At 40.1% G+C, this 116,374-nt stretch overlaps 4 protein-coding genes across 5 annotated transcripts; 3 read left to right on the top strand and 1 right to left on the bottom strand.

The window, feature by feature from the left end:
• Nucleotides 1-3,892: 3,892 nt before the first annotated feature.
• LOC311523252 (disintegrin and metalloproteinase domain-containing protein 9-like) lies at nt 3,893-37,146 on the top strand (the record flags this gene model as incomplete). Its single annotated transcript, XM_084633024.1, has 22 exons — nt 3,893-3,941; nt 5,720-5,817; nt 9,375-9,448; nt 10,145-10,223; nt 11,296-11,372; nt 12,847-13,063; nt 13,633-13,698; nt 13,779-13,850; nt 15,443-15,615; nt 16,052-16,136; nt 16,924-17,045; nt 20,919-21,090; nt 21,720-21,809; nt 22,424-22,619; nt 22,776-22,881; nt 24,614-24,788; nt 26,163-26,243; nt 27,517-27,622; nt 28,741-28,873; nt 30,606-30,672; nt 32,475-32,527; nt 34,588-37,146. 22 exons carry the CDS (start codon nt 3,893-3,895, stop codon nt 34,667-34,669), a joined length of 2,373 nt encoding a protein of 790 aa, XP_084489150.1. The 3' UTR covers nt 34,670-37,146.
• Nucleotides 37,147-38,029: 883 nt separating this feature from the next.
• Nucleotides 38,030-47,565, top strand: PSTK (phosphoseryl-tRNA kinase). Its single transcript, XM_084633271.1, has 6 exons — nt 38,030-40,059; nt 42,435-42,726; nt 43,032-43,230; nt 45,626-45,701; nt 46,272-46,365; nt 46,623-47,565. The coding sequence occupies exons 1-6, from the start codon at nt 39,844-39,846 to the stop codon at nt 46,820-46,822; spliced, it is 1,077 nt and encodes a 358-aa protein (XP_084489397.1). The 5' UTR covers nt 38,030-39,843; the 3' UTR covers nt 46,823-47,565.
• Nucleotides 47,566-63,078: 15,513 nt separating this feature from the next.
• Nucleotides 63,079-80,519, bottom strand: IKZF5 (IKAROS family zinc finger 5). Of its 2 annotated transcripts, none has more exons than XM_084632955.1 (5): nt 80,390-80,519; nt 68,981-69,076; nt 67,405-67,568; nt 66,924-67,106; nt 63,079-64,542 (listed from the first exon to the last, which is right to left on the bottom strand). In XM_084632955.1, exons 3-5 carry the CDS (start codon nt 67,535-67,537, stop codon nt 63,599-63,601), a joined length of 1,260 nt encoding a protein of 419 aa, XP_084489081.1. In that variant the 5' UTR covers nt 67,538-67,568; nt 68,981-69,076; nt 80,390-80,519; the 3' UTR covers nt 63,079-63,598. The 2 variants fall into 2 exon arrangements, with proteins under 2 accessions (XP_084489081.1, XP_084489080.1); XM_084632954.1 differs by lacking the exon at nt 80,390-80,519 and adding an exon at nt 80,032-80,341.
• Nucleotides 80,455-111,253, top strand: ACADSB (acyl-CoA dehydrogenase short/branched chain). Its single transcript, XM_084632956.1, has 11 exons — nt 80,455-80,590; nt 84,261-84,420; nt 85,350-85,450; nt 85,967-86,173; nt 88,309-88,479; nt 95,339-95,464; nt 95,915-96,007; nt 104,288-104,377; nt 106,022-106,159; nt 106,884-106,983; nt 108,217-111,253. The coding sequence occupies exons 1-11, from the start codon at nt 80,555-80,557 to the stop codon at nt 108,285-108,287; spliced, it is 1,293 nt and encodes a 430-aa protein (XP_084489082.1). The 5' UTR covers nt 80,455-80,554; the 3' UTR covers nt 108,288-111,253.
• The last annotated feature ends 5,121 nt before the right edge of the window (nt 111,254-116,374 follow it).

Genomic DNA, 116,374 nt, shown 5'->3' with positions numbered 1-116,374 from the left:
TGTCCTCTGTGGGTTCTGGAAAGATACTTAGTTCATCTGTGCCTCAGTTCTCTCATCTGTTAAAAGTGGATAAAAATACATACATATCTCACATGGGGAAAAAAGGGGATTGTGCAGATTAGTTAATATTTATCAGTATTTTGAAGATGAAAAGCAACATACACAGTAAGTGCTAAGTACTAATATTTTAGAAGGCTATTTTTATAAGTGAGTTACAAAATCTAACTACTGAAACTATAAATCCTACCGGTGTTACAAACCCAAAACATGTTTCTTTGTGGAAGGAAACCGTATTATTTTAATTGGAGAGTCCTCCTTAATAATGTTGTACTGCACTCAACCCTTAGAAAGTCTTTGAGATTTTAGTAGGGAAGAAACCATCTACAGAAATTGTGCTGAAGAACCTTCCTCCTACTCTGTGAAGAGAACATTGTGGATTTTTTTGTGCCACTTTGGATTGCTTCCATGGAATTTTTTGTGCCATGAGTGATTTTGTCTTATATTTGAGATGAAATCCTTTTGGGTTGTTATCTGAGAGCACAGTTCAAGTGCGGAAAAACAGTTTGCTTTTATTAAAATTAATTTATAATTTACTCTCCATTAGCCCCACTGAAGTCAACAGGAGACTTTCTGTTGACTTCAGCAGGGATTAAACCAAACGCAGTGAGTAGACAACAAATGGGAAGGAAAGGTCATCAGGTAAAGTTCACCATTTGAACCTGGTGTTTACATCAATGTAAAGCTGCATTGCTGAGATCAGATTCTAATCAGACTTTTGATCTCCAGCTTCCTGGTTAACAGCTGTACCACTGAAGTACTCTAATTCTGAAGGTTTCAGAGTAGCAGCCGTGTTAGTCTGTATTCGCAAAAAGAAAAGGAGTACTTGTGGCACCTTAGAGACTAACCAATTTATTTGAGCATAAGCTTTCGTGAGCTACAGCTCACTTCCTCAAATGCATATCGTGGAAACTGCAGCAGGCTTTATATATACACAGAGAATATGTGTATATATAATTCTGTATATGTGTATATATAATTCTGAAATAAGCCAGAAGGTGTGTTGGAATAGGGTGTAGTGATGACTAACAGAAACAAACAAAATGGGACATGAAAGCTGTCATTGCTGGATTAGCTGGGTTGGGGGTGGGGGACAACATGAGGAAACAAAGTTATAAAAGTAGTGAGAGGGAGAGTTATGCACGACCTTGAAGACAAAGACAAGAAGTCAAAATTTAATTCAGTGCAGAAAGAGAAACCTGTGGAGAGATTTCAAAGGGAAAGTGGGGTTGATGTGGTTAGATTAGTTGGGTAGAAAGATAATTTAAGCTGCAGTCATTTTAGATTGATGTTTTTTAAGTCCAAAATAAAAACACTGAGATGATACAGTTTTTTTCATTTTATTTCTAAAATTGTCACCACATATTTATTATATTAAAGAGATTATGATATAGGCTTTTCTGAGCATATGGCATGTTGAAGTCTGCAGTTAATGAGTGTTTGAAAAAATAAAAAGGTGCACATGCAAAGTTCTTATCTTCTCCAGTTACTGTATTCTTCTTGCTCTCTGGATGGTCTGACACCTCTTAAATTTAACTGTCTGTGAAAATAGATAAATCCCCAATCCTGCAAAGATTTGCTTATGTGCTTAGCTTTATGCATGTGAGTAGTCTCTTTAAATTCAAGGCAATTTACATGCATAATAAAATACCTGAAGTTTTCCAGATTGTGGCCTAAATTGAAAGCTACCTGTTGCTCCTTATTTTGCTTTTTTTCCCAATGGATGTTTAATAGCTAGGAAGCCACTGAAATAAAGGACAACCTTATTAATTTACACTTTGCTAATTCATACCCATAATTTGCAAACCAAATTTTCTTAGTGAAGGTTTAGTAGCAAAGAGCTGTAGTCTCATATCATCATAATGTTTATGAAATATACTATAGAATAAATAATAAAATAATAATTCTTCTTAGCGTTTATATAATGCTCTTCATCTGTATATTTCCACATGGTTCTATGAAATATACTAAAATATTAAAACTGAACTACACATGTCAAATAAACAATGTATATTTTGTGATATGTTAACCTTTTACTTTGTTTTGTGTACTAATTCTCCAAATTTGTTAATTCACAATGGTTCTTCAAGTTGGAGTTGAGTGAGTTTCTATTCTACTTCCATGTTACAATTAGACTCCGGATACTAAAATGGTGGGGGTCAGAGGGAACCATTATTTAAAAATAATTGTTTACTACTTTCCCACATTTTTCTCCTATCTTTCCACTATCAAATTATTTTCAGTAGTAATGTTTTACACCTGTGTGGTGCCATTCTTGCCAGATTTTACCAAACAACTTTAGAAATTATATGTACTCAGTAACACTGCATTGCTACTACTTCTTGGGTGGAGTGTGGCAGCCATGTGTGGTAGCATGATTTGTACCCCAGAGGCATAAGGAGAGTACTATAAAATATGGATTTTATCTATGGATTTAATTTTATGTGTGCCTATGTCCAGGCATAATTTTCTGCCTCGATCTAAGAAATAAAATAATCTCTGGTAGAGTTAACACAGATTGTTTGTTTATATGTAAGCAGGAGTTCATGATAGATGCGCTAAAATGATTCTCAAGTTAAAAACCACTAGCTCGTTAGCCACTGATACCAGATAGTGAAAAAAGGAAGTCACTTTAATGCTGTGTATATTTTAAATACTCTTTGAAATAGTAAAGTTTAAAAAAAGGCTTTAAGTGAGTGATAACCAAATGTACTTTTAGATGAAATAAGAAAAATGATTAATAAAATGGTCAGTCTGTTAAGAAAAAGCATATCACCAGCATTCATATTCAGATGGTGCAACCTGATATATGATTGAGATGTTGAAACCTCAAATGTAAGTGTTAAAGCATACTCAACCAAGAAGTGTCATTAAGGATTGGCTGCATGACCAGAGTTGCTAGCCAATTGAGTAACCACAGGGACCTGTTAATAGCTAAAAAAGCAATACACAAATTCAGCTTAGAAACCGGAAAAAGTCAACAGAGTTGCAAAAAGTAAAGATACATCTGGCATTCATGTCCTGCTATTGGAATTCTCAAACAGGGGGTCATGTGGTTATTACATGCGAGTTGTGAGCTGTCAGACTCCACCCCCAAATCCTGCTTTGCCTCCAGCATTTATAATATTGTTAAATATATAAAAAAGTGTTTTTAATTTCTAAGTGTGGTTACACTCGGGGGCTTGCTTTGAGGAAGGGATCACCAATACAAAAGTTTGAGAACCACTGACTGAGCTATTTCATAAACTGTCTTGTGTTTTGATACTGTACCAAATGAAAAGAAAAAGGCGAGTCATTTATTATAGGTGGCACAAGTAGTGATTTCTATAGTTGTTTGTTTCTATTGTAAGACCCTGTTTTCACTTGCATATAACTTTGCCAAACTTAAACCGTTTGGACTGACATTTTCCATGCCATTTCCGCGAAGGAGGCCAGGGTGAAATGGATTGTGTTTCCAAGGTTAAAAAATTCTTCCATTTCTCTGAGAAGCTCTAGAGCCTCCATGCATTGGAGCAGGGACTTGACATTTGGCAGAGGGTTTTGTTCGTATCAGGGATGTGCCCTTGCCATTCTTGTGAAACTCTTCCCAAATTTGGCCAAATTATAAGTCTCTGAAAAATCTGATTTCACATGCTAGAGTTGGGCAGATAAATTCTGTGAAGATTCAGTCTGCTCTGAGCATGTTCCATCCCTTCACAGCTCCTGTATGTTGATTGGACTACCCATGCACCATACCCTGAAATTGTCCCTCCTGGCTACAGTGGCTGCTGTGGCACCATGCCCAGGAACTGAGCAGGGGCACTGTCTTGTGTGCTCTCAATGTCGCCTTATTGCCATGCCCAGGCAGCAAGGTGAAGGAAGAGCCTTGTGTGTGATGCAGATAGGTAAGGAACAGGGTGGGGGAAGAGATGTATATTAGTGGGAATGTGGCAGGACTTTGGGTAGGGAGGGAGAATAGAAGCAGGAGCAAAGGGGAGCCAAAAACCAGGAAGGGATATAGAAAGAGGGGAAGTATGGGGGAGGAAGGGAAGGAACTATGGATAGAGACGGGCAGGAGTCAGACCCGAGGGATGGACAGAAGCTAAGGGGATATCAGCAAGGGAGAGGACAGGGCAGGAGCTGGGGAGTTGGGGATAGGAGAAAAAAGGGGCAGGGAGCAGTGGTGAGCTGAGGAGATGGGGCAGAGGGATCTGTAACTACCCAACACACTTCCCTGTAGAACTTCAAATTGAATCCATTATTGCTGAGTCTCAGCATTTCTTTGCTGTCTAGCAAATCACTGTGAAACAGACTGGCAAAGTGTGTGTCTCCAGCCACCCTAGTGGTTGGTCCACATAGACGATAACTGCCTTCTACTTCTACCGATTACTCTGTTAGCTTAAGTTGTAGATAACTTTGCTGTGGATCTAAAGACACCAACCCGGCAGATGTCCCTGTTGGGGTGAGTGCAGTTCTACATGATGAAATTTCTATTTTTATTTAGTTTTTAAGTTTCATGCAAACATAGGAAGTTACAGAAGAGAAAACAAAAAAATCACACCACCCTACATTAAAGGAACATTATTAAGGTTGCAAAATCAAGCACTCAAAAGTTAGAAAATGCCAAAATTAATGTCACCTGTACAACCTTAATTTGTTCCCTTTTTTGTAGGCGTTATGATCCAGTTTTTAATTACATGATCACATATTATTTTTTCCACAAGATTCCAGGCTTATTCAGTGAATGGGTGGTTATCTAGGTTTTTTTTTAATCCTGGTCATTTAATGTGTGGCACCATATATTATTTACTACACACCATCCAAACCCTGTACTGAGCACAGAATTATGAATTTCCTCATGGGCTTTTCTGTGGTGTTATCATTGTAATATTTTAAATCTTTTCAAACATTAATTAATTTATTTTTGTATCACCCCTACGAAATGAGGTGGTATTTTACACATGGGGGAACTGTTGCAGAGAGATTAAAGCCAAAATTGTCTAAAGTGTCAACAAATTTGACTAATTTGAGGACTTAATTTTTCAGAGTATTTAGCATGTTATAGCACTTTATTATGTTCAGAGCAGAGTTCTTATGGTATGTCTGCACTGCCATTAAAAAACCATGGGTGGCCTGTGTCAGCTGACTCAGGCTTGCAGGGGTCTGGTTAAGGGGCTTTTTAATTACAATGTAGACGTTCGGGCTTGGGCTGGAGCTTGGGCTCTGGGACCTGAGCCTGAATGTCTAAACCACAGTTAAACAGCCCCTTAGCCCGAGCCCCACAAGCCCAAGTCTGCTGACATGGGCCAGCTGGGTGTTTTTAATTGTAGTGTAGACATACCCTTATTGACTCCAGATGCAGTTGTGGGCACTCAGTACTTCTGCAAATCAGACCCTAAGAGCCTCAAGGTGGATACCCAGAAAATGAGGAACACATTGGCCACCTGTGAAAATTTTGATTTACGTGACTTGCCCAGCATAACATAGGAATTCTGGCCAAGACAGGGATAGAATCCAGTTTACTATGGCATTCAACTGCCTTAACTATGAGACCATCCTTTCTCTTCCTGCACTTAGTTGCCGCTGATTAAACTGGTTTTCAGTGATGAGCATTGTGAACATACAGAATTTGTGAATTATTTACTCTTTCTATTTCTTTAGAGATTTTAAATTTTATTTTTAGGTGCATCCTCTCATCAGACATCTAGACTTTCAACATTCGAAATAATTACCCCGCGAAGTTTAACAGGCAGGGAGAGACGCCACACATATTTACATGAGGTTTGTTTCTCTATCCAAACTTTTTTTATGAATTATTTGTTACTGTTAATATTGCACTACAATATATATAAAAGAATACACCCTACTATGTAGAATAGTCAGTAATCTCTTCTATACCTTTCAGCGGGTTGCACGTTTGTGAGTGAATTATTTAGCTCTCAGAATTGGCTTCAAAACAGGCAAGAGATGGTCTTCTCAGTCCACATCACACAAACCTCTAGTTCAGTTCATACTGATTGCTACATTTGTTGGCAATCTTAGCAGAGACAAAAATCTGAATGAACATGGGAAAACTGTCAGGTGTTTCCTCTGGGTCCAGTTAGAAAGTGTAGGGAAATTTGAACTGACATTGTCCATGCTGTGCTTGTTCTTTGGCTAAACAGAGGACTTCGGTCATCCTAGTACCTTTCACCATAAATAAGGGCCCAGTCATACTTGCATTGCACAAATTGTTCAATTTAATTCCGTGGGGCTAATTGAGTGAGTAAGGAGTGATAAATTCCCTAGGAGAGAAAAAATATTAATGGATGTTTCAGATAATTTTTGCCTCCAAGTTAGACTATGGTTGCCAGGGAAATACTGTATAATGGGTCAGATTTAGTTATCTTTCAGTGAACTGACCTGTGGAATTTGAATATTGTTCATTGGGCTATGATGATTTGCATAAGGAGTGCCACAAGGCATTATATTATGATTGGGCCTCAAATTCTTTGTTTTTACTCTACACAATGGATCATTTTCTCCCTTCTTTTGTAATAAAAGTTTTAAATGAAACATATAAGGTAGGAAGACAAATTACAACATCGATACACATGGACTGTATTGACACTACAAGCAATAACCCAGTGTTAAACAATAATGAATTATTTTTAAAGATTTTTTTTTAATTTAAGAAGGATAGTTAGTCATCTGAGAAGAATACAGATGCTGATTTTACAAAAGAAGAGATACTTTTCCACATATGCCTCCCCTTGGTGCTTTCCTACACTTTTTGCAGTATAACTATTAAAATACAGCTCTTTTGGATGGGGATTTTCAAAAGTGCTGGGTGATAGCCTAAATTTGCTCCCATTGAAGTCAGCAGTAACACTCCAGTTGTCTTCTGTGACAGTAGAGTTGGGCCAATGCTGAGTGCTTTTGAAAAGCCCACCATTAATGACTAAGAATTGGAATTTCTATTTGGTAATCACAAAAATAATCACTCTGTATTCAGCTCATTATGATAAGCTATTCCATTCTTTTAAGCACTGCTCATTCTCCATTTATTATCCCATAAAAATCATTTTCAAAAATCTTATTGTCAGTTTTATGCCAAAAGCTTTAGTAGTAATGCTTAGTGTCCCATGTTTTAAATTTGAAATAAGATGAAAGTCACTCTCTTTCTAAGTGTGTGGGAGGAGATGTTATAATGAAAGATGCAACAGTGCATCCCCATCACCAGCCTGGCATCATAATTTCATTACGGAGGCCCTGATTCATGGGTCCAGACAAGCTCTGCTCAGCATAAAGTGTAGGCTTTAAGCTATCTTTGCACTCCTTGGATTCTGGGATCAGTAAGGAGTTAGTTTCGGTTTTGATACAGATTAGAGCAGCCTCTGGCAGCTCTAAATATGCTTGGTTGCCCAAGAATAGCTGGAGTGCAGCTCCATACTTGCTCTAATGTACATCCCACGGGAGGTGGCAGACACCAGTTATGCTGGCTCTTCACTGTTCAGAAAACAGAATTTGGCTGGTTTTTGGCCCAGCTTTAATTTTTCCATTATTTCACCCTGATGAATTAGTAAGGGGCATCTGTTCTTGAGAGTATAGAACCCTAGACTGCTAGTCTGGATTTACCACTGCTCATGGTTATTTTCTGCTCTCCTATTAACATATGTTTATATTGTCACATTTCCATAAAAGTCTCTATTAGCAGATTTCAGCATGGTAGCCATGTTAGTCTGTTTCAGCAAAAACAATGAGGAGTCCTTGTGGCACCTTAGAGGCTAACAAATTTATTTGGGCATAAGCTTTCGTGGGCTAAAACCCACTTCATCAGACGCATGGAGTGGAAAAAAACAGTAGGCAGGTATATATACACTGTACATGAAAAGATGGGAGTTGTGTTACCAAGTGTGTGGGGGGGTCAGTGCTAATGAGACAATTCAATTAAAGTGGAAGTGGGCTATTGTTAACAGTAGAATACCAAGGGAGGAAAAATCACTTTTGTAGTGGTAATGAGGCCAATGTAATCAGGGTGGCCTATTTCAAACAATTGACAAGAAGGTGTGAGTAACAGTAGGGGGAAATTAGTTTTTATAGTGACCCATCCACTCCCAATCTTCGTTCAGACCTAATTAATGGTGTTCAATTTGCAAAATAATTCCAGTTCTTCAGTTTCTCATTGGAGTCTGTTTCTGAAGTTTTTTTGTTGAAGAATTGGCACTTTTAAGTCTGTAATTGAGTGTCTAGGGAGATTGAAGTGTTCTCCGACTGGTTTTTGAATGTTATAATTCTTGACGTCTGATTTGTGTCCATTTATTCTTTTGCGTAGAGGCTGTCCAGTTTGGCCAGTGTACATGGCAGAGGGGCATTGCTGGCTCATGATGGCATATATCACACTGGTAGATGTACAGGTGAACAAGCCACTGATGGTGTGGCTGATGTGGTTAGGTCCTATGATGGTGTCCCTTAATAGATATGCGGACAGAGTTGGCAACGGGGGTTTGTTACAGGGCTAGGTTTCCCCATACTAATTTCCCCCTACTGTTACTCACACCTTCTTGTCAATTGTTTGAAATGGGCACCCTGTTTACATTGGCCTTATTACCACTACAAAAGTGATTTTTCCTCCCTTGGTATTCTACTGTTGAAAATAACCCACTTCCACTTTAACTGAATTGTCTCGTTAGCACTGATCCACCACTTAGTAAGGCAACTCCCATCTTTTCATATACTGTGTATATATACCTGCCTACTGTTTTTTTCCACTCCATACATCTGATGAAGTGGGTTTTAGCCCACGAAAGCTTATGCCTAAATAAATTGTTAGTCTCTAAGATGCTACAAGTACTCCTCGTTTCTATTAGCAGAGTATTTTAATCCTTCTACTGGTTGTTTGTTTTCTCTTGTGTCTTCTCCATGACGTTCTCCTAGCTGCATGGAATGTAAAATGTCAATAAAAAGATAAAGAGCGTAATATCTTTTATTGAACCAACTTAGAGTGTCCTTTTACATTTCCCATACCCGAAGAACAGCTCTTTGTAAGCTCATCTCTCTCACCAACAGAAGATGATCCAGTAAAAGATATTACTTCGTCCACCTTTTCTCTGTAATATCTTGGAACCGACATGACTACAACGCCTCTCCATATAATAAAAAATATTGCAGGGAATGCCGCCATCACTGTGGAATATACAAAGCATGAGGTTTTAAGAATATCTCTCTTTGTAAATTTGTTATATACCTAAAATGTTGAACAGAAGTAGTAGTAGTGCCTTTTTTGGTTAGAGAAAATATGAATTTATGATCAGGTAGGGAACTGCGTAACCAAGGGATATTTTTTGTTTTGTTTTCAGGACCATTCAGATGATCGCTCTTATTCGATTCAAACTGCAAATGGAACATACATCCTAAAACTAAAGAAAAATACGTAGGTTATACAGTATTCTAAGACGCATTTCAATTTTGGATTTTACTTAATAGAGACCACTATTTTTGTATTGAAGATTGTTTGGAATAAGCAGTCTAAAATGGTAGTATGTTATGAAAGTGAGGTGGTAATAAATAGTGTATAAAGGAGCTGGCTTGAAAACAGATAAAATAAAATGTGAAAATGTTATTGTAGTACATTTTTTTTAAAATTCTGATGAAATTTTCACTTAGCTCCACTGTATATAAGAAACAATGTGCCAAAAAGCATACTATTTATAGAGATTTATTACAGAAGAAAAAGTTCTCACTGAAAAATAAATCAGTGCAAAATTAGATTTCTGCTACCTATTTTTGTTAATTATTGTAGAGGAATTTGTCTAATTTTGTTGTTATCAATCCCCAAAAGTTTATAGGCCAGCCACTTTTCCAATAACTGAAAGAATGAATCAAGTTAAAAAAACAATACAGTTACGGATTTTTTTGGTAACAAAAATTTTAAAAGTAAATTATTCTCAAAATGATGCAGCTGATTTTTAAAAAAAAACATCCTATTTTACACTCTATGTCCTTCTACCGTATTTAATAGTAAAGTTATCATCGAAGTGTTACCCTCAAAATGTATTGCTGAATACGATACTTGATGTATATTTTGTCATAGACACTTAAAACAGCAGCAGTTTATTTTTGTTTTCAGAAATCTTGTTAGTGAAGATTTTGTACTATATACATACAGCAAAAATGGGAAATTGGAGGCTACCCATTCAAATATGAAGGTACTGTGCTTATTAAAGTTCAATTTTTGTGTCAGACTGTGTCTTTAGCACAGGGGAGCTAAGCTTTGTGACACCAAAGGCTGTCCACAAGGTTGCATATACATTTAAATACATTTTTAAACAAAAATACTTATACACAACCATTAATTCTGGTTGTGTTTATATCTTCCCTGATATAGGAGTGACAATTGCTTGAGTTCACAACAATGAATAAGGCACTCAAAGATCAACTAGAAAATAATAGAAGGTTGTGTTGGATCAAGTTTTAGGCCTTCTTGAGCACTCCTGCTTTAACGTGTGGTATTTTTATGTCATTGTTACCAATGGGCATAAAATATAAGGCTGCCGTGCTATAATCTTAACTCTAAGTATGTTTAACCTGTTGCTATTTATGATGACATGGTGTCTGCAATAACTCCTGTTTTCAGAAATATGTGAATGTATAAGAAGGATGCTCTGGAAGCTTACATAAATACTGAAATTAGGTTAGTTGATTATATAGCCATTGTGTAACACACATTTTTGGATCAAGATGCAGAGTTGCCCAGTTTTGAGGCCCTGATTCAGGAAAATGCTTAAGCACATGCCCATGTTTATTCCTGTTCGGGAAGGCATCTAAATATGTACTCAACTTTAATCATGAGACTTCAGTAGAACTTAAGTATGTGCTTAAACGTGCTTCCTGAACAATTCAGGCTTTAAAAGTAGGATTTACCTGCCAAAGAACAGGATGGACAAAATAGATCCATGTGGTTTGTCAGACATTGAGAATGGGTTAAATTGGGCATTTTCCCTCCCTTGTCAAGGAGGGGAAATTTTTTTTACCAATTATTTTACAAATTTTTTCACCAATGAAGGGCCAAAATCTGCTGTGCTTACTCACAGTGAGTAGTGTTTTACTCCAAGAGTAATCCAATGGAAGAAAATTGAGACAACTTGTAGAGTTCTGAGTAAAGCTGGCAAAATCTGGCCCTAATAAATAAACTATTGTGCAAATGAGTAGTCTGGGTCTTTCACTTGAATGAAAAAAATACTGTTATGTAATTAATTACGTGGTTTCATTGTGTTTCAGACACACTGTTACTATGGTGGAGTTGTTGAAGGAGTTGCTGATTCTATGCTTGCTCTTAGTACATGTGATGGTCTTAGGTATTACTTTTTGCTTTTCACTTTTCAATGTATCATTGACTGATATACCAAGAAAATGTATTGTTGTTCAGAATCTCCATTTTTTATTACATAAGAACGAATGAATCCGGGAGTGGCCACAGTTCAACCTATACAATTTTGTAATGCTGCTTTTCAGGGACAAGGGTATGGATTTTCAAAATGCTGAGCATTAATATAATTTCCTTCCCGTTGAATTCAGTGGTGAATGGTAGTAGAGTTCGGTTAACACTGAGTGCTTTTGAAAATTCCACCTAGATGTCCCAATATGCAATACTACATCTTGTGTTAAGCAGCCTGGTGGATGTAGATGGAGCACAGCATGTGATGTTGGAACATGTAACCCCCCATAGGGCTGCATCTCCCTATTGACTGCAACCTGCTCCAGCATGCAAACCAAAGATATACAAATTCCTAGTGCAGCCCTCACCAGGGCAAAGTTTGAGTAACCTGAAGTTAATCTGTTACTAAAGATAAAATTTTCACAAAACAAAAGCATTGTTTACTTAGATTGTAAATTTTTAGGGGAGTGGGGACTGTTTTTCATTATATAGGGCATGGGGCCAAGCACAGAGATGCCCTGTTTGGAGTCCTGTGCGCTACCACAGTGTAAACAATAAATTAAATAATTGCTCTGCATCACTGTCTAATGTTTCCGTATAGCATAAGAGCGTAGCACACTATAATCATTCTACAAATAATAGCAGTGATGTTGATAAGTTTGCATTTAGAAGCAGGCTTCTAAAACCCACACAGTAACTCTGTTACATTAAATTACAATAATGTTTTTGTTAGACAGACGGGTCAGCTTGGGGACTAAAAGGTGGTGAATTGACAAAATGAGACACCACTTGCCGTATGTGTGCAGATATTCAAAGTATGGTCATGAGTGTTCCCTGGGTTCCACAACTTCCTTGAGCTTAGCTCCCTGTTGGTGTGGCTTGAATATGCCTATAGGCTCTTGGGCTTGGCTTCTTTTGTGGTGGGAAATAAGTGATGGAACTCACACAACATCACAGCAGAGCTAGAGTAGTTCAGCTCTGTAGGGGTGGGGAGGGAAGAGGTTGGGCATGATGCATTGTGCACTGAGATTGTGCTGCACAAAATCCTTACTCTGTGCATGACCGCAGCATGGCAACTTTCAGGAATTAGGGCAAAGGTGGGTAGAAGAGGAATGAAGGACTTTCTAGCAGAGATCCAGAATAGTTTCTGTAGAGCAACTCCATAGCCATCCTGCAGCTTTATTAATCGAATAATTCTCAGCCATTCCTGACACTTAATTTTAGGGGCAACTTCCCCTTTGCCTGTTATGAAAGTTGTTTATATTAAAAAAATAAGGTAACAGTGTAAATTTCTTAGTAGTGAAATATTCAGCTGTAGTTTATTCATCTAAGTTGTACCTTTACAAGTGCCGGGAAATTCTACTTGATAATTTCTCATACCTTTATTATTGTAGGGGAATCCTTCACATTGGTGACAAACGATATGGTATGGAGCCAGTTGACACATCAGCTACATTTGAGCACCTATTTTATCCATTAGAATATGTTCAACAAGATCCTTTTCTGTGTGGTGTGCTGAATGATAACCTTCACCAAGAGAAGAGTGTGAAGAATTATCTCAGATATACAAATGTTTCACACAGTTCTTTCAGCAGGGAAAAGCTTTTTAGGGTAAATATATTTGTGTTTTTCTCTTGAGAAATGTTTAGATCCTTGGATCCAATACAACTCTTTTGGGGCTGCTTCAGAGACCAGAAGGGGCTATAAAACTATCTTAAGTGACTTCCTGGGGTTTACCCTGGTGTAGGAGCATTCCAGGTTGTGTATCTAGCTAGCTCTTTGTTTACCCCATTTCAGGGCCCTGAGCATGGCTGGAACACTGCTGAGCTTCAGAAATCCTCACATTGCGGAATGGCAACATGGAGACTGTTGCAGTCAAGTGCAACTTAAAGCAGCCCAGAAGCTGTTCTAAGCTGTATGAGAGGGCAAAGCAACAGGATTGGAGGGGTAGTGGATATAAAGATGCCATAAGGCCCCCACCTCTGAGAGCCTGTCTGCCACTGAAGTATTGAGCTGTAGATCTTTAAGCTGTCAATTAAGCTCAAAAAGTGAACAAACTTGAGGCCAAACCAAGATAGCATGCCTTGTAAATATATGCAATAACATGGTAACAAATAGTAATACAAATCTTGACTTATTGGTAATTAAAATATTAACTTATTGCATTTTCTAACTTGCAGAAAAAACGAGCTGTGCTGCCACAGAGACACTACGTGGAACTATTTATGGTTGTGGATAACAACAGGGTAATGTGTTTCTCTAGTATTAAACACATTTCATCAAATTATTTATTTTTTCTCTGACATCCTAATATTGAATTTTACAGTATTTGCAGAAGAATTCTGATCCTGTAGCTGTGCAAAAGGAAACAATTGAGCTGACTAATTATGTTGATGTGGTAGGTCATTTCAGTCATATGGATATTCAGTAGTCTCTTCTTTATCTTATTTCACACAAATAGCAATGTACAACTAGTGTATTCTGTGTTTGTATTCTAACTGAAAAATATAATTAATATACAGACATATAATTAATATCTAGACAAGACTGTTAGAAGTACACCACAGAACTCTCAGCCCAGGGGAGAGAGGATAAGGTGGTTTTGAGCCACCTTTGCACACACTCAACCTTAGGCTGCTCCAGGGGCATAACTTGGACAGCCCTCCCAGTGCCGCCCGATGGGCTGCAGGGATACCTGGAATCTCTGGCAACTCTGACAGATCTCTCCCCACCTCTCACAAACCTCCTGTGCCAGGATGTATGCCGGCAGCCTTAGGGAAATTTTTCCTCAGCTGGATATAAGGCTTTTATAGCCACATTATGCTGCTCTGGACCTTTCCCCTGGCATAAAGGGGACAAAACAGAGATGAGGATCACACCCATAATGCAGCAAATTTTCAAAATCTACCTCTAAAATTGTACTCTGCATTTTTGCATGAGTTTTTAATGTGCAGTTTTACACATCCAAGCTTTGTACGCACAAAAGCATAAGCCCAAGAATGTGTTTGCAAAAGTATACATATAATTTCAGACATCGAGTTGAGGTACCTTTGAAAATTTAGCAAAATAACATAGCGTTTCTGAATACGTATGAATCATTGTGACTAGACTCATGCAATAACTGATGAAAAACAAGGCTAAAAACATGGATAAGAGCACAGAAGACTGTTGCTAGTGGGTTTTTTTAAACTTTACCTCAAAATATTTCACTATTTCTGAAAGATTGAACATTCCTGTTTGTGTTCGTAAGAAAAAAAATCAAATATTTCATCAGCATTAGGGGGCTAATCCTCCCCTCCAACATGGTACATGGAGTGCTACATGAGGTACATACTGCTTCTCTGTTCTACACAGGAATAATCAATGTAGGCAAGAAGTTTTAATATCTAACTAAAGGCTTGATCTAGCTCCCACTGAAGTCAATGGGCATCTTTCCATTGCATATAGTCCATCCTCTACTGGCCAAAGTTTACCCTCAAAATCCCCAGTTGCTCTCAGAAGATCTAGCCTCTTTGCTGCCTTTGGAGTTTCCCATTCCACAGCCGTAAGCAATTTCCATAAGTCCCTGACAATCCACTAGAGAGATGAAATCATTCCTAGGCTCTCCTCAAGATAACCAGCCAAGATAATGAATGAAACAGTTCCCTTCCCCCAAGTGTTGGCCCTCTGATTCCTTACTCATAGGGCTCTTGCATCTGAAGGATATGGCTAGGAATCCTATTAGACATAGGAGACCTTCAGTCTTGTAATCTTTATTCAGTAACATCCCACCCCCCATAAATGATAGTGTAGGTTTCGACTGAATAAAGAACAGGAGCATCTGGCCCAGTTTGTACTGTGAACTAATTATTTAAATGAACTAAACTTTCCTACACTTCCATTGTTCCAGTCAACATAATATTGAACTGGTAATAATGATGTGATTTTTTTCAGAATTCAGTTGAATTTGGTTCACATATATGTAAAGTAATCACCATTGTGTATTTTCAGATGTATGATGCATTGAACATCCAGATTGTTTTGATTGGGCTAGAAATCTGGTCAGATAAAAATCACATAAATGTAATGGATGGTTCAGCTGGAGATGTACTAAATAGATTTGTTTCTTGGAGAGAAAAAAATCTTCTTAAGCGTTCAAGAAATGATGTTAGCCACCTCATAATGTAAGTTTTGGTTCATTAGAAAAACTTGCCTCATACTATAAATCAGAATTGTAATATTGTTTATGTTTGCAAATGAGAATAAATAATAGAAACTGGACTACTGCTAATTTAAAGCTTTGTCTTTAATTGTAGCCCACCAAGAAATTATTTGTGTAATTAAATCTTTATTCTTAATCTGATTCTTCACTCAAAAACAATAACACAGCATATGTATATTTTTCAAGAGTTATGTCATATAGTTGGTGTAGGCACACTGATCAGAGAGCCATATCCTGATCCTTTGGGAAAGTGGGAAATTTCCCACTGACATCAGTGAGACCAAGATTTGACTCATCATAATATTTGGGTCAGACCCATCAATATTTTTTCACTAGAAAGCAATGAACTTTCAGCCCCATTCTCAAAACAGTGCACATGTTCTGTCGTTATGTTGCAGAGGAAGAAGTGCCTATAGTGGGGCAGTTGGAATGGCTTTTGTAAGTACAGTCTGTTCTCAAGTCCATGGAGGGTCCATCAGCACTGTAAGTACAGTACTTCATCTCAGTGATTAATGTACAGATCTAGTCAATAAAAAAATCTACACACCTCCCTGACCTATTCCGCCAAGTCATCAAAGGCTAAGAGGTTTGGTTTGGTGTGGGTTGTTCTATTAGTTTTTGAGGATGATGATAAAATTCCTTTTGCCACATCCCTCTCCTTCATGCACCAGTCCACCTCATTCAGGTAAGTCTCAAGCTATAGTTTGGCCATATTTTTAAATTTATTTAGCTCAAAGTTGGCTAGAAAAGCACATCCCCATACCTGTAAGTCCATAAAGTCCATAGATTCTTAGGTGCACGAGAATTCCACTCAGTGCACTTTGGGGAGAGTGGGGGGAAATTCGCTTTAAGCTGCCTGTGCCTTCCCTTAATCCTATGGGAGGGCTAATATCACCTTACTTAGGATATGGAGGTTTGTCCTTATAATATTAGATACCACAGCAGCAGACACAGTATAAGGGCCAAATTCTGCCTACCGTACTTATATTTAATAGTACTTTAGTCTGTGAGGAACCCCATTGAAATCAGTGGAACTACTGATGGAGTAAAAGCATGAGGAAGAATGGCAAAATCTGATCCTAAACCGATATATAGATAAAGAATTACACTGATTTGCTATTAGTGCTCTCTCCTTATGATAGCATCACACATTTAGAGAGACATAGCTTAAATAAATCAGTCGGTAGGATCATTGCCTTGTTTTCTCATGATTTCTTTATTTTCATGTTTTATTTTCATATTCATTTCAACAATTGCTTCTCTTTACTAGCTTAAAGGTAACAATGTGCAACGTCATGCCACAGTAGTTGCACATGAGCTGGGGCATAATCTTGGTATGAAACACGATGATGGAAGGTGCTCCACATCCTACATTATGTACAGTACGGATAAGTAAGAGCTCCAAATATTATTACCTTATTTTTAATATTACATATTTGTATTAAATTTATTCAGCTGTGTAAAATTCCTATTAAACTCAGAGAACCTTAGTAAATGGACTTTGTATGGAGAACTTAAGTCTAGAGGGTTAAAAAGTTAATGGGACTTAGTTGATTGAGGTTAGTGTGCTGTTTCCACCCAGCTCCTAACATAGTATTCACACACTGGATCTGGTCCAAACTTCCCTTTCCTAAGGCTTACATTTACAGTTATTTAAATAAAATGTACATCTCTACCTACATTGTATTATCAAGTTGGCAGTTCTGAGGGTTAGGTTTGGGGCTAATAGGACTCACCTGACCTGACATCAGAGTGACTCAGCAAAAATAAATGCATGTTTATGAGGGTTCAATCTGTGACATCATAGTATCTCTGCAGAAAACCTCTATGTAGGATCAAGGAACCCATCACTGTTATAGTAGACATTATTTATATATAGTTCCACAGTTAAACTTTGAATGCAGAGTTTCAGCCTGGAATAAATGTTGTGGCCCAACAATAAACCCTCAGAAACCCCCACCAGAATTAGAAATTAAAGATGGAAATAATAGACTTTATGTGGAAAAGAACTTCCTCTAAACTAAACATCATTTATATTTAGGACTGTCATGCGATTAAAAAATTAATTGCAATTAATTGCGCAGTTACAAAAATTAATCATGATTAAATCATGCAATTAATCGCACTGTTAAACAATAATAGAATAGCATTTATTTAAATATTTTTGGATGTTTTCTACATTTTGAGATATATTGATTTCAATTACAACACAGAATACAAAGTATACAGTGCTCACTTTATATTTATTTTTTATTACGAATATTTGCACTGTAAAAAAACAAAATAAATAGTATTTTTCAATTCACCTAATACAAGTACTGTAGTACAATCTCTTTATCATGAAAGTTGAACTTACAAATGTAGAATTATGTACAAAAAAACCCTGCATTCAAAAATAAAACAATGTAAAACTTTAGAGCATACAAGTCCTATCAGTCCTACTTCTTGTTCAACCAATCGCTCAGACAAACAAGTTTGTTTACATTCGCAGAAGATAATGCTGCCTGTTTCTTGTTTATAATGTCACCTGAAAATGAGAACAGGCGTTTGCATGGCACTGTTGTAGCCCGCATCGCAAGATATTTACATGCCAGATGCACTAAACATTCATATGTCCCTTGATGCTTCAACCATGATTCTAGAGCACGGGCATCCATGCTGATGATGGGTTCTGCTCGATAACTATCTAAAGCACTGCAAACTAACACATGTTCATATTCATCATCTGCCACCAGCAGAAGGTTGATTTTCTTTTATGGTGGTTTGGGTTCTGTAGTTTCCATATCAGAGTTTTGCTCTTTTAAGACTTCTGAAAGCATGCTCCACACCTCATCCCTCTCAGATTTTGGAACGCACTTCAGATTCTTGAATCTTGGGTCGAGTGCTGTAGCTATCTTTAGATATCTCACATTGGTACCTTCTTTGCATTTTGTCAAATTTGCAGTGAAAGTGTTCTTAAAATGAACGATGTGCTGGGTCATCATCCAAGACTGCTATAATATGGAATATATGGCAGAATGCAGGTAAAACAGAGCATGAGACATAAAATTCTCCTCCCAAGGAGTTCAGTCACAAATGTAATTAACACATTTTTTTTAAACGAGTGTCATCAGCATGGAAGCATGTCCTCTGGAATGATGGCCAAAGCATGAAGAGGCATATGAATCTTTGGCACATCTGGCATGTAAATATCTTGCGACACCACCCGCAACAGTGCCATGTGAATGCCTGTTCTCTCTTTCAAGTGACATTGTAATTAAGAAGTGGGCAGCATTATGTCCCTTAAATGTAAACAAACTTGTTTCTCTTAGCCATTGGCTGAACAAGAAATAGGATTGAGTGGACTTGTAGGCGCCGAAGTTTTACATTCTTTCGTTTTTGAGTGCAGTTATGTAACAAAAAAAAATCTACATTTGTAATTTGCACTTTCATGGTCAAAGGATTGCAGTACAGTACTTGTATGAGGTAAATTGAAAAATACTTTCTTTTCTTTACCATTTTTACAGTGAAAATATTTGTAATCAAAAATAATATAAAGTGAGCAATGTACACTTCGTATTCTATGTTGTAATTGAAATGGATATATTTGAAAATGTAGAAAACCTCCAAAAATATTTAATAAATTTCAACTGGTATTCTATTGTTTAACCGTGCGATTAATCACAATTAATTATTTTGAGTTACTTTCGTGAGTTAACTATGATTAATCGACAGCCCTATTTATAGTCTAATTTCAGTTATCCATCCTCAAAAATATCGGGTTTAAACAAATAAGACTTCAAACTATAGTATGGCTAGTAGATGTCACTATACTTTGTAAATTCAAGACTTTGGTTAAATTTTTTAGGTAAGTAATAATTTTTACTGTAGCGCAGTTGCCTTCTCTCATAAGGGGTGTTGTGCAAAATCCACAAAAATTATTCAAGAGCTGGAAAAAATGTCTTAAAGTGAGAGACTTAAAGAACTCATTTGTTTAGCTTATCAAAAAGAAGATCACAATCCTTAATCTAGCAAAGAGAGGCATAATGGGAACCAGTAGTTGAAAGTTAAAGCTTAAACATTCAGGTTAGAAATAAGGCAAAGAAAATTAACAGTGAGGATGATTAACCACTGAAACAAACTACAAAGGGAAGTGGTGGATTCTCCATCCTTGATGGCTTCAAATTAAGACTGTATGCCTTTCTGGAAGACATGCTGTAGTCCAGGGGTGAACAAACTACAGCCTGCGGGCCACATCTGGCCCATCAGCCAATTTGATCCGGCCCTTGAGCTTCCGCTGGGGAGTAGGGTCTGGGGTTTACCCCACTGCCACGCTCCAGCTGAGGAGTGGGGTCCGGGGCCGCTCTGCGCAGCTCCCAGAAGCAGTGTCATGTCCTCCCTCTGGCTCCTACATTTAGGGGTAGCCAGGGGGCTCCGCGCGCTGCCCCCGCCCCGCTCCTACTCCCTTTGGCCAGGAACTCTGGCCAATGAGAGCTGCAGGGGCGGCGCCTGCGGATGGGGTGTCACACACAGCCGCCTGGCCACACCTCTGCATAGGAGCCATAGGAGGGACATGCCATTGCCTCCGGGAGCTGCCTGTGGTAAGTGCCGCCCAGAGCCTGCACCCCTGAGCCCCTACCATGCCCCAACCCCCTGCCCCAGCACTGATTCCCCTCCTGCCCTCTGAACCCCTCAATCCCAGCCCGGAGCACCTTCTTGCACCCCAAATCCCTCATCCCCAGCCCCAGACCAGAGCCTGCATCCCCAGCTGGAGCCCCCAACCCCCCTGCACCCCAAAGCCCCCTCCCACACCCTGAACTCATTTCTGGCCCCACCTCAATGCCCGCACCCCCAGCCAGAGCCCTCACTCCCTCCTGCACCCCAATCCCAATTTCATGAGCGTTCATGGCCCACCATACCATTTCCAGACCTCGGGCCTAAAGGTTTGCCCACCTCTGCGGTAGTCAAACACTTTGGGTTAAATACAGGGGTAACTGGGTGAAATTCAATGGCCTGTGTTATACAGGAGGTCAGATTACATGATCTAATAGTCCCTTCTGGTCTTAAAATCCATGAATATATGAAAGACTAAAATTCTGGCAGTATCTTTTAACTCCTAGAAATATCTTTCCTTAATTGCAATATGTAGATCTAAAAAATGAGTGATCCCAATGATCTACTACTACACAAGCAATGTATAGAACCTTGTTATTAAATGGCTTGAAATAAATAGATCTTTACTCAAAAAATGTGTATGCCAAACAAATGCAATATTATGCTTTCTAGTGCATCCAAGAATTTCAGCACTTGTAGTGCCAATGATTTTGAGAAACTCATTTTGAATGGTGGAGGAAACTGTCTTAAAAATGCTCCAAAACCAAGTGATATTTTCACAGAACCTTTCTGTGGCAATAACATGGTGGATAAGAATGAAGAATGCGATTGTGGCAAACCCCAGGTACAGTACTTCAGTTCATTTGGGCACCCAGGCTTCAATCTCAACCTGTTTTGTACAAAGACATTCCTTGGGGGAAGGGGTAGAGTGGGGGCAGGGCCCAAGGCGGAGCAGGGGTCAAGCACCCCCAGGGAAATGAGGAGGCCGGCGCTTGTGATTGGTACTACTTAGAATATATGCTAGCAAATACCAGTGGTGAGGAAAAACCCATGTTCAGTTGAAGGTTTTTTCTGGCACCAAAAAAAACCCCCTAAAAACAATTAATTTCTATATTGTACTCTTAACTTGGAAAATAAAATATATTGAGTGCTACAAACTGTTAATAGAAACCTATGGAGTTCTGCTTCTCTAGGACCCTGTTCTATTTAGAAAAGCAGTTGTTGCTTTACCTGTTGTTGCTCTTATCCCTATGCAAATAGCCAATCAAAAAGAAAATTTCTCTCTAGTTTCTGATAGATAGCCAAACTGCATGTTGCCTTCCAATAGGACAGAGAACTTTAAACTTCAAACACTGAAAGAGACTCAGTACATTTGGCTTCTGGTCAGAACTTAGTCCGACTGTGTACTTCAGAAACCCCTGACTATAGAGAAAAGTAAAAGCACTGTGTGCCTAATTCATGCCTTTGCTATAGGAGTGTACTAATCCTTGCTGTGATGCTGTAACCTGCAAATTTAAGTCTGGATCACAGTGTGCTGAAGGGTTGTGCTGTGAAAATTGCAAGGTAGGCTGGAGGAACCCTTTTTTGTTAATTTATGTTCTTAACTTAAACAATTGGTACTAATTAGTAGTGAATATTTTTTTTTTATTTTTAGAAATGGGTCTATCACAGTGTCTTTAGACACCTGTACATACATTATCAAAACCGTATTCAGAAATATAGATAAAAGTAGGGACAGTGGGTGAACAAAGAATCTTGGTCTGAGGATTCATGGCTTTATGTGTGATCTTCAGCTTACAAATGAAGTGTTGTCTCTGGCCTGACTTCTGCTATTAGGCAGAAGTAATTAGATATCATGTAGCAGTGCTCTCGTTACTGCAGGATCAAGTGTCCATGCATCCCCTGTCTAGTCATCACTTCTTATCTGGTGTTTATAAATGCCACACTCTGAACCAGTGCTGTGCAGGATCAAGCTCATCAACTGTATCAACATGCCACAAAAAACTCACAGGAGTGGCATACGTGCTCTGTATACTGATATGAAGAACTATGTTCATCTTCCTCAAATTTACAAGCATATTTTCTTTCCGAACCTACCACATAATCATTGTATACCTGTGTGTTAGAATTTCTCCTATTGCAAAATAAATCAGAGTAACTTTCTGTTCCATTTATAGTTTAAAGTGGCAGGAGTGGAATGTAGACCAAAAATGAATTTCTGTGATCTACCTGAATACTGCAATGGGACATACCCATACTGCCCAGATGATGTATATATCATGAATGGCTACCCATGTAACAACATGAAAGAATACTGCTATAGTGGGGTTTGCCAGAATCTTGATTCACAGTGTGAATCTATCTACGGACAAGGTATTTTTAAACTGTTTGTCTGTGTAACAGAATTCATATTAATAGGAAAAATTCACTCAGATGCTCTGTCTTGGACTTAGGATTTAAAGAGCCATTGTGGATTATTTGTTTTTATTGAATATATTAGTTGTTAAAAATTTGATATTGTTCTTTTAGGGGCAAGAAAAGCACCCGATATTTGTTTTGAAGTAGCCAACTTGAAGGGAGATAGATTTGGAAACTGTGGAATGTCAAGTGGAACGTACAATAAATGTCCCATTGAGTAAGTGACTAGCAGGTATAAATTGAATCTAATCTTTCCTCCTGTCATTTATTCATATAAACAGTACCATAATGTAGAGTATATATTTATACAGATAATGCTTACGTGCTCCAGTACTTTGGCCTACCTGAGTTATCAAATTTACCTGCATTCATCTTCATTTTTTATTAGTCTGTTTTAAATTGATGAAAATAATTTCTTAAAACCAATTTAAACAATATGTATAAAACTCAACTTTACTTAAATGTTCTTTTGAAGGAACTGAACCAGATTCTCGCCTCTGAACCAGCCCTTCTGTGCTGCTTAGGCCGTGGAAAGGAGCTATAATCTGTCAGTACTTGGCCAGCTGACAGGTCCCTTGATGGATAGGAACTCTCAATGGCAGAAAGCTGACCCACCTAGTTCCTGCATCAACCACGCTCCCAGCACAGCACAGTGGGAGGGAGGGGATGTATCAGGCTGTACTTCACTAATTCTCAGATGGCATATAGTCCCTAGATCAGCCTATGGTTCCCTAACTTAGATGGAAGATGGGGCAGATCAGGCCACAGAATCAGGTAGCCATAAACAGCCGATCTTGGCACAGGAGAGAGTCTGGCCCATCATCACATGTATTTTTAAAATAGATGACCTACAGCAGATCTTTCCTTGTAAAAAATAAAAAACCACATAGGAGGGCCAAAGTAATGCACTACACTGCATTATATAATTTTATAACCTGGGGTGTGACCCTGCTCTGAAGACAAACATATTAATCTCCCGAAGGGCTTTTCTGTGGTTCTCATCACTATAGAACTGAGCATATGGAATTGTAATTTGTTTTTCAAGGCTTATAACTTGGCCAAATTTGGGCAGATTTTCACAGGGAAGGCAAAAGGCACAACCCTGTCAGAAAGGCCACTCCCCTGCCAAATTTCAAGTTCCTGCTACAAAGCATGGAGCTGCTAAAACTGTTCAAATAAAAGCTTGCAGAAATTTTTTAACGCGGACAAAACAATATATTTTCCCCTAGCCTCATTCTTGGCAATGGCTTAATCCTTTTGTAAGAATTTTTCCAAAAATGTCAACCTGAGGCAACACCCAGCATGCAAAATTTCAGCCCAAATGGTTAAAGTCTGGCAAAGTTATAAGCACCTGAAAACAGGTTCTTATGATGAGAAGTGTCGGACAACCTTAATAGGCCGTGCTACCGGCCTTGCGTATAGCAGGGGCATGTGTGTTTATATACCCATAGTCAAACACATATATTATGGTGATATCCATCTGATAAATTGCAGAGCCATATGCTAAAATACATTTATCAGGCACCATTAATCCTCTTTATCAACAGGACTCTCTCCACTAATGCATCTCCATAGGGATTACTTCTCGTATCCCAGGCTTTTGAGCAGCTTCTGTCAGATGCCATTTCTTTTTAAATAACCTGCAAGAGAAATGTTTCCTCTTTTCCCTCAAATGTGGAAATACCTTGTATACACACACGCACACAAAATTACATTGTGCCAAAGGCTCAGAATAGGCAGTCTTCAATATATATAAAATATGATACACACACACACACACATACACAAAAAAAGAGAAGGGAAAACTTCCTTAGAATATGAGATTTCCAGCAAGAGAAAATTATTGGCTCATAGTGTAAATTGTGTGAATTTATTAATAAATAATATTTTTGTATTGAGTCTGTTTTCTCCCTGTTACCTTCTATTTGTATTTTATTCATTTATTACAGACATAGTCTATGTGGCAAACTTCAGTGTACATCTGTCAGTCTTGAAAATCTTCCTGCTTCTAGTGTTGTCAGCAATCAAGATGGTGTTTCATGTGTGACTTCTGACTTTGACCTAGGGTCAGATATCCCTGATCCTGCTCAAGTTCAAAAGGGAACTGCTTGTGGAAAAGGAAAGGTAAGGTAGATCACAGCAGTTATTGCAGAATGCATGACACTTACTGAAAAGTTCTCTTTTTAATACATCTTACTATAAGACCCTTAGCTTTCAAAAGCATTACGCCACATTTTAATTTTCCTCATAACCACATTGGCTCATGACTCTCAAAATACTTGTCTCATAAAGAGTGTCTGTGTGTACTATAACCTTTGGTGTTCAGCAGGGAGAATCCCCTCAGACTTACAGGAATTGCCTTTTATTTGTCCCATGAAATTCCATTCAGATTTAACTGACATATGAATTGTTAAAAATTGCTGTTTTCCTTCTCTCCCTTGCACTCCGCAGGAAAATTTTGGCAGCATGACAAAATCAATAAAGAGGCAGGGCTCAGGCCACCACCGAAGCAGCAGCACCAGCAGCATACATTGCATTGGGAACACAGGGTTACAGTTGGAGCAGCTTTTTCCACTTCCTATTAGAGAGCCAGCTCACTTCCCCATCACCCCTAGACACAGCAACCCATGTCCTCCCCAGTCAAACAGCTGTCTGCTATGGCCAGCATATGCTGTTGGAACAAGTTGTAGCACTCTGCTGCAATGCTGAACATTCAAGATTCACTGTGCTGATGGGAGTTTGTTACCGTTGAACAATGTAGAATTTATTTGATCTTGTTCTAAAAAAAATGAAAATTACATACAAAATTATATACAAAATCTGCATTAAAAGAACATTGGTAAGATTGCCAAGTCAAACACTCAAAAGTTAGGAGACTCCAGATCTATGGTTCTCCACACGACGTTAATTCAGTCCCCTTGTGCATATATGCATTATGATACAAGCTTTAATGATGTGATCATATACTATTTTTTCACAGCACTGTGGCCTGAGTCAGTGCACTGGAGGGACACAAGGAGCAGAAATAGGGCTATGTGAGCAACTGTAAATCTGGCATTTCCTAATTTTTGAGTGCTTAACTTTGCAGTTGAAGTAATGTTCTTCGTAGATTTTTTGTGTTTTATATGTATGTGTGTGCATGTGTGTGTCTATATATTGGTATAATAAATCATACTTAATGTTCATTTATATATACATACACACAGAGAAGTAGTATTTATTAGCTCTGTACCATAAAGCCTGCTGTTTGGTTTAACAAAGCTTTAAAATAAATAGTGATTCATATTCTGATTTCATTTCCATCAAAGTATGTCCTAGTGCATGAAAATGTGTGATAAATTAAACCAGAGTTCTAAAGAATCAAGTGTTTTTAGACAGCCTTGTTTCTCACCACTTACATTTTGCAGTATTACTGTTTTTATGTATATTATTTTATGTGTATAAAAATATTAGAGTAGTTGAAGTGCTCTTTTAAAATAGATATTTAATATTTTTCAGGCCTGTGTAGACTTTAAATGTGTTAATGCAAGTGAGCTTGGTTACAACTGCGATGTAATGCAGAAGTGTAATAATCGTGCTGTAAGTATATTGTTTTTGTTACATTAGGCTTCTAGAGATTATTGATAGGTGCAATAGATCTAAATAAATAAAATAAATAATGAAACATATGCTTAGTTTTTTCTAATCTGTACTAAAAGTCAAATTCATTATTTGTATCTATAGTTCCTGTTACCAATGCACTGTAAAACATTCATCACTAATGTGGATAGTACATTTAATATGAAATAGGCAAAGTAGATCCAATTACATTACTAGATGAGCTGTCCAATTTTGAAAGCAATGTAATTCTCTGCAGAGAAAATATAATGAATTATGTAATATTCCTGTGTGAAAAATCAGAACAGGATCCAGATATAGTAAAACCCAGAAGCTCTCCTTTGAAACAATGTTCTATGCAAGACAAATGAGAAAAGGGGCTAATTGCTGTAGAGGCTTTGCTGTCACAGGAGCCAGCAATATCATTCACAATGTATGGGAATGCCAATGGAGGAGAAAAAATGGTTGTGCCAAGATCCCTCCTTCAGCTATCCACCACTCTCTGTTTTCACACACAGTTCTTCATGTACAACTCTAAATATGATTTGTTCATTTGGCAGTTCTGATTTGTTCTAAATGAATGTACACGTTTAGGCTGCAATTCTACAAAGGGATCCATTAGCACAGCCCTTTGCAACCACATGGAGTCTCATTAACTTCAATTGGATTATCTGTGAGAGTCATTGTACTCTCAGGGGAGTAACCCTGAGGAGGTTCAGCTTCTTATACTACAACCAACCCTCACTCTGGGGTTGACCATAAATGTTGTAATGTTCCAAACTTTTCTAGGTACATGCTAGTACTACTTACATACCACTAGCTCAGAAAGGTCTGAAGGCTGTAGCCTGAGGTGGCTTCCAAATAAAACACTTCATATGGCTGATAAAAAAGGAGTCTTTAGAAAAGAGTACAGCTACCATAGACACAAGATGTTATTCAATTTTATAAGTCTTTCATCTAAATAATCTATGGTGTTATGAGTGACAATTGTAAAGAAATTCATTTTGACTTGGAACCTAATGCCCCTTCAAGCATGGAATTTGGGCCCTGTTCCAAAACCAGTTGAAGTCAATGAGAGTCCTTTTATTGACTGCAGTGCACTTTGGGTCAGGCTCTTGGTTAACAATCCTGAATGGAACCCTTCTTTTTTCCCATCTCTCAAATGGAATATGGAGAATTAAATAATACAAATGCAAAAATGACATTTCAGTGCTACGAAACATTTATTTAATTGTGGTATCTTGTGTGGTCACAGGTGTGTAACAACAATGGGAATTGTCACTGCAATCCTGGATGGGCTCCTCCTTTCTGTGATAAATCAGGTTATGGTGGCAGTATTGACAGTGGTCCAACTCATATAGGTAGGATACTGAAGCTCTTTCAGTTTGACTGTAATGTCTGATAAAATAAACTACTACTTACTTTCGTCTCCTTTTTATTTATATTATGGTAGCACATAGGAGCCCCACCCATGGACCAGGACCCCAGAGGATGGACAAAATCCTCTGCTGGCTTAACACCACTGACTTAAAGGGAGTTATCTGCAGTGTACTTATAGCTGTGCCAGTGCCAGGATATTAGAGAGATAAGGTGGGATTTAGTCCTGCTCACAATCTGGCCCCAACATTTATATTGTGTAAGGTTGTACTACAAAACAAATCTGATATTTTTTTCTTAAAAAATATTCTAATTGTTTAGAAATCATTATTTTTATAAAAACACAAAAATAAATATATTATTACAAAAACAGATACAAGTCTGTTTACATCACAAAAGTTCAAGTTGATTACAGCTGTGGGCTAAACCCTGTGCTCCTTAGTCACTTAAAGAATTGGTAGGATCATGCATGTGAATAAAGTGTTCAGGATTTGATCCACCCATCTAAGTAAATTTAGGAAATCCTGATAAGCAGAATGGGCCAAATCCTGCTTGCTTTTTATATATACCATAGAGCATGTTACACACTTTTTTATTTTTTGTATAAAAATCTAATTGATCCATAACTTTATAAAAAACCTTTTATCTGTTACTGAATTCTTATTTTGAAAAGAAAAACAACCTACTTTTGATTTGTCAGTGTGCTGAAGAAAATATGTCAAATCACAGAAATACTGAAAATTGGGATGTGCAGGCAAATAATTTTTTTTAAAGGTGAAATTGTGTTTTTCCGTTTCAGGGATCTTGAAAAAATAAACATTGTGGGAAAAGATAGAAAAGTTAGCACATTACTTTCATCTCTTAAAAAAAAAAAAAAAAAAGCAAGCAGATCCTGGGGCCAGATCCTGCTTGTCTGATTTATACTATTAGTTACATTGACTTAATTGGAGTTACTTGTATGTGTATGCTGGTCAGAATTTTATCTCTGATTACTTAAAGGTTTTAGCATTCTCAACAAGAAGGTTCATATAGCAGCAAAATGTTTGCATAATGAAGTTAAACAAAATGATTAGCTCATGCTGTTTACATTGCTTTTTTCTAGATACATCACTTAGAGATGGCTTGCTTGTATTTTTCCTGCTTGTGCTTCCAGTGTTGATTGCAGTCGTAATAGCATTTATCAAGAGAGATGCAATAAAGAGAAGGTTTTGCCGGAAAAGTAGAAGACGATACAGGTGTCAAAAATTTATTTTCATCACAACCAATGTCATTCTTGTCACAATAGAGTATTTCATCACTTGATATATCATGTTCTAATGCTACTCAGAGCAGGTCTTAATGTCACCAAGTATTATAAAGCCAGACCCCTGTGATGACTTTGTCTGTACTAGGGCTCCCACCACTTCTACCACCAGTAGAATTGTCCTGGTTTTATCAACAGTAAGAAATAGTTGTCAAAATACCCAGTCTAACCACAGCCTAAAGGGAGAATCTGCCTAAGTATTTATTGATTTTCTCTAGATTTGATGCTCATGATTGGATGATGCAAGATTCACAGGGTAATGAAATGTCATCTCTGTAAATTAAATTAGAAAGAGAGATCTGTAGCTTCTATGTTTTGTCATGTAAGGATGGTATCATGTCTTTCTTTAAGTGCAGCTAGTCACAAATGTACCTCACTATAGCTGTCTGTGTTATAAAATCTTCCAGCTGGGGAAACTCTATCCCCCATTGCTTCTTACTTCTTTAGAATATTAATAAACTAATTCTGGGTTTTGACAGATAAAAAGTACAGATACAGTCCATTTCTTTTCTGGAATAGGTTGGAAAAATTACTACATTTTGAAAAAAGTAAGTATAGGACTGGTGGTAGGATGCACTAAATTAGTTGCAGTGAAGAAGTAAAGGGAGATCATATCAACATTTGAAGGTCTAATTTGAGGGTCTGTTAAAGTTTGAAAAAGGGGGAGTGGATTCAGTGGTATTGTAAATAAGGTGACATTTCATCCTCTGGTCTTTAGGGGAACTTAAAAGTTAATATTGTATTCCATTGTGTTATTGATTAGATCATAGGCATTGCTTCAGATTTGCCATATTTACATCCTCTGAAACTGCTGTTTGGCTGGAGGCAGTTTTCTGTAAGGCTGGGTTACAGTGCAGTGGTTCAGAAAGCCAATGTTAGTTTCGGAAGATGATCAGTACAATGGAAAAAGCTAGAAATTTAGGCTCTGATCCTGTAATTGATAGTGCGTGAGTGGACTGTGCATGTGCAAGGCACCATTTAAATCAGTGTGCAGGCAGACGCATTATCAGGTGCAGTATTGGAACTTCCTTTTTTTTTAATTAATCCTTTTCTGTGAGAAACAAATTATGCAGAAAACCCTAAAACTGTGAAATACATATATATATGAAATCCACACTTCTAAATTCTGTATCTCCAAATAAAGATTAAAAAGAAAAGAAACACTGGGCCAGAAGTTGCCCTAAATTATGTTCATGTAGTTCTACACTTTTGGCCTCCCGGTGCGTTTGTGTTTTTCTCAGGCAGCAAAGTTTGTGGCTATTTAGGAACCTTTTTGTTTTCATTAAACTGTTCAGTTCCTCTCCTCTACTCACTTCTCAAGTATTGTTTTCTAATATATATTGTATTCATTTATTGTCATATTTGTATTAAGTAGCACCTGGAGGCACCCGTGGTACTAAGCTTTATATAAACATACAGTAGGAGATAGTCCCTGCCCTGAAGATCTTACAGACAAAATAGACAATTCAGATAAAGGGTGGTAAGGGAAATAGAGACACAGAGAAGTAAATGACTTGTCCAAGGTCATACAGTGACAGAACCAGACAAAGAACCCTGATCTCCAAACCCCTGATCAGTGCCCTAGCTACTGGGCCATACTGTTCCTTAAATGTAATTAATCTAGATTTATATTAATTTTTCTGATTATGTGAATTTTATTCTAGGGATAACAATACACAGCAACCAAAGCAAAATAATGAACCTAACCAGAATAACGCTATAAATAATCAGGTAAGACAATGTATGATCGTACTCTCTCCTGTTGAATAAATTTCACTGATGACTAAGTTACAGTACTTTAGAAATCATGGTGCATTTTTGGACTTCTGTGTGGTCTGACTTTGTGATATAATAGATTAGAGCCATACGAATATCATAGGGCATTTGAAGGGATTTACACCATTTTACTCAGGATTTAGGCCTATTTTATTATTGTTTAGGTTAGGATGAGAGATTCTACCACCCACTGGCCTCATGATCCTCCATTCAGCAAAGGGAAGCTGGGCAACACTCAGTAGTGCTCTTAGTACTGACCAGAGGTGCTTCCTTCTCACAGGAACTGAACATCAGTCTGCAGAGCTCTTTGCTAGCCCAAATAATGCTGGACCTAAACTGTGATCCACATAGAGCAATTGCCAAGCCAGCCCATAGGTCCATTTCTGGCAAAAATAAATAAGAAATGCTAAGCAAATATGAAGAATTTGCAGAGAAAATGAAAAAAAAGCACTGAAACTTTCATGGATTTTAAAATTAGGGAATAAAGCAAAATACTAGAAGTGTGACCTTGCTAAAGAAACCTCTTTAAAAATAAACTAAATTAATAGGAAAGTATGTTTGGAACACACAGTTTTGTTTTCTCTTTTCCATCTCCCTGGCACACTATCCATTAAAAAAAAAAAAAAAAGCTGGTGTCATTTTGAAATGTTTGTGTTGTTTTATAGTCATGATGTTGAGAACTTGCCCCGAATGCCTTTAAGTTTTGTGTCTGCTGTCTTCAGTGTTTTCCCCAAATCCCTCTCTATTCTTTTCTTTATTCCTGTTTTTTGTCTTTTCTCTCATTCTAATTTCTCTTTCCTTTTTCTGTGTTCAGTTCTCTCGTTATTTAATAGTAAATTGTTTATAGAGCTTTGCAAATATTAACTTTTTACTTCTCATAACACTCCAGTGCAGTATTTAAGTGAGTGTAATCCCATTTTACAAATAGAGAAACTGAGCCATGGAGAAGGTTAAGTAAGTTGCCCAGCATCACTCAGGAAATCTGGGGTAGATGTCAGAATAGAACCCAGATTTCCTGGCTCCCAATCCTGTGGTCACGCCACAGGCCCCTACTCCTCATACTTCTCACACAAAGGCTTTTAATCTCTTCAATTCCATGCTTTTCATTTCCCAGACATCCTTCTGCTGCCCCTTCTGATAATTTTTTCAAAGTGCCTTGGGGATGAGCAGATAATCTGACCCCGACATACATACGTATTTTCCCTGTAGATCAGCATGAAAATGGCAGACTGCCACTTTCTAATGGCAATTGCTACACACTCAGTCATAAAGTAATAGTTTGTAGAGGAGAAAGAAAGTTCTGGAGCTGAAGCACAGTAGATCTGGCTCCTATTCCCAGCAGTGCCACAATCTTTGTGTGAGACCCTGGGCCTCAGTTTTCTCATCTGTATAATAGCGATGATAATGCTTTCCTACCTCACAGGAAATTTGAGAGGTTTGATAAATTATTTGCAAAGTGCTTTGAGATCCTTAGATACTTCTATAGAAATTCAAAGTATTATTAAATGCTAAACTCTTAAAACTGAAAAGGATTTGTCATAATTTTTGAAGTATTTTGTCAAAAAATGGTATTAAGTATTCTGCTATTTTTGACAAATGTATATAGTGTTCTCAGTTAAAGATTTACAATAGTATATTTATAATTTTATTTATTAATAATTAATAATTAGCCACATGTGTTTTTTCAAAGATATGTCTAGTGTTAATGGGTTTTTTGTAACTTCTTTTTATTTCATACTTGTTGCTCTCTTTTCCAGCCTGCAACAACCAATTCTGGAATTTTTACAATATCGCATTTTCCTGCTCCAAGGTTTGTAATTTTAAATTTTTTTACTGTATTTTTTAAAAATGTGTTCATTGCATTATCATCGCAAACAAAGGGCGTAAAGCGGCTAGTAAATCCGGCAGACTCCTAGCTCTCTTCTCTAGTGGCTTTTGTACAGTGTTTTGTACATTGTAAAATAGGCAATATTTAGTGTTTATATATTTGCAGAGAAGTTTTCAAAAATCTTTTCTTGTCGTCATTCTGAAGTCACACAATGCTATCTCAAGATGGCCCTATACTAGAGAGACATTTTTCTTCATTAAGAAGCAAATCCAGCCTGCTATCAAGGATGCATAGATAACAGCACCAGTGTTTCTGTTATGCAAGGTGGGGAGCTGATGACATGGGCCCATGTAGGGAATGTGCATCTCCTGGACTGTGCCATGTGTAGCTCCCTGTGAACTTCCTGTAATAGAACACTAAACTGTATTATACTATTCCACTGCTAAGTGGCATTGTTTGTAAAATATCTTATTTAAATAAACCTCGGACCATTGTCAGAGCATTAAAGGATCTTGTGATGAACGTATCTGGTATGTATTAGCAAGCTCTGTAGTCAGTCCATATCTAGTACAGGAACATGACACTTTCTGCATAGCAAAATAGAGACTGGAATGTTCAAAAGATAACCTGACCCAAGGATCCTCACAGGGGAAAGAGAACACGCTGCAGAGGTTACTCAAGCCATTGGAGTGGCTGCTGAACTTTTCTGTGGCCTGGAGGGAAAGTGGGAAGGATTCCTGCCCACTGTGCATCTGGTATGTGCCCAGCCCAGCTACCTGGGCCATCCTACTCGTATTTCCATTAGCCTAATTCTCTGAGTGGTCTTAAATGACTGACTCATCACATCAATGCATTCTTTCGCAGTCTGGGTAGCTACAAAACACTTCTGTTACTGACTCTTATTCCTTAATACCTTACTGTGTTATAGCCGTCCTCGAGGATACGTCATCAAAGAACTGTCATCCAGAGTTTTCTGTAATTGTGGGAATTGTTTGCTCAACACTAAATGCATGTGGATGTACAAATTCCCTTGCAAGTTGTAATTTGTTTAAATGCCTTACAAACCAAACTAGAGGCTGCAGACTGATTATTGTGGTAGGTGTCTGATATTAGCCTTATGAAAGATGAAATCATATGCAGCCACCTCAGCATTCAAAAGAAGTGCAAAAATAAACAGAGTTCTTGAGAAAAAAAATGAGCAACTGTTTTTAAAAAGCATTTGAGGTAATATTGTAGGGGGCGGGAATGCTGAAGCAGTACTGTTTAAAAACCTCTCAAAACGTTCCTCTTCCATCTTTACATATCAGTATATTAATATCTTCATTGGTGCTAAATGCTTTTTACTGGTTTCTACAGTAGAGAATTATGAAATATTGTTGTATCTTCAGCCTTATATCAGTCACAAATGCTGCCATTGACAACCTCTTCGGAATGAGAATGTACATGGCTGCATCATTGTGGAGAAAAATGTACCATCAAATTTTCTGAAATTTCCAGTAGAAAGTTGGTCCTGAAATAACACACAATTCCAGAAAAGAAAACGTTAATAACTACAATGTGGGGCCTGCTTCCACTGAAGTTAATAAAAGAATTGGTTCCATATCTAAGCTCAAGATACTCCAGCTTTTTGGATTATTATCACTTATAGCAGACAAAGTGTACTTAGTACTTCAGAAACCAAGATGCAATCAAAGACCTTAGGTCTGAAGTATTTCTCTGTGCCTATGTTACAACTCTTATCTTTTGTTTGTCTTTTCTATTTAGATGGTAAGCTTTTCAGGGAAGAGACTGTCTCTTATTATGTGTATGTGCAGTGTCTAGCACAATGGGGCTGCGATTTCACAAAGCCTGTTAAGTGCTACCATAATATTAATAGTAAATAATTACTAACATTAAAAATATTTTAAAATGGGAGATTCAACACCTTTGTAACAGGCACTTGAGAAATAACATGGATAGGTAGATTTCCTGATACTAATGATCTTTCTCAGCTCCTGAAATATGGTATCAAACATGCACTAAAAGTATTTTTCACTCTTTAGGCAGCCAATACAAAATCAGTTTCCTGCAGCTCCTTCAAGATCTCATCAGCGACCACCTGTCCCGCCCAGACCTGTTGTCTGAAAGCCATTTTTAGGAGTCCTCACAAATTCAGACAAATGCCTTGAGTAAACTGAAAGAAAATGTGGCAAAGGTAAATTAATGACGTATTTTAGAATTGTTATTTTTTTCTTTGTTATATGAAAGTCTCAATCTTGCAGTCCTAGGAGTCAGAACTACCTTTGAAACATAATAGACTGTTTCATCAGAAAAGGCATGATGCTGAGGGGAGATGAACACCTACCATTCAACTTCAGTGGAAGTTACAGGTGCCCAGCTCCGCCCAGGCCTTTTTTATCAGAAGGCATAAGAGCCCAACTCTTACCTATAATATGTACAAATAATCATCTCTTCCACAACCTAGACTTTGAGGCACAGCACAAAACTAGCAGCCAGGGAGAGGGGGAGTTTAAGATGGATTTAACTCACCTTCCTAATCCTAAGCCTCTCTGAGGCTCTTGTGTAACTCAGGCAGCTCTGGAGGCCTAAGTTACAACTTCATTGGGCTGTCTGGTGGGAAGCGGCACTGCCTAGCATCTCTGCAGGACCACTGTGCTGGAGCCCTACCTCACCACTCTTTTATGCTAGGGTCTGTGAAGAGATCCTTGGGAGGCAGCATTACGGCTGTCTTCTGAGTGCCTCAGAACCAAGGCTTTTAGGGCTCTTTTATGCCACTTCAGTCCTTTTACACAATGTCCTGGGGCTGGAGCAGTGGTGATACTTATTAGCAATATTACATTTAAACTCAACTATTACAAATAAACAAAAGAATTCTGGTGAAGAGAATATGGGTATAAATAATGAATGTAGCCTCAGCAATAATTTTTACTTTATTACACATATCCTTGTGTACTACCTTATTTACTATACATTTCAGGAAAAAGACTAGCTGCTTAACTACATATTAAATGTTTACTGGTAATGACAATCTGAGATTTCTAGGAATACATCAGCTCTGAAATGAACACATTATAGTCTTGTAGTTCTAAATGTGACACTATCAGCAAGGAGTTTTAATTTAAAAGAAAATAACTAAAATTGCACAGAGTTTGGCAAAATGGACAACTAATGGAATGAGGGCATGGCGAATCTATTACATATATCCAGGGTGAAAACACAGTGGAAAAAGAGAAAATGTTAAAGGTGATTCAAAGTGATAGGAATGATAAAATAAAATTAACCAAAGGACACTTCAGGCTAAATATCAGGAAGATTTCCCAGTTGTGGGCCATATCCCTCCCTCCTGAGTCTGTGTGAGACACCTAAGGTGAAGGAAAGCTCCGTAAGAACTGAGTTTGTTCTGTTCTTCTCAGAGGAATTTCCAATAAGGCTGGTGGGGAAACAATGTACATTTCTCTGATCCCTTTCCCCTCCCAACATGGATCTCACTGCTACCTGAGCTGCTTTCTGTGCTCACTCACGCCTCCCTAGGGAAGGGAGCACTATAGCAAAGACATTCTTTCACATAGAATGGTGAGATCTATGACTGTTGGGCCAGCTTCATGTGTGAATCTTGGGGGCATAAACTAACATCCTAAAATCTATTAACTTATGGATTTGTCTCCCAAAGGAACAGTGGAAACCCCTTTATTGTCATTTTACAATTGAACCAGACAATGAAACAGAAAATATACTGTAGAAAAACAAAACTCAGCACTGACAAGGAGATGGATTAGATGACCTAAGTCTCTTCCATTTGTAATTTCTCAGTCTGTGGAAGGCAACCATTATTTTTAGTTATATTAAATGTGTGCCCATTGTTAACCTATTGCTTATTGTTTTAATAATAATAGTATGACATGCTGGCAGTATCTTAGTACAAGTTGTTAATGTTAGCATATTTAATAGTATCTTTATTTTTTGAATATAAGAAATATAAAAGTTGTCAATTTTGTACTCTAGTAGTGTATATACATCAGGAATCAGTAAATCATTTGCACTGGTACTTCTGATACGGAAAAAAATGTTTACTGAAAACTAGCATTGTAATTTATTTCAAACTAAGTCTGGATAAAAACTGATGGTTTATACCTATATTGGTTGTAATAGCATTCACACATCTAATTTATTATGGAAATACTATCCAGTGTTTCAAGGAGCATTTTGTTATTCCCACCTTGTTAAGTGAATTGACTCAAGCAATAGAGTCAGAGTGTATCTCTTAGAATTTCAGTAACCTCCATATTAAACAAAAATAAAAATGTATCCTATTATCCATGTACATTAATAAAATAGTGTATGAAGTAAAATAGAAGTATACTTTTAAAATCACAGAAGGAAATGTTTGTTCTTGGTTTTGTTTTAAAAGTATTAAAGTTCTGTGAAAGTGTGTTTTTTCTGTCAAAATACCTAGGGATGCACATTTTGCATGGATAAAATCACTATATATGGGCTCCAACCAAAATCCTTCACCCAAAGACTACAAATGTATTGTTCAAGATACTCTGTGGTACTGACAGAAGAATTTTTCTCTATAGCATCTTATTTTAAGTGCTTGAGTATTGTAAATCAATACTTGTGAAACATGTAACATTAAAAAGTAAAAATATTTACATATCTATAATTTTCTGAGTATATGTAGGTACTTTTTTTTTACAATGGGCAAATATATTCTAATTGCAACAACTTCTGGAAAATGAATTAATGGTAAGATAATTTATTTAAGAGCATTTGTTTGAAAATATGTCTCCAAGATATATAACAATGTTTCACAGAATTTTTTTTTTTTTTACTGAAGTGGTTAAGAAAAAGGTGCAGTAGGGGGACCACTACTGCCATCTACCTGTGGTAATTCACAAATGAAATAAATGACTTTGGTATTAACCCACTTAATTTAGGAGATTTTCTATGTCCTAATAAGGAGAGGATGGAAACCACTCAAAATAGTTAAATCCCAAGCAGACTGCAAAGAGCTACAAAAGGATCTCTCAAAACTGGGTGACTGGGCAACAAAATGGCAGATGAAATTCAGTGCTGATAAATGCAAAGTAATGCACATTGGAAAACATAAAATTATGGTGTCTAAATTAGCTGTTACCACTCAAGAAAGAGATCTTGGAGTCATTTTGGATAGTTCTCTGAAACCATCTACTCAATGTGCTACAGCAGTCAAAAAGGCAAACAGAATGTTGGGAATCGTTAAGAAAGGGATAGGCAATAAGATATAGAAGCAATATATTTTCTATAAATCCATGCTATGCCCACATCTTGAATACTGCGTGCAGATGTGGTAGCCCCATTTTGAAAAAGATATATTGGAATTGGAAAAGGTTCAGAAAAGGGCAACAAAAATTATTAGTAAAAAGAAAAGGAAAACTTGTGGCACCTTAGAGACTAACAAATTTATCTGAGCATAAGCTTTCGTGAGCTACAGCTCACTTCATCGGATGTAGCTCACGAAAGCTTATGCTCAAATAAATTTGCTAGTCTCTAAGGTGCCACAAGTCCTCCTTTTCTTTTTGTGGATACAGACTAACACGGCTGCTACTCTGAAACCTGTCAAAAATGATTAGGGGTATGGAATGGCTTCCATGTGAGGAAAGCTGAATAATACTGGGACTTTTCAGCTTGGAAAAGAGGCAACTAAGGGGGGATATGATTGAGGTCTATAAAATCATGACTGGTGCTGAGAAAGTAAATAAGGAAGTGTTGTTTACTCCTCCTCATAACACAAGAACTAAAGATCACCAAATGAAATTAATAGGCAGCAGGTTTAAAACAAACAAAAGGAAGTATTTTTTCACACAACACACAGTCAACCTGTGGAACTCTTTGTCAGAGGATCTTGTGAAGGCCAAGACTATAACAGGGCTAAAAAAAGAACTAGATAAATTCATGGAGGATAGGTCCATCAATGGCTATTACCCAGGATGGCCAGGGATGGCGCTCCTACCCTCTCTTTGTCAGAAGCTTGGAATCAGCAACAGAGGATGGATCACTTTATGATTACCTGTTCTGTTCATTCCCTCTGGGGCACCTGGCACTGGCCACTGTTGGAAGCCAGGATACTGGGCTAGATGGACCTTTGGGATGACCCACTGTGGCCATACTTTTGTTAACTTCAGTCAAGTTCTAATGTAAACTAGAATACGCCTAAAAACATTTAACTCATTTTTTTGGAGACTGACTAGATCTCAGGTTTTAAAAACATGTGGACAATAATTTCACCACTTATACTATCCGTGAAAATACTGTACTTGGTATTTTGTAGACATAGTAACATTATATGCATCTATTCATTGTAGAGGCCACATAGTGAGTCAATCTGACTAAGCAGAGGAGGGCAGTTAGGTCTGGTCACTTCTGATTTTGGCTCTGCAGACATTTTGGGATCTTAACCAAGGGCCCAGATCCTGCAAGCTAACCCGACTAACGCAGTCCCCTATCCCCACAGTTTCACCCACACGAGTGGAGCTCCATGTCTGTGCAGGGCTCCATCAACACAGCTAAGTTTGCGGGCTCGGGATCCATGTCAGGTAAGGCAAAACCTGCTCTCAGTCTGATAAGTAGCCTCATTCACTTCAGGAAGACTACAAAGGTCAATCCGTAATGTGGATCTCTCTGTACTTGGTTTCCACCCCCTTTGGCTCACCATAGCGGTTTCACCAGGGTGTTCTGAGAAGCAGTGTGAGACGTAAAGTGCTGGGGAAGCACTGAAAGGTTTGCCAGGAAGCTCCCATTGCACGGCAAGGGCTATTTTCGCCTCCAGCTGCACAAACCAAGGAGACCGATCGATGGAAAGGAGACCTTCATACAGCTGAAAAATCCAACAGCGGCCGGGTCTGGGAGATGGGGCAGCCCGCGAGGCCAGGCTGGGCCACCTGCCGGCAGGGCAGCCGCTTCCCCACTGGGCCCCTGCAGCCCCGAGACTCCCCCCAAGCGCCCCCCAGGCGGGGGCGTTTCACCCCCGTTCTTCCCCACGGCCTTGAACGGGGAGCAGAGGGACGAGAACCCCGCACAGGCGCAGCGGCCTCCCGAATGTCTGCACGGGCATGACGATAGGCCCAACCCCGGCCCATGGGATGGGAAACTGGCGACACTGCGCGTGCGCATCTAGGCAACACACTTGCAAGCGCGCATGCGTGTTTTTGAAAGGGCGGCATGCCAGGCGCTGACAACGGCACGCGCAAGGGGCCGCGCGCCACTCCGAGTCTTCGCCTCCCGACACGGAGCCGCTCGCTGTCAGTTGCCCCGCCCCGATGGAGGCTGCCGGGACCCGGCGGCTGGGCGTGTGCATCTTGTGCGGGCTGCCGGCAGCGGGCAAGTCCACTCTGGCGCGGGCGCTGAAACACAGCCTGCAACGCCGCGGGGACCCAGGCTGCGACTGCGCCCTCCTGACCTACGATGATCTCATTCCGCAGGAGGCCTTCAGCCAACCAGAGACAGAAGTGGGGCTCGTAGAACAACACCCATTGGTCAGTACAGATTTTGCCCTTCCTATTGGTTAGCGTAGATTGACCTCCCCTTTATTGGCCAGCGCTGCTCTGCGCAGCCCTGGAACCTTTTCAGTGCTAACTGCGCTGGCCGCGGGCAGTTACCTGCCACGCCCCTCCTCGGGCTTGAGCGAGTGGCGGCACGTGCGCTGGCCTTGCTCCACTCAGGGCGGGCTGTGTCCCAGGCACTGCCCCTCCCCACTGCTGAGGGCGGAGCTGACCCGCCCCTCCCCAGTGTGAGGGCAGAGCTGACCCCGCCTCGTGGCCGGGCACTGCCTCTCCCCAGTGCTGAGGGCGGAGCTGACCCCGCCTCGTGACCGGGTACTGCCCCCCCCAGTGCTGAGGGCGGAGCTGACCCGCCCCCCCAGTGCTGAGGGCGGAGCTGACCCGCCCCCCCAGTGCTGAGGGCGGAGCTGACCCGCCCCCCCAGTGCTGAGGGCGGAGCTGACCCCGCCTCGTGGCCGGGCACTGCCCCTCCCCAGTGCTGAGGGCAGAGCTGACCCCACCGTGGCCGGGCACTGCCCCGCCCAGTGCTGAGGGCGGAGCTGACCCCGCCTCGTGACCGGGTACTGCCCCCCCAGTGCTGAGGGCGGAGCTGACCCCCCCCCCCCAGTGCTGAGGGCGGAGCTGACCCCGCCTCGTGACCGGGCACTGCCCCCCCCAGTGCTGAGGGCGGAGCTGACCCCCCCCAGTGCTGAGGGCAGAGCTGACCCCGCCTCGTGACCGGGCACTGCCCCCCCCCAGTGCTGAGGGCGGAGCTGACCCGCCCCCCCAGTGCTGAGGGCAGAGCTGACCCCGCCTCGTGGCCGGGCACTGCCCCCTCCCCAGTGCTGAGGGCGGAGCTGACCCCACCGTGGCCGGGCACTGCCCCCTCCCCAGTGCTGAGGGCGGAGCTGACCCGCCCCTCCCCAGTGCTGAGGGCGGAGCTGACCCCGCCTCGTGACCGGGCACTGCCCCCCCCAGTGCTGAGGGCGGAGCTGACCCCACCGTGGCCGGGCACTACCCTTCCCCAGTGCTGAGGGCGGAGCTGACCCGCCCCTCCCCAGTGCTGAGGGCAGGGTTGCCTCCCTATATGGTCCCTCCTCGTCTTCCCCCAAATGCAGACTGTATCCCAGGGACTGCTCCTTCTGTACTGTCTAAGGCAGTGTTATTTTCAACCCACAAGTGCCACTTTGTGGGCACTCCCCCTCTTCTTCCTCAGAAGGCCACTTGTTCTTCCTGATACCTCTGAGCTCAACGTGGGTGACACACGCACGAGGCCATTGTGTCTGTTCCCATCCCACAGCTGAGCCTGGGAATTTCTGCCCCAACTAGGGGGGGTTTCTTCTGGGGAAAGCTAGTGGGGAAGGTGACCCAAGGGCAGAGCTTTAAAAGTGGTCCTACCCTCCCCCAGCAAAGGCCAAATCCTGAGAGAGGCCGAGCATATGCAATTTATGTTGAGATCAAAGGACATTGTGAGCACGTGGCACAGGCCCTGCAGCCCAATACCATCTCTTTGTTCAGCTCTTCACTTCTGACCATTTCTCGCATTTCCACTCTGTTTTGCCTCTCTTTCTGCCTTTCCCTGCAGAGTACACCCAGACCCCAACTGCTATGGGAGGGGACGATAATCAATTACTTTAGACACAGAGGGACCACAATTGTCCCTGCCTAGCAGCTCTCATTTTAGCTAAGTGTTTATTTCCTAAACACAAGAGCAAAGAAATTCAGTGGTAATGTCAAAATTCTACCCAAACCTCACTCTGGAGTCTAAATATTGAGGTATGAGCCAGTGTTAAATCTGCTGCCATATGTTAATAATGAGTGAATTAAAGACAGCAACAAGAGGCCTCCTTCCTTTGAAGTACATGAAAATGTTGCCATGTAGGTATGGTCCCAAGTTCTCTGGCTGAAGAGCTTGTATCCAAACTGAAATAGATATAACACCTGACAACTGCACACCGTTCAAGCACAAAGACATAAAAATGTGTGAGGCGATCAACCTTTGGGCATTGATTCAGCAATGCAATTAAGCACATGCTTAAATCATTATTAAGCAAACACATGTTAGCATATGCCTGATGTTAAACATGTGTTTAACATGTTGAACATGCCTGATATTAAACATGTGCTAAATAAGGGCTTTTGCCACAAAGGTGGCCATCGGGGAGGAAAAGTGATAGACTTATATGGAATTGGAAGGCTATGGTGTGGGTAGTAGGCAGCATGAAAGAAAGTGGAAGGCTGAAGAAGAAAGGAGTCACAAGAACCGTCATAAGGGAGAACTGGAAGGAACATGAGAAGCGTAGGGGGCGGGAGTTAGTATTTGTTAAATTAAACGTTAATATTAAATGTGAAATACTTTGTTTTTTTCATAGCTGTCTTGCTGGAAATTGTACCGACATGAACTGTTAAAGTACCTTGAACACTTCTTACATGCTCTTATTAATGGAGATCATTTATGTGCTCCAACAAACAGAACTGAAGCAACATGGAAAAGTTTTGTTTCCTGTTTCAAAGAACAAGGATTAATATCTTCAGAAATACATGATGCCAAATCTTGTCATTACGTAATAAATACGACCACTTCCAGACCATTGTATTTTGTTTTGGATGACAACTTTTATTATCAAAGCATGAGATATGAAGTGTACCAGCTAGCTCGCAAATGTAATTTTTTTTGTCCTTTACATGCATTAATTCCAGGTTTTATAGCAAAATAATTATTCTGCAGATTCAGTGAACTTTAACTGCTTAGTCCATTTTGGAAGTTATTTAATGGTAAAATAAATTTTAAATTGCTAAAATATTTAAAAATAAAGCACAAGCTCGGACTAGTTTCTCTGCCTTATAGGCAACTTCTAGTTTAGGTAAAATTTTTCTATTTCTCACACACATAGTTTTCAGAAAGCATTACTTTAGCAGTTTAAAATTACTATTTTCTTCAAAGCAAATATTTTGTGAAATTCTTTTAGATTCACTGGGCTTCTGCCAGTTATTTTTAGACTGTCCACTTGAGTCCTGTTTACAGAGGAATTGTCTGAGAAGTCAGCCATTACCTGATGAGACCATATGTCTAATGGCAAGAAAAATAGAAGTACCAAATCCTGAGAAAAACACGTGGGAACAAAATAGCCTAATTCTGAAAAGTGTTGAATGCACTTCAGAAGATAAGTATGTTGTGATATTAAAGTTCTCCTTTATATACTTTGCTTTCATAGAGAGGCAAATAGCAATTTTCATGCACTACGTATGTGCAGTATGTTGTACACACTCTGTAGAGCTATTTCTGGAAGCCAGGGAATTAATATAAATGCACATAGAAAATATTTTAAAACTTGAGCCAATAGTGGTTCTACAGCAGGCTTAAAAGGATGCTTGTGCCTATTTTTAACAAGGTTCTACACATGCATGCAAAAAATGCTTCTGCACAGTCTTCTTAAGCTTTGTTTTTGTTTATATTTTTGGGAAAACAGCTTTCTAATGAAGATGCTAAAACGCCTTTATTAAGAGCACAGCTAGATTTTAATATTTTTAAAACAATTGTAATTCTCTGCAGATTTCTACAGTGGGGATAGTGTTACAAACAAAAGTGAAAGGAATAAGATGGTGTCCTTTTCCTTACAAAATTATTCATGTTAATTGATTCTTATTAATTTTCCCAAATCACAATCCTTTAAGATATTTTTTCTCCACAAAGCTCTGGACAGACACTGATGGCGCCATAGTTGAGGTCATGTTGAGATTTTCAGTTGAAACAGGGTTTCAATCTCTTTTTTGGGGATGAAAAGCAATGATCATCATAACCAAAATTACATAACTTCTTATTGTGGTTAGGGCCCTACCAACTTCACAGTCCATTTTGGTCAATTTCATGGTCATGGGATTTTAAAAATTGTAAATTTCATGATTTCAGCTATTTAAATCTGAAATTTCAGGGTGTTGTACTTGTAGGGATCCTGACCCAAAAGGGAGTTTTGATTAGGTTGCAATGTTAAGTAGGGGGGATTGCGGTACTGCTACCCTTACTTCTGCACTGCTGCTGCTGGAGGTGCTGCCTTCAGAGAAGGGCAGCTGAAGAGCAGCCCAGCTCTGAAGGCAGAGCCACTGCCAGCACAGAAGTAAGGGTGGCATGGTATGGTATTGCCACCCATGTGGGCGTCGGGTATCGTACGCAGGGGGAGGCTGTGCCTCCCACAACAGCCCACGCTCTGCCCCCAGATCCCCTCCCCACACTCTGCCCTGACCCTGGCTGGCTGGGGCTGGCCGGCCTATTTCCCACAGGGACTCGGGGCAGCTGGCGCTGGGGCCACGCTACCTACCTGGCCCAGGGCTGGGGGTGCTTTGGCTGAGCTGCCAGGCCACTCAGGGCTGGGGGTGGCCAGCTGGGGCTGGGAGCGGCCACCTGGGGCACCAGGGCTGAGGGCACTGTGGCTGCACCACCTGGGGCTCTGGGCTCCTGTGGGGGAGGGGGCAGACAGGGAGGAGGAAAAGAGGGGGCTCAGGCACAAGGCGAGGGGCCGAGGGCTAGCCTCCCCCAATGGCCGGGTCATCTGCTGCCCATGGCCTCCCTTACTTCTGTGCTGCTGCTGGCGGGGCGCTGCCTTTGGAGCTGGGCACCTGGCCAACAGCTGCTGCTCTCCAGCTCCCCAGCTCTGAAGGCAGCGCAGACAGAAGGGTGGCAGTTCCACAACTCTCCTAAAATGACCTGTGGCCTCCCTGCAGCAACTCCCTGTTGAGTCAGGACCCCCAATTTGAGAAACGCTGGTCTCCCCTGTGAAATCTGTAGAGTGTAGGATAAAAGCACACAAAAGACCAGATTTCACGGTGGGAGACCAGATTTCATGGTCCATGACACGTTTTTCATGGCTGTGAATTTGGTAGGGCCCTAATTATGGTACAGATTTGTGACTGACCTTGCCAACACTTATGCATGTGAATAAATGTATCCATGTGAGAAGTTTCACTGAAGTCAAATAAAGTTAAACACTTGAAACTTTAGATAGATATAGATTTAAACAATATCTCTTGGATAGGATCATTTACATAGATATAAAGAACAAAGATATTATCTCAACTAATCATAAATTATTTATTCCAGAAAATTTTATAAAATAAAATGTCAAAAACTGACGTACAACTTTAAGTATCAAAACCTGATTTATACAATTTAATATGTCAAAACCTCTTTACCCTGGCAAATTATACAATTCATTGTGTGCATTTTGAAAAAGTTTGTAAGTCAGTATTTTGGGCTAGAGTTAAGACTGTTGTTAGGAATAAGTATGGTGAGTTTTCAAATGTCAGTACTGCCATTAACTGAATTTTGGAACTGTAATAGTAATAACATATTTATGTAATTTACTTTAAGTGATAGTTGTGATAGTTTCCATAATTTGTAATGTGTATTTTTTGTTGTTGTGATGTTCTTCTTGCCCCCTTGTCTTGTCTAAGATTTACATTATTTACTTTGCAACCTTAACTGAGAATCAGCTGTTTGGGTTTTTTGTGCCATTATATGTTGATTTTACAAAATGAGAGAAAAGGTGTCAATAACATTGTTTTTTAGTTTGCAGGTGATTAATTTGTTGGTTACTGCTTTGGAAAATCCAGTGAAACAAATTGAGGAAAATACTGAGCAAAAGGTAGTACTAATTGTCTTTAAACAAATACCCTCCTGCAGATTATATTGAAAGACTTAATTGCGCATTTTTAGTTATGCTGTTCACCTTGGTGTCTAAAAATGAGAAATTCCCTCCACAGTTCTTGCTTGCAAAAGCACAGAGGAAAAAGACTGTGTACAGAATGAGTTTTCGCTATGAAAAATAGTGACTGTGCCACAAATTCTTAATTAAGTCATCTGGACTGCATTTTAACAAGCTTTGAATATGTTCTACAGTAGTTAAGATAATGCCTCCCACAACTGACTGACTGCATTGGGAGGGAAATCGTATGCTGTCCCCCTTAAAGGGGTGGTACAGATAGTTGTACCGGGGAAAAGCAGAGACACGCCATGAGGTAATGCCATGGTGCATTTTCCATGCTACTCCCAACACAAAACTGTGGCTAAATGCTGTAATCTGCCCCTGAATCATGAATACTTACTTACATACAGTAGGAGAGGGACACACAGAAGCGGGTGAAATTCTAAAGAAACTGAACATTTTTGGATGCATTTCTACTCTTAAATATAACTTTCTCTTGATCTTGGATAGGAAACAGACAGAGCCATTTGTGCAGCTAGTATTCTCCACCAAGCTGATCAGGCTTTCAGACGAATTGTCTCTCAAACAATGAAGGATGTGAAAGGTATGCATGGCATATTCTAACTGTCATTCTCCACGGGTATATAGCTCAACTGGTAACTAACATAAGGCTGAAACTGTGAAATACCCGTACACTGAAATAGTATAAGATTAGACCCTAGGGTCCTGCAAGTAAAACTCGTGTGAAACTTTATTCTCATGAGAAGTCCCACTAAAGTTAGTGTTCACAGGACCCAGGCCTAGTTCTTTGAAACTTAGCAGGCATGTGAAGATAAAACTATAGTTTTATTTTTCTTTTAGATAAAAATATTCTTCCAAGTGAGATGAAGATTCTGGCAGAAGAACTTAATAAGCTTAAAGCAGAGTTTTTGGAAGATTTACGACAAGGGAATCATCAAAAAAATCAATTTTGTCTGCCAAGCGGTGAATTTGTTACAAATGTCATTACTTCATTCCAACAAGTGACTGACAATGTAGCGATGAGGGTTTTTTTTAAATGAGCACACTGTGTTTTCAGTGTAAGGAATGCCAGAAACGTGATAGTGTTTGCCGTCTGCTGAATAAGTTATCTGAGGAAGCCACTGCTGCCATGTGTGAAGGTTGATGTTAATTTATAAATTCATTTCTGTCACAATGTTATGAAACCAAAAAAACATTAACAACTCAGGTGTTTCATTTTTAAGACCAGGCCAACAATAGGAAGAAATGAGTTTTGAAGATGAAAGAGATTTTGGAGCTGTAGTCCCCTGAATTCTAATCTGTGTCTCTTAAAACATCTTTAGTGCAAATCTTTGAACTCCTTCCGTGGCTCCTCCATCCTTAATGTTCTTCGTCCTTGCTTCTGTATTTCCTAGATTTTCCATGTATCCATCTCTCTGTTCCTTTCTCATCTCATATTATCCCAGTTTTTCTTTTTTTCAATGTCACTTACCCTTTTTCCATAGAACAAATAATAGAAGCTCAAATCTTCCTCCCAATCCTTTGTTCTTCCAAAGTATTTATAGCTAGGCAACAATGATGTACATAAGTAGAAAAGATCTGGTCTCAAATGTTGTTTGCGCTCAGTAATTAACATCGTCCTATATTATCAAAGTCATCGTTCCTATTGGGACCGTCATCATCCTGCATAATAATAGCGTGAATCATAGCATCTGTAAAAAATTATAGGAAATTATAAATTGTCTTATTTAATAGTCAGTACACACAGTATTACATTAACTGTATGATGCTAGGTAATATTAATAAAGAGATTGTATTAGGATATCTTTGTTGTACACTTTGACTTTTGTCTTCCACGGCTGTTGTTTGTTATAGTAATGTGGATAACTGATTGCACCTGCTGGGCCTTTCTTTCTAAGTAACACACGGTCAATGTGTATCACATTTGCATGCTCTCTACTCTGCAATATTTGGCAACAGAGATCAAATCAAACCTGCAGCAATGCATCTTCTAGACTTGACACTTGCACTGTGTGGAGAGAAAAATGGTATTCTCTCGCTCCCTGAAAAACAGACAGTGTCTGGCTACTTTAGGTAATTAATAGTAGAGGTAATAAAGTGTTTAATATTAAGCCAGGCAAGATTCAGGCCCTGTAACTAAAAGTTTTCCTGCTGCTTATGCTAGTATAGCTTTCTCTAGCACTATGCTGCTTATCCCCTTGAATCAGAACAGTAATAGAAAAAAAACTTATGCCGCAGTTAGTGCACGCAGCTGGCAGCAGGGAGACTTTTGGTTCTAATCCTTATGCTCTGCTGATTTGGAGCAAGGACTTGAACCTGCCTTTCCCACATCCCAGGTGAATGCCCGAACTACCAGGCTACAGACTCAGTGTCTTTTCCTGGCTCCCCAAATTATTATTTATACGAAGTCGAAGAGCTTCAACAGGGGAGATTGACCCACCCCAGAATATGATCTTGTGGTTAGAGGAACTCTCCTGGGAGGTGCAACATGGATTCAAGTCTCTGCTCCAAGTGTAGCAGAGCAGGGAGTTGACTCTAGGTTTCTTACATCCCATGTTAGTGCATTAATCAACGGGCAGTGCGTTGTTCAGAGGTATGCTGGGGAAGACAAGCGTGCTCATCCTCAGCTGTTTTTTTGTCCAACTTGGTAGATGTGCTCTGGGGAGATGGGTGGGGCAATGCCTAGTTTTGAGAATCCTGCTGGGGTTAGGCATGAGCAAGGGCTCTGAGCAGTTTGTTAGCTCTGGGACATTATCAGGACAGACTGTGTTCTACACGCCTATCCTGTGACAGGGTGAATCTCTGGTGCGAGGTCAGTAAAACTAGACTTCAGCAAAAGCACCAGGAATGACCCCCCCCCCCCATACTGGCAAATAGCTAAAAAGCTGGCAGCTTTACAGATTTTCCAGACAGGTGATCAGTGCAGGGAACATATTAAGAGGCTGAAGAGAAAGTACCAAAAGACCAGCGATAAGAACGGCACCTTGGGCAACTCGCCAGTGGCCCAATGGCATGCTCATTTTATGACGACTTTGACTGGATTCTGGGCACTGCGCCCAGCACGGAGCCAATTGTGCTTCATGACCGCTTGGTCAGCTGGCATGGTGCCCTGTTGACATGGGGACTGATGGGAACCAGCAGCAGGATCCCAGTGACGAGCATTAAGTGACTTCTATTGAAACCAGTCAGATCAGGCTGTGGATCACAATCATTAGCAAATTCTTGGTCCCTATTCAGAAGAGCTGTTTGATTTCTCCGCCCCGTGGAACAGCCTGCTGCCGAACCTTCAGCAAACCCCGTGTAGGCAGAAGCTGTCCCAAAGCCCAGTATGTGTCTGACTCAAATTTAGAGTTTATTATTAAAGTAATGCGAGGGATTTCTGCTCTGAGTAGCAGTGCAAAAATTCTGAGCCCCAGCTACCAGCATGTGACCTCTAATGGCAGATTGTATCACAGTGCCTTGGTGTTCCTCCTTCCCATGTCCCCCACAACACTGAGTTCAAAATGGTGATTTGGAATTTCAGACATTCATAAACAGCTGTAAAGATTATTTTAACTGTAAAGTCACAGATGTTTGCTTGGGTCATTCTTGTTTTCCTTTCAAAAATAAGAAATTTGCCACTCTGTAATCACTCCCCCTGGGTCTATGGAGCTGCTTGTAAACAATGAGCAGTGTGTGTGTGTGTGTGTGTGTGTGTTTGGGAAACAGTATTCTATCTCCAAATCTAGTCCATTTCAGTTAGAGGTACTCCATGCAGTCTGCATGTCACAAAATTATGTCTCCCACATACGAGTGGGGTGTCAGTTTTTCCCCGCAACTATGCTGACTATGGGGTGGAGGAAAGCCATAGACGTTAGTGTGTTTGCATGCAGCAAGGTAAGCCAATGCAGCATCATGTTAATTCCCTCAGATTCTGACCCAATCCTGCTAGCTGACAGCTGCAAACTTTTCCTGAAGCAGGAACTCCAGATAGTCACCTTGCAGGGAAGGGCATATTTTCCAAGCCCCTCTGTGTATCTGACTAGTCCATTCCACTCACAAATGTGCTGTTTGGTTACTATACATTTGAATACTTCAGATGTATACACTGCAGACTTCCCTCCAGCAGCCTGGAATAAAATCTTCCTCCGCCAATAGGGCACCACAAGAACAGTGATGTCTTCCAAAATGTGAAAGGCCTGAAATGACAGAAAAAGCCTTTTGCAGCAAGGGCACTAAACACCCCCGTTCCCCACCTCCCTCCGAATGGCAATTACTTATGAGATTATTATGAAACAGAAAAAGGGTTATAATTTTAAACTTACCATTGTCTATGCACTTCTGTAACTGCGATTAACAAGGTTGTGTCCAGAGGCCTGAAGCATTTCCTTCACACTATTTATTGGTTCACTTTAGAAATGTTACTTTTTTGTCCTTGAGATTCCACAATAATTAATTCTGTGCTCCTCCACTGAGCTAGTTTAGACAATAACCCCCACTGCTCCTCCTATTTCAACCTCCTCAACCTGTACTGCCTGCTGTTCTTCAGGAACTTAATCCCTGGCCCAACGTACCTTCAAGGACTGTTCCAAAATGAAGCGTTTCCATGGTGAAGTTATGGTCAATGTTCTTGAGAGGGCAGACCGGAAGGTCCTTTACCAAAAGAAGAGGGACAAAAGAATGGAACGACGGCCTCCTGACAGGTAGAGGACAAGGTGTCAGCGAGGGAGCAGGCACTTGCAAAGCAGTTCCTGGAGCAGGAATGATGGCTAAGGGAAGAGGACAGTGCTCAATAGAGAGAACTGTTTCAGCAACTCCTGTCCATAATGGTTGCAGGAGTACCATCTCCTGCCACCTCCCCAACACCATATCATGATCACTTGCCATGTACCCTCAGTCCAGCAGTAGTTTTGACAACTCCATGTCAGGGTTGCCCATGCATTCAGGACTCATAAGCAGCTGGGCAGGGCAACGAAAGCCCGTTCAGCCTTCCTTCTTCAACTCCTCTCTGGTAAAACCTCCTCTGCCCCCAAGTGAGGGGGAAACATGGAAAGAAGGGAAAAGAGAATGTGGAGCCAGGGGATATGTAGTGGTCAGGGGATTGTGTCTGGTATTCACTGTTTTGTAATGGCAGCTGGCCTGGGCACCAGGGTGTGAGTGTTGTACTATTTTACGACGTTTACAAATAAGGCATGCTGTGTTTTCCAGAAAAAACACATTCATCTATGCTGAATGTAGATTCCGGAGCAGCAAAAAACTCAGGCATCATGAACTTTTCCTGTACAGCCCACATAGACATACAAATTGTGGTCCACAAGCGCCTGCATAACAGTGAAGTAGTACCCTTGGTGGTTTATGTACTCGTGCTCTTGAGGAGGGCAAACTACATGAGTCCCATCCGTGGGCCCGGCACAGTTAGGAAACCCGATTCTCTCAAAGCCAGCATTTACCTCCGGAATATCTCTAATGTCTGCCACCTTGGGGTTAACCACATGCCTGATTGCCACCATCAGTTTACGCACAGTCAACTGTCTAACCCCAAAGTGGTTGGCAACAGTCCTGTAGCAGCCTGGGGGGAAACCAGCTTCCAGACAGTTTGAGCAACCCTCTTCTGGACCTGCAAGGGTGTTGCTTTATGCTAGAGGGTGGGGCAAGCTGCTCACAAAGCTCCAGAAATGTGGCTTGCTTTATGCAAAAGTTCTGGACCCACTGCTGGACATCCCAGGTCTGCATGACGCTGTGGTCCCACCAGTCTGCTTGTGGCCCTGAGCCAGAAGTGACAGTCTATGTATGGGGCATCAGTGGCTTTACCAATTCTATTGAGCAGCATCTGCCATTGTGAGTCTGCAGTAGCAGGGTAGTCCTCCTCTTCTGCTTCCTCCTCCTCCTGCAGCTCCATTAGGAAATCCAGCAGGTACTTTTGGTGGGACAGAAATCACTGCCAAAATGTCCACCAGCGCCTCGTGGATGCTTTGCCAGTTTCCTGTCACAGGAGTGGAAGCACAAGCAAGAGTAGTTCATCAAAAGATGCTTCTTCCCAGTATCTGGGAGCGCACAAACCAAAATGACTGCTCGGCAGGCTGCTTTGGTGGGCTGTTCAAACGTCCTGTCAAATGCAAGGTGGGCAGTAAAGTATTCCACAGTGCACCATGGTCCTAGGGCTAGAATGGCCACATTTTGGCGGGTGGCATGGTGCTAAGGATTCTGGGATATGGTTAGTCTGACTTGAGTCTGTGTGCTGCTGTGTGAACGACAGAACCCCAGGTTCAAGCACAGGTCAGAAAAGTCTTCATGTAGGGTTAAAAAACAATGTAGATGCTCTCAGTGACTTGTAATGAATGCTTGAAGGTTCATTGAGTTAGAAAGCCTTAAAAAAAGTGATTGGGGCAGTTTCACTATAGGAAGCAATAGCTAAAAGATTATTTTGGTGTTAAATTTCCCTAAACATCTTTATAAATGAATGAAATATCTTTTGGTGGAGGATGAGTGTTGATAAACTTTGGAAGTAGTGAGCTCTAAGGAAAGGTCTGGTTTGTTGCACAGTAGCCGGGTGGCTGGTCTATGCAGAAGGCGCAGCATGGAAGAAGGCACAAAGAGAGAGCTAGAGGTACAGAAGAGGGAGCTAGAGGAAAGGCTAACCAGTGGGCAGGTGTGACTTGCTCATCAACAGCTAGTCTATTGAAAAAGTGTAAACATCAGGGAAGAAAAACAATGTTTAGGAGAAGGGGGATGAAATTAAAGAAAGAAAAACTTAGGTAGAACAACAGAGAACATTCACTAATGGTGAAATTGATTGATCATGGAAATGCTGGAAATACCATCTCTTGAGACATTCAGAACTGAACTAGACATTAGAAAACATTGTTATTTGTAGAATATTCTACAATCTTTCAGTAGCCGTGACTAGATGTCCCTAATAGTGTATAATTCTATTTTCTTATTCAGGAAGATACTTCATTAGCTTTCTTCTTAGAAACATTCAATGAAGGCAACAATTGATTTGTGTTTGAGCGTGGGAAGCACTAGCTTTGATATTGGATAAAAATTTCAAAAGCACCTAAATTATTTAGAAGCCTAAATCCCAATGAAAGTCAATGGGACTTAGGATCCTAGGAGATGTAGGTGCTTTTGAATATTTAACTCTCACCCTGCTCAAGATAGTTTGCCACTAATTTTACACACACTCTGCCATATTATTACTTACTTTCTGAATCACCTTCCATTGGTACATGATAAACATATCCCACGGGACACCTGTGTACCCCTAATGATCTGAGTAGTTAGCCAGTATTTGGGGTCTTGTGGGTTGTTTCTGTTAGGAGGAGAAATTGACAACGGGGTCAGCTGTTTGTTTGATGCAATCCCATTTATTTACAAATATACATAAAATCCTGTTTCCCTGAACACAGTAGGAATCAAACAACCAGAGACATTTTTTTGCTTACAGTGCCAAGCCACTTTCCAGCCAGCACTCTACTCAGAAGCTCTCAGCTTTTTCTCAAGGTCATGCTACAAGTGCTTTTCTGGATCCTTTAATAGTGGTTAGCATGTACAGTATGCAATGTTGATTCTTACTGGCATGTGCTGAGGAAAACACCTGTATCCTTTTCAGCCCACAATAAAAGCACGGTGCCAGTATTTAAGTATGAGTTCCATATAATTACAAAGTGACCTAACACTGATCCTGTTTAATATCTATACCAATGACTCTCCTTGACCATCTTAATGGAAATTTGCCTAGCACAGGATTTACTTACCATAGAACAAATCCTAACAAGGACTTTAAAACCATATTTCTTACACTAGCAGCTAAAACCAAACCCCACCAAGACAGTTGTCAGCATTTAATTTAAACAATCAAAAAGCTAGGCTGGAACTGTATGTGGACTTCTGTAAGACACAATCCCACCCTGAAATATCTTGGGGTAACATTAGACTGAAGCCTCACATACCACTGGCATGTGAAAAATATCCACAACAAAATAAAGATGTGTGTAAACCTCATCCAGAACCTGGCAGGAATGACCTGGACAGCAGATGCAAAAACTTTATGTACCTCTTCACTGGCCCTTGTTTACTCTACCACAAAATACTGCTCACCTGCCTGGACACACCTCTCCCACACATCACTCACTGATTCTCAACTTAACACTTCTATGTGGCTAGTTATGGGCACAGTAAAATCAATATGTGACTGTGGCTTCCCATACTGGTGCACATCCAGCCACCCTAAATTCATTGCAGCATGAGAATTTTTCAAGAGTCCCATCATATTCAAAGGAAGAAGGATCGCCCAAGACATGAAGACCTAAATTGCCAGTCAACCCTATTAAACCTTTTTGGCTTGCAGTGCAAGAGCTTGAAGACTTGGGGTTTTCAGTGGTGAACAAGGTGGAGGGGAGGCAACATCCTGAACAAACAACTCCTCAAGGACTCAACCAAAGAACCTAGTGGCTTTTCCCTCCCATGGAAACTATGGTCCACTTTGAACCACAGCTGCACATCACAGGGTAGATGCACATACCCCCTCCATAAAGGGTACTGAGTGTCAGGGGGGTTTCAGTTTGCATCTGAAGTGGGTATTTTACCCAGGAAAGATTATGCCCACATATATCTGTTAGTCTTTAAGGTGCCACCAGACTCCTTGTTGTTAAAGGGTACTGAGACACAATCCAATTTGTGACTGCGGAAACAGATTTGAAACTATGGAACATCTTGTCAACCATACAGTGTTCCAGGTAATCATGTCCTGGTCATATCTCTGCCATCCATTCTGCAAGTCCTGAAGCAATCAATTGGATTGCCATCATAGACTTGAACATATAACATTGCTGGTGTTAAGTGATAGGAAAGAAGTGGCTTTTTCCCCAGTAAAAGTACATTGCCAATTCTAACGAGAGTATATAAATTGGTTGAATATTAAGAGCTTAAAAGCTTTGAAAGGATTCATTTCCGGGCAACCATTTTCCTATATAAAAATCACTCAAACAGAACTAGGGCAGGGTTCTAGGCAGGTATTGTCTAAGATAGGCACCATTGTAAATGCCATAATTAAGGCTTTATACAGACTTCCATTATAATGCCCTGCTTTCATCTGCCTGCAATGTTCTCATTTAGTTTGCTTTGGAGTTGAAACATTCTATGCTTTGTTTGAGTGCAAAAGCTCCTCAGAAAGGATGAAGTAAATTCATTCAGCAGCTTTTTAGTTACCTAAGTAAGTAATTATATACTACTTATGCTTTTTAAAAAAAATTGAGGTTTTTGCACATGCATTAGTCCAATGCCCAAAATGCTAAATCATTAACTATGGCTAGGTTTTAGGAATAATCTAGATAATAGGAATAATCAAGTAAATCTCTTAAATATGAAGATATGAGTAAGGCTACAATTTTGTCACAGACATCAAGGTGGTCACAAAAATTGTGAATTTTAATAGACAGTAAAATACCCACAGACCCAGTAGCATTATGACCTAATGCCATACCACCATTCAGGTTTGCTACGTCCACCCCTCCGGAGATGGAGATGGAGGAGCAGGAGACAAATTTGTGCAGTATTGCAGCCCCATGTGCTATGTTGCAATGCAAATCCAATTTGGTCCTCAGCCCCCTCCATTTCCATCACCGGAGGAGCATACAGGCCAACCTGAGTGGTGCTGTGACCCCATGTGCTGGGTCATAATGCCCAGAGTAGGGAGCCAGGTCCAACCCCAGGGGACAGGAGCCAGTACTGCAGGGTGAGCTCATTCTCTAACACTGTACATCCCTATGATTATCAGTGGTTCACAGTCATGCTGAAAGGGCATAACGAGTGGGGTCCCATAGGGATCAGTTCTTGGTCCGGTTCTGTTCAAATCTTCATCAAAGATGTAGATAATGGCACAGAGTACACTTATAAAGTTTGCGGACAATACCAAGCTGGAAGGGGCTGCAAGTGTTTTGGAGGATAGAATTAAAATTCAAAATGATCTGGACAAACTGGAGAAATGGTCTGATGTAAATAGAATGAAATTCAATAAGGACAAATGCAAAGTACCCCACTTAGGAAGGAACAATCAGTTGCACACATACAAAATTGGAAATCATTGCCTAGGAAGGAGTACTGAAGAAAAGGATCTGAGGGTCATAGTGGGACCACAAGCTAAATATGAGTCAACAGTCTAACACTGTTGCAAAAAAAGCTAACATCATTCTGGGATGTATTAGCAGGAGTGTTATAAGCAAGACATGAGAAGTAATTCTTCTACTCTACTCTGTGCTGATTAGGCCTCAACTGAAGTATTGTGTTCAGTTCTGGGCGCCACATTTCAGGAAAGATGTGGACAAATTGGAGAAAGTCCAGAGAAGAGCAACAAAAATGATTAAAGGTGTAGAAAACATGACCTATGAGGGAAGATTGAAAAAAATTGGGTTTGTTTAGTCTGGAGAAGAGAAGACAGAGGGGATATGATAAGTTTTCAAGTACATAAAAGGTTGTTACAAGGAGGAGGGAGAAAAATTGTTCTTAACCTCTGAGGATAGGACAAGAAGCAATGGGCTTAAATTGCAGCAAAGGAGGTTTAGGTTGGACATTAAGAAAAACTTCCTAACTGTAGGGTGGTTAAGCACAGGAATATATTGCCTAGGGACATTGTGCCATCTCCATCACTGGAGATTTTTAAGAGCAGGATGGACAAACACCTGTCAGGGATGGTTTAGATAATACTTAGTCCTGCCTTGAGTGCAGGGGACTGGACTAGATGACCTCTCAAGGTCCCTTCCAGTCCTATGATTCTATGCCCCACCCCCCACTCCTCCGCTTTCCCTGACAAAGATTCCACAACAGGGAAAATGGCTATTAAAAATGTCCATGACAAAATTGTAGCCCTACTTATGAGCCATTAAAAAAGGGATTTGGACAGATAATCGCTGGTCTACACTGAGAACTCACATCGGCGTAGCTATGTCTCCCAGAGGTATGAAAAATTCACATCTCCACAAGACATAGCTATGCCAGCCTAACCCCAGGTGAAGTCAGTGCTAGGTCAATGGAAGAATTCTTCCGCCAAACTAGCTACCATCTCTTGGGGAGGTAGATTACCTATGCTTATGGGGAAACCCTTCCTATCAGCATAGGTAATGTCTACACTGAAGCACTACAGCGATATAGCTGCAGCAACAGTTTAAGTGAAGACACCGTAAATTTCCTATTAAAGTTACGCAACTCTACAGAGCCACAGTTACTGCCAAATAAATGTGTAACTAGCGAGTGACTGCATTTAAAATAGATTTGGGCAAACGATTGCCCACATCTATCAAAAACTAAGTTCTCTAAAATAAAAAGCAAAATGCAAAACAAATTAAACTATGACATACAATTTTAATGAAGCCATGTAATGCAAATGTTAAGGCAATGTGTAGTAACATTTTTGCTTACTAGTCAGACTGTTAAACATTAACCTGAATATGTTGTGTGAGAGAGTTGATTGTTTGCAGTGTTGGTTTAGCTGTATTGGGCCCAGGATATGATAGAGAGAAGGTGGGTGAGTTAGTATCTTTTATTGGGCCAACTTCTGTTGGTAGAAGAGACAAGCATTTGCGCTTTTCAGAGCTCTTCTTCAGGTCTGGAAAAGGTAACTAGTGTGTCAAGATGGGACAGATTAAGCACAGAAACCACTTAAAATGAAGGGGTAATTAACATCTCTGCATCATAGGACAAAGGAGGGTTAATAGGTTACAAGTTGTTGGAATGAGTCATAAAACTAGCAAGTCTGTTGAGACCTCTCTCTGAGGAGAAGGTCTACATTTAAAAACCTGGACCACTGAGTGCTTTACTAAAAGCTTCTCCTGACGGTGTGGTTAATCCACCTTGGCCAGTAGGGGCCCATATAGTGTTGTCTACACCGGGGGTTAGATCGGTATAACTGCATCTCTCAGGGATATGGATTTTTCACACCCCGGAGTGATGTAGTTATATCAATGTAAATTTATAGCGTAGACTTGGCCTGAGTTAAGATTCTCAGTGGCATTAACTTTTGCATTTCCTGACATGTTTATATTGACATTAACATTGCATTTATTATGCTTTTAATAAACTTTATAATTAAAAATTTAAGTGAACTGGTCAGGACTCAAATATTTGGACCCTTAAATTGGATAGCATCATCTCACTGTACGCAAGTCATCCAAACATTGGCCTATCCTATCAAACTAATTTTTCCCCACCCAGTTGCCATATACTTACGCTCCAATACATCTGTTAGTCTATAAGGTGCCACAGGATTCTTTGCCGCTTTTACAGATCCAGACTAACATGGCTACCCCTCTGATACTGGAGCAGGTGATCTTTTGATTTAAAGAATAACAGAAACAAGTTCAGTGTGTGTGAACTCCTTGAAAAGTCATTTACCATGCAGGTCAGAAAGGCAATGCACTTTTACAGTGGATGGGTGGTTAGGAAATCAAATTGTGCCCCACCTTGAAGCTTCCTCTTTTTGTTCTTTACTCCCAGACCACCTCAGGACTTCTGACTTAGAGATTGAACACTACTCCCTCTGGAACTTAATATTATGGGAGTCAGAAAGAAAGGTTCCCTCCTTTCCTGTTGTCCATCCTGGTCTAATTCACTCTTGTCATGCTATAATAGTTTTTGTTCAAGAAATGAATCCATCTCTAATGTTAATGAGTTACACAAATGGAAAGAACTACCTTGACCCTGATGATAGATTACATTTTCCTGTTTTATGCAGTTTTTTTTAATGCTCTAAGCAACAAGGACTCCTCCACTTCCTTTGCTGGGGCTGCGCCATGTGTGTTCACCCAGTACTGTTCCTTATTATGCCAAAGTATGTCTTTGCCCTCTTCAGATACTTGTATATAGGTATGTTTCTCCCCTCGTTCCATTTAGTAATATAGCTAAGCTATACCTCTGTTCTTTTATATTTTTTGTCAGTCCGTCACTTCTTCCATCCCTTTAATCATTTGTGTTTTACTTCGATTTACACTAGTTTGCAAACATTTTTCTGGTGTTGAGGTGCCTTGAATTAGTTCTGCTGAATACTGCAGCTGGAAACAGAGATTGGCTATGATAGTCCTGCTCTGCCTTACACTCTCTTGCAACTCCAGTTGCAAGAATCACTCAGCTTCATTAATCATTTCCACTCCTAAAACAATGTTTAGTTAGGTGTATTAATGTATGTTCTTAGGGCAGATTTTGGTATTACATTAATGAATTTAGTAGTTATTTGATAATAGCTATAGTGAACACAAAGCTTCCAGTTTGAATGGGATCCAAAGCCCACTGGAGTCTTTCTATTAAGTTCAATGAGCTTTGTAGGGCCTAATCCTGCACACTCAGGCAACTAGCTCTGGCTGCAGTTGATGGAATTGCTTGCATGAGTAAAGACTGCTCATATGAGTAGCAGTTAAGACCTACATAGTTTTCAAAAAGGATTAATAAATTGAACATCATTAGAAAGTGTTTTATTCATATCTTTCAAAACAAAGTTCCACAACATGAACTACACTAGATATAGTCAAGTTATTTCAGAATTAACCTTTGTTTTCTAAAACCAGCATCACTACACAATAAAACTTGTTTTACAACTAACTCAAGTCTCATCTTTTGCATACAAAATATGCTCTTTACATTGAAATACACATTATTAACAAAGCAGGAACTAGAAGCACATACGCTAAGATTGCTCAGTGAAAAATGCCTCAGCAGGGACTTGTTTTTTCTGCAACAGAACATCTGTTGGCTATGTATTTTCACAGAAACTTAAACTGATGGGAAACTTGCCAGTGACATTCCCTTTGTCAAGGAAAAAAAATCCATAACAAAAGCATGTCCAACGTAGCTCAAATTCTGCTATGAAACGATGTCAGAACATGTCTTTTCCAGAATGGAGGGCTGTATGTTAAAATACAAATAAAATTTTATGCAAAAGTCATCTGAAGCAAAACACTGCATTGCAAAAATCAAATTATTCCGTTAGTTGCTTCACAGTTTATTTTAAATATTAACTGAGATCATTAATCTCCTGCCAACATCTTCAATCCAATATTTGACTGATCATTGAACAGAAAATCCTCAGAATCAGATGTCTGTATTAAGAGTATGATAAATAGTGCATGTTAAAAATTGTCCAACAGATCTATAAAATATTCCATAACAATAAAAACAAAGTAAAACAAAGCTAATGTTTTCCAAATATAGAACTTAAACTGTGGAAAAATTTCAACTCATATCCTGAACTTCCTTGTTCATACAAGTTAAAAGCTAAACAGCTCCTTATAAAATGTTATAAGGATTTGTTTTTAAAGTTAGTGCAGATTAGCACATTTAGAACTCACTATGAAACAATTTTACTAATCTAGGACCTGATCCCACAAATCCTTACCGACAAGTATTTCCTATTGACTTTGTAAGAATAAGGCCTACTTGTGAGAATAAAGGTTTGCAGAGTCACAACCATAAACAGCTTTGCAATACTAATTGTGCTCTTTATTTTAAATTCTAGTAAATATTAGAATATATACAATTTTAGTACAAAATTATGAAAAACTACAATTTTAATAATAAAACTGAAAATGCACCTTCCAAACATACTTAGTAGTCAGAAGGAAATAAGTATAATCAAATCACTGTTTGGCACAACAGAAAACACAGTAATATGCTTTTTATTTTTAAGCAACCTAAGGTCCCAATCCTGAAATTGAGTCTGCCTGGAGCACCAGTGAAGTTAATGAAGTCCACCCCACAGACCCTGTTGTAGGAGCAGGGCTTGAATGCCAAATCCTGCCGAGTATTTCCATTGCAGTCAATGGGGCTACTTGCATGAGACCAGCAGTATCTGACTATAACTGTTATACATTTTTAAGAGTTAAAGCTTGAATTCTCTTTTTTTAGTTGCCTTGGGTACTTTGCTGAAGAGTAGACAATTTACCATTATCCAATAGCATCAAAATATGCTATGCAGGGTCCACAAGTTTTCAAAATTTCATACTACTTTTTGTTAGCCCACACTATTTATTGTCATGTGGGCCATCTTCCAATGAAGGCCCCCTTTGGAATTGGGCTAGGCAGGCTTCCTCTTATTTCTCGCTACTTCTGTGGGTGTCCTGGCTCTTCATTGTGGCCAATGGACCAGGTTGGGAACCATTTTGTTAGAGTTCCAAGGCATGTTTTCTAGATATGTGTTGATTCAAGTACTGAATGGTTACAGGGACTACCAATGCAAACTCTAGGCCTAAGCATCAGAACAAGAATAATGAAGGGAAAGATAAAAGCCTTTAAAAATTCTGTAGGATTTGGAGTGATAGTTTTGCCACTGTCTTCAAAGGGAGTGGGCTCAATTGTTTGTATATTTTCAATCAGCAAGCGGTTGTGATGTGCAACTTCTACTACCCAATATTCAGACTAACGTATGACAAGTGCTACTACAATTCCAACTGAGAATATCTGGTTAAAAACTAAACAGATTTAATGGCTTCCCCAAAGTTCCAAAAGCCTCAAGAAAAACAAGTCGTTTAGGTTATTTGGTATAGCATAGTATCAAATGTTTTCCTTTGTGGCTAGTCAAACTACTAGCTTTTCTAAACGTCTTTAACAGCAACGATTGCATTTTGGTTTAAATACAATACCCATGCTTCAGCTGATGTCAGATCGAACCATAAAGTATGCAGATAGCTGACCAATAAAATGATCTCTTCAGAATGTATTTTTTCCCACTCACTATTGTTTGTATAAAAAGCTCAGTTTACAGAACCTGTACAAGAGCAACAGTCAACTAGATTAAATGTTGAATGAACTGTAGTGCAACCCTCAAAATGACAATAGATATTCAAGTGTATGATTTCAGATGTCTAGGTCTCAGTTTATGCACAAGTATGGTGTAACTGTAGAATTGTTCTGTTTGTGAAGTGTAAGTTTAAAAAAAGCAATTCTAATAAAAGGTTAGTTAATTTTATTACATTAAAATTTATAGTCGCTAAACAAATGCATTCTCCAAATATTCTTGAGTTTATTTATGCAGAAATTAATTAAGAGCCTTCCATTTATTAAAATCCCACTGAAGTCAATGGATTTGGATCAAGCCCATAGCCAGGAAGTTTCATCTCTGATATTAACTAGTGACATGGGGTGAATTATATGGCCTAATAGACATTTTCTACACTCAATCAGCCACCACAAATTACATACCTACACAACTCACTGGCTATTGTAAGGATAAAAATAGTCTCATGCTAGACAAATCTGTAGAGCCGTGCACTCAAGACCCAAATTTATAATTAAATAATGAAGTGAAAGAAAAGCTCCCAATACCACAACTCTTCTTTCTCCAAGGGCCTGATCCAAAGCCCACTGAAGTAAACAAGAGTCTTTCAGTTGACTTCATTAGATTTTGGATCTTGCTCCAGGACAACAGAAGTTTTTGGATAGACCCCCTACATCTGACATTCAGATGTCCCGTGGGGAAAAATCCCCCAAAATGTTAAGGAAGTAAATCTTGTACCTACTGCCCACAAAACATTCACTCTTATCTTGTATGTCTATGTTCACTTGTGTAGTAAAAAACAAAGCAAAATAACCCACACTTGTCTTGCAACAAGTAGTACAAAATGAAATAAAGTCAAAGTGAATTGCAAAATACAGAGAAAGTTACGTTATTCACTTTTCTGAAACATGACAAATTCAGGTGTTGTAATACCTAGTGCTTTTACAATGATCAAGATTTACAATATAAAAATAGTTACCCCATACAGTGGACGGCATGTACATCTTCAGACAGTATTTGCCAGTCACAGTATTAATCACAGCTTCACACTGTAGCCACCAATATTCCTCTGCCTACCTTCCCCCACAAACAGTGGAGGAAAAAAAGATGGCCATTTGAGCAGGTCCAGAAGGTTAAAAAACCTCTGGTAGGGGCTCTGGTAGACCACAGACAAAGAGAATTCCATGTTAGCTGCAGTTTATATAGACTAGAGTGTGTAACTTTCAAACATATAGGCAACCTAGCAAGACAGTTAAAATACATTGTTTTTCTTTTAAAAAAATTAAAATATGGCCTCTATTTATGTATTTAATAACATTTAAGTGGGAATGTCTTGACAGTTTTTAAAATGAAAACTGTCCTCATGCAAAGCTGTCTATTGTCTCTCTCATTTAACCTCTTTTACCAAAGCCTCATTCATAGTGTGTGTATATTTTAAAGGTACCTTCAAGTTTTCTTCATATCTATGAAACTGCTCTCGTTTTTTTTTTTGTTTTTTTTTTTTAAGAAAAAAAGAAAAGGCCTAGCATAAAAAAACTTTAGAATTCACTAAAACTCAGATGAAACTGACAAATTTTAAATTGTATGTGTCCATGAAAGTGTATTCTTTGCTGTGAGTTAAAGATTTTATCCAGTTTGGTAAACAGTTAGTTTATAAGCATTAATATGGTTTTCATATTAACCATACATTTCACTGTATTAACAACTTTTACTATATTTTAGGTACCAAGACTTCTTATCTTGTTTAATATCTAGTCTGATAGGTTGCAATTTATGTTTAAGGATGCAATCTGGATTGGCATTTGTAGAATGTTTGTCTGGATCTTAAGTGCACATAACTTAAATGTAACAAACATAAAACATGTTACTGCACGCGAATCCTCATAACTTTATTTTAAACAATGACATAAAACTACCACCTCCATGACTCAAATATCCCTGGCATATTTTATGACAACATGAAAAGAATTTTGCCTCCATTGTCAAGTTGTTTATTAGATTTCTTGTTGGGGATGAGCAAGGTCTCCTTCAGCAAGTATGAAACATATGTTAAAAAAACTAAATGAAAGCATGTTTTCAGTCAATGTTGGTTATGTTGACCTCTTGCAAAATGGCAAGCAAAGTCATATTTATTTTTACATTTGCACCCACATATGTTGCACTGAAAAGGATTTTCAAACCCATGACATCCCATGTGAATAGTATAAAGGATATTGTCTGCAAAATACATGTCACAGTGCTGGCAGTGATGCAGAAGCTGAGGATCCTGAACTGGAAGGGTTGGCGCTGGAGTACTTGGCTGACTGTTACTTATGCTAGGAGTACTAGTATGGACGCTGCGATCACTACTTGGACCTGCCACTGGACTGTAGTTTCTTTGACTGTGTGGGGGCCGAGGATCTGGGCTAGTAGGAGATGAACTTTGAGGAATATTTGTTGACACAGATGAAACTACTGCTGGTGCAGTAGGTTGCTGTATTATAAAAGGCTTTTCATCTTGGCATGGTACAACATCAGGAGATGCTGGGTTTTGGTTTTCAGGTGGCAAGCTAGACAACTGTCCTGCTAATGTTGATAGCTGATTTAATGGATTGTCTATCTTAAGGTCTTGTGGATCTCTCGCCAGGCCACCAGTCTGTGTTGTTTTTGTCATGCTTTCATATGCTTCAGTCTGAATATTTGGGATTTCATGGGTGAAATCATTAAGGTAGTCTGGCTTCTGAACCACCATGGAAGGTGGGCTCAAATTAATTAATGATCTTCTGCTGTATCCCAGATTGCTGGTCTTCTTCTGCAAAACCCCCCACATTTTCTTGCTGCTCAGGGAAGACCTAGTACCTTTTATAGGTACCATTTTATGCTTGCGTCTACGATGATGAGACAGGTTACTTCTGTCACTGCAGCGGAAGGAACACAATTCACATTTATATGGTTTTTCACCAGTATGTGATCGCATGTGCGCTTCCAGATGACGTTCATAGGCTGATGCAAATGGACATAGATGGCATCTGTGTGGCTTTTCACCTGAAAGAGAGAAAATTACAGTGTAACAATTTATGTATACTTGTGCAAAGCAGCCTAACAGAACATGGAAGAGAGTGAATGTATGTGGGGGCTACTAACTGAATAGAGCATTTCATTTTTTAATCAACAGTTCAAATCCAGTCCAACTCACTGCTAATGGAAGGTTGCAGGGTGTCATAAGTGAAATGAGTTTGGAGGTCTCCTCCTGCTTTCAGTAGGCAAGTTTAAACTTTAGAAAAGCCACCACTATTACTACAATTGACACTAATTGAGACCCTTGTTGGAATGGTGCGAAAATATGAATGGTATGTAGTCTGAATAATACTCACACCTCTAGAAGTGCTTTGTCCAAAATGGGTTTGAGGCATGTAGGCAAGACAGCATGGCAAAGCTTGTTCAGTTACCTGCCATAGCTTTATTTGTTTTATGAATAACTACGCTTCAAATTGAGATTTGCAGTGTTATCAGTCTGCCTTTTTACAAGCACCCACGTGGCTTTCAAATTTAAGAAAAATATAAGGACAAGTTTTTAGGACCCTGTGGTTAAATTAAAAAAAAAGTAAACTATGCCCCTGTAGAGTTAAGTGCTGTGTCACGGAGATGCAATTCTCGAGACACCCCTAACATCCAGCCCCCACCATCATGGAGTAGAACTGCACTGGTTACACTGTCTGGGGAGGTTCTGTATTCAGGAGGCTGGAGCTAGATTTTGGCTTTTTAATGATGCCAGCTGAGCTCTGGTAGAATACCAGATATCATGTAGGCTCTATCCTCACTAATGCATTTAAAGTGTTTGAAAAACCATTTTCAAACATGATTACAGGAAACACATTCGTAACAGTACAGTCGGCGCCTATGATCTTCCTTTAAGATAGAGAGATCCTTCAGAGTTGTTTAGATGAAACCTATTCATTTGATCCAGAATGTTTCAAAAGCCCAAAGGTTTTAGTGCTTTGTGTTCTGGGAATTAAAACTCCAGATTTATGCTAGTAAAGAGGCTTAATGCCCTGCTGATGGTACTGATATCGTTAACTTCATAACTAGAATTATAGACCAGCTTCCAGGAAGGTGCTGTTCCATTAATTCTTCTACAAAGACTCCAGGGTATAACAGGTGTGACCTTTCTCTCCTTGGCACTAGGGAGAATAGCCTTAACTTTCTCTCTAAAGAAGTTTCCACAAACTGACTTCCAAAAAGGAAGTATGTGTCTGCAGGCATCTACCATTGATCTCGCATTCATACAAGATTGTAGGATGCGTGCATCTGCTGCTCCCAGATGAGAATTTTTATGTTTATATTTCTCCCAGGGGATATTTAGTTGGTTTTCTGCCAGAATTCAAACCAGTATTTTCTCAAGCAGGACTGGTAATCCCGATATAGAAAAATTGGGAAACTTTCCAGTGACAGGCATCTTATTGCTTAGTATCACAGCTTGGGACACTCAACTGTGATTCTTTCTTCTAGCCAGACCTGCTTTACCACCAGCTTCAGAAGAGAAGCGCAAGAAAAAGCAGCGGCAGCCCTTGGTGTAAGGTACTTTTGTACTATCTTTTCAGAGGTTGGCACGTGTTCACCAACTGGGACTGGATATCTCTGTAATAAGCATACAATTTATACCAAGATTAAGCAAACAATCACATAAAGACAGGAGGGGACACTGAGCACTGGAATGCCACCCCTGAAAGATAATTTAACAGCTTTAAAATAAGAGTTATGGGAGGTTCCACTATGAAATGGAAGCATGGTGAAAGGGAGTAGGGCTCTATTGTAACTTATACTTTTTGGAGAATGGAAATTTTCAGTTTACTAACTGATCTTTAGTACTCAAAAATGCCTTCATTAATTTTAGACACTGTGCTTTTCTTGTAAAATTGGCCTACAGGCAGATATTTCAACATTATCTTCTAGTAATAAAATATAATTTCATGTACTAGTGTAAGCAAAATATTTACTCAGTTTCTTGGTTTATAATTAGTGTTTGATTGAGACCATCACAACAACAAGAGCTATTCTCTGAGACCCAAAATCCTGCCAACATTTACGCATGTGCTAAAACTTTACCAGAAGGACTAGTCCCATTGAAATCAATGCAACAATTTATGCTAGTAAAGCTAACCACACACATAAATGCTTATAGGATTGGGGCCTAAACAAGCATTATGAAAATACAGCACCTAATCTTTTAAAAAGGGAAAAATCTTTAAGAAATCCCACAGACTTTGCGTACAATTGAGGAAAGTTGTCATCACTATGACACTGTTGGAAGATACATACACACGTCTGCAAAGCCTATGAGTGAGTTAGTTCCATATACACGGAGCATAGAATACAGAGGCACTGAAACACTGCCCCACAGCGAAGTACTGTAGAATCCTTCATACCTGTGTGAATTCTGATATGCTCTATAAGCCGTGCTGTTCCTTTGCTGGCATAGTTGCAATATCGACACTTCAGTTTTCCATCAAATGTCCTTTCAAACCCATCCACTAACATTCCTGAGTTTTCATCCAGTGAAACTTCAACAGAAGGATGATCTAGTCCATTCTGATCACCATCTGCTCCAGCTATAAACAGTAAATGCAGTAGAGATTCTGACTGAGAATCACTGGGTTGTTGCTTTTTGTTACAGTGACACTAGTCCAAACTTCTTAGCTCCTTATTCCCTTAACCCCCACACAAAAATAAACTAATGAGAAATAAGTTTTGATGAAAAATGTTTTTTTACAAAAGACTTCCCCCAAAGATTCTACAGCTTTACAGACTAGTATAGTAGCCTTCATAATAAGTATGTTCAAATGCAAACATCAGCACAATCACCCCCCCAAAAAACTAGAATACTTGACAGCACTGAAGAGAGCCTACCTCCCTGAAGGGCATCTGCTTCATTGTCCCCACTAACAGATCCAGAAATCATATTTACATGGTGTGTCTGTTGAGTAAGATATTCCTGAAAATCTTTTACAAAGTCCAGAGGCTCCGGTTTCTTTTCACCCATATTCACACTTTGAGTTTACAATAACTTGTGCCTAGAAAAAAATCAATCAGAGAACATTTTACTGAATTTGAAACAAAAGAATTCACATTTACCGAAACCACTGTAAATCAAGGATGACATCTCTATAGTCTTGTTAACTAAAATGCATATGGTCAAAAGTAAAATACACATGAACAGACAATCATAAGAGTATTGTTGAAATCTTCACAGCAGCTCAATGCTATTTAAAGATCTCAGATAGTCACAGTTGGGAAGATGGTTCTCAGCAACAGTATTATAAATACTTTAAATTTAATAAAATGATGTAATAAAAGTCAAAGTTTAGTTGACTATGTGGACACGAGAACAAATTTCAATCTAACTTTACCATTCAGTTCAGAAATATTAAATAATCTTTACAAAGGTTTAGATTCAAATAGAACATTTTTTGACATTCCAGACGATTTTTTTCTTAAATGCCGAGATTTGACATCTTAGCATGGAAGGAAATTTATTGTAAAGAAGAGACTTCTTGCATTGACAATTTTATACTGTAATTGTTCTATAACTTAGAATTTTATGTTCAGAAATAATATTTCTCACGGACTTAAAGTTAGGCACATGCACAGTTATGGTTCATGAAATAATGAACCATAACTATGCATCACAGTGCATTCAAGACTGTCAAGAATGTTCATCATCATCTGGCAAGGAAAATTATATTTTGATTTATTCAAGTTTCAAATCAGCAACTGAGGGGAACAGATTTCAGAGGATGAGAAATTCCAAGTTTTCAAGCGTCAAATTTGGTTTCAACGCATATTTTCTGTTAGTGTTATAAAAATCGTATAAATTAGAGGGAACTCATTCATTAAGAAGAGCTAAATTACAAAACAACGTTTAATCTTAAAGTCACTGAGATTTCAAAGTAGTACTGATATTATTACAGTACCATCACTTTCTCAAAGTTTCAAGTAACTTGGATACATTTTACTTTTTTTGGTAAAGAAACCCATTTCACATCCAATAGTAAAGCTTACGCCTCTTACCAACAATATGAATTGAAGTAGTGAGTCTAGCACTCTACTCATCTGTAAATTGGACATAAAAACCCTACCTACATTAGTGGTTTTGTGAGACTAAAGAGAACTGATTATTTTACTGCATTAGATGACTAAAAAAATTCATTTAATGTATATTAAAGAAATTAAAAGTCTATACGTAAAAATACTTGGAGACTTGAAAAATCTTCACTGACATGAACTGAGCAGCTCAGCAATGCCTGAGGCTACCATTTTATTGATTATTCCAGTAGGAAACAGAGCTGAATGACGCATATCATGACAGGAAAATCAGAGCTGCAGCCAGAGACAAGAACACAGCAGGAGATTTCTCCAGCTATTTTTAGCTAAGTTCTTTAGTTTTTCCCTGTGTTTGTTTTTTAAAGGTCTACATGAATTGTACCTGAATTTCAGTTTCCTCCTAGGTAGCAAACATACTCCAACCTGTACTCCCAGTAGGTCAGACAGAAAGCAAGGGAGCACAGCTGCCCCACTTTCCCTAGAACAAAAAATAAATAAAAAAATTAGTCTGTCAAACTTATGTTTTCTGATTTCTTAATCAAATATTTTTTAGCTTCTTGCTTAACTTTCAAAAGAGAGGCTCCCCTGCAACAAATAAAATTCATAGCAGTAGTTCAATTATTTCATTACATGAACTACATTTCCAGAAGGAGATCCTTTCATTGACCCCAGCCACTCCTCATACATAGAAAATATGAGAAAATTGAGCAAAACAAAACCCAAAATCTGGCATTCAAGTTAATTGGTTTTAGTGGATACTTAACAGCAAAAACCATATTAATAGCGGCTGTAATGAGGCCTTGGATTGTAGGAGTTGTAGCCATATTCATACTGGGGGTAGTAAGACTGTCCTTGTCTGTGCTGTTGGTAGCTGTTACCCCAGCTTCTTCCTGGCCACTGATCAGATCTATTACCATCTTGCCAGCCGTGCCTATCACCTCTGCCTCCAAACTGCCTGCCATCTTGAAACCACCAAGCTGTATGGAGCTCTCAAATACTTCATTCTGCAGACAACTAGTAGTGATCCACAAAACAAATTTTGGGGGAACCACTTTTCTGTAGGACAGGCAACTGGAAAACACACACTGTAATAGTGTTGATTTTAGTGATGGGAAGAGGGCTTACAGTGGCAGTGCTGCATAATTCTGTGTTCCCAGCCAAAGAATTTGAGTTTAATATTTTGTATAGGACGTGGGGTTTCGTTAGACTGCATTATCTTTCAATAATAAAAAAATTCACCATTTGTCACTCTTTTTCAATATCACCATTGTAAATGACCAGACTTTCATAGGACTTTGACTTGCAGCAAGTTTAAGATGGAAGATAAGTTTCAGTCTGAAAAGGGACAGTTTCAATCAGACGTTTCAATTGCTGCAAATTATCACAGAAATCATTATCTACATTTCAATTGGCAAATCCTTTCATTTTACAGTAATGACCAGAGTTTCATTAGATGATCTGCAAATGTCCAGTACCAAACTCCAGATCACTACTAGTCACACAGTGCTTTGCATTTTCAAAGTTCTTCACTAACACCGAATTAAATAACTTGTAAAAGTCACTTATGAGGCCTAATTCAGCACATACCACTAGAATACTGGTTTTCTGCAGACTCTTTAGAGAGATGTCTATATGAACCTTTCTTTCACAATAATGCTTTGTATTAAACAATATAGTATTAGTGCAACATTCTACTGTATTGTTGATCCCAGTTTGATACACCAGTTAAGTCACTTGCTACTTGCCCAGTAATAGCTGGAAACTTTTCAATGTCAACATGCTAAGCCCCCAGAATAGGGAGTGTCTCCTATACCAATTTACTACAGTGGTATGCAACCTGTAGTCCTTGAGGGCAACTGTACTAAGAAAATTTCTATTAAAATACAAATTGAAAATCTGTTCTGGAAGTGTTTCCTAGAGAACATAAGTATTTGAACAAAACCCACCACTTCAGGAATACAGTATTAGGCTCAACCCCCAACAGCTTCTCCTGAAACTTCTGATGTGAGGTGAGAGCACTGAGAAGTTGCTGTCCTTTTCCTGCTGCAGCTGTTCGCAGCTTCCCCACTACTCATCTGCTGCATGTCAGGAATGACATAAGAGAAGCAGATCAGGTTACACTATTCTCTGCTTACCTGCCAAGTTGCCGGAGTCTCTGGGAGAGCAGGATGGGAGCTCAATCAGCTCTGCCTTAACCTATAGAAATGCCTAGTGAAGGATGTCTCCTCACCCTCACACAGGGCAGTCAGGCAGAGGAGAAAAAAGAGAAGCTGAAAACGAACCACCAGTTATGGCTCCCTGATTCTCTGCCAGAGGTCAGTTTAGAGCCTTGGGGTTGTTCTACCTTGCACCAGTTGTAAGTGGTCCCTAAGGGACCACTAAACCATAAACCAGCTGAGGATTGCCAGAATGCAACATGCTTCAGTGGCTTCCCCTACACAACTTGACCCCAGCAGGGCGCATCAGGATGGAAGCATAAAAGCTAGCTAGGTATATGTGGATGGTGCCCTCCTGAGAAAATCTGTCTCAAAAAAGTGAGCGTGGTGTCTTGACTTTTTTGAAATAACATGTTCAGGCTGAAAGTGTTGGATACCACTGCTGTTCCAATTGCCTGATTCAGGAACAGCACTAATGAGCTTCAGAAGCAGTATTTGGTTCTTATTTGGAAGGATAGTCAACAAGATGTACTTTTGGTGGTTTGAGAGAATAAAGGAGAGGACCTTGGAAACATCAAAGGAGTGAAATAGGAGTGCTACCTTATCAATTCAAATCAGTTCCACTTTGTCCTTTTCACTCCAATATTGAAGAAATACAGAGGCAGAAAACCACTCTGGAAGTATATATCCCATACATATAGAGATAACTTTAATAAAATATGTAAAGTCCCACAAGTCTACAGTGAGAAACAAAATCAAGACATTCCTAGTAACATGTATAACAATTATACTTTCTAACAACTCACCAACAACCACATACCACACAACAGAACCACTAACCCAGGAACCTATCCTTGCAACAAAGCCCGTTGCCAACTGTGCCCACATATCTATTCAGGGGACACCATCACAGGGCCTAATAACATCAGCCACACTATCAGAGGCTCATTCACCTGCACATCCACCAATGTGATATATGCCATCATGTGCCAGCAATGCCCCTCTGCCATTTACATTGGTCAAACTGGACAGTCTCTACGTAAAAGAATAAATGGACACAAATCAGATGTCAAGAATTATAACATTCATAAACCAGTCGGAGAACATTTCAATCTCTCTGGTCACGCAATCACAGACATGAAGGTCGCTATCTTACAACAAAAAAACTTCAAATCCAGACTCCAGCGAGAAACTGCTGAATTGGAATTCATTTGCAAATTGGATACTATTAATTTAGGCTTAAATAGAGACTGGGAGTGGCTAAGTCATTATGCAAGGTAGCCTATTTCCCCTTGTTTTTTCCTAACCCGCCCCATTCCCCCCCCCCCCCCCAAGACGTTCTGGTTAAACTTGGATTTAAACTTGGAGAGTGGTCAGTTTGGATGAGCTATTGCCAGCAGGAGAGTGAGTTTCTGTGTGTGTGTTTCCGGGGGGGGGGGGGGGGGGAGAGAAAGCCTGGATTTGTGCAGGAAATGGCCCACCTTGTTTATCATGCACATTGTAGGGAGAGTGGTCACTTTGGATAAGCTATTACCAGCAGGAAAGTGAGTTTGTGTGGGGGGGGGCGGAGGGTGAGAAAACCTGGATTTGTGCTGGAAATGGCCCAACTTGATGATCACTTTAGATAAGCTATTACCAGCAGGACAGTGGGGTGGGAGGAGGTATTGTTTCATGGTCTCTGTGTGTATATAATGTCTTCTGCAGTTTCCACGGTATGCATCCGATGAAGTGAGCTGTAGCTCACGAAAGCTCATGCTCAAATAAATTGGTTAGTCTCTAAGGTGCCACAAGTACTCCTTTTCTTTTTGCGAATACAGACTAACACGGCTGTTACTCTGAAACCTGTCATTATGCAAGGCACTGCATTTAGCCGTATGGAGTGGAAATCTATCAACTGCATGAAAAAACTTGTACAGATACAGACAGACATCATCTTCCTTTCCAAATGCAAACAGATGGACATCGTACCAAAAGGACTGAAGGTAAAAAAATCCATTACAATCTACATACCACACAGACTATGCTGACAGCTTGTGCCACACGCTCTCAAAGAAACTGCGGAATCACCTGATCAACATCCTCTACAGCAAACAGGGAAAGATTAAGAATGAGCTCTCAAAAATGGATACTCTCATAAAAAAACAACCTTCCACACAAACTTCCTCGTGGCTGGATTTTACTAAAACTAGACAAGCCATTTACAATGCACACTTTGCTTCTCTACAAAAGAAAAAGGACACTAAACTTTCTGAACTACTACATGCTACAAGGGGCCACAGGAATGGTTCCTTCAACCCACCCAGCAATATTGTTAACATATCCAACTATACTCTCAGCCCAGCAGAAGCAGCTGTCCTATCTCGGGGCCTCTCCTTCTGCCCCTCCACCACTACGAACATGATACAGTTCTGTGGTGACCTAGAATCCTATTTTCGACATCTCCGACTCAAGGAATATTTCCAAAATACCTCTGAACAACATATTAATCCACAGAGGCCTCCCTACCAACACTACAAAAAGAAGGATTCTAGGTGGACTCCTCCTGAAGGTCGAAACAGCAGACTGGACTTCTACATAGAGTGCTTCCGCCGACGTGCACGGGCTGAAATTGTGGAAAAGCAGCATCACTTGCCCCATAACCTCAGCCATGCGGAACACAATGCCATCCACAGCCTCAGAAACAACTTGACATCATAATCAAAAAGGCTGACAAAGGAGGTGCTGTTGTCATCATGAATAGGTTGGAATATGAACAAGAGGCTGGTCGGCAGCTCTCCACCACCACTTTCTACAAGCCATTACCCTCTGATCCCACTGAGAGTTACCAAAAGAAACTACAGCATTTGCTCAAGAAACTTCCTGAAAAAGCACAAGATCAATCTGCACAGACACACCCCTGGAACCCCGACCTGGGATATTCTATCTACTACCCAAGATCCATAAACCTGGAAATCCTGGGCGCCCCATCATCTCAGGCATTGACACCCTGACAGCAGGATTGTCTGGCTATGTAGACTCCCTCCTCAGGCCCTACGCTACCAGCACTCCCAGCTACCTTCGAGACACCACTGACTTCCTGAGGAAACTTCAATCCATCGGTGATCTTCCTGATAACACCATCCTGGCCACTATGGATGTAGAAGCCCTCTACACCAACATTCCACACAAAGATGGACTACAAGCCGTCAAGAACACTATCCCCGATAATGTCACGGCTAACCTGGTGGCTGAACTTTGTGACTTTGTCCTTACCCATAACTATTTTACATTTGGGGACAATGTATACCTTCAGATCAGCGGCACTGCTATGGGTACCCGCATGGCCCCACAGTATGCCAACATTTTTATGGCTGATTTAGAACAACGCTTCCTCAGCTCTCGTCCCCTAAAGCCCCTACTCTACTTGCGCTATATTGATGACATCATCATCATCTGGACCCATGGAAAAGAAGCCCTTGAGGAATTCCACCATGATTTCAACAATTTCCATCCCACCATCAACCTCAGCCTGGTCCAGTCCACACAAGAGATCCACTTCCTGGACACTACAGTGCTAATAAACAATGGTCACATAAATACCACCCTATACCGGAAACCTACTGATCGCTATTCCTACCTACATGCCTCCAGCTTTCACCCTGACCACACCACACGATCCATCGTCTACAGCCAAGCTCTGCGATACAACCGCATTTGCTCCAACCCCTCAGACAGAGACAAACACCTACAAGATCTCTGTCAAGCTTTCTTACAACTAAAATACCCACCTGCAGGAAGTGAAGAAACAGATTGATAGAGCCAGAAGAGTTCCCAGAAGTCACCTACTACAGGACAGGCCTAACAAAGAAAATAACAGAACGCCACTAGCCGTCACCTTCAGCCCCCAACTAAAACCCCTCCAACGCATTATTAAGAATCTACAACCTATCCTGAAGGATGACCCAACACTCTCACAAATCTTGGGAGAAGGCCAGTCCTTGCCTACAGACAGCCCCGCAACCTGAAGCAAATACTCACCAACAACCACATACCATACAACAGAACCACTAACCCAGGAACCTATTCTTGCAACAAAGCCCGTTGCCAACTGTGCCCACATATCTGTTCAGGGGACACCATCACAGGGCCTAATAACATCAGCCACACTATCAGAGGCTCGTTCACCTGCACATCCACCAATGTGATATATGCCATCATGTGCCAGCAATGCCCCTCTGCCATTTACATTGGTCAAACTGGACAGTCTCTACGTAAAAGAATAAATGGACACAAATCAGATGTCAAGAATTATAACATTCATAAACCAGTTGGAGAACACTTCAATCTCTCTGGTCACGCAATCACAGACATGAAGGTCGCTATCTTACAACAAAAAAACTTCAAATCCAGACTCCAGCGAGAAACTGCTGAATTGGAATTCATTTGCAAATTGGATACTATTAATTTAGGCTTAAATAGAGACTGGGAGTGGCTAAGTCATTATGCAAGGTAGCCTATTTCCCCTTGTTTTTTCCTAACCCGCCCCATTCCCCCCCAAGACATTCTGGTTAAACTTGGATTTAAACTTGAAGAATGGTCAGTTTGGATGAGCTATTGCCAGCGGGAGAGTGAGTTTCTGTGTGTGTGTGTGTGTGAGAGAGAGAAAGCCTGGATTTGTGCTGGAAATGGCCCACCTTGATTACCATGCACATTGTAGGGAGAGTGGTCACTTTGGATGGGCTATTACCAGCAGGAAAGTGAGTTTGTGTGGGGGGGGGGGGGGCGGAGGGCGAGAAAACCTGGATTTGTGCTGGAAATGGCCCAACTTGATGATCACTTTAGATAAGCTACTACCAGCAGGACAGTGGGGTGGGAGGAGGTATTGTTTCATGGTCTCTGTGTGTATATAATGTCTTCTGCAGTTTCCACGGTATGCATCCGATGAAGTGAGCTGTAGCTCACGAAAGCTCATGCTCAAATAAATTGGTTAGTCTCTAAGGTGCCACAAGTACTCCTTTTCTTTTTGCGAATACAGACTAACACGGCTGTTACTCTGAAACCTTTCTAACAACTGTCACACTAAAACCACCTGAAGGTAAAACCACAACAAAACTAAATTGATAGGTGAGAAAGATCCCCAGGTACCCTTGGTTTGAAAATAAGTCAAAGGGGTTTCCCTACTTGACATCTTTTTTCATTTGTTAAACATGATTTTTCCATTTTCCTTTCTTTCTTGCTCAACACTAGCCAACATTCCAATGGGTTATTTATGTCCTTGTTTATCAACATTGATTACTGGTATCAATTGTGTCTAAAAAATTATTGGAATGGGGTTAACCAGTGGAGGTTTCCTAAGATAGGCTTTATCTGCTATTTTTGGAATCTGATACAGCGGCTGAAATTCAGCCGTGGAGTAAGTGGGTGCTGTTGTGACAATTGGGCCTACAAATTTACCCAAAATGTGAGCTCAATGGTAATAAGTATGTATAAATTCATAAAATGTTACAGTACTCTGTAACAACAAAGGTTGATGGATAGAAGTCCAAATGGAAGACAGAATAACTGAATTAGTCTAAATAAAAAGGCCTAGTTGATATGACTCAGGGACTGTTAAAATTACACTTGATAAAAACAGGATATGTGGAGCCAGAAGTTAATAAGCTAAGATTGGTATGTCAAATATTAGGCCCAACTGGTGGACAAAATAATGAGGGGATAGGCTATTCCACCCTCACTCCCTTTTTGGGGTCCTTAAAAGAAAGATTTTGTGAGGACATATGGAGAGAACAGAGAGAGGCTACTGGAGTGAGTGTCAGTATCACCGTTGCCAACCCCCAGCTTCCTGGGTCCCTAGGTCTTCATCATCTTGATCCTGAGAGGTGTCCTAAACAGAACGAGCCAAAGAGAGAAGCCCAGATGACATTGCCCCCCCTACCATCTCCAGCTGAATCCCAAACATCACCTAGGATGATAGTTATTACCATCTTTAATGCCATGTAAGAGACTGTCAAACAAGGGGGCTTTTCCTTCTAAGATGAACTGAAAAACAACAGCAGCAGCAACATCTCCAGCCCATCTCAACTAACTTCTTCTCTTTTCCCCAAAAGGACAGTTATTACCATCTTTTGATACCATCTAAGACACTAACAACAGGGGGTTTCTCCTTTTAAAAACATGCTCCTAAAGGGAAAGGGAACAAAAAATACTGTTACAATGAAAGCCTTATTTAATACTTTGCATTTCAAAGGTTTTAATAATTTCATTCTTTTCTGTACCTTTAATACAAGGTTAAAAAGATTTTTAATGGTGTGTTTGCCATGATGCTAAGCAGGCTGAGATCTCTGTATACCAAGCTACAGGCCTTGTATAACTCTGTTTAACATTAGACAATGACTGGGTTTTGTCACCACCTTTAGCTCATTTATTCCATCTAAATTAATACAAGCATGCCACTCTATTGGCTTCCAAAGAGTCGTGCCCTTTTATGGCAGGACTGAATATGGTCCACTATTCTCTCTTCTGATCACTGTAAGTTAACTCTGGGCACACCTTTACACATCAATTTTGCCTACCCTCTTTCAGATATCAGCTTCCTCTAGGTTTAAGTTAACTTGTGTTCCATTTGTTGGTGACTCCTGCAGTAAAACAAAGATACCAGCTCATGCATTAAAAAGGGGGCGGGGGAGGGGGATGGGAGAAAGCAATTTAGATTCCAGAGGCCATGTCTCACCAAGTTATAACTTTAAGGCATGTCAAATATAGGGATTAAACCAGTGGTGCACAAACAGGGGGGTGCCAAAGGTTCGGGAGGGGAAGAGTTGGGGGCCGGGTGGTGTGAAGAAACTTTAGCCTTTCACCCTTTAAAAAAAACAAACCAACAACATATTAATAAAAGCACAGGCTGGCTTATTTTCAACAATTTAAGTTTCATAACTACTGCAGGCCTACTATGCTTTTAAAATTAATTTTGATTCTCTAATTTTAAAACTCATTTAATGATTAATAATTTATATTAAAAGACAAACTGGTAACATATAAAAGAATAGTTGAGAGCCTGGGACCTTTCAAGTGAGTTAGACACTATAACACTAAACTAAATGAACGAACAGTCATCTCTGTTTTTCCCCCTCCACCTTCTGGCATGAAAAATAGTTTCAGCTCACAAGTAATGGAGAAGGGGTATGACAAATTCTATTAATGGTGGGGGGGAGGGTGGGGGCCTGCGAATGGAAAAGTTTGCGCACCACTGGACTAAACCATTCAACAATGAAGATTAGAAAATTGAGTTTTGGGATGGCTCAACAGGAATCAACATTTAAAAGAACTATATTTTCACCAAAGAGTCTATTGTGATACTCTTTGCTTCAAGGGGAAAATTGATTCATGTGGTAATTTACACAGTAACATTTCAGTCTGAAAAACTCTAACAGATGAATGAATACTGAAAAGTGCAACTGGGGAAAGACAAAAGATATGATTTAGTGGTCTGACCATCATGTTTAAATTAACTCCATTCCCTCCATTCAACTCCACTGAACCTCAGATGCCCCTCATCCTTCTGATGTTCGTAAATTCCCAACAGGATTTAAAAACTAACTCAAACCTCACCATTTTCTGTTTCGCATGCAAGGAACACTTCTGTGACCTTGCTTAAATGAACAAATAGCATATCATGCATTTAAAAAAAAATGCACACAATTTTTCCCCAAGAGAGAGGAGAGAGAGAAAAAAACCACAGCTGACAGATACTAATCATATTACATACTAAAGTTGCTCATGACATGGCTATGGGTACCTGAACAGAATAAATTAAGCTATATATTTTAGTGTGTAATTTTTAGATGACATCTCAAACTACTCTTATGAAATTCTACTCATGTGGAGAATATAATTTTTTTTAATGCACCACCAAGCATCGTGGAAAATGGAAGGGTAATAGATTTTGTACCTTAACTGGTAAGTTTTCATGATAATTTTGACAGGCCGTATATAGTATTCCGAGATTCTACCTACTACAAGCGTCACAGAGTTTTTTATAGCACATTCTTTAAGAATAGGGGGTTTGTTTAATTAATTGTTCTTGGGCAACATTTTCCATCCTATACTTCACTGTTGTATAGAGTACTGGGTGGGCACTGGTTGTCTGCCTGGATACCCCCATTCACCCTAAAGCTAGCTGCATTTCAGCAGTGCTGTATGCATATATTCTAAAAAATGCTATAGAATGCTTTAATATGAAAGCCTTACGTAAAATATTACTGAAGTCTTCTACAGGTCTCTTAAAGTAAAAATTCACACACATGCACTGTGGAGCCTTCTGGTTTGCTCCTACACTTCAGATACCATGGCTCTGAAATAGCTGTGACACAAACAAGCAGTTTGAAAACCTTTGACAGCAAGCAAACATACATATGAAGTGTCACATTTTCCTTCAAGGAAGTCTCTCTGATACCATCTCAGCCTGCTATGAAACCACTAGCTGAGTATCTCAGAATGAAGGGATTCTTTCATAAAGCGAAGAATCAAACACCTGTGAACCCCAGTAACTGTCATGTGACTTATTCTATTACTTTCTTCCCAAGGAGTACCAGGAGGAGGAGGGGAAAATCAGGATCTAAAGCAGTCCCACATAATGCTCAAGGTTTTAAACACAGTTTCATGACCTGAGAATTAATTCCTCACAAAAAGTTACTAACAACTTTTCAAAGAGCTCCCACCTGGCACTCTTCAAAGTCTGTGACACAAATAAGTCTTCATACAAAGGCCAAGAACCAGATTCTCCACACCCCATTCAGAGCACTGCTTCCCACACCAGTTGCCTGGTAGGAGCCAAACATGGGAGGAAAACAACACTACCACTGCAGAATTCTGTTAAGCAAACTCGATTGAAAGAAAAGAGGGTTTATAGCAGATTCATATCCATTCCCAAGGGGGTGCTATGAACTCCAGGCCAGAGAAAACACTTCCCGAAGACGGATCTCTCACACCCATCCCACATTCAATACCCCTCGTTTGTGTCGGTTTAAGTTTTGTTAAAAATTAGACCACCTTTGGAACCGCGCCAGGTGCATCTGTCGGCCATCCGCCCTCGCCATCTGTCTCCCCGGCGGAGCGGTGCAAGAGAAAGAAACGGCCACCCCATTTCTGGAGAAGGGAAAAACCCCCGTGGGCCTCCTCCCTTAACTCCGGGAGCGAGTGGCAAAGAGCGGGGGCACCCTATCCCGCCGGGGGCCACACACACATCCCACCCACTCACCTGGGAGCCAGACAGAGAGCAAGGAAAGCCCCCCCCACTCACCTGGAGGCAGAAGAGAAGACCCACTGCCCCCCAGGGGTCCGCCTCTGCAGGGCGGGGAGCTGTCACTGCTTCCGCCCTCGGCCCCAGCCCCACTGCAGCCTCCTGCTCCCCGAGGACAGGGCCGCGGCCCCGGGTGGAGAAGACAAGGGGGCTAGTCACAGGCGGCGACGGCGGCGGCCCCTGGGGGATGAGGGCACTGGGCGGCTCTCACCCGCCCCCATAGCCCGGCTCCTGAGCTACGGGGCGAGAGCATCACTCACCTCCCCTGCACCCCACCGCTCCCAACACCCACCGCAGCCGCCATGTTTGTTGTGAGTGTCTCCCGTAGTAGTCGCCCCGCCCGCCCCGTTCCTCCCACCTCGCGAGACTGGCGAGCCCCGCGCAGGCGCAGTCCGCGCGCGGTGGCCGTGGCGCTGGACGGCCGCTGCTGCGAGCCCGAGCGGCGGAGGGGCTCGCTGGGTTCGCCGCCGGCGAAGGGGAGTCGGCAGCCGGGGCGGCGGCGGCGGCGGCAGCAGCAGCGAACATGGCGGCAGCGGCGCTGTGGCGGAGCTGCGCGAAGGTGACTCGTGAACCTGCAGGGGTCGGGCTGCCTCTGCCCCGCTCTACTCGCGGGCCGGGAGCCCCCTTCTCCAAGGAGGCGCTGCGGGGTGCCGGGTCCGCCCGGAGAGCGGAGGCCCCGCCCCTCTGCCCCGAGCCTGGCCGCGCCCGGAGCGGGGTTGTCAGCTTTCTACAGGCACAAAACCCGAACGCTCTGGCCCCGCCCCTTCCCTGAGACCACGCCCCTTCCTGTGGGGGGGCCCCTCTCACTTTCACTGGCTCGGGGGCTGGGGTGCAGGAGAGGCTGAGGGCTCTAAGTGGGGGTGCGGGCTCTGGGGTGGGGCCAGAAATGAGGGGTTCGGGGGGTGGGAGGGGACTCCGGGCGAGGGCAGGGGGTTGGGGCGCGGGGGGAGGGGAGTGAGGGCTCCGGCTGGGGGTGCGGGCTCTGGGCTGGGACTGGGGATGAGGGGTTTGGGGCACTGGAGGGGACTCCAAACTGGGGGGTGGGGCTGAGGGATTCGCAGTGCGGGAGGGGGCTGTGGCTTGAGGCACGGGGTTGAGGTGTGGGAGGGGGTGAGGGGTTAAGGGTGCTGGAGGGGGCTCTAAACTGGGGGGTGGGGCTGAGGAATTTGGAGTGCGGGAGGGGCCTGCGGGTTGAGGCAGGGGGTTGGGGTGTGGGAGGTGGTATTGTCTCTGGGGTGAGGTGTGGGCTCTGGGGTGGGGTCAGGGATGAGGGGTTTGGGATGTCAGAGGGGGCTCCAGGCTGGGGGATGGGATCAAGGGATTCGGAGTGCGAGAGGGGGTTGGGGTGCAGGAGGGGGTGAGGGCTCTGGGGTGGGGCTGGGGATGAGGGGTTCAGGGTGCGGGAGGGGGCTCTGGGCTGGGGCAGGAGGTGGGGACTCTGGTCTGGCGGTGCAGGAGGGGGGTCTGGGGGTGCTCAGGGTTGGAGGTTGGGATGCAGGAGGAGGTGCAGGCTCTGGGGTGGGGCTGGGGGTGAGGTGTTTGGGCTGTAAGAGGGGCCTCCAGGTTTTGCGGGGGCCTCAGGGTTGAGGCAGGGGTTGGGGCGTGGACTTACTTTGGGAGGCTCCCAATCAGTGGGGCTAAGGCAGGTTGCCTGTCTATCCTGGGGCACCATGCTGTGCCCCAGAAGGTCCAGCTCCTAGGTGGGGGCAGGAGGCTCTGTGAGGCACGCTGTTCTCACCCGCAGGCACCGCCCCCTCCCCAGCTCCCATTTGCCGAGAACCGGCCAATAGTAGTGCAGAGCCGGTGCTTGGGGCGGGGCCAGTGCATGGAGCCTTGTGGCCCTTCCGCCTAGCATCACAGCGCGTTGCCCCAGGACAGGTAGGGACTAGCCTGCCTTGGCTCCGCAGCACTGCCGACTAGACTTTTAACGACCGGTTGGCGGTGCTGACCGCAGCCACCAGGGTCACTTTTCCACCGGGTGTTCCAGTCGAAAATCAGACAACTGGTCACCCTAGCCTGGAGCCCCTCATGCCCCCCTGCCCAAATACATCTGCTCCCGGCCCCCCTTACCCCTCCCCTGCCCCGAGCCTGACACACACACCCACACACACGCCCCCCCTCCTGGTTCTGAGCCTGTCTGCCTCCCTCCTCCAGACCCAGGCCATTTTCAAAAGATAAAGATTCCAAAAATGGCCATTTTCGAAGGCAAAAGCAAACCTTTGGAGCACCTATTGTTCTGTGAACTTGTTAAACTAAATATCTTCCACTCAGACCTCTGTAGGTCCTCACCTCCAGGCTGCATCTAAATCTTGCTGATTCTTTCTGCATAACATTACTATAATTTGGCTTTTTCTACCCATCCACAGACCTAAAACTCTCATCCAAACTATTATCATCTTGTATCTCAATTACTTCAATAATCTTCTCACTGGCTTTGACAATTGCAGTCTTGCCTCGCTCATATCCATTCAGAATGTGACTGCAAAGGTCATTTTCTTATCTTGTCATCCCATTCTTTCCGTCCTTCTATTGTCTGCCCCTTCTCTAGTTAATGTTATAAAATTATTGGACTTTTTGATATGTGTTGAACTTAAGTTTCTCAATTTGGAACAAATATTTTGAAGAAGACATTTAAATTATTTTTTTTGCTTCATTTTTTCATGCAGCTTTATTAATGGTTAAAGCATTTAACTTTCAGTCCTGCTAATAAAGTGAGCCTGAAACACACATAGCATGCTATCATTAATCTAGTGTTCCATAGCAACATTAATAAGTAAATAAATATTTATATGTTATGGGCATCCTCAAACATTCTTCAGATTTTAATAAATCCATCAAAATTTGAAACTGAAATCTGTTGTTATCCAAAAGAAATGTTGTTAGAATGTTGCAGCTATTTAAAAAAAAAAAATCTTTGAATGCTAAAGAATTCATATTTCTCCAAATAGCCTTAACTAATTTATGCTGTAATTATCTCCCATGCTCTACTTACCCGCCAACAATTTTGCATCCATCTACGATGCTGTCAAAATACCATATCTTATGCACACTTTCTATATGGACTACAATCCTTTAACTACCATACTGTAAATGTAAGCCTACAAACTACCTCACAACCATGATATAGGCTGTATGCACAACCCATTCTTTGCTTCAGCTAGATCACCATTGGCCCCTGATGTGACTTGAGTGCAGTGTAGGTGGTTGGCAAGTGAGTGTGGAGTCAGAGATAAGAATATTTGCAGAACCTTTACAGCGAATTTCCTAATTTCAGCTCTTTGTGCTGTATCGCTTTTTGACATTTAAAAATAATCAGTCCGTTAAGGCTTATTACCAGTTGGCAGTCTGCTGCTTATCGTCATTTTCATTACACCAACTCTGGGATTTAAAGTAATTAAGTAGAAACATGTTTTTATATAATTGCATCTTTTCTGAAGTGCGTACTCACTCTTAAAGTTATAAAATGTTAGATTACAGTTTATTTTGACAAGTTCTATCACAGTTGTGCCGTAAGTTGTAAAATTATTTTAGCCACATGTTTAATAATATGCATTGTAGCTGAATGATTTGGATGCTGGGGCTGCATAACAGTTAGGAACAAGAACAAAAATAAAAACGCATTCAAGCTTTAATAAAAATAGAGTATTTGTACAACAGTCCATGTAGTTGCTAGCATTACTAGTTGATTGGTCTCAAGGCAGACCCACTGAAAACAGTGAATAGGACTATTATTGTAAAGAAACTTTTAGAATTTAATACAATTATGTTTTGATTGGAGATAAAATTTGTTAAAATGTACAGCTATTAACGTGAACATTCCAGAAAGCTTCTAATATTAGCAGTACTGAAAACAGATTCTAGCTGGTAGCTGCAATTCTCAAAACTATTCACATTTTAAAAACATTAATATTTTTGAATCCTTGTCAAAATAACAATATGTTTACCAAGGTATAGAAAACTGACAGGAAGAAAATAGTTTGTAGGACTGAAAGACACAGGTTGAAAGGAAATTAAATTGGTCGAGCCCCTTTGTTGCAAGTGCTCAAAAACTTGAAATTAGTATAATTGAAAATAATTAATTATGTGTAATTGTATTTCTTTTTCAGTTACTGAATAGAGAATAAAAACATTGGGTGAAAATTTATATTCCTGTTTATGAATACTTGAACAATGTTTTCTGTGCATCAAAATCAGTTTTTATAACTTTCTTTATTATTATTTGTCAACAGCTAAGAAGAAACATGCCAATCTACTTGGCTTCTTGGAAGGCTCCTCCTAGTGTCTGTAAATCATCCAAATCAGAAGCTATGGCAAACCTAGCCAATGAGCGGGTAGTGTGTGCTCCCCTTGACACACTTACAGAAGAAGAGATGATGATGAAAGAAATGGGTAACTTGCTGTTCAAACTCTTAACATGGAGCCACTGGATGCATGTTAGTCCTTTAACTGTCCGTGATCATCTCACCCCCCATCTCTCTGTCCAAAACAGCCTGACTCTCTCTTGACAGCCCTCCTTCCTGTGGAACGGCAGGGCTAAGCAGTGACGCCACACACTGAGGACTAGGCAGAGCGTGCAGGAAGAGTGCAGGGATCACTGTGGAGTCACTGGGGCTTGTTTTCAAAGAGGGACAGAAATGGGGGCAATGGTTGATGGGGGCTTGAGGGCAGAGCGAAAGCCTCCCCCAAGTTGTGATATGGAGACCTATCCACTAGGAATTGGATCAAAATAGTTGTAACTGGGCCATGGCCTGATCAGCTAGAGAGAGTAAACAGAAGAAATAGATTAAGCAAAAAACCTTTTTCCAGTTTACCATTTACAGGGTTCTTGTTCGACCAAAATAATACACTCCAGCAAGGTGTCTGGCCACATTCGCTGAAAGCATTTTTAAGTCTGTAACCTCTTAAAAAACAAAAAAAAACCCTAATATAAATATCAAACAAACTAAACAGGAGAGCTCTTATGTCTCCAGGGTTTCTGACCTGACTTTTGGTCAGCAAAGTGCTCTCATATGAGAACTCTCAGAAATTTAAAAAGGGTCTGAGCTGTAAATTGGTAGTGCCCACTTATGTCAGCACAGGGACTTGCATCTAGCTGAAACTGTTAAACCTCTTAACCCAAAACACCCATATTGCTCTCTGGAGCACTTGATCTTCCTTCCTGGGACACCACTGGGTTAGGGTGTTGGATATCTTTGGGATCTCCCTGCATTAGGCACTGAATGGTACATATGCCTTGCTACAAATACTAAATTGCTGACTCAGATATTATTTAAAGAATTGGCTAGAATACTTACATCCTTTCTTTTTCTTCATTATAGTGAAAAAATTTGCTCAAGACCAAATTGCACCTTTGGTAAAAGCAATGGATGCAAATGCAGAAATGGATGAATCTGTACTGCAAGGACTATTTGAACAAGGGGTCTGCATATTTTATTATTTTAATTCAAGGGTTACATTGTTATTAAATGTTACTGCCAGTTGTGCAACTTTTTTTTTGTTTTAGATTAAGTCGTTTGAATGAATGAAACCTTTTCTGTTTTCAACCCTAAATCGATGTTTAGTGAGAAATTACAGTTAGAAAAGTTAAAATGTTGTGTTTCATTCTGACATTTAAATTCTGACATAACTATATCAGAGTAGTCATGATGATGAATCGCATATGTGTTGATAGCTCTGTATTTTGTTTTTTGTATGAGTAAATAACCCTATCTTGACCCCTCTGCAGTGACTATTAGCTGGTTAATTTATTGCAGGCATTGCAGAGGGATCTGAAGAGATTTTATATTCTCTGACTTGCACAAAAGTATTTTAATTGCTTCTTACCTCTGAAGTAATTTTTTTTCCAGTAGTGAAAATATTTGAAAATCTTGTCAGCCTAAATTACTGTCTGTGATGATCTCCCCAGAACAGTTGTATTTCATTCTCTCCCTTTTAGCTAATGAGTATTGAGCTTGGACCAGAGTATGGAGGAACTGGATCTTCATTTTTTTCTACCATACTGGTGGTAGAGGAATTGGCCAAGGTTGACCCAGCTGTAGCTCTTCTGTGTGAACTCCAGAACACAGTTACGAATAAATTGTTTATTACATATGGAACAGAAGAACAAAAGAGAACTTATTTGCCCAGATTGGCTAAAGATTTGGTGAGTTAAGTATGTCCTTTATGAAATAACATAAAATTTTATATGATTTCATAATGTTAGTGTCCATTTAGAGAATTAAATGATGCATTACATTTTAAGGCAATATCGTCATATGCAAACATTGGAATTCTATTTGAGACCTGAAATCTGTCATTCCATGTACACAGATATATCCCCTTCATCTGGAGGGTGAAGGGGAAAATCGAAAAGTCTGTTGCACGTTTTTCAGAAATTTGGGGCTGATTCTGCAGTCCTTTTGCACACAACTCCCATGGGCTTCAATTGGAGTTACATATATGTAAAAAATAGAGGATTGCATTTTTAGTAGTTTCTCCTGAACCAAACTTTTCCAGGAGATTTTTACCCTATTCTGTCTGTCTTACAGCAATTTGTACTGTTCTTTGATGTGAATTTAACAATAAACAAGGTTTTTATTTTTTAAAAAAAAAGAGGCACAGTGTTTATCACTAGTGAATTGGGTGGGGGAAAGGAATGATTATTATGTGTACATTAACATCAGCAAAGCAAAAAAGGTTGTTCTATATGGAATCATCATGAATACTCCTAAATATATATATATTTTTATTAGGAATCCTAAATAGAGTTTGATAAGAATCTTGACTTGCTGTGGAGAAGAACTTAAAAGCAGTGGACTTGAGGGATATGTATCCATGTAATCACTCAGTAATACACTGTAATATGCAGAAAGCAATACTGTGGTGCTGTAGAATAGTAGGAAGCCCAGATAAGTGTCTCTGTGAATGTAGTGAGTTGTGGTGCATACTCATGCTGTTCTTGCAACTCGGGAGTACCAAAATTAAATCTGAATGCAGCTCATGTAAGATTGGGTTGTGACAACACATCGAGGTCAGTTTGACAGTATTCTAACATCAAGACGTCAGGCAGAAATGTGAGATTTTTCTGCTTGTTTGTTAGAAAAAGGTATTTAGAATATTAGACTTTTTCAAGTATGTAAATCATGTTATTTACAGTATTGCATAAATGTTCTAGTGCTTAGGACCTAGATTCTATAACCTGTACTTGTATTTAGTATCTACTCTGTTACCCATAGATTTCAGTGGGACAAATTGTAAGGAACTACTCAGCATGAGTTACAGAAATTGGTATCAGTCTGTAATCTGCCCTGTCTCCTTAACTGAGGTCCCAGAACAGTTGCCATACTCTGGGTTTTTTTTTCTTTTTGGCAGAACACATCATTCCAGCAGAACCACTAAGACAGCTTACTTGGTAGGTCAAACCCTGAAATACAGTTAGCTAGTTAGTACTAGGGCTGTTGATTAATTGCAGTTAACTCACGCGATTAGCTCAAAAAAATTAACTGCGATTAAAAAAAATTAATTGTGATTAATAGCTTTGGTAAACAGTAGAATACCAATTGAAATTTATTAAACAGTGCTCACTTTATATTATTATTTTTTATTACAAATATTTGCACTGTAAGAATGATTTTAAAAATAGTATTTTTCAATTCACCTCATACAAGTGCTGTAGTGCAGTCTCTCTTTATCGTGAAAGTGTAAACCTTTTTTTGTTATATAACTGCACTCAAAAACACAACCGTCTAAAACTTTAGAGCCTACAAGTCTACTCAGTCCTATTCCTTGTTCAGCCAATTGCTAAGACAGACAAGTTTGTTTAAATTTATGGGAGATACTGCTGACTGCTTCTTATTTACAGTGTCACCTGAAAGTGAGAATGGGAATTCGCATGGCACTTTTGTCGCCAGCGTTGCAAGGTATTTACGTGCCAGATATGCTAGACATTCATATGCCCCTTCATGCTTCAGCCACCATTCCAGAGGACATGCTTTTATCCAAGGATCAGTACTATACCAATATTAATCCTCACAAAACCTTATAAGGTAGTAAGTAAGTCTGGGAGAGCAGGGAAGATGTTGCAAAAGTCATGACTTCGTTCTCCCTAGCTCTAACCTCTAGACAACCATGTCTTCACACCTATAAACCTAACTGATACTACCCGCAATATGTAGGTTAAGATGGTTGAAATATTTAACAACTTTATACTTTTTTTCCTTTCAAGTCTTATATTAATGTTGCATGCTATGCATATATTTTAAATAAAACCTATAATGTAGTTTTCCCTTCAATTGATAGACAGGCAGTTTCTGCCTTTCTGAGGTTGGATCTGGCAGTGATGCATTTTCTTTGAAGACTCATGCTGATAAGAAGGGAGACTACTATATTATCAATGGCTCAAAGATGTGGATAAGCTTTGCAGAACAGGCAGGAGTGTTTTTCGTGTTGGCAAATGCAAATACTTCTTTGGTAAGTTGCTAAGGAACAGTTGTGGCTGTTGATAATATGATACTGATGTAATGTGGTGTAAATTCTTTGCATCTTGCTCCCACTAAAAACTGATTTTTAAAAATTAGTCATATTTTCCCTGAATCATCTATATGAAAAAAATGGAGAACCTGGTGAGTATTTTAAAAAATTTCTTCACACACCTGGGAAAATAAAAATGTCAAAACAGTAACTGCTCAAATGAGGGACCAGCAAATATTGACATATCATGTGTCATCAAAGAATAGACATTCTGAATCTTAATGGCACTTCTGTTGTCTTATCTTTTAATGGTTTGGTATTGGCAGGATACTGTGATTAAAAGTGCAATAGAACTAGGCCTATATGCAGTGGAAAGGAAAAGTTAGTACAATATTAAAACATGCCCATGTGACAAAGCACATTTGAAAAGAGACATGCCATGTTTTTTCATTTATCAGTTTAGGTATAAGTAAGGTAAAGATAAAAAATCCTAAACTGCATAGTTTAAAATGTAAAAACATTTCCACTAGTTAACTGAAAAAGATGGTGCAATTGAAAGGTGAAAACTGAGGAGCTGCAAAACTAAATTATAAGAAAAAGTGTTTTGTTTATTTATTAGCATTGTTTTGGAGTGACCCATTTAAAAAAAAAAAAAAGCCTAACTTGAAAATATTTATAAAACGTAGTTATTGAAGTTTATGTTTCAACTGATCAAAAGGGTCTTTTAGTTCCATCAGTGAAGAGCTGACTTTTTAGTTGAAAATCATGTCATTTCCAATCCAGGTCTGTATTTATTGATTGATTCTGTTTATTTATTTATTTAATTTCTTCAATCGTAAATAGGTAGGCAACCTAAATTAAGAAAAAGTTCCACAATATTAGATACACTGAAGTTCAACTAAGTCTATTTTTAATCTCCTCCATGAACACTGAAATTTAGAGGCAAGTTATTAATTCAAGGAAGCAATGTGTTTCTTTGTCAACAAACAGACAATTTCAAACTATAAATTGAAGTGCAGTAGTTAATGAATGGGATAACTCTCACATGAACACAAAATATAATTTCAGTTAAATGCCATTTGTGTGCAGCTGCCATTAGTGTAAATGGGAATTACATATGTGCTATGTGAGAATAGATCAATATAGGATTATATACTGAAATATCATGTAGCCTGTATTTTACACAAAGCTTATAAATATTGCAGCCAGTAATTATGCTAAGAGAATATTAAGGTTGCAAAGTGAAGTAGCCAAAAATTAGTAAATTCCAGAATTAAGGTTGCTTATGCAATCCATGTATATTGTCCCATGCCTTATTCACTGCACACTATTAAAACAGTGATCTGAATACAAAATTAATTTCCTCTTGGACTTTTCTATGATACTGTAGCAATTGAGTGCTTCACTAATGTTAACTAATTTATTTTCCCAATTCCACTGTGCTGTGAGGTAGTAGTATTACCACCATTTTATAGATGGGGAACTGAAGCACAGAGTGACTAAGGTCAAAAGTGTCCACTAATTTTGGGTGCCCCAATTTGAGTCACCTAGGACCTGATTTTTTCAGAATACTTGGTATTTTATATAGCCCTTTAAATGTTCAAAACACAGTTTCTAGTAACTTCAGTTGCAGATGTGAGTGCTCAGCTCCGGGGGTCTTATTTTGACATTCATAAAATGAGGAATACACAATTTAGTGGACGTCTGTGCAAAGTTTAGTTTGTGATTTGCCTTGCATCACATAGAAACTCTGTGATAGAGGTAGGGTTAGAAACCAATTCTCCAGGATAGTGCTCAGCTGCCTTAACCATGAGACCACACTTTCTCTTCTTCCAACCCCCTGCATTCAGTACACACCTTTCAGCTTCTGCAGCAAACGAAGCACTTATCCTACAGACCACTCTCTTTCACTGCACAGTCCTGATTTATCCCATGCCAAGTCCATTCTGCATACTGAAAAAGTTAGGTGTGTGCTGTTGAAAAAATAGTATTAACGGGCAATCCTAATTTGAGTTTATCCTAACTTTTGATTGCTTTCTTTAAAAAAAACTAGGAAATTATAAATGTCAAGGTTGCAAACTGAAAAATAGGAATTCCCTCATATGGAATTATACTGACCTCTGTGTGCATCATCCACAGTGTTGGAACCTTTAGATCCTCTTCATAGACCTTCTTGAGCTAACTTGGTAACTGATAACAGTCGTAGCTTGTCATCCTTTATGGGGACTAGCCATTAGAGGTGGATGAGAGAAACACTTTGTCATTGGGTTTCACAAATAGTCGCTGACAGCAGAGGAATCTTAGGTTCGTTTCTAGGTTCTCCTGGGGGTGTGCTCTAAGTGGTCATACTCTTCTGTCCCTCTTTCTGCATCCACAAGACCTGACCCATTCTGCCTTTGTCCCCTCAGACAGACTGTCTCTATGATAGTCTTGCTTCTCGCCACTTCCAACTCTATATACCAGTCTCTGCCTTTTCTCTGGCTCCTTGTCCCAGTCTGTTTCCTTGCCTAATCAATCACAGTCTCCACTCCCTTACCCAGGCTTCTAATCCAATTCCAGTCTTTTTGCCTAGCCAGTCTAAGTGGATAAAGCACAATTGGGTGACCTTGTTTTTGCTGATGGCATTTTCCTGCTTAGTTTGACACATTATTTAATAGAAAAAAAATCCAGCTTTTGGCAGACACAGCAAAACACGTTGGTTTGTTGATAAACAAGGGGAGGACAATATATGGCTATTGGTGTCCCAAAAGCAACCATTAGCGTAGACTCAGAAACACTAGGAAGAAATAATTTTACCTGTTTAAGGAGTCAGGCGTGCAGTGATGGTGACACCATGCTACATGTCAAGCAATAAATATAAAAAACAGCAAACAGCTTTCATAAGCTTGAAAAGATTTGAAATAGTAGTATGATTGCCACTCATGAAAATATGGATTTTTAACACCAGCATCATGTCTGTCCTCCTTTATGGAGCAGAGTCATGGAAATCTACAACAGAAATTGTAAGAAGATCAACTCATTCCAAAGTAAATGCCTGTGGAATGTCTTCAAAGTCCATTGGAAAAAAGTTTCTTGCAACATCAGAAATTCTATGTAGAGCAAACCAACCTAAAGCATCAAACATGATAAGAAGACAATGATGGACATATTTAGGGCACGCTATTAATGATGCCACCAACATGACTTCCACGTCAAGAGATAACATGGACACCACCTGGGAAGAGGAAAAAAAAGGGTGACCTAAGGAAACATGATGCAGAGCAATAAAGAAAGAAGCTAAATCCGTCAACAGGACTCAGAAGCCTGCACAGAGCACAAGACCTAAATAAATGGTGGAAACTGGGTGGATGCCCTATGCACCTGAGGATGTGTGGCGGATAAAGAGAAAAGAAATCTAAATCTTTCCCTCTGGTCTCCTTGTCTAAGTCCAAGTCTTCCCTCCACCATCCAATCTCTCCCGTCACACTCTCTCCCAGGCTCCTTACCATCTCAGTCCCTACAATGCCTCTCTGCTCCAGTCTCCCCAGGCTCTTAATGCAATCTCAGTCTGTATCCCACCGATCCCACTCTCTTTGCTAGACAGTCCCATTATTTTTCAGTCCCAGTCTTCCTCTCTGTCGCTTCCGCCCCACCCTTCAGGCCTGATTCCTCATTCTACTGCATTCCAGCCAGGCTGATTCCTCCATCTCCACACTGCCTGGGCTGCAGCAGGACAAGCACTGGGAGCACAAAAGAGATGTTTTTCCTGCTCTCCTTCCCTGTGTCCACTGTCACAGCAGCACCTGGCAGATGGGAGGAGCAAGTGCAATCTGGGAATGAAGCATCCTCAGTGGGGGTGGAATCTTTAGAGAATTTAGGTGCCAAACTAACAAATCTGTACTGAACATGTGTGAACTGAGATCTTTCAAAGGCTTATAATTTGGGCAGTTTTTCATGGGAACAAGAAAAGCTACTGCCATGCTAAATTTGAAATCCCTGCACCAAAGCCTGGAGGCTTAGGGAGTCTCAATGAAGTGGTGCTAAGAAGTATTTTACCGGGGGGAAATGTATTTTCTCTAATCTTGAAAATGGCTGAAACATGTTTGCTGAAATTCCGCTGCTTCCCTCTACCCCCATGAGGTTAACAGCCAGCATGGAAAATTTTAGCCTGAACAGTTAAAGTTTGGCAAAGCTGTTATAAACAATTGAAAAGAGGGTCTTCTAAAGGGATGTGTCCGAAAACCTTAATTATTAGCACCACTACCATCTCCACATATAATAAGTCTCGTGACTCACCTAGATGCTTTAGATGTAATACTAAAAAAGGCATACTAACTTTTTTTTGTTTTCTAGAAAACTCTGCATATGTTGGGTTCAAGTATTTAAGGTAACTTCTGTGTTAGGAAATACATGTTTAACCAGATTTAGAAATGGCATAAAATACCAGACATACTAGTAAGAGCTATCAGTAATAATAAATTGATAAATTATCAAATTCAATACTTCAGACTTTTTCTAGTGGATTTTATCAGTATGAAGAAAATGTAAACAAATCAGTGGACCCGGGGATTGGAGAATGACATAAATTAAACAATGTTACATAATATGAAATAGAAAATAACATTACAGAAATTGGGAAATATCTTTCAATGATGTTGCAGGAACGCTATTTACAAATGAACACTGAAAAGACTCAAGAACCTAGTTACATATTTTTTTCTCTTTTACAGTCTTGATTAATATTAATTTTTGATCATTGTGATTAATATTAAATAAGCATTATGTGACAATAGACATCTATTTTTTAATCCTGTTTCTGTGAAAGAAACCTTTAAATTATTTACATTTTAAAATTAACATAGAGAAGTAAAAATTAAACCATTATGGAAGGATATAGTTATTAACTTAGACTTCATGTTAATATTCAACTAGATGCTCCCCTCTATTTAGTCTTAGGGGAATTCTGCACAAAAAAATTAAAAATTCTATGCATGATATTTTAAAATTCTGCATATTTTATGTCAAAATAACACAGTATAATCACATCAGTTTCAATTATTTTGTTAATTTATTTCAAAATACCTGTCAGCAAGTATGTCTGTAATAATATAGACGACAAAAATTCAGAATTTTTTTTTTTTTGACAAATTGATTCCTTACTAGGCAAATTAATACAGAACTTTGAGTAATTCATTTAAACTACAATACAGAAACGTATTTCCCGCATCCCTCAGAAGCAATGCAAAGGCTTGGGGGAGTCCTGGCTAACGGAGAAGCTGAGGGAGAGGGAAGGAGCCTGGGAGTGAACCTGGAGGATTGTTGCATGTGAGTGGCAGAAGTATGGAACAGTTTTTGGGGGGAGGGATAGGGAGTTGGGGAGCCTCCACCATGCAGGCCCTGACTGACCCCTAGCCTCTCCCATTCAGTCAGGCACATTTGCTCCCATTCCCGTGTGGCCCTGCACCCCTTCCCATTCAGCACCTGGCTCAATGCTGTCACCCCACTAGTTCCTGAGTCCTGCCCTAGTCTGCCCCCCCCCCAACTAGCCCTTCTGGACCCCAGTCCATGACCCCCCAGCAAGTTCCCTGTGTGCCCCACTCTGTCTGTCCTCTGCCCAGATCCCATGCCTCCTAACCTGGCTCTACAGGCCGGATGCTGTGATGAACGGGGGGAGGGATAGCTCAGTGGTTTGAGCATTGGCCTGCTAAACCCAGGGTTGTGAGTTCAATCCTTGAGGGGGCCATTTGGGATCTGGGGCGAAAATTGGGGGTTGGTCCTGCTTTGAGCAGGGGGTTGGACTAGATGACCTCCTGAGGTCCCTTCCAACCCTGGTATTCTATGATTCTAACGCAGCAGGCTGCAGGGTGTTACTGCTGGCCAGCTGCTGCTGTATGTTCTGGCATCACAGCAGTCTCTGGTGGGCAAAACGCAGAACCGCAGCACTTCTTGGGCAGGAAAAAAATTTCTGTGCTGGACATGAATTCTTCATGTGCGCAGTGGCACAGAATTCTCCCAGGAGTAAGACTCTATTTTACAGCATAGAAGGAGAAAATTGTACGTGAAAATGGGCAAAAGAATGGTGCCTAACACCATGTACATCCCCAACGGTCATATACATAATAGCTATCTGCAGCCTCACCACATGAATGCCTCCTATTAAGGCTTGTGAAGGTGCTAAACTCCCCTGGTCCCTCTAATATCAATGGAAATTGATGGTACTTCAAAGGATCAGGCCTTTGGGGCTCTGCTGAAATTGGGTTCTGGTTGCTGGAAATGGGGTGAAGCGCAGGACACAGCCACTCTGAAAATCCTGATTTCATGGGAAAGGCCTCAGGATTTCTCTGGTAAGATGGTGTGATGCTTCAGAGAGCAATGCTAATTCTTCCACCTCCGAGTAGAAGTAGGCGGTTTTAGTAGGAGAGCCAATGGGAGCACAGCGCAAAAACGGGATTTGCTGTCGGGTAAAGTGAGCTCAAAGGAGCGCAGAGCAGGAACTTCAGTTGCATGAGGCCTGCAGGATTGAGCCAGAATTTCTAACTGCTTTGCATTCTATATAGGTATTACAGACCCTATCCTTCCCCCTTTATTTGAAGCTCTCTCTCCTCACCATATGGTTGATATGGCCAAGAGAGCCACTCAGACTGTTCTAAATGTGCTTTTTTCTCTATTATTTTTTCTACAGAAAGAGATGACTTAGCCTTTGTTAAATTTTTGCAATTGCAAAAGATATAGCTGGGGAAAATAAAATAGATGATGGTTCCACATTTTGTACATTAATATAGTATTTAATAGGTTTATACTGCAATATAGAAATCAAATATTCAAAGCCCATTTGGTTTTATCTTAAAAGTCAGTTCTTTGTTTTTTATTCATTGCTTAGGGATACAAGGGAATTACATGCTTCATAGTAGATCGTGGCACAGAGGGCCTACATGTAGAGAAAAAGGAAGATAAATTGGGAATCAGAGCAACTTCTACGTGCCCCGTAACGTTTGAAAATGTTAAGGTACAGTAAGTGTTCTGGAGGTTTAGGTGGAAATTTAGTAACCTGGTTAAGTGTAACTTGCATACATCTTGAGTATGATACAGGATTAGGAAAGAAGACTTGGTAAGCACTTGATTTTCACAGATGCTAAATTTTTGGGGGTAGCTGTGGCTGCCCGGCATCCCTGAAAATCAGGACTTAAGGGACTTAGATTACTCACTTGGCACCTCAGTGATACAGGTTTTCATTAGTGGTCCAATTCTGAGTAATTTTCTCTGTCATCCTTCTTATAATCCTGTGTGTGTTGGGGAGGGTTCAACAAAAGTATTATGGGAATCGGGTGCCCATTTTATATTGCTGCCTTCAGTTATGAGACATGTTAAATAAAACATTCACGCTGATTCAGCTGTGAGCGGTACTAGCAGTTACAGAACAGAAAAGAAAAAATAATTGAGTGGTTTTATTCTTTAGGTTCCTAAGACCAATATCCTGGGACAGCTTGGACAAGGCTATAAGTATGCAATTGGAATGCTAAATGTGGGCAGAATAGGTATTGCTGCACAGGTGAGTAACATTGTTTAATATTTAATGTGATAATTCTGTAGTTTGAATTTGGATTGAAACATTTAAAATATTAAAGAAAGAGGTTGGTAAGGGAAAATTAAGAAAATACCTTATGAAAAGAATCCGTGTTGCCACTAGATGTCACTCTTCTTTTTTGTAAGATGAAATAATGTTTGGTATAGGACTATACATTACACTGATTATTGTACATAGTATTGCTTTTAATAATGCAAAATTCTGTTTCCATTGTAATAGTCTATGTTGAGAACAAACAGCAGTTAATCTCCAATGCTTAATTTATTAATTTTCAAATATATCTAAAATGTCATCATCATTAGAGAGACAAGGTGGGTGAGATAATATCTTTTATAGGACCAAGTTCTGTTGCTGAGTGAGACAAGCTTTCAAGCTACACAGAGCTCTTCTTCAGGTCTGGGAAAGGTACTCAGAGTGTCACAGCTAAATACAAGATCAAACAGATAGTTTAGCGTAAGTAGTTAGCATATCCAGTGTGAAAGATGCCTGCTGGTGGAAACTCTCAGGAAGCAGGTGGGAGAGCTACAGGAGGAGGTGGCTAGGCTGAGGCGCATCCATGCCCATGAGGAATTCCTCGAAAGTATTCATATGGAGACATGCAAGGCCGAGGAAGCTATCCAGCTAGAGAGGACTGCTGTCACGCCAGGGGAGGAGGATATGGTTCTGTCACAGGGAGGACACTGGCTGCTGGTTGCTTCTGGCAGCAGGCAGTGCTTCAACCCTGCTCTGAACCCATCTACCACGGTGATGGAAAACCGATGGGCAATAACTGATGAGGAATCACCCCCAAAGGGGGAGGAGGAGAAACCATGTACCCCCAAGGCTGGGAGGTTTGCAGTCACCACTCCCAGGAGGAAACGTAAGGTAGTGGTGGTTGATGACTCTCTTCTGAGGGGGATGGAGGCACCCATCTGTCGCCCTGACATGGCATCCTGGGAGGTATGCTACGTGCCAGGGGACAATATCTGAGATGTTATGGAGGGATTGTCGAGGATCATCCGGCCCTCTGACTGCTACCCTATGCTACTCATCCATGTGGGCACTAATGATACTGTGAGGTGTGACCCTCAGCAGATCAGAAGTGACTACAGGGCTCTGGGAGTAAGGGTGAAGGAGTTGGGAGCACATGTGGTAGTCTCTTAGATCCTTCTGGTCAAGGGTAGGGGCCCAGGCAGAGACAGATGCATCCTAGAGGTGCACACCTGGCTGCGAAGATGGTGTCGCCAGGAGGGCTTCCTTGACCACGGGATGCTGTTCCAGGAAGAAGGACTGCTAAACAGAGATGGGGCCCACCTATCGAGGAAGGGGAAAAGCATATTTGGATACAGACTGGCTAATCTAGTGAGGAGGGCTTTAAGCTAGTTTGAAGGGGGAACCCACAGATAAGTCAAAAACATGGACACCTGGGAGAAGGGTCAGAATTTGGGGAGAGTATGGTCTGTTATAGCAGGAATAAAGGAGAGAGAAGACAGAACCAGGGGGGAAATCAAATCAGTATCTTAGATGTCTGTATACCAATACGAGAAGTATGGGGAATAAGCAGGAAGAACTCAAAATGCTAGTAAATAAACACAACTATGACATAGTTGGCATCACAGAGACTTGGTGGGATAATACGCATGACTGGAATATTTGTATAGAAGGGTACAGCTTGCTTAGGAAACACAGGCAGGGAAAAAAAATCAAGGAGGTGTTGCCTTGTACATTAAAAATGTATGCACTTGAACTGAGGTTGAGATGGAAATAGGAGACTGACTTGTTGAAAGTCTGTGGATAAAGATAAAAGGGGTAAAAAACAAGGGTGATGTCATGGTAGGGGGTCTACTACAGACCACCTAACTGGGAAGAAGAGGTGGATAAGGCTTTTTTTTTTTTTTTTTAAACAACTAACAAAATCATCCAAAGCACAGGACTTGGTGGTGATCGGGGACTTCAACTACTCAGACATCTGTTGGGGAAAATAGTACAGCAGGACACAGATTATCCAACAATTTCTTGGAATGTATTGGAGACAATCTTTTATTTCAGAAGGTGGAGACAGCTACTAAGGGAAAGGCTGCTCTAGATTTGATTTTCACAAATAGGGAGGAACTGGTTGAGAATTTGAAAGTGGAAGGTAGCTTGGGTGAAAGTGATCATGAAATGGTAGAGTTCATGATTCTAAGGAATGGTAGGAGGGAGAACAGCAAAATAAAGACAATAGATTTCAAGAAGACAGAATTTAGCAAACTTAGGGAGTTGGTAGGTAAGATCCCATGGGAAGCAAATCTAAGGTGAAAAACAACTGAAGACAGTTGGCCGTTTTTCAAAGAGACATTATTAAGGGGCACAAGAGCAAACTACCCCACTGCGTAGGAAAGATAGGAGGTATGACAAGAGACCACCCTGGCTTAACCAGGAGATCTTCAATGATCTAAAAATCAAAAAAGAGTTCTAGAAAAAGTGGAAATTAGGTCAAATTGCAAAGGATGAATATAAACAAATAAGTAGGTAGGTACAAAATTTGAAAGGCCAAGGCACAAAACGAGATCAAACTAGCTAGAGACATAAAGGGTAAAAAGAAAACATTCTACAAATACATTAGAAGCAAGCGGAAGGCCAAGGACAGGGTAGGCCCGTTACTCAATGAGGGGGGGAAATAATAACAGAAATGGCAGAGGTGCTTAATGACTTCTTTGTTTCATTTTCATCAAGAAGGTTGGAGGTGATTGGACGTCTAACACAGTGAATGTCAGTGAAAATAAGGTAGGATCAGAGGCTAAAATAGGAAAAGAACAAGTTAAAAATTACTTAGACAAATTAGATGTCTTCAAGTCATCAGGGCCTGATGAAGTGCATCCTAGAATACTCCAGGAGCTGACTGAGGAGATATCTGAGCCATTAGCAATTATCTTTGAAAAGTCATGGAAGACTGGAGAGATTCCAGAAGACTGGAAAATGGCACTATATTTGCCCATCTATAACAAGGGAAATAAGGACAACCTGGGGAATTACAGACCAGTCAGCTTAACTTCTGTACCCGGAAAGATAATGGAGCAAATAATTAAGCAATCAGTTTCAAACATCTAGAAGATAATAAGGTGATAAGTAACAGCATGGATTTTTAAAGAACAAATTGTGTCAAACCAACCTGATAGCTTTCTTTGACAGGGTAACAAGCCTTGTGGATAGAGGAGAAGCTGTAGACCTGGTATATCTTGACTTTAGTAAAGCTTTTGATACTGTCTCGCATGACCTTCTCATAAAAAAAGAAATGCAAGCTAGATGGAGCTACTATAAGCTGGGTGCAAAACTGGTTGGAAAACCTTCCCAGAGAGCAGTTTCAGTGGTTCACAGTCATGCTGGAAGGGCATAATGAATGGGGTACTGCAGGGATCAGTTCTGGGTCTGGTTTAGGTAATGGCATAGAGAGTACACTTGTAAAGTTTGAGGATGATATCAAGCAGGGAGGGGTTGCAAGTGCTTTGGAGGATAGGATTTAAATTCAAAATGATCTGGACAAACTGGAGAAATGGTCTGAAGTAAATAGGATGAAATTCAATAAGGAAAAATGCAGAGTATTCCATTTAGGAAGGAACAAGCAGTTGCACACACACAAAATGTGAAATGACTGTGAAGGAAGGAGTACTGCCGAAAGGGATCTGGGGGTCATTGTGGACCACAAGCTAAATATGAGTCAACAATGTAACACTGTTGCAAAAAAAGCAAACATATACCCCAAGCATTCTGGGGTATATTAGCAGGAGTGTTGTAAGCAAGACACAAGAGGTAATTCTTTTGCTGCACTCCGCGTTGATTAGGCCTTTTAGTGTACGTACTTACATAGTTAGGTTGACATAAGCTGCCTGGCGTTGACCTAACTCTTAGTGTAGACCAGGCCTCTCTCTCACCAACAGAAGTTGGTCCAATAAAAGATATTACCTTACCTGCCTTGTTTTTCTAATATCCTGGGACCGACATGGCTACAATAACAGTGCATATCTTCCATCATGTGTGTTAATTTTTCAAAAAACAAATTCAACTATTTGACAGATACTGCAGTTGATATTAATGGTGTAAGAATAAAGTATAATATTTAGTGCTTACAAAATTGGTTGCATACTTAGCAAATGACATTTGATATTAGCTTTTTATCTTAATCATGAAAAGGTCCCAGAACAAAATTGATATGTTATAATGGAAGTCTGCTAAGTTTGTGGTGTTGTACTTTAAAAAATGTACATTAGGGCACCTTAGACCAAAATGTCAATTAAGTTTCTGGATTATTTAAAATATGTGCTATTTAGTTGAGAGTCAGATTCAGATCCATAAATTCTAATTGTTTTAACTGGGAACAGAGTCCAGCCCTATAAAAGTTGATTTGGTTTTGTGGCTGTTTTTATCATTCAACCTTTGCTTTTAAAGGGAAATATAATTAATGCAAAAAATATTATTTTTGTTATGCAGTAGAGGTGGTGTGTCTGTCCCTATCATTTTGAAGGCTGTTATTCTTCCTTATTCCTTTTCCAGCTGCTGGCAGACAGACCAGGAGTAATAGGTCGTGCTTAAATGCATGCTTTCCACATGGTAATGTAGCATGACACTAAATAGGGTTGGCTTTTCCATCATTTCTGAAGATTATCTGTGATTAGACTTTGTCAGGTATGGCCTTAAAAAAAATCTAGATCACTGGCTCGGATTGTTCTCAGAGATATAAATAACATAGCTCTTCTGGCAGTAAAGTACACTGTCAAGGTCTTAATCTAATTACTGCGAGTTACCCTTGTAACCTAATTAAAAGTTAAGGTAGGTATTTGTTATATCTTAGCTAATACTTGTTTTTGGCACCTTCAAATGAAGAGATATGTGCCTGAATGAAGAACAGCAATTCTAAAAACCCTGTAGAATTGAGTTTAGTTTTGCAGCAGTAATAGTTTAGAAGGAAATGAATTTCTTATAAATGTGATTGTTTCTATGAAAACAGTTTCAAATAATTTTAATGTAAAAGAGTTATTTGTGATGTTACATGTGCTCATTTGTTTGTCTTCAGTGCAGTGGAAAAGAGTAGCATATAGTATAGCTAATTAAGAATGTACTACAACTATATTTTCTTCTTCCCTTTATCTATTTTTATTTTATTTTGTACTGTGTTCCTCCAGAATTTTAAGAGCGAGTAGAGGATAAATACTGTTTGAGTTCCAGTGGCTCTGGAGGAAGCATCTATGGAATCTGGGATAACATAACCCTTGTAATTTCTCCTATGTAGCTCTGGCCTATGTGTACAATCTTTCCCCGCCCCCTTGAATTCATGTTTGAAAAATAAAAACTCTGCACCTCTCCCCTCCCCCCCACTTTAATTACTGGAAAGGCGCTTGTCTTCTCTGATTGGGACACTTGGCTTTCAGTCAAAGACCTGTCTTCCTAAGGATCTGTAAAATAACACACGTTGGGGCACCATATAAAAATAAAGTAACGTAGTTCAACTGATCAAATAGTTGGTTACCAAATGTTAGTAGCCCATCTTTATACTCTAGTGGCCCAGATCATTCTCAGTGGAAAAGGTATTGTTTTTTGTTTGGTTGTTTTTTTGGGGGGTTGTTTTATTTTTGTGAGATTCCAGTTTCAGGATCATCACTGTTAATTCTGCTTTCTTACCAGCTGTTCATGTCCCTTGTCTGTCTCCCTTTCCATCTCTATTTTTTGTTGCACGTGCCTCTTGTTTGTTTCATTTTCTGTCTTTTTCTTTGCTCCTGTTAGGAAACTTCTATATGTGTAGCTGAATACAGAATGAAACCAGCTAGGATCCTAATTGGTTTAATTGAGCATCTGACTCTTACTAGTAAATTCATAACTTTGCTAGACGTTAAAAATCATGGCCTTAATAAAGACACTGAATTTATGGCTTTTACAACAATCTATACCTCACTAACTTCCATTTTTGTCCTATGACTACAGTGATGTTAATGGGCCACTTCACCTTGAATGTCCCCTTAGAATATGTGCTAACTACTTATGCTAAACTAACTGTTTGACCTTGTATTTAACTGTGATGCTCTGAGTACCTTTCACATAGCAGAAGAAGAGCTCTGTGTAGCTCAAAAGCTTGTTTCTCCCACCAACAGAAGTTGGTCCAGTGAAAGATATTATTTCACCCATATTGTCTCACTATTATTAATGGATTCTCTAATAGTCCCTCTCTTGTAAGAAGAGTTATGAGAGCTTGTGGGATCTTTTCTTCATGATTTTCTTTGCAATAAAGTATTCTTCATGAGTATTAATCTTCTATCCAGATCTGAAAATCTTTGCTTGATCATCTTTGCTCAGACCAGTCTGTCAGAAGCTGGCATAAATGCTGTTTTTAAAAGTGTGGTTTTTTATAGGAGATTTTAATTTCCCCCCCAAATAGTAAATAGGGGTCATGATATGTGGCAGCCTTGTGGTATGTCAGACACAACTGGCCCCAGAGCTCAATACGTCACATTCGCCAATTACAAGTATATTCTATTTCTGATGCTTGTTTAACTCCCGTTAGCATTAATAGAAGGCTGTGGAATGACAGAAATGTAGGGCTGGAAGGAACCTCAAGAGATCAATTCCCTCCATGCTGAGGCGTGACAAAGGTATACCTAGACCATCCTTGATAGGTGTTTGTCTAACCAGGTCTTAAAAATGTCCAATGACTGATTCCACAACCTCTCTTGGTAACCTATTCCAATACTTAACTATCTTTTTTCCTAATGTCTAACATAAATCTCCCTTGCTGTAGATTAAGCTGATTACTACTTGTCCGGCTTTCAGTGGACATGGAGAACAACTGATCACCATCATGTTTATAAAAGCCATTGATGTATTTGAAGACTTCTCAGGTCACCCCCCTCCCCCCCCGTTGTCTTTTTTTCTCAAGACTAAAGGCCGTTTTTTAACCTTTCCTCATAGGTCAGGTTTTCTAAATCTTTTATCATTTTTATATCTCTCCTTTGGACTTTATCCACATCCTTCTTGAAATGTGGTGCCCAAAACTGGACACAATACTCCAGCTAAAGCCTCACCAGTGCTGAGTAGAGCAGAAAAATTACTTTCCACATCTTATGTAAAACACTCCTGTTAACACACCCCAGAATATTAGCTTTTTTTTCCTTCTCCTTTTTTGCAGCTTTGTCACATTGTTAGCTTATATTCAATTTGTGGTCCGAGCTGGTGTTAAAGAAAAACTTGTACTTGTTTCCTATGACGTCAGTTTTGAGTCATTAGGTAGGAGTAAGAGTTTAAATGGGTTCATCTAACATGTTGGATATCTGAGACAGCATGTTCAGGGAGTCAAAGGCTCAGGGGATTTGTATTGCAATACTTTCAATTTCTAGGTCACTTATTTTCATCCATCTCAGCTAGATTGGTGATGAGTCAAAGTTTTGCTGTCTGATGTCTCTTTGGCGGCCTATATGAAGTTAATTGTTACTATTACTCCAGTTGTTAATAAGCAGGTGTCCAGATCACAACTAGCTGCCCTTTTGGTAGCTTCGGTAGAGCTGCTAAAGGTTGAATAGGCATCAGTCCCTTAAAACTGTCCTCTAAAGGTAGTCTCTCCAGAACATTATGGGGGAACTGTGCTACTGCCACCTCCTTTGTACCAGTTCTGTAGATAAATTACTCTAATTTTTTATGCTGTCAATCTGGCACCTTCATAACAGCAAAATAATTTGATTATAATTGAGTTTCTATAGGTACTATATATATTTATATTTATTCACTGTTTGCTTTAGACAGGAAAATCACTGTATACCAATTAGGGCTTTTCACAGGATCGTACACTGAGATTAGAAAAGACTGCTTGGGCCATCTTTTGATTCCTCTGAATTTTACAGAAAAGTTCACCACATCATTTTCGCTAATGTCTTGCCTTGATTTATAGGGCTTCACTGTGTATCCAGATGGTTATGGAATAGGCTTGTTCTTCATGCAGACTCTTTATCATGACTCACCTGGACAAGAATTCTAACAGTAGTAAAACCTCAGCTAAGGTTCTGGTTAGAATTGTTTTATTATATTTTGTATTTACATCATCTTTGGTTTCATTATTCCTGATACTACACACAGCATATTTCTTTTTACAGAGAAAAACTAAGCTCATCTCCTTGAATGCTGAAAAATTAAAAAGGCACACCATCTGCCCAGAAAAAGAATTACTGTAATTATTACCTCCGTTGGGTACATTAAATGTACAAATTGTTTACTCAGTGTAATCTTTGTTTCTCTGTTCATTCACAGATGTTGGGATTGGCACAGGGATGTTTTGACCACACAATTCCATATGTAAAGGAGAGAGTCCAGTTTGGGAAAAGCATATTTGATTTTCAGGTATTCATCAGTGTATATATTAAAAGCTGTCTACTTAAAAGAGTCGTAAACATAATAGAAAATGTCAGGAATGAGTCATTTGATTGAATAACTATAGTGCTGTTGTGTTATTTAATGTCTCCCCTTCTCAATGTCTGTAAATGGCAAATTGAAAAGAAATTCAGATAAACCTGAATTTGGCATATATGATCTGCAGATCTAATGGTTTTTGTGCATCTGTTTGTGCATCTATTTCATACAATAATTAAAACCTGACAGGACACTGGACTAGATGGACCATTGGTCTGACCCAGTGTAGTCATTCTTATGTTCTTAAGTGCATAGTTCAAGTACTCATTCGGCGGGGGCATGATTCACTGCTATTCTCGAATTGGAAGTACATTAGAAGACGTCATCTTCTTAAGGTGGGGAATGGAGTTGGAGTCACTATTACTGAATGGTTCAGCCATATTCACCTCCTGGACCAGATCCTTTGCTCTACGTAGGAGTAAATCAAGAATTGCCTCCCCTTGTGGGTTCCAGGACTAGCTGCTCCAACAAGCAGTCATTAATGGTACCTAGAAATTTTATTTTTGCATCCTGTCCTGAGGCAATAAGTACCCAGTCAATAGGGCAATAGTTGAAATCTCCTATTGTTGTTGGGTTTTCTATTTTTGTAACCCCTCTAATCTCCCTGAGCATTTCACAATCACCATCACTATCTGGATCAGATGGTCAGTAGTATATTCTTACTGCTATACTCTTACTATTCAAGCATGGAATTTTTATCCATACAGATTCTGTAGTACAGTTTGATTATATTTGACTTTATGCTTTCTTGTATATATAGTGCCACTTTCCCGCCAGCGTAACCTACTCTTATTCCTCTTTAGTTTGTATCCTGATATTACTGTGTCACAATGATTATCGTTGGTACACCAAGTTTCTGTGATGCTTATTGTATCAAATCCTCATTTAATAGTACGCACTCAAGTTCATTCATCTTAATATTTAGACTTCAACTTACCAAGTTGTAACAAATTTTACAACCTAATGTGCCCATTGGGTCCCTGTGTTGCTGTGCGGAAGATTGGCTGGGGGTGGGGAGGGGAGGAAGCGAATGTTCAGATCAATCAGGCAGCGAGGGAAATATTCATTCCTTGCTCCCAGAAGTCTGTTAGTGTGATACCCACAGCAGGGCCCCAAAATCCAGTTCTGCTCCAATTGTGAGGGGAGGGAAGTTTTGATCAGGATGCAGAATGAGGAAAAAAGCTTATCAGCCCAGTCTTGAATACTCAGAAGCCAACAGCCTTATAGTGCAACCTTCTGTCTAACCAATCAGCCAAGGAGCTCTCCCTCCTCAATTACATGAAGCTGAGTATCCAGGAGGAAGGGAAGAAAAAAGACAGGTGCAATTTTTCAGGTGGCTCAGATTTTCTTTCTCCTGCTGGCCCAGATGAAGTCTTACCACCTCTGAAAGTGCAGAAAGGAGCGGGGGAAAACATTTTAATAATCCACGATCATATTTTATTTCAGAATGCAGGTTTAAATCTTTGAAAAGCAATACACATTTTGCTGCATATTGAAGTTAGGCAGCTGGATAATACTTTAAAGAATATTAGATGTGTTGTAAGTTCTGTCTAACATCAGGCCTGCTTATTACAGGGAATGCAACATCAGATAGCTCAAGTGGCCACCCAGCTGGAAGCTGCACGGTTGCTGACCTATAATGCAGCCAGACTCGTAGAAGCAGGAAGGCCATTCAGAAAAGAAGCAAGCATGGCCAAGTATTATGCTGCCGAGGTAACCAATATTTGCCTTATTTGGTACTCTTAGTTCACTTGCTTTTTGTTTTAAAGCCTTATTTTTGCTAAATATGTTTCTTGTTTTCTTTGTAAATTAAGCATAGTTTTCAGACAGGATGAAAGTAGGACAACTGAGGGATAAACAGAATAACCCTCTTAAATAGAGGACAAAAAACCCTCAAACAGCAGAATTAAAGAAAGGAAGTGTAGTATTATTTATGCACTCAATAAAACCTCAAATACTAGCATTCACCCTCAAGGAGATGCTCTGAAAGATTCCATCACCTCAGAATTCACTGCTATGGTAAGACAGGGGGGAATTAATCTGTGGTCAAGAACGCCTCTCCCAGTCATGATGATAATTCTGGATATAAAATCCAGAAATGTCTATGGGCATTTTCACTTTTCACTTGCAATGGTAGCCAAAACAGCAATTAAAGTTTCTTTCTTGGTAGGGAAGGGACTATTGCAAATAACTATTCTGACTTCTTCATGTCATCAGGTGGGTGAAGTGGGAATGAACCTTAAATTGGTGCACAAACAACATTCTTATAAAGTTTGCATAGAATAGGTGACTCAAATCTCCATTCTTTCCCTTTCCCTCCAATTGCTGCTTTAATTATTGCTTTGCTTTTCTGAAATTAGATGGAACAAATGACATTGACTGACTTCTTGGCAAAGATGTGTCCTGGGATGGTAATTGTGAATCTAATTTTCCTTAGGTTGCAACACAGACGACTAGTAAATGTATTGAATGGATGGGTGGAGTTGGATTCACAAAAGATTATCCAATTGAAAAATACTATCGAGACTGCAAAATTGGTAAGCAGCAATTACTTACGAATATATAATATAGACGTGGGTTTGGTATTGTTTCAAGGTTAACATAAGAACGGCCTTACTTGGTCAGACCAAAGGTCCATCCAGCCCAGTATCCTGTCTACTGACAGTGGCCAATGCCAGGTGCCCCAGAGGGAGTGAACCTAACAGGTAATGATCAAGTGATCTCTCTCCTGCCATCCATCTCCACCCTCTGACAAACAGAGTTCTAGGGACACCATTCCTTACCGATCCTGGCTAATAGCCATTAATAGACTTAACCTCCATGAATTTATCAGTTCTCTTTTAAACCCTGTTATAGTCGTAGCCTTCACAACCTCCTCAGGCAAGGAGTTCCACAGGGTGACTGTGCGCTGAGTGAAGAAGAACTTCCTTTTATTTGTTTTAAACCTGCTACCCATTAATTTCATTTGGTGGCCCCTAGTTCTTATATTATGGGAACAAGTAAATAACTTTTCCTTATTTACTTTCTCCACACCACTCCTGATTTTATATACCTCTATTGTATCCTCCCTTGTGTTTCAATTACTTGGATACCAATTTGTCAGAGGTATTTTCCTTTCAACAAATAAACACTGAGATATGACACTGATAAGGGTCATAAATATCTAGATATATGAGTCAGTCTGTCTGTCGTATTTAATTCAGAGTTAAAAAAATAGTGTGTGTGTGTGTGTATTGCTTTAGTGTGAATGTTACTGTTCAATCCAAATTTCAGTTCAAATTACTATCAAAGGTACTTAAAAATTAAATTGAAACCACAAGAGGGAGGAGAGAGTTTGGGTTAAAAAGTGTCAAAGTGACTTAGGAGTACAAGTCTCACTTTCAAAAGTTACTTGGCTATTTACGCTTCTAAGTCCTGTACTAAGTCACTTTGATAGTTTTGACAGTTTTAGTCTGACTTCTGGCTTTAATGGCTGATGTCAGCTGTAAATACTTTAAAATTTGACTTGAAATGTGGGAATTGCTGTTCATGGAAATTTCTTACCCCCCAAAATAAGTCAACTATTGATATTATATACCAACAAGAAAGTTTGCTTCACTATAGTCAACAGTAAAATACTGTAATATTTTATGTGAATATCAGCTCTGCTTCTGGTTGTTAATATGAATCTTTGCTTTATTGTCTTAGAGCTTTAATTGGATCTTTAGAACAAGGATTTAAATTACTGTTAATATGCTTAGTTTAGTTTTATTTCCTTTGGTTTGTTTCAGGTACAATATATGAAGGAACTTCAAATATCCAGCTGAATACAATTGCAAAATGCATAGCTCAAGAATACTGAAAACGGCAAGGACGTTGTGACTGTTCACACTGAAATTTAGAATCAGCATGCCTCATTGGTGAAATCAAGGGTTACATATTTATTCCAAATTGTGTGTTGGTTTTTAAAAAAAAAAACCCTAATCGTGGAATTTTATCCCTAAAACACTTCTAAAACAGTGCAATGATTTAAGTGATTGGGTTGTTTCAGACTGTACAGATCGACAAAAGTAAACAAAGAAACAGGAGATAAATCCTCAACCTGCTCTACTGGCACAAAAGGGCACAAAGACACCTGAAGGGACAGCTGATTTCCCCCAGGGCAGAGGTATCATTGGCTGGTGTAAAGCCAGCTATATGCCGTCTGGTGTGGTGAGAATGGGTAGACTTGGATAGTTCAGCCATCCTTGCTACCTTTCTCCGGTGAGCGATTCCTTTGGGGCCGCTACAGTTGAGGTTACTTAGAGCAGTCTTAGCCTATTCTAAATTATATCTGGCAGCTTGGCCCTTGGCAGTCCCTGGATTGGGGATCTTGAAAGGTGCATTGGTCAAACTGGACAGTCTCTACGTAAAAAAATAAATGGACACAAATCAGATCTCAAGAATGATAACATTCAAAAACCAGTTGGAGAACACTTGAATCTCTTTGGTCACTCGATTACAGACCTAAAAGTGGCAATTCTTCAACAAAAAAACATCAAAAACAGACTCCAACGAGAGACTGCTGAATTGGAATTAATTTGCAAACTGGATACAATTAACTTAGGCTTGAATAGAGACTGGGAGTGGCTGGGTCATTACACAAAGTAAAACTATTTCCCCATGTTTATTACCCTCCCCCACCCCCCAGACTTAACATTCTTGATATTTATGAGGTAAAACAAGCAGACTTGTGCATGATCAGAAAGAAGCGAAAAGCATAGTGCCATTTTTATAAAAGTTATTTGTAGGTCACTATTGTGACTTGCCCAAGGCCACCAAGGGAATCAGTGTAGGGATTAGAATTTGGGGCTTCATTATTGCAACGCTTGTGCTTCAACCCTGCACCATTCCTCCCTTGGTTGAAGCTTCAGTTTTAATGTGACTGCTTTAGTAGAGTGACTCTTCCAACAAATGCTTAGATTAGGGTGACAGTTGTCCCTTTGCTGAAGAGAACAAGTTTCAAGATTCATTTGATCAATGCCTTGGTGACTTTCAAGAGAAAAAATTTCAAATTGTTTGCAGACATACTTCCAGCTAAACTAAAAGAAGCTGAGGGTACAGTTCAATTAGAATTGATTATTTTAGGGCTTGTCTTCACAGCAACAGTTAGCTCAAGTACCCCACTCCAGCTAGCCTAGCTTGAGTGAGAGCAGCCACACTGTGAAACACTTGAGCTACACAGATTGATTGGCTTAGCAACTGATGAGTTGTGCTAACATGGTGAACTATACCCTATAGCTGCATCCCCACTTTATTACTAGCTTGAGCATCAGCAGTGTTTGAGCTTCAACCTGCACTCCCTGATGGGCCAGCTAGTTGAAGTTTAAAGCACCACTGAACTTAAGCTAGAGATTTGTATGTTGACAGGAGTACCTGAAGCTAACACTGCGGTGAAGGCAAGCCCCTAAGTGCCTTGATCCAAATTTTGTGAGGAAAAATATTGAATTTCTATTAAGACCTGCTGTGGAACAGATATCAAGGGTTGTATAAGAGGGCTACTCTTTGTATGACCTCCCTGGAAGTATGTCATATTGGTAAAGATCCGCTTAAAGTGATTTGGAAAAATCAGAATATTGCAATGTGCCTAACAGCCTCAAATCTGCATTCTGTTATCCATGTGGTCATCTTGAAAATTCAGCTAGCCATCAGATAGTTGATTTTAGAGAATTAGTGCCAGTCTTTCCATTAACACTGAGACACAGAACATGTTTGTCTACAGTGCTGTGTGCAGTTATATAAGTAAGTACAGAGCACTTTCCAAGAGAAACACTACATAAATGTGTATTTATCTATAAACACCTAAACAAATTTGTGTGCAAATTAATTGCAGTTATTGAGTTTCTGGCAAGATGCCATTAAAGCCTTTGCTGCGGCAAAAAATGACATACCACTGTCCTAAACACTAGTCTCCCAAGAAACGGACAGTGTCATGTTGGGCCAAATTATTTAATCTCCTTGAGTTAGATTCCATTGCTGCACCAGTGCAGACTCTGGTTTGGCAACTGAGTGGGTTGTGCCTTCTTGCCTGAGTCTTCAGGGAACTGAGTTGACCCCCGGTGCAGGGTTAGGGCAACCCATCAGGACTTCCCTAAGTTGCACCTCTGCTGTTAGCACTGCAAAATAACCTGGGCATAGGATTGGCCCTCCTGTCTCCCGCAACAGGGATCTTTTGATGGGTTGCAGCGCTGCCTTTGTACCTCTTCAAGAAAGTCTGCCATGCTGAGGATGGGACTTACAACTGCTTTTTAGCTTTGTTATGTTGTTGTAAAGTGGCTTCAGTGCTCCTATGAATTCCCCCTTGTGTCTTCAGTCAACCCAGCTGAACAACTGCACTGAAATCACATCTTCAGTAACAGGAATGTTGCACCTGTGCTTTCCTAGATTAAAAACAAATATTGGGGTTGTTCTTAAAAAGTGCCTGTATTTTTTTTAATATAATACCTATATTTTGTATCTGTTGTAGAGTCTCTAACAATCTCATTTTTAATAAGGCATTGGAACTATGAATTTTGTAATTTATTGAGACTGAGCAGAAAAATTTTGGTCAGATTTTTGTGCACTAATTACTCATTCTTGTTAAAGCTCTGAGGCAGATATCAAGTTTAGGGCATGGTTTCTGCATGGAAAAATATTAAAATATGCTATTTTATGTGATGTGTTCTGTGCTCTTGTTCTCAGTCATATTTTTCTTCAAATGTCAAGACTCTGTACTGCTTCTGCAAAATGACCTCTTGAACTTCACAAAAAGGAACAAAAATAAATATTTGATCCACTGTCTTAAAGGAATCTGGTGTGAAATACAAAGTAATTAATTTTAAAAAGAAACTTGCTCTTGAAAATAGATGGAATCTTTAACTTGACCAAATAATTACTGAACAATTTACAAGTATTTGTAGAGTTTGATCACCAAATAGAGAGAGGAACTGGCATTCAGCTATCTGATTTGGATGTGTTTGAAATACCTAGATAGCTTTTAATTCTGTCCAAGAGGTGCAGCAAGAGAGTATTGGAATGAAATTAAGAAAAGGAAAAATTGGTTTGATATGATGGAAATTTTCACCAGTAAGTTCTATTAGATTGTGGAATAATCTCCTAGTTAAAATAGAAGCCCCATTATTTGAATAATATTACATTTAAATGAATAAAGGGCTTGAGAATGTACTGTAGTAATCAACTGTGCATTGAGAAAGTGTGGATTTGATATCCTCAGTTGGAAGATACAATAGAAGTGCAAAGCTGAAATTTAATTTTCTGATGTATGTATTTTCTAGAAAATTGTTCGTACAGAAGAGCTCATTGTTCAGTGGTAGGATATTGACTGTTATAGTTTTTATAGTTACAATGTAAAATACACATGAAATTTCCATATTACAGTCCTTTGGTAAAAGTCTTGTTTCAACTGACATCAAAGCTATTAAACCTGTCACCTCATGATAATGTTCCAGATATGGAATATCTGGTTTTACAGCAGCTAACTATGACTTTTTGACTTTATCTGTTAAAATGTTTCTTCAGTTTGTACGTATTTACTCAAATCCAGGGCATATTTGCAATATTAATCTGGTATTCTTTTCACGAAAAAAGCTGAATTTAACAACCAGCACAAATACCTAAAAGTTCTCCACTGTGATCCCTTTTCTTCAGTTGTCAGATATGAATAACTGAAGTAGATGCACATCAAGTGTCAGTAAGAGTAAGAATTGAAGGGGACAAGTGTGTATTTTTTTAAGATGCTTATGAGAAGTCTCAAGTGTTCTATAACTTAAGTATTATGTAACATTTCCCCCATCTATCAGATTAAGTACAGTAGCTGCAGAGCATTTTACAGAGATGGAGTTAGGCAGTTCCCTCGTAGGACTAATTCCTTGTATTGGATTTAGTAAGGTGATGTGGCATGGCAGAGGTCCATGACTATATTGAGTTTGTCTAAGATTTCATGAAATATTAATATTGTGTGACTAGTTTGCAAGTTGTCTGCATGTCGGGGTGAGGGATTTACAAAAGGTAAGTGACTAACCACAGACCTTGTTTCCAATACTGTAAAGCCTATTCATGAACTATCCAGATTATATTGAGATAAACATAGTGCTAACTCTAATAGTTGGTTCAAACATTATATACAAATTTATGAATGTTTAGTTTTTCACAAGTTTATGCCTGAATCTTATTTAAATAACTAAGTCCTGTTTACTTTTGTTGCAGAGAGGAACAAACCATTCAAAGTGAAGTGGCAAGTTACAAAGGGTGGTTAGTGAGTTACAGATTAGATTTACAATGGTGGCTTTATTTAGACCATGATTTTTAGCAAAGCTCCCAGGTTCATTTTTTGAATGTGTTGTGAAGGTTTCCTTTGAGGAGGAGGCCTCAGAGATCGTATATGGAGTGATTGTTTTGTGAAAAGTGTTCACCCAGGGATAATATGGTGTTTTTGTCTTATTCTTCTGTATAAATTCATATGAGAGTGTAGCAATTGTCCGGTTTCACCTACGTATTTGTTATTGGGGCATTTATTGCACTAGATGATGTACACCACATGTTGGGATATTCATGTGTAGGCTCCATGTGCCTCCAGGGGCCTGAACTTCTGCCTCATTACAGAACCTGATATATTAATGTGGAGAACTAGGAGAATTCTGTCATTGAACCACCCACAATTATCATCTCACTATCGACAGTCATAAGAAAAAAAGAATTATCTGAATGGCCACCGCACAGTGGACGAAACCACGCACTTGATCATTACATTGATTGCTTTTCGAAAAAAAAGCAAAACAAACATCACAATCTCTCCACTGCGAGAGGACAGCTATATAGGACAGCTATATAGTCGCTGTAATCCAACCACCAGATAGTGATCAAACCAGCATACAAAGGGAGTGCCATCATTGTTCTCAACCATGACGACTATGTCAATGAGACCAATTGACTACTCTCTGACACCACCTTTTATAAAGAACTCAAAGATGACCCCACACCACAATACACTCAGGAATTTAAGAATATCAAATCCTTCCCCAAACAATTCCAAGAGAAACTGTACAACCTTATCTCCCATGAACCCACCCCAGGGACACTTTTGTATGCTTCCCAAGATACACAAACAAGGGAAACCAGCCAGACATATATCTGGCCATGGCATTCTTACTGAAGGAATATCTGGACACAGAAATCATCCTAAAACCACTCACAGCACAAGGGGCCAGCTTCTTCCAGGACAAAGTCGACTTCCTCCAGAAACTCCACAGCATTAACAGCCTCCCTCAGAACACCATGTTTGCCACAATGGATGTCTCCTCCCTATACAACAGCATCCCTCAGGATGGCTCCCCAATATGCAAGCCTCTTGATGGGCCACCTTGAGGAAGAATTTCTGGACAAATGCACTTCAAAACCCCCGATGATATACCTGAGATACATCAATGATATTTTCATCCTTTGGACAGACTACCTAAACTCCCTCAGATCTCCACCAAAACTTCAACAACCACTACCCATCCATTAAACTTTCTCTAGAACACTCCCAAACCAGCATCAACTTCCTGGGACATCATGATCAGCTTCAACAATGAAAACCCATAGTCAACTATAAACAAGAACCCCCGATCACCACAGTTACTGTCCAAGATCCAGTAATCACTCCAAACACACTAACTACAACCAGGCCCTCAAATACCATAGAATATGCTCTGAGGAGAGTGTCAGGGATACACACCTTAACATACTTAAAACAAAGACACTCCAGCACAGAAGTAGATCACATGAAAAGGGCCACCCAAATACCCTGAGGGAACCTGTTTCAATACCACACCCTTCTGACCGCACCCACCTATTTGTCACCTACCACCCCACACTAGAACCCATATGGGGTATAACTAAGAAATTACAACCCATATTTGATGGGGACCACATCCTAAAAGAAATCTTTTCCAAACCCTCTCTTCTGCCTGTCAAAAACACCGCAATCTCACCAAGCTTATCAGCAGCAAGCACCTCGCAGACCAGGACACCAACTTGAAGCAGCACCAGACCTGCCACAACAGCAGATGCAAAAACTGCAGACATATCTCCACTGCTATGATAATCATTCTTCTCCCCCCCCCCCCAGCCCAACACACCTTTCAAGATCCACGGGTCGTACACATCCCAATATGTGTCATTCCTCATCCAGTGCACTAAATGCCCCAGTAACAACTATGTGAGGGAAACCAGACAATCAGTACACTCTCAGATGAATTCACACACAAAAATAGGACATAAACACTATATCACCCCTGGGTGAACCATTTTTACAAAATTATCAGTCCTCATTCTGAAAGGAAGCCTGCACAATGAGTTCAAAAGACAAGCCTGGGAGCTTAAATTCATAACTTTGCCAGACTCTAAAAATCATGGACTGAATAGAGACACTAGATTTATGGCTTATTACAACAATCTATAACCCATTAGCCCCCTTTTTTTGTCCGAGGACTACAGAGGTACTAATTGGCCACTTAGAATATGTGTTAACTATTTATGCTAAACAATCTGTTGCATCTTGTATGTAGTTGAAAGCTTGTCTCTTTCCCCAGCAGAAGTTGGCTCAATAGAAGACATTACCTCATCCACCCTGTCTCACTAATATCCATGGACCAACGTGGCTAAAACAACACTGCACACAACATTTTGAAGCTCAGTGCCAAGCTAACATGAAGTCTCATTCTAACATAGATAGCAAAAAGGAATTGGAATATCTATTTCAATAGAAATGTGCCAATTCTAAAATTATCCAGTATAAAAATGCTTAATGTGACTATATGTCTGACTCAGGACTTCGCTATTTGATAATAGATGTAATATTAGGCTGCTTTAAAATCTTGGCATTATATTAGCCTTAGCAATGAGAAGCAGCATTTCTCTAAGCTAAACACTATTCTGACCACATACATTAACTCTGTAGTAACAAGTATGTCACGAATACCAGCCAAATTGCCACTGAGTCAGTGCAACCCAGTGGCAAATAAAAGATTCAGGGATAGGGAACCTGTCATGTTACTTGATCTACTCTACTTAATATATAGCAGATGATATAAAAAAAAATTACGAACGTCCAACCAATCTAATGACTCAACTTTTTTTGTTAAAATATAAGAGTTTAATGGAACATCGTAAGTCTAACATTCCATTATTACATGAAGATTTAAAAAAAATATAAAATCTTAAAGGTTTTGAATTTAAAATCTGTACATGGATTAGTTGTAGACTTGTTGGGTCTCTGAAACTGGCCCTCATGTGAGTGCTCTACTAGCTAAACAGGTATCTAATCTCAAAGTGACTTCAGAAAATATTGAGTTAGGTCTGCCCAATAAATAAACCCTCAATAGCCAATGAATCATTTTTTTCAAAAAGTGTAAGTACCCCCAGTGGGATCATCTGCACCCCCTCATGGCAAGGGTTGCCTCTTCAGTGCCCTGCTGACAATTCGTTCCCTCTTCAGGGCTCCCTTACTGCATGCACACCAAACTAACAGTCTCACAGGCTCTTCTTTTTAATTTTCCCAGTACAGCAAGCCAAAAGTGAAAACAGAGCAATTACTATGGTGGTCCTGAGCTCTGTCCTCAAGGTAACTCTTCCACAGCCTACTACAAGGCCTCCTGCCTCTGGCGGTTTCAGCACCACACTTCACTTCACCTGACCCGACCCAACCCAACACAGCCCAGCCCAGCCCTGTTCGCTGCAGCTTCCTCTTCTTAGAGTGGAACCACCGGATCCTACCTTGGTGTGGCTTTCGTATAATCAGTGTTGGCTAGCTCTAGGCTCTTCAGCCCGGAAGGAAAAGCCACCCTGTTACAGTAACTAAATAGGGATCCAATTATCAAGTTCTTAGCACCAGCAGCTCCCAGTGAAAACCATGAAGGTTCACTCTCCCAT

Source organism: Lepidochelys olivacea, assembly GCF_965140295.1.
Source record: "Lepidochelys olivacea isolate rLepOli2 genome assembly, chromosome: 7".
Classification (NCBI taxonomy): Eukaryota; Metazoa; Chordata; order Testudines; family Cheloniidae; genus Lepidochelys; species Lepidochelys olivacea.
The sequence above is the reverse complement of the archived record's forward strand: the minus strand, read 5'-3'. Positions and strand labels throughout refer to the sequence as shown.

Bases quoted from the DNA above. Each gene is read 5' to 3' on its own strand.
- ACADSB (XM_084632956.1), top strand. From the start codon at position 80,555: ATGGCGGCAGCGGCGCTGTGGCGGAGCTGCGCGAAG. The intron at 86,174-88,308 runs GTGAGTTAAGTA...TTCAATTGATAG, and splicing joins CCAGATTGGCTAAAGATTTG to ACAGGCAGTTTCTGCCTTTC. The intron at 104,378-106,021 runs GTATTCATCAGT...TGCTTATTACAG, and splicing joins AAAGCATATTTGATTTTCAG to GGAATGCAACATCAGATAGC.
- IKZF5 (XM_084632955.1), bottom strand. From the start codon at position 67,537: ATGGGTGAAAAGAAACCGGAGCCTCTGGACTTTGTAAAAGATTTTCAG. The intron at 67,107-67,404 runs GTAGGCTCTCTT...TACTGTTTATAG, and splicing joins AGCAGATGCCCTTCAGGGAG to CTGGAGCAGATGGTGATCAG. The intron at 64,543-66,923 runs GTATGAAGGATT...TCTCTCTTTCAG, and splicing joins GCATATCAGAATTCACACAG to GTGAAAAGCCACACAGATGC.
- PSTK (XM_084633271.1), top strand. From the start codon at position 39,844: ATGGAGGCTGCCGGGACCCGGCGGCTGGGCGTGTGCATCTTGTGCGGG. The intron at 43,231-45,625 runs GTATGTTGTGAT...ATTGTTTTTTAG, and splicing joins GAATGCACTTCAGAAGATAA to TTTGCAGGTGATTAATTTGT. The intron at 45,702-46,271 runs GTAGTACTAATT...GATCTTGGATAG, and splicing joins AGGAAAATACTGAGCAAAAG to GAAACAGACAGAGCCATTTG.